General features: G+C 38.5%; 7 protein-coding genes and 1 pseudogene across 8 annotated transcripts; 5 read left to right on the top strand and 3 right to left on the bottom strand.

Annotated features, from left to right (window-relative positions):
• Positions 1–11,767: 11,767 nt before the first annotated feature.
• Positions 11,768–12,709, bottom strand: LOC101595017 (olfactory receptor 10G7). Its single transcript, XM_004670554.2, has one exon. The coding sequence runs from the start codon at positions 12,707–12,709 to the stop codon at positions 11,768–11,770; it is 942 nt and encodes a 313-aa protein (XP_004670611.1).
• A 4,312-nt stretch (positions 12,710–17,021) lies between these two features.
• Positions 17,022–23,354, top strand: LOC101595308 (annotated as a pseudogene).
• Positions 23,355–33,372: 10,018 nt separating this feature from the next.
• Positions 33,373–34,341, top strand: LOC101612725 (putative olfactory receptor 10D4). Its single transcript, XM_004670590.3, has one exon. It carries the CDS (start codon positions 33,397–33,399, stop codon positions 34,339–34,341), a length of 945 nt encoding a protein of 314 aa, XP_004670647.2. The 5' UTR covers positions 33,373–33,396.
• Positions 34,342–42,670: 8,329 nt separating this feature from the next.
• LOC101595604 (putative olfactory receptor 10D4) lies at positions 42,671–43,609 on the top strand. The gene has a single exon (XM_004670555.3). It carries the CDS (start codon positions 42,671–42,673, stop codon positions 43,607–43,609), a length of 939 nt encoding a protein of 312 aa, XP_004670612.3.
• A 10,405-nt stretch (positions 43,610–54,014) lies between these two features.
• Positions 54,015–54,947, bottom strand: LOC101595903 (olfactory receptor 8D2-like). Its single transcript, XM_004670556.2, has one exon. It carries the CDS (start codon positions 54,942–54,944, stop codon positions 54,015–54,017), a length of 930 nt encoding a protein of 309 aa, XP_004670613.2. The 5' UTR covers positions 54,945–54,947.
• Positions 54,948–82,604: 27,657 nt separating this feature from the next.
• Positions 82,605–83,540, top strand: LOC123459523 (putative olfactory receptor 10D4). Its single transcript, XM_045146277.1, has one exon. The coding sequence runs from the start codon at positions 82,605–82,607 to the stop codon at positions 83,538–83,540; it is 936 nt and encodes a 311-aa protein (XP_045002212.1).
• Positions 83,541–97,581: 14,041 nt separating this feature from the next.
• Positions 97,582–98,514, bottom strand: LOC101596195 (olfactory receptor 148). Its single transcript, XM_004670557.2, has one exon. It carries the CDS (start codon positions 98,512–98,514, stop codon positions 97,582–97,584), a length of 933 nt encoding a protein of 310 aa, XP_004670614.1.
• Positions 98,515–109,304: 10,790 nt separating this feature from the next.
• Positions 109,305–133,238, top strand: LOC101596489 (von Willebrand factor A domain-containing protein 5A-like). 2 transcript variants are annotated; one of them, XM_004670558.2, is made up of 19 exons: positions 109,305–109,344; positions 111,196–111,253; positions 111,372–111,574; positions 112,089–112,311; positions 112,431–112,606; positions 112,852–112,966; positions 118,755–118,924; positions 119,159–119,247; positions 120,776–120,920; positions 121,579–121,658; positions 124,101–124,215; positions 124,969–125,133; positions 125,402–125,502; positions 125,652–125,890; positions 127,124–127,195; positions 127,284–127,433; positions 128,164–128,294; positions 132,383–132,509; positions 133,013–133,238. In XM_004670558.2, exons 2-19 carry the CDS (start codon positions 111,211–111,213, stop codon positions 133,090–133,092), a joined length of 2,424 nt encoding a protein of 807 aa, XP_004670615.2. In that variant the 5' UTR covers positions 109,305–109,344; positions 111,196–111,210; the 3' UTR covers positions 133,093–133,238. The 2 variants fall into 2 exon arrangements, with proteins under 2 accessions (XP_004670615.2, XP_045001624.1); XM_045145689.1 differs by lacking the exon at positions 109,305–109,344 and adding an exon at positions 110,042–110,101.
• Positions 133,239–144,179: the final 10,941 nt, after the last annotated feature.

Below are 144,179 nucleotides of genomic sequence, written 5' to 3'. Positions count from 1 at the left end.
GCAGTCGAAGGGTGGCAAAGCATTGAAACATATGGCTAATTGTATGTTTAGATTTTTTTCCCGGCATGTGCCGATGCCCAGCAGGCGTGGGAAAAGTTATCAACTGAAAGAAAAATATCATGAGCCCAGTCACCTAGAGAGGGCAGACTTCTCCCCTGTCCCACCTGGGTCAGTCCAAGGGAGCCACGTGGCAGTCACCCAGGAGGTGGACTGCCCGCCAACTCCCAGTAGGGGAGGGCCGGGCACAAGCTGCCAGGAGGGGGGTGATCTATTTAAATTACCACATTTTGTCCCTGGTTCCCAATAGATTTATAACCGTCATATATTATAAATTGTACTCAGTTTAATTTTAAAGGTCCTCACAGTGTTGACTAATTTAAGATATTAAGACCTGTAAAATCAAACAAGTTAAACACTTCTAACATATAAAGACACAGAGTAAACATTTTTAACTGGTATAAGGGGAAACAAAAACAATGTAAATTGAACCACCATAACCTAAAATTATTCTCAGTGCCTGTAATTTTAACTTGTTTGAGGTTTTTTAGTTTAAACTCTTAAATCTCAGCCGGGTGTGGTGGTGCACACCTTTAATCCCAGCACTCAGGAGGCAGAGGTAGGAGGATTACCATGAGTTTTAGGCCATCCTGAGACTCCATAGGGAATTCCAGGTCATCCTGGGCTAGAGTGAAACCCTACCTAAAAAAAACAAAACAAAAATCTTAAATCTCTCAGTCCAGTATCTCCAGCTAAGCACATCAGTCCATTACAAATTTAACTTTGATTAAATTCTCTGGGCCTTGGCAGCCCTTATGCCAGTATCCCAGCTCCAACAAAGTTCTCTGCAGTCTTTCCTTTCCCTTAGAAAGCTCATAAGCCAAGCCTCGAAGTTTAATGCTGTCTGTACACAGCATTCTTAGACTCTTGTCAGAATAGTCCATAAAATTTGGCTTACCACTCCAGAAGACACCTTCAGTTGTAAGCAACAAGTCCATGCCTATTCCTCCAACACAAAGATTCCAAAAGATCACTAGATCAATATTCACATGATTAGGTTCATCTCAGTTCACTCCTTGGTACCAAGTTCTGTATCAGACAGCTTCAGGTTCGCTGAGATAAACTTCCAGACCAGGTACAGTTATGGAGGAAAGGATATTTATTGAAGCTTACAGATCCAGTTTAAGTTCCATAATGGCAGAAAAAGCTGGCCTGTCTTCACAGGCCCAAGCAGAGAGAGAGAGAGAGAGAGAGAGAGAGAGAGAGAGGGGGGGGAGCGAGAGCGAGAGGGAGAGGGAGAGGGAGAGGGAGAGAGAGAATGAGAGAAGCACAACCCTTCAGAAATACAAAAGCCACAGATGCAGCTTGCTAGGCCCCATTTAGAAATACAAAAGCTGCCTTGTAACTGAAGGTGAAGGGAAAGAGGAAGGGAACGAAGAGATGTTGACAAACAAGTACAGGATATAGAAGCAAAGTTTAGTACATTAAATATAAAGACTGCCTCATAACTTATGAGGGTACACTCACCCGCACATGTACACCGATTACCTCCTCAATGCATGCCTCTCACGGGGCACTAGTCAGCTGGGTTCCTGGAGCCCCATGTTAGGTGCCAGAGGCTGGGCTCCTCCCCAGTGGGTAGGTAGTGCTGAAGGAAGGACCAGGCCCCCTGGTTCCTCCCAAGGGGTTGAGGAGAAGGAGGAATGAGCATCAGACGACTCAAAAAACTCTCCTAGTCACTGGAGAAAAGCCATACTGAGTCGGGAGACTTGTTGAAGCCGGAACTCACAGGAACTTGCTTTATTGTTACAAGCAGTTGCCTATATAATGTTGGGGATGAAGATGGAGATTTTAGGGTTGGGGGAAAGGTAAGGGCCAATAGTAAACTGGGGCTATTGAAATGATAATTCCAACTCCTGCTCGGAAGTAGCAGGCCAGAAGCCATTAGGAATAGCTGCCCAAGGCAGATCAACAAACTTTAGCTAGGCTCAGGAAGTTCCACTAGGTCTCATGTCCCGACCTCTCAGGGCCCAACAATGCATGAAGAGCTTAACTTAGAAGTTTACAATGTGACTTAACACTGCTCACACTGGTAAAATTGATAAATCAAAAGTAATATCCTATCTTCTTCCTCAATAAAATAGAAAGGCCTTTTCAAAGTGAGTGCTGTATCCTTGTAAAAATTATCACTGGATCAGTTGTGGTGGTGCATACTTACAATCTCAGCACTTGAAAACTGAAGAAAAATTACAAATTCAAGGCTAACCTAGGCTATTTATTAAGGCTGTGTCACAAAAGTAAATACTCAAGTAAAAATGTTATCATTAAAAAAATACATAATTAAACATCATTTATTAATTTCACTCAGTTTAATTGCTGCTATATATTCCAGTTTTCAAACACATCCTTCCTTTGTTGTGCATAATATCTCTTGACTCTCTTGTTTTTATAATACTTAAATAGGCAACAACTAATTTGCAGAAGTCTGTGTTGAAAAGTGCTAAAAGTTTTGAAAATAAACCAGGTTTGTGAACTTAAAAGCTAGACTTCTACCATTTCATTAATTCTGGTGGAAGATGGGAAACTACTGGCTCAAAAGCAAAGGCCTTCATGACTCATAGTGCAGCAAGCAAAATGAGAGCTAACATAGTATTAGTTCTGCCTTGTTCCCAGTTTTCCTGGAAGTACATTGTTACTGGTCAGGTTGATAGCATGCAGACAGGAGATTTTCTTTTTCTTTTTTCTTTTTTCTTCTTCCTCCTCCTTTTTTTAAATTTAATTTTTATTAATATTTTCCATGATTATAAAAAAAAAATCCCGTGGCAATACCCTCCCTCCCCCAACATACTTTCCCATTTGAAATTCCATTCACCGTCATATTACCTCCCCATCTCCATCATTATACTTACATATACACAATACAAACCTAGTAAGTACCCTCCTCCCTTCCTTTCTCTTCCCTTTATATCTCCTTTCTAACTTACTGGCCTATGCTACTAAGTATTTTCCTTCTCACGCAGAAGCCCAATCATCTGTAGCTAGGATCCACATATGAGGGAGAACATGTGGTGCTTGGCTTTCTGGGCCTGGGTTACCTCACTTAGTATAATCCTTTCCATATCCATCCATTTTTCTGCAAATTTCATAACTTCATTTTTCTTTACCACTGAGTAGAACTTCATTGTATAAATGTGCCATATCTTTATTATCCACTCATCTGTTGAGGGACATCTAGGCTGGTTCCATTTCCCAGCTATTATAAATTGAGCAGCAATAAACATTGTTGAGCATGTACTTGTAAGGAAATGAGATGATTCCTTTGGATGTATGCCTAGGAGTGCTATAGCTGGGTCAAATGGTAGATCAATCTTTAGCTGTTTTAGGAACCTCCACACTGATTTCCACAAGGGCTGGACCAGATTGCATTCCCACCAGCAGTGTAGAAGGGTTCCTCTTTTTCCACATCCCCGCCAACATTTATGATCATTTGTTTTCATGATGGTGGCCAATCTGACAGGAGTGAGATGGAATCTCAATGTAGTTTTAATCTGCATTTCCCTGATGACTAGTGATGTAGAACACTTTTTTAGATGCTTATATGCCATTCGTATTTATTCCTTTGAGAATGCTCTATTTATCTCCAAAGCCCATTTTTTTGATTGGCTTGTTTGACTCCTTATTTAACTTTTTGAGTTCTTTGTATATCCTAGATATTAATCCTCTATCAGATATATAGCTGGCAAAGAATTTTTTCCCATTTTGTAGGTTGCCTCTTTGCTTTTTTCACTGTGTCCTTTGCAGTGCAAAATCTTTGTAATTTCATGAGGTCCCAGTGATTAATCTGTGGTTTTATTGCCTGAGCAATTGGGGTTGTATTCAGAAAGTCTTTGCCGAGACCAATATGTTGAAAGGTTTCCCCTAATTTTTCCTCTAGCAGTTTCAGAGTTTCAGGACTGATGTTAAGGTCTTTAATCCATTTGGACTTAATTTTTTTGCATGGCGAGAGAGAAGAATCTATTTTCATCCTTCTGCAGATATATATCCAGTTTTCCCAACACCATTTGCTGAAGAGGCTGTCTTTTCTCCAATGAGTATTTTTGGCATTTTTATTGAATATCAGGTGGCTATAGCTACCTGGGCTTACATCTGGGTCCTCTATTCTGTTACCCTGATCTATATGTCTGGTTTTGTGCCAGCACCACGCTGTTTTTGTTACTATGGCTGTGTAGTACAGGTTAAAATCAGGTATGGTGATACCACCAGCCTTATTTTTGTTGCTCGGTGTTATTTTAGATATTCGAGGTTTTTTTGTGATTCCAAATGAATTTTTGGATTGTTTTTTCTATTTCCTTGACGAATGCCTTTGGAATTTTGATAGGAATTGCATTAAATGTGTAGATCACTTTTGTTAAGATTGCCATTTTTACAATATGGATTCTTCCAATCCAGGAACAAGGGATGCTTTTCCACTTTCTAGTGTCTTCTGCAATTTCTCGCTTGAGTGTTTTAAAGTTCTCACTGTAGAGATTCTTTACTTCCTTGGTTAGGTTTATTCCAAGGTACTTTATTTTTCTTGATTTAATTTTGAATGGGAGTGATTCTCTGGTTTCATACTCTGTGTGTTTGTTGTTAGCATATATGAAGGCTACTGATATCTGTGCATTCATTTTGTATCCTGCTACATGGCTGTAGGTTTTGATCAGCTCTAACAGTTTGCTAGTAGAGTCTTTAGGGTCCCTTATGTATAGAATCATGTCATCTGCAAATAATGATAACTTTATCTCTTCCTTTCCAAGTTATATCCTTTTATGTGTGTCTCTTGCCTTATTGCTATGGCTAAGACTTCCAAAAGTATATTAAATAAAAGTGGGGCAGTGGACACCCTTGTCTTGTTTCTGATTTTAGTGGAAAAGCTTCCAGTTTTTCCCCATTTAGTAATATGTTGGCTGTAGGCTTGTCATAAATAGCTTTTATTATATTGAGATATGTTCCTTCTATTCCCAGTCTCTGTAGGACTTTTATCATGAAGGGATGTTGGATTTTGTCAAATGCTTTCTCTTCGTCTAATGAGATAATCATGTGATTTTTGTCCTTCAACCCATTTATATAATGTATTACATTTATAGATTTACATATATTGAACCATCCCTGCATCTCTGGGATAGAGCCTATTAGTCAGGGTGAATGATCTTTCTGATGTATTCTTGTATTTTGTTTGCTAATATTTTGTTGAGAATTTTTGCATCTATGTTCATGAGGGAAATTGGTCTGTAATTTTCTTTTTTTTTTTCTATCTTTGCCTTGTTTTGGTATCATGGTGATGCTGCCCTCATAGAAGGAGTTTGGTAGAATTCCTTTTCTATTTCCTGGAAAATCTTAAGAAGCAATAATATTAGCTCTTCCTTAAAGGTCTGGTAAAATTCAGCAGTGAATCCATTTGGGCCTGGGCTTTTTTTAGCTGGGAGATTATTGATAACTGTTTGGATCTCCATGTTTGTTATAGGTCTGTTTAAGTGGTTAATCTCATTTTGATTTAATTTACGTAGGTCATATAAGTCAAGGAAATCATCCATTTCTTTCAGATTTTCATACTTTGTGGAGTATATGCTTTTATAGTATGTCCCTATGATTTTTTGAATTTCTCTGGAATCTGTTGTGATGTTACCTTGTTCATCTCTGATTTTATTAATTTGTGTCTCTTCTCTCTTTTGGTCAGATTTTCTAAGGGTTTATCAATCTTGTTTATCCTTTCAAAGAACCAACTCTTTGTTTCATTAATTCTTTGGATTGTTCTTTTTGTTTCTATTTCATTAATTTCTGCCCTAATCTTTATTATTTCTTCCCATGTAATGATTTTTGGTTTGCCTTGTTCCTCTTTTTCCAAGGCTTTAAGGTGAAGCATTAGGTCATTTACTTGTGACCTTTCTAATTTCTTAATATAGGCACTTAAGGCTATAAATTTACCTCTTAGAACTGCCTTCATTGTGTCCCAGAGATTTTGGCATGTTGTGTTCTCATTATTGTTTGACTCTATAAATTTTTTGATTTCCTTCTTGATTTCTTCATTGATCCATTCATCATTTAGTAGTGCATTGTTTAGTTTCCATGATTTTGTGTATGCTCTATAGCCTTTCTTGCTACTGATTTGTAGTTTAATTCCATTGTGGTCAGATAGAATGCAAGGAATTATTTCAATTTTCTTGAATTTGTTAAGATTTTCTACAGAGTTTTTTTTTTTATTAACTGTGTTCTTTTTTAAAAAAAATTTTTGTTCATTTTTATTTATTTATTTGAGAGCGACAGAGAGAGAAAGAGGCAGATAGAGAGAGAGAATGGGCGCGCCAGGGCCTCCAGCCACTGCAAACAAACTCTAGATGCGTGTGCCCCCTTGTGCATCTGGCTAACGTGAGTCCTGGAGAATCGAACCTCGAACTGGGGTCCTCAGGCTTCACAGGCAAGCATTTAACTGCTAAGCCATCTCTCCAGCCCCCAATTAACTGTGTTCTTAATTGCTAGTAATTCTGACTGGTTTTTCTTTATTATTTCTATTTCATTACTTATGTCTTGTATTGCCTTCTTTATTTCATGAAATTGGTGTCTTCTTTGATTCCTTTGATTTCCTCTTTGAGTTCCTCTTTGACTCCTTTGATTTATTCTCTTACTTCTTTGAACATATTGACAATCATTCTTTTGAAATCTTTCTCAGGCATTTCCTCTATCTCCTTCTCACTGGAGGTCATTTCTGATTCATTAATACTGTTAGGTGGATTTCTAATGTCTTGCTTTTTAGTGTTTCTTGTGTTATAATGTATACATTTTTGCATCTTGGATTAAGTTAATGCTTGGATTTTCTAGCTAGCTAGGTATTCTTAGCTGTATCAATGGATTTGATGTTATATATCTTCAGGATAGGAGCTTATGGTGTTAGGTGTGGCTTTTAAGGCTCTCAGAGTATCTACAAAGGTGTTCCTAGGGGTTGAATTTCGCTGCTATGGGAGTATTCAAGTAGGCTGAATGGAATAAAATACAGGTAGATTCTAAAACTTAACTAAACACTGTACACATTCAATCAAAAACTGCACCAAATATTTATGCAAGAGTAGTTATTATAACAAGCAGATCCTCTATCAACAAAGAGGTTAAGATTTCTGGTCTGCTGAGGGATCCAAGTCAGCTTGTGACCAAGTGAGACCCTTCCCTGGTGCAATCAATCCCAGTTACCTTTTTGGATGATTTTGGCCTCAGTCAAGTTGCTGGCTGGGTCGTTGGGCTGCTGTTCTGATTTCCGGAGCTGGGCACTGGCTTTTCCTGCAGGGCCAACCGAGCCTGGCAACTGTGTCCCTGCAGAATGGCACCCCTGCTGCTGGAACTGCCACTGCTGCTCCTGAATCTGCCACTGCTGGATCTGTCACTGCTGCTGCTAAAGCTGCCGCTGCTGGGTCTTTGACTTCTGCTGGGTCCTTCACCTCTGCTGGGTCCACTGCTGCTGCTACCACTGCTGCTGCTGTATCTGCTGCTGCTGGGGCCACTGCTGCTGGTGCCGGTGCCTCTGATGTTGCTGCGGGACTCTGCTCCTGTTTGGGTCCTGCTGTTCACTCAAGTTGGCGTGGCCAGGTCCCAGACCGCTGCTCTGTTCGCTGGAGCTAGGCACAGGTGGTGGGGGAGGGGAGGGAGCCACAGCTGCTCTGGTTCTCTTGCTGTTCCACTTTTCCTTCTACCTTGTGATATGCTCCTCCATTGCTCACTGCCACTCTCCCTTCATGTTTCTTGAGTTGCAGAGAGCTCCAGTGTGAGTGGAAGCTCCCTGCACCTGGCTTTTCCTGCAGCTCGAGCCGATCCTGGCGGCTTTCTGGTGCGCTGCCACCGCCGTGGTCAGTGGACTTGCGGGGCTGCTTTTGCTGGCCTGTGCGGGTTCTGGAACTCTTCAACTTCTCCACTGCCGTCTCAATTTCCTATACACCTCACTTTTTAGTTAAAGTGTGTATTTTGCTGGGTTTTTTTTGGTCTTTTTCCCCCCTAGGCTACTTTGGTGTGGTACCTAAGCCGCCATCTTAACTGGAAGTCCCCAGACAGGAGATTTTCATTAGTGGTGAGGAATTCTGCACATTGCCAATGGATGGCATGGCTTTACTGCACTGGATAGCAAGCAGTTACTCTCTGATTACTCCCTTTTCTCCAAGTCTGCTCCCCTTAAAATCATCCTTGATGTTCCTATTAAACATTCTAATTCTTGCCTCATAATCAGTGGCCCCAAATCTTGGGATTTAACACTAACACATCTAAACATGGAAGATGGTGATGTCACATTTGTTATTCTTCCCTGATTGATGGTGAATTTCTCATTGGTTCAATGCTCCATTGCCTGATTGCTATCAATATTGTGTTTCATTAGCCATTCAGTTTCCATATTTGTAAATTTGCTGTTTGTTTATTATTGTGTTCTTCTATTTTCTTATTGTTAAAACTTATTTGACATCTATAAAGTATGCATTCTACAAACTAATCCATTTTATTTTTTTTTTAAATTATTTATTTATTTATTTGAGAGCAACAGACACAGAGAGAAAGACAGATAGAAGGAGAGAGAGAGAATGGGCATGCCAGGGCTTCCAGCCTCTGCAAACGAACTCCAGATGTGTGTGCCCCCTTGTGCATCTGGCTAACGTGGGACCTGGGGAACCGAGCCTCGAAGTGGGGTCCTTAGGCTTCACAGGCAAGCGCTTAAGCGCTAAGCCATCTCTCCAGCCCCCATTTTCTTTTTATTATAAGTATCGTTTCTCCATAGATTTTTTAAAATATAATTTCTAAAATAAAAAGGTTTCACACATAGACCCCCCTCTGCCCTCCCCCAATTCTACTGAGGGTCTACTGTGGGGTTATTGTCATGCATTGTGGGAACCAAGAGGCTCAGTCACTCTCTGCAGGGATGGGGGAAACATGGTGTCTCAGGCTATCCCCACCCATCCTGAGGCTCCTACAATCTTTCTGGCCCATGATGCTCCCTGAGCCTTGCTGAATGAGAGAGATCTGATTTACTACTGCTTTTTCTGTTGACTTTTTCTGTTGAGGTAGAAGGGACCTCCACCTCATCTACCAGGTCCTAGAAAATATTTTTAAGTTGTGAAATTTATTAGTAAAATGTGGATACACATATTATCAAAACGGATCAAAGTTCAGAATCTCTTTTAAACCAGAAAGGACATTTGTGAGCCTCTTAAGCTTTAGTATTATTTTTTCTATCCAATTCACCTAGTAGAAGCAGTGGAAATAAAAATGGAAATTTTAAAATTTAATTGTCATTTGTGCAATGGCAGGTCTGGAGTTGTTGGGCTCTATAAGGAAAGTGCTTCGTATCAGCAGAAGGAAACAGCAGATAGGAGCTTTCCTTAAGTGGAATATTAATGGGTGAGACATGTGAGACTTTCCATTATTCCTCTGAAGGTAGATAATTGGCTGCATATCCATAGTTCTGATGATGGTGTTAGACTATTTCAAAGCATGAATGCAATATATTAAGCCATTCATAAGTGGTAAAAGCTCTAAAAATCAGCACAGAACAATGCCATAATAGGCACACTGCTGTAGTAGTTAAACATTACTGAGGGAGGCCAGGAGATTCTAAAATCTCATTCTGAGAATGAACCACATAGATTTCTGATAGGCTTTCCTGTGTTCTCCAGAACAGTACAAGGAGTCTTGGCTGTTCTTATGGGTCTTCTTCTACCCAACTGCCGTGACAAACTTAACCAAGATATACTCACAAATGTGGCAAATCTTCAACTCCAAAAAAAAAAGGCATCCATGGGCTGGAGAGATGGCTTAGCAGTTAAGGCACTTGCCTGCAAAGACAAAGGACCTAGGTTCGACTCTCCAGTACCCACATGAGCCAGATGCACAAGTGGGTGCACACATCTGGAGTTTGTTTGCAGTGGCTGGAGGCCCTGGCACACCCATTCTCTCTCTCTTTATACCTGCCTATTTCTGTATCTTTCTCTCAAACAAATAAATAAAAGTAAAATATTAAAAAAAAAAAAAGGCATCCATCATTTCCATTATTACCACACATTTGAAATTAGCATTTCCTTTTGATTCTGTTGTGCTATTGTTCATCTGTTCTTTTATCTTGCTTATTTTTTCTTTTTTAATTTTTTTTTTTTTTTGCTATACTGGTCCTTGCACATAGTAGGCAAGTACTGTACCACTGAGTTTTATCTCTTAGCACATTTTGTGTATTTTTATATTAGATTTCCTAATATATTAATCAAAATGTTTTAAATTATGTCTGATAATTATGATTAAGATCTGATTATATATGTCATATATACAAATACATATGATATATAATATAATAAATACATATATCAACATAGTTATATGTCACTATCTTACTTACAATTTTATATCATAGATTTACAAGCTGTTACCATTAGAAAAATCTGGGCTAGGGATAGAAGGGCTCTCTCCAAATTATTTTTCACTATCTCATGTATGTTAATAATTATTTTAATAAATACTTCAATAATCACAAATATCATTGACATTTCACTGATATATATTGCATTTACAGATACATGTGACATTAAAGCATTTTTTCTTAGAAAGATCAATCCAAACTTTCAATATATGTGTGTTTGGATAACTAATGAGAAGTTTCATGATTCAAGCCTTATCTTTCTAGACAGGATCCAAAATCCATGTGGCACATTAAGTCAAACAAATGTAAATTATATACATAGTATGATGACATGGGAAGTATTGCCTTATGATGTGTTATAAATTGGAAGATACTCTGATAAATATTCTTGTTCATGCTTTTTTGTCTATAAACGTTAGTTGTTATTTTTGTATATTCACATGTTGTCACTGTTTACTTAGAAAAACAATTTTAAGGGCTGGAGAGATGGCTTAGCGGTTAAGCACTTGCCTGTGAAGCCTAAGGACCCCGGTTCGAGGCTCGGTTCCCCAGGTCCCACGTTAGCCAGATGCAAAAGGGGGCGCATGCTTCTGGAGTTCGTTTGCAGAGGCTGGAAGCCCTGGCGCGCCCATTCTCTCTCCCCCTCTATCTGTCTTTCTCTCTGTGTCTGTCGCTCTCAAATAAATAAATAAAAAATATTTTTTTTTAAAAAAAGAAAAACAATTTTAAGGTTGTTGAAATAAACACTTTGAATTTAGGGAAAATGTCAATAGCTTTAAACATGTTAAAGGGAATGCTCAATAATTGCTATATCTATGACCAATACAAACCATGACATGCATAAGGCATGCTAATAGACTCAAGTTTACTTTAAAAATCTTGAAAGTCAAAATAAGAACAGTGAAACCTTATAAAGATTTCATTAGCTTACCAAGTGAATAACGCTATCCTTGGATCAAATTCATTTTCTAGTATTATCTATAATGACTATTTTATCATAAGCATTCTGTACATTTTAATAATGGAAAGTTTAAAAGATGGAAAGATATTTTATTTATTCTTGAAATAAAATCTACCATAACAATGTTAAGTGGGTAAAGGTTGTAGAAAATATTTAAATGAGGAGTATAATTATGCAACTTTTATGATGATTTCTGATAAATAAGACTAGAATAATATCTTTCCAGTTAGATTACCACAATTTATAGGGTTCTTTTCCAAATATATGAAAAAATATTTGCTAGCCATTTCATGAAAACATTAGGATTCAGTATTTGAAATGCTTGTTCCAAGTATCATGTTCACATTGAAAACAGGGTTTGATTAGAGACTTAAAAGACCTCAGGGATCTCCTACCTAATTTGATTCATACTGAGTAAACACCACCCCATTTTTCAGTCTGAGCAGCGCTCTCTTCACCTCCTTGTTGCGCAGGGTGTACACAACAGGGTTGAGTAGCGGGGTCAGCACAGTGTAGAAAACGGCTACAGCGCCATCCACAGCATCCCTGGAGCCTGGTCTCAGGTAGATGAAAAGACCAGGGCCAAAGAAGCAGAGCACCACGATGCAGTGGGAGGCACAGGTCTGAAAGGCTCTGCGCCTGCCCTCCGAGGTGCGGATCTTCAGGATGGAGCAGACAATGGACACATAGGACAGCACAATCAGGAGAAAGCAGCCCGAGGCCACGACGCCTATGTTCACAAAGATGACCATCTCATTGGCCAAGGTGTCAGCACAGGCCAGCTTGAGGATGGGCGGGGCGTCACAGAAGTAATGCTGGATATGGCTGGGCCCACAGTAGGGCAAGCGGAAGGTGAGCGTGGTCTGCACAGCAGAGTGCAGGGAGCCACTGAGCCAGGTGCCAGTGGCCAGCAGGGCACAAGCTCGCCCACTCATCATGCTGCTGTACCTGAGCGGGTACCTGATGGCCAGGTAGCGATCATAGGACATGATGGTGTAGAGGAAGCACTCGGTGCTCCCCAGGAAATGGAAGGAATAAAGCTGAGCCACACAGCTCTGGAAGGAGATAGCACCACCATCCGGGGACACCAAGGTCATCAGCATTTTGGGCACTGTGACTGTGGAGAACCACATGTCAATGAAGGACAGGTTGGTGAGGAAGTAGTACATGGGTGTGTGGAGGCGAGAATCCACCCGGATCACCAGCAGGATGAGGAGGTTGCCCAGCACTGTGAGGACGTAGATCACCAGGAAGATTCCGAAGAGCAGAGTGTCCAGTGCTGGCGGGTGAGGAAGGCCGACGAGGAAGAACGTGGTCACTTGGCTCCTGTTTGACATGCTTTTGCAGATGAAATCTGGCGACTACCTTTTCTTTGAGGAAGAACACAAGGTTTAAGTTGTTTTATGTATTTTATCAGGACACTTCTCATTAAAGGAATGACTGCTTTCTAATTGTAGTTATTAGTCAATAAAAAGATTTAATTTATATGAAACTGTTGAGCTTTAAAAAGAGGAGCAAATTGAGTGTTTTGTAAAATTAGAAAAGACATACCAAAGAAGAAAGAAATGTTTGTTTATCCCACAAGCATCCTTTCATTCAAATATCTTCCTCCATCTCTCTCTGTCTCTGTCTCTCTCTCTCTCACACACACACACAGACACTCAGAGTTCATTCTCTGATCAGGGAAATTTCATTTCTATAAAATTTCTGCAACCCTTTTCCTCTCGGATGTTGGAGAGAAACATGACATTCTCCAACTCTTGTGTTAACAGCAATTTTAAGATTTGGTGTACATCAGCAATGGTCTAGCATTCCTGGAAGATTGCCTTTATTCATTCCTATCTGGGCCATGACTGCCTTTTATATGAAAAACTTGAAACTCAACTGCTACATAGTGAATAGAACACCATTCATTTCCCTCTCTTCTTTTTCTACATGGATTGATGTTAGTGCTCATCTACTAAACCATGATGTAATCACATAGATATACTTTGAGGTGCTCGAGGAGAACTAGATATACTTGTCACAAAGACAACTAATATTTGTATATGATCTTTGAGTTTCAGGACTAAGTTACAAATACTTGCTATAACATAAGCATAATTCTGCATCTAAAGATAGAAATTAGATACATAGTCATTTCTAATTTTGTAGGATTTATATTATTCCAGAGTTTAAACTCAATGTTTTTTTGTTTTTCAAAGAGATGGGGTGTCCCAGAAAGTAAAGGGAAAAAGATTTGAAGGGAAACCTGGCTATAGACTTGGACTCCATCAAAAGGGAATACTTTTGTCATTTCTTTTTGCATCTCTGAAAGGAATAGACCTTTCCATGGTGGAGCTCCTCTCTAGCTAAATTGTAATGTTAGAGTTTATTAAAGGAAGCAATTACTCATTTACATTTATGAAATTTTGGTTCTTCTATAAAACCAAGTGGTATTAGCCAAGTCATGACTGAAGAAATATAAACCAAAGCTGAAGAAGCACGGGGGGCTCCAAGTGTCACCCTGAATGCATTGTTCTCCCTCCCATGTGACCAGTAAGGAAAGCACGCAAGCCACTTTTGGTTACTTACCGATTGTACAACAAAGTTTTGGATAATAAGGCAGAAGTGAGGGTTTAAAGAAACTCTCCATCCTTGATGAATAGTAGCATTCTTTTTCTCACTGTTAAAAATATAGAAGAAATGCTACAGAAACCAGCTCTTTTAAAATAGAGTTGAAAGTGTCATGATATCTCAATAGACAATGCCTTGGCCATAAATTCTTTGTGGGTGAAAATATTTCAACCTAATCTCTAAAAAGCCAGACTTTTGTCAAAATGCATCTGTTAACATTGGTTCTGCCTTAATGGGCAGTCATTCCATAAGCCATTTAATTTAGCCCAAACTTAATTTCCAAAATACTTAAACATGACAATCTGCATTTAAACACTTCTGTGTGGAACAATCATATTCCCTATGATTTCTTTCCTGATGTCAAAAGTGGAAAGTATGGGCCTTCATCCCCAAAGGGACAATTCTCTGGTGAAGTGCATAGTCTCTTTGCTGAATCTTTAATTTTCTGGTGATTATTGCCAGACTTCTGTGCTCCAAGGGTATTTAGAGTTTTAGTCCTCCTATATAAACATCTTTCTAATTAAGCCCATCCCCTGTGGGGCGCATCCAACTCGTAAGTTCCTGGCCAGGAATGGATGTGACTATATACTTTCTGCCTCAGAGATTTAAACTAAGATACATTTAAGTTATGTAATAATAACACATTTTATAAAGGTTAATAATTACTTGTAATTTATTTCTACTTATGTCTTAATATCACTTTATCAAACACATACTATTACTTTTTGTTAATTTCTGTGTAACTTCTTTATATACCCTTATGAATGCTATTAGTTTCAAGTTGATAATTATGTATAATATTTTCTGATTTTTTTCCAAATTAAACATTCAATAATTTTCTTTCCTTTTTCCCTGTATTGGAAAAAAATCCTTGTTTCCCATCTATGTGTACTTAAGGTTTAACTTTAATCTTTATATCTCATTCATCACTTGATGGGCATTTAGGCTACTTCCATATCCTAGCGATTATGCATAGAGAAGTAATAAACATGACTGTTGAATCATATGGCAGTTGTTTTTAATTTTTTAAGGAGCCATCATACTATTTTTCATGATAGCTGTAGTAATTTATAAGTACAACTGTTGTGTAGCAGATTTCTGTCAGATGAAATATTTCCTCCTGAAGAAAAGAAATAGGCTCTGGGGATTCAAAAAACCAAGTCTAGGAGACATGAAACTTGAAAGGTCATATAACTACTCATGAAGGATATAGGAATAATTAAAGTCAGACTTTGGCTAATTGTGATTAGGAATTGAAGCATTCCTTGGGAGGGGGGGGCAAAAGTAAACTCAGCAGATCCAGGAAGTCAAGTACTTTGCAGAAAGATTGCAAGATGTAATCCTAAAGATATATTAAGGGAAAACAACTGCTTGTGGGTGAGACTTTCTTTTTTAAAAAAATGTTTTATTTATTTGTTTGAGAGAGAGAAAGAGTTAGGTGAGAGAGAGGACAGGCCAGTCAGGGCCTCTAGCCACAGCAAAGTGGCTAAAACAAACTCTAGACATATGCGCCACCTTGTGCAGCCGGGTACTGGTCGGGTGAACCCAGGTTCTAGGGCTTTGCGGGTAAGTACCTTAATTACAAGGCAATCTTTCCAGTATGGATGCGACTTTCTGATTGAGCTGCTTCAATCCCGAGGTGGGCTGGGTGCTCTGACCACCCGGGCTACTGCAGGCTGTGCAATGTGCTCCAGAGATGATGCATCAATGAGCCCTCACCCATGCTGGGGGATTTTTGGTGATGTGGGTATCTATCATCACCCATTGCTCCTGAAAGCAACTCTCTACCCTTCTGTCAGTAATCCCAGGTTTTGGTATAATTGTAATTGCCCTTTAATCTGTCATCTGTGCCCCATCTCAGAAGATGTGTGCTTGTATCACCCCAGGGAAAAAGCTTTCCACAACACCAACTATGCACAAAAGTTCTCTTTTTCTACACTTTTGCTAGAACTTATATTTTGTCTTTTTGATACCAGTCATTATTAATGGTAAAAAGGTTAATCAATGAATACTAAGTTAAAGGCAGATAAGATCAAGAAAATCTTCTGTTAACTCAGTGCTCTATGCACAAGGCTTAGTTGTTAAAATAACTTTATTACACATGTGCTAGTAAGTGCTAAAGAGTAAGTGAAACATTGTATCTTCATTATCTCATTTAGTCATCACAATGACTATGAGCCAGGAACTATTCAATTTATTTCAGCTAATAAAGTTTAATGTTTCAGAGATAACAAATGGTTTTCATGTCAGAGCCAAATGTTAGATATCAATATTATTTATTTTATTCACTTAGAAGCATGGTGTTTCTATGTAGCCCAGGTTGATCTCAAACTTAGAGTCTTCCTGCCTTAGCTTCCCAAATGCTAGGGCTACAGTATTGGCCACAGAGATATCCAGATACCCATATCACAAAGCTCCAGAATGAGTTCCTCAAAGGAAGACACATAATTCTATTGTCTTAAAATTCTTTTTCTAGCAAGGAGATGAGTGGATGTGAAATAGAATGTTTACTGGGGCCCCAAATCAATTTATATATATATATATAAAATGTATTTGAGAGCGACAGACACAGAGAGAAAGACAGATGGAGAGAGAGAGAATGGGCATGCCAGGGCTTCCAGCCTCTGCAAACGAATTCCAGACGCGTGCGCCCCCTTGTGCATCTGGCTAACGTGGGACCTGGGGAACCGAGCCTCGAAGCGGGGTCCTTAGGCTTCACAGGCAAGTGCTTAACCGCTGCGCCATCTCTCCAGCCCCAAAATCAATATATTTAAAGAATTAATTTTAATTATTTTTTATCAGTATAGAACATTTGTTACATTTTCATACATTCATATTAGTGTACAGTGCTCACATTTGTCCCCATTATCCTTTTTTGTCTCCTCTCCCCTTGTCACTTGTCTTCTTCCTTCCTCTATATAATTTAGCTTTCTATATATAAATGTGTATATAAAACTGAATCATGTGGTTATTATATTTTTACTTTTTAAGGAAATGTCATGGTGGTTTTGATAATTACTGTATTCCTTTGCATACCACACTCTAGGTGGCACAGAGTGCTTCCTGTGTGCAGTGATGGACTATGACCACTTTGGGGTTATTATGTAATGTATAGTTATATGTATATTTGTATACATATGTATACAAAACAAAACTATATATGTATAGTTATATGTAATATATAGTTATTGTGAGCCACAGGCTGTGTACCTGCCTGACAGTAGGAACTTGACTGTGGGGGCCTGTCTACATGGGAGCACCCTCACATTTCTTATCTTTAAGCTACCACACTGTGGTCCTAATGAGGTAGACTGTTTCTTTTGTGACTTTTCAGTAGTGCTGTCCCTGACCTGTGCAGACACCTTGTTAGCATAAACTGTGGGTTTACCAGTGTAGGTGTTGTTTTCTCCTTATTCTCACTCTTACACTCATATAGTTATCTCCATATTGAAAGTCCATTCTTCTGAGGGCAGGTGCAGTGACCACTTCATATCCGTCATCTTGGCTTATGGTCCTGTGTTTCTCGTGTATATCAGACCTACTTCCTGTCCCTGGCTAGAAACTTCTGTTCAAGTGTTAAACAATGTCATCATCCCTTCCCTGAACTCTGATTTATACCTTGAGAAACAAAGATGTGAAATTAGCTCTGAGGAAAGTGTAACTCAGTTGGCCCATCTTTTGTGATATAAGGAGGATGAACTGCTCTCTGAGGGTCTTTTGAGTTGTGTCAGATCTTCTATTCTTATTCTTGCCAAATAAGGAGCTGGGCAAAATATTGGTCTTTTTTCAGTTATGACAGTTATGCTGTGGGGAATGTGTGGATGGAGACCTAGATCTACCCTTCAATGAGGCTCTTTAGATTGCCCCAGTATTTATTCTCCCCCCCCCCCCGCCCACCTCTCTCTTATTCAGTAGAATCTCTGTATGGATACAACATGTGTTGGTGCCATAATTTCCATCCTTCCTGCCTCCATTCCACTGAGAGCCCTCCCAGGGGGATTGCTGGTATTCACCATGGAGTTGTGGGCTATGATTTGTGAGAGCAGCATCAGTCTTTGTGGAGGCTGGGCAGTGCCTCTGGGTAGTCCCTCCCATCCTGTGGCTTTTACAATCTTTCTGTCCCCTCTTCAGCAAAATTCCCTGAACTATGGTCAGTGTGTTTTATGTCTACTTTAGTGTTGAGCTTTCAGAAGATTTGTGGAAAGAATGCATCTTTCTTGTTCCATGTGCTCTGCTCTTGTTGAAACCATTTAGATTGATTCAAAGGAAAGCGTAGTTTCATCTCATCCTGCTGAGAAACATGTGTTATCTTTTCCCCCCTCTGTAGTTACATTTCCACATTTCCTTTTTTTTTTTTTTTTTCTGGATCCAGAGGAATCTTGTTTTGGACTTGATTCATTAATTTCCAAAGGAAAAGGTGGCCTCCAAACTATGACACTGTTTAAAATGGAAAAATGGGGTCTCAGTGTGCATAACACTTGCTGCACAAGCATGAGGACCTGAGTTTGGATCCCTAGTACCCATGTAACGGCTGCATGTGTATAATTCCTTATCTGGGGAGGCAGAGACGGGAGGATCTTTTGGGCAAATCTAACGTAATTTGTAAGCTCTAGTTCAGTGTCAGACCCAAACAATGAGAAGGAGAATGACTAAGGAAGATACTTGAGGTTGACCTGTGTGTGTCTTCCACATGCACACATATACAGAGACATATACATATGCACACACACACACACACACACACACACACACACACACTACACACATACACATGCAAATAAAATAAAATAAAATAAAATGGATAAATGGAGTTTATAGATATGTAAAGTCTTTTTGAGCCAGTGATTTTTATCCCTTGCTCACTCTTCATTCTTAAACATGTAGCATACCTGTAATTATTTGAAATGAAACCATGAACTATACCTACCTTTTACTTTAGTGTATTTCAACATTTACTTTTTTGTACTTAATCAAATTAACTTCATGACAGTGAGCCATATGTTTAGATCCATACACTCAAATATTTAGAATAAAAACATCAAAATCCTACTTTATGTATTCAAAGCACTTTTTGTTTACTGACTATGTTAATCATGGTGTCCTAAGAGGTACTTCTGTGATAGATGCATTTCATAGTGGGAGAAAACCGAACAGGGAAGTATTCACTGCTTGGCTATCTGAACCTATAATGAAACCCTTAGCCTTTCTGATAATGTCACATTATGTACAAGAATGAAAATTGTCAATAAGATTATACTATAGGAAAAGAAGGATTGAAGACCCATAAACTCTGTATAATAATACCTATCAATACACCATTATTTCTAGACACCACTATGTTGTGTATCTTAGCTGCTATAGTTAACTACATCTCTATTACATACAAGATAAGTGAGCCCAAGGGGGTTGAGTAGCTGCATGGACAGTAGTGATGACATTGGGTAAAGTTGGGCAGCACTCTAGGTAACATTCATGAAGATAGATAATAATGGGAAAACAATAATTCTAGGTCCTTTCCACTCCCTGATATCTGTTAATTCAAGCTAACATTGATTAACTGATTGTCCTAAACTCTCTGACTGACTTGGTCAGTCTTGCTTTCTACATATGCCCCTACAAAGACAAAATTGGAAAAATATTCAGGAGTACAGCATGTTGCTGTCTGTGATATAAACCATTCAGGTCCATACAACCAGCTGATTTCCTATCACACTTACTAGTATGACCAGAATCTAATATGGCATTGCTGTCACAGTGTCAGCTGGGGGAGCAGGCCTCTGATGTGTGTTTGACCTGCCTGAAGGCTCAGTGCATTGCTTTTGGAAGGGGGCCTCTGTCCCTTACTCACTACATAGGCCTCTTCATTTGGCCACCTAGACCCTCACACTTAAGTCATGATAGCTGCTTCCCTCTGGGTGAACAATCCAAGGAGGAAATGGCAATTAGATGAATGTCCTTGCTTTCATCTTCGTCTTAGCTGAGGAGATAGGAAAGAAGAGGACTGTCATTGCCTGTCGAGTGTAACTAGGATCACAGATTTAGGGATCAGCAAAATCCCATTGTTCCACTGTGTCCCTGGTAACACTTCCACAAAACAATAGGTTTTACCCATGTGGACATGCTCACAGTGAAGGGTTGAACTTAAACTATGTTTAAGGGTTCTTTAAATACGGAAATTCCAATGACTTTTATAAAAATATGCTCATGGCTTAGAAGGTAAAAACTGTCCAGTGGCCTACAATTTCTGGCTTGAATAGAGACTATGATTTCTGTTTCTAGCTCTGCTCTTTCCTGTGAAATCATTCCCTTTCAGACGTCCTCAGAATCAAGGCGAAAGTGACTCATTTTGTCCGGCAGAGTGTACTATTGAGCCACGAGCTGGAGGGTCCCCCCCACCCCCGCCACCGCCCCTGCGTCACACCCCCGCCACCACTAGAATTCTCAGATTACTTGATGCAATAAAGATCTTGGAAGTGGATGGAAAGGATCTAAAAGAGCTGAATACCAGGTGAGAGATGCTCAGGGTTTCCGCCCGCACTGAGTTCTGAGGTCTTTTCAGGGAATGAGCTTCTTTTCAAGGACGCAGCATCTGCTACTGCGTTGACCTGGGGCGAGGTCACAAGACAATGCAGCTGCAGGGAAACCCACTGCAAAGCGCAGAGCCCTGCTTTGGTCTGCAAAAGCCACCTTCTGCCAAAGCACTCCAGGACGCAAGGAAACAGAAATGTCTGTCACCACCCAGCGCCACTCCTCTCCCTTAGTAGCCTATGGAATTTTGTAATGACAGCGTGATGCGAGCTTTAGATTCAACAACAGAAGTTTCTTTACCATGAACTATTATGGCTGTTCCTTAACATGGTGGGAGGGGTCACGAAGAACAACTACCCTTATCGGTTGTGGTGGAAGAGAGGCAAGCATCTGCTTTCTGTTTTGTTTAGTTGCACGGGTAGAAACTCCTAAGTTAGCAATCTCCTTTCTCCTGCTTTCTTCTAATTTTTCCACAGCTCGTCTGTTAGCTTTTATGGTTTTTATTTTTACATTAAGATTTTCTAATATGTATCTTTCCCTTTTTTCCACATCTAAAAATTTTAGTATACTCAGAATTGGTAGAAATAAAGAATTAAATTACTATCCTCTCATTTAATCTCTGGGCTGTGACTTGTTTTCATAGCAGCCTTACTAACGCTTGTTCCTTCTTTTCACAGGGCATACACAAAGGGGTGTGTTTGTGTGGGTGTGTGGGTAGCCATCTCTCCATTCTTGTCTTAACATTTTTATTTGTTTAATTAATGAAGGCAGTAAGAGAAATCTCAGTAAAAGGAAAGAGAGAAAGGCTTCCTGTTCCTTCAGTACTGTAACCATAGACACCACATCAAATTGTCAGGCACCTTTTGACGAAATAATGAATGAAAACAGTTACAAAATGGAACCTGGAGAACGTGCAGAATACCACACTTCTGCCTTTGGATTTTATGGAATTATTTTTTGCAGAAATCACTTTAATAATAGAAACTTTTGGAACACTCATCAAGACTAAAGAATTTATTGTTTCCTAAATGTAACTTTGAACCTTTGAACACCTAACATGTCTGCTGTCCAGGTGCTTTGATCCCCTAAGTTTTACATGGACACACAAATTTGTATTTTCTGAAAGCATAAATACTGAAGTCCTAATAAATTATTAATAAAAGTTTTAAACTTGATGCCACTGGTGAGATTGGCAGATTGTGAAAATCACTAATATATATATTATATTATATATAATATAATAAAATACTAGCCATTTATGTCACGTTTTTCTGTATTTTTCTAGCCTCATTGACTTTATTAAAAAAAAATCATAGATTGCATAGCTTGAGAGAGGAGGAAGGAGAGTGGGAGAGAGAAGGAGATGTGCCTATCACCTGTCCTTTCTTCTTTGAGATGAGCAGGGTCATCCTAGCTGCCACAGTCTCAGGAAGGACAGTTGGGCCATCACTTCAGATTTGGGGCTGAGAAGTGGTCCCAGAGCTTGTAAGACTTCTAATGTTCACTGACCAAGTTAAAGCCACCCACAGCAATGGCCTGTCTGTACCCAGGATTCTGGGGAAGTCGCAGCTGTATGGAATGTTGCAGAAACAAAAAAGCCAATGTGCTTTCTGTTTTGCAGAACAGACCTATAGATAATTAAGTTTCATTATGAAGTTTTTTTCATACAGTTTTTTGTTTCCTTTACCCTTACTCTCCCTCCTCTCCTTGCAGCCTCCCTCCATAGTTTCTTTTCTACTTTCATGTCACATGTGAACTTTTGTCCTTCCCCTCTTTCTCTATACCTCTACCCCTCTCATCTCCTATCTAGCTTCATGTATACTTTCTCTTTTACCCTTCTTTACATTCCCAAACTCTCAAAGTTAGGATCTGTGGAGGAGAAAAACATAACTTTTGTCTCTCTGAGCCTGGTTTACTTCACTTTGTACGATCTTTCTTAGCTCCATCCTTCCTGCAAATTTCATTATGTTATTGCTTTATTATTGTGATGCACAAATGTAAATGTGCAACTTGTCAAATTCATTTTCTGTATCCATTAAGACGTCATTGCTTTTCTTACTAAGTTTTCTCATAAGGTAAAACACATGTCTTGAATTATTTAAAATGCTAAAGTATGTTTTGTACAATGAAGTGGTGGTTATGTCTAGCAACTCCATGAAGCCAGGGAAAAGGGATTTGTGAAAATCATGGAAGTCTTGGGTGTGACTAGCAAGTCCCTTCATGTTAGAAGTCTGCAGAAGGTCTTCAGAGACTAGGTAACAAACTCTGGTCTTGTCAATCAGCCACTGGCTTCCCTTCCTTTCAGTGTAATATTAATCTATAAATTACCAGAAGGATCATCAGCATGGTTGCTATAGTTATAATCAGTTATATGACCTGTGTACAGAAATTTTGACTGGGAATGTCAGATGTGTTAGGGAGTTTAACACTGCAACTTGCCATTGAATCCAAATGTGATGAGTCCCCCATGCTATTGAAATGAGCAGTCTCATTCCAGCAGACTGTGGCCTTCCAGCTTCTCCAAAAGGTAAGTTGAATTTATAAATTATTCTACCCCCAAGGGACAAGGCAACCCTTGTCCATGTTCCACTATGGAAGGGAACAAACACAAGTCATAAATCAATGTATTTGCCAAATATATTGGTGGGGGCATGAGATGGGTGGACTAAATCAAGGGAACTCTCAGAAATCTCTTCACTTCCTTTCAGATGCTGTAGCATTCTTAGATTTGGATTTGGTAGAGATGAGAGATCTATTAAGATCTATGCAGCTATTAATCATGTGAATGTTAGGTCAGATAGAGAAGTTGATGATAATGACCAACATGGCCAAAGATAAATTTGGCCATAGACCAACAACATTCATTCCTTCTTTCCACACTTATGATCTCATAAGCTGAGGTCAAATAGTCTACTTTGGTCTTGAGGATATCCATGCTGTTACCATCAAATATGATGTCAGCATGTAAGTTTGTGGTCTTGTTTTGTTCTTTATCAAGTTAGGCATGATCCTTTTTATTTCTAGTTAGCCAAAGAATTTCACCAGGAATTAAATTTGCAATTGTCAAATTCATTTTCTGCATGTGTTAAAATATCACATACTTTTCCTATTAAATTTGCTCATAGGGCAAAGCACATTGTTTGAGTTTTAAGTGTCAAACCAAATTTACATGCCAGAAATCAGCCCCACTTGCTCATTATGTAGGTCATTTTTCATATGTGTTGGACTCTACTTGATAAATTTTTATATCTGTTTATAAAAGACATGAATAAGTTATAGAAATAACATTAATAAAATAACTTATTAATGTTATCAAATATTTGAAAATATATGTTGATATATTTTTGCCCAGTTTTCTGCTTATTTAAATGGAAAGATAAATCCAGCCCATTGTATCATGGGCTAGAATAATTTTTAATTCAACTATTTTTATACCACTCATTATTTGAGTCATGTTGTGAAACATAAGGTATATAGATGAAGATTCATAAGAGTAGACAAATAGCTTCAATCAGTTATAAAAGAAATGCTTATGCCACCACCACCACTCAAATTAAGGAATAAATCACTGACATCACCTTTGTGCACTCCCTTCTCATTCTGGACATAGATTTCCCCTCCACTGTCAAAATTTCTATCATTCTTCTATTTACCCCATTTTAAAGAAGGTTTCTACATTGTAGTAAAATTTGCCTCCAACCTGTAATAAATGGAATCATAAGTCATATTTCATGTATATGCTTTGAAGACACATTCATGTTCATATATAGAGCTTGAAATTTATTCTTTTCACTATGTATGTTGTAAAAGATACAGTTGGTAGATATTTAGGCTTTCAAATATATGGATAGAATAAAAATATGCCTTCAGTATTTTTGCATATATCTCAATGCACATGTGTCTGAGTTTCTGCAGAGGAATTTCTGTCTTCTGATAAAAGTACCTTCCAATTTACCTGATATTGAGAAACTATCTTGTAAAAGAATTCTACAGGTTTCTTTCTCTTTATCAATGTGAATAAGTTCTCCTAATTGATAATTTTGGCATTTGCTTTAAGAAAAAACAGTGTAATTTTATAAATTTTTCTTTCTACCAATTCTTAAAGTTATTAAGTTTTCTTTAGTTTTTTTTTTTTATTTTGCCATTTTTATCATTGCTTCTAGGAAGCAAGTCATTTGCTGTGGTAACTTTCCATTGCTATGATTAAAAATATCCAAGAAAGTCATGTTTAAAAGAGGGCTACAGGCTGAGGAAATGGCTCACCAGTTAAAAGCACTTGCTTGCAAAGCCTGCTAGCCAGGGTTCAATTCTTCAGTATCCACATTAAGCTGGATGTACAAAATAGAGCATGCAGTTTGAATTTATTTTCAGCAGCAAAAGGTCTTTCTGTGCCCAAACTCCTCCCCACTTTTCACAAATAAAAATCAAAAAATAGTTTATGTGTGTTTGTGTGTGTATGCATATGTGTGTAGACAAACGAGAGCCTTTTTTTCACTCCAAACAAATGCCAGGTGCTTGCACAAATTGTTTTCAAAATGTTTAAAACATATGTATTTATTATTTATTTATTACATATGAGAGAGGATGAGAGAGAGAGAGAGAGAGAGAGGAAGAGGCAGATAGATAGAGATAGAATGGGTGTACCAGGGCTTCCAACCACTACAAATGAACTCCAGATGAATGCACCACCTTGTGCACCTGGCTTACGTGGGTACTGGGGAATCGAACCTGGGTCCTGAAGCTTCACAGGCAAGTGCCTTACTTGATAAGCCATCTCTGCAGCCCAGTTGCACATCTTTTTACATCCTGCTTAAGTGGATGGCTTGGGAAATGAACCAGGGCCAGCAGATTTTGCAAGCAAGCTCTTTTAATTGCTAAGCGGTCTTCTCAGTCCCAAGGACTACTAGTTATGACTCACAGTTTTAGAGATTTCACTACATGGTGGTTGGTCCCATCATCTTTGGGCCTCTGCTGAGAGGAAACATGACAGTGAGAACCACACTGTGGAGCGAAGATGCTCCCATCATGACAGATGGGAGGCAAAGAGAGAGTTAAAGGAGATAGGTCCCAACATCTCCTTCATAAGCATGCCGTCAATCACCAGACTTCCTTCCATTACCTCCTGAATCCTGAAGGTTCCATCCCTCCTACAACATCAAGCTGACACTCTCACGGTCCAGCTCTGCTTGTTTCTTGCAGCTTCCCTTGGGAGTTATATCTTGGTTTTGGCACCTATGACTTCTTGATGTCTGGTTCAGCTTCAGTTTCTCTCTCATAGCTTCTTGCACTGCTTTGGCATGGCTACTTTCACAATCACGAATCTTGCCACACTCAGCCTACTCTCTTTGGCTGTGCTTAGAAATATCAGTGGATGGGGCTGGAAAGATGGTCTAGCGGGTAAGTGCTTGCCTGTGAAGCCTAAGGACCACGGTTCAAGGCTCGATTCCCCAGGACCCACATGAGCCAGATGCACAAGGTGGTGCATGCATCTGGAGTTCATTTGCAGTGGCTGAAGGTCCTGATGCAACCATTCTCTCCCTCCCTCCCTCCTTCCCTCCCTCCCTCCCTCTCCCTCTCCCTCTCCCTCTCCCTCTCCCTCCCCCCCTCTCTCTGACTCTCTGTCTATTGCTCTCAAATAATAAAAAAAAAAACCAAAAAAAAATTAAAAAGAAGAAATATCAGTGGAAGCCTCCCTGGCTATGTAGCTTGTATTCTGTATGCCCTCATAGATGATGCCAGGGTGTACCAGCTTGGGATACTCCTGGATCTACTCAAGCCATAGATGCTGTTGTCTTTGAGCTCGGAGATGCTTGAACATTTAGAAACCAATTATGGACAAAAAATTCAGATGGTCCTGTGGCAAAAGGTGTCTCTGGATTCTCTTCTTAAGTAAATATTAAAGGGAGTTTGCACATTTGTGCTTTTGAGTGTCTGATGGTTGGGCACCAGAGGCATTCTTGTGATTTTCTGAAAGCACCTTTCCTACTGTCCCAGTGCAAAGTAATTGGTTTTGTTTTAATTATGGTGTATACACTTTGGCCAGAACATTAAAACATTTTGACTAAACTGCATGGTTTTCTTTTTCTTTCTTTCTTTCTTTATTCAACTTTGCTACTGATTCCCTTAGTCAATTTAGCTCAAATAAGCCAATAATACCCATGCCACTGTCAGAATGCCATGCTGCCTTGCAATTTAATCCACCAAACAAACGAGCTTGCCAGTTTTTCTCTGCTCTTTCTTTTGAAATTAGTATCTTATTTTTGTGTTTCTAATGAACTTATTTACAAAGTACCATGGTATTCTCAAATATTATTTTGATTGACTATCCTCCCCTTTTCCCAACAGACAAACACTCCTTTCATCTCTCTGTTTTTTATTTTCCTTGCTAATTACCTTTGCCTCAATATTTCTGTTCCCACTTTGATATACGATGCGTTCTATAGCCCACCATCACCCTGTAAAGCCTCCTTATTCCATTCCAGTCTCATAGGCACCTTTCTAGAGTCTAGCTTTTATCCGCATTCACTACTGCCAAGATACATACATTTGAACAGTTAGAAGCAAGGATTCACATATGAGAGATAACACAGTTACTTGTATTTCTGAACCTGAGTCACTTTATTTAATTTTTTTTCTTTTGCATTCATATTTCTATAATTTTCCTAATTTCATTTTCCTTTAAGATCAAGTAAACTTCCGTTGCATAAATTTATTGCATTGTTGTTATCTACTCATCCAATGACGGACATCTATGCTGATTCTATTTCCTTGCTGTTGTGAGAAAGGCATTGATAAATATGGATATACTGTGTCTGTAGTAGGAAGTAGAGTCTTTGGATGTTCTCAGGGCTAGTATATCTGAGCCATATGATATTTATATTTCTAGCATTTTGAGAAGACTACATATTGATTTCCATAGTGGCTGGACTAGCTTACACCCCTCTAGGAATGTATAAATGTTCTTTCCCTGCATCCTTGACAATATTTGTTGTTATTCGTCTTCTTAATGGTATCTATTCTGACTGGGGTGAGATAGAATCTCAAATAGCTTTAATTTGCATTTTTGTTGGCTAGAGATATAGAATACATTTAAAATATTTACTGGTTATTTATTTTTCTCTTATTGAGAAGTGCCTGCTCAATTCATTGGACCATTTATTGATGGAGAGTTTTGTCAGAATTTAATTTTTGTGGTTATTTACGAATTCTAGATATTACTCCCTTGTCTGAAGTAAAGCTAGCAGATATTTTCTCTCCTTCCACATAGCCTGCCCTTTCATAAATTTTTAGTTTATTTATTTAAGAGAGAGAGAATGGACATGCCAGAGCCTTCAGCTACTGCAGATGAACTGCAGGATGTGCCACTTTGTGCTTCTGGCTTACATGGGTCCTGGAGAATTGAACCTGGGACCTTTGGCTTTGTAGGCAAGTTCCTTAACTGCTGAGATATCTCTCCAGCCCTAGCCTGCTAGTTTTTACTCAGTTTTCCAGAAAATCTTAGGACATGGATAACATATATGCAAGATCTTTGTCAGATAATAACACAGCTTCCCTATAGCACAGATATTTAGGCCCTTATTTCCTGTGAAACCATTAGCCTAATCACCAATATTCTTGTTCATGTCCAGCAATGCCAGTATCACCTGTTGAAAAGCTCTCACACTACCCAAGTCTTCTACTGCAGACCAGTCCCAAAGGCTCCTTAGGTGCACCTTCATGCACAGTCAGAAAAGATCCTACTCTTCGACACTAGTATTCTGTGCTAGGCAGGCTTCTCTTACTGTGAGAAATATCTGACAGAAATTCTCTCAAAAGGATGACAGGTATAGGTGTTATTTTAGCTCATAATTTTTGAGATTTTAGTTTATGGTCAGTAGGCTCCATTGTTTTGGGGTCTGTGGCAAGGCAGAACATCATTGTGGGGAGTGTGTGGCAGAACAAAACTTTTCACTTCACCTTAGCTAGGAAGGAAAGAAAGTATTAAAGGGGCAAGTCTGTTAATATCCCCTTCAAGGGCACACCCTCAATGACTTAACTTCCTTCCACTAGGCTGTACCAACATTTTTAAATAGTACCAAGCTGATAAAAAAGACTTTAATACTTTGGGGGACATTTTAGTTACAAACTATGGCATTTATTATGTTAAAGTTAGATTGCCTGTAGTATTATTTATAAGTGAATTATTTATGTTTTGCATATGAATTCTTGATAGCTATATTTACAATGGATAATGACAGTTTCACTCTTTTATATACATTTGCTCTTCTAACATTTCTTAGTATTAAAATAATCAATATTTCTGTTTTCCCTATGCCTATTTCCCTATTGCTATTAGTTTTTAAACTTGCTTCTCAAGATTTCCTCCAATTGAACTTCAAAAGCCTACACAACTAGTTTCTAATATATATGGACACAATTTTAACTTTGTGTATGATGTGTATTCTTTTATAATGATCACTTGTCTAAAACCAGTTTAATTAAAAAAACTTTCCATGGACTTTTCTTTGAATGAAATCAATACATATATAAATTAAATCATATATATAAATAATGTACATATATAGTCTTTATTTAACACAATTTGTCTGTTTGCTGCATAGTGCACCTACAACTCATTGCTTTAGTTTCTATTAACAATAACATACTATAATTCAAAAATATCTTTAACTTTAAACAACAATCAATATTAAATATACTTGTTTCTTATGAAAAACTGTTAAAATTTAAGATATGTTAATGCATAATGCTAATAAAATAATTCGACAGGAATCTTCTCAACTATTTTTTGTTCATTAATTTTATGCTGTTTATTGGGCTTATCTTTAATACAGTCATAATATATTACTTATAGAAATTAAGAGGTGATTTAAAGTGATACACATGTGTGTTTCTATTTATCTGTCTATATTTATATTTGTATTTATCTATTTTGGCAAATACAAGCATAACTGTTAAAATTAAATATCTAAAAAATGAAGATAGTGGATTCAAGTAGGTATATATAATGTATAGATCAAATTCTATTAAAAATAAGTTGTAGCAGTAAAGTAATTCTGAAAATATTTTAAAATAATGTGACTTAAAACTAAGTTAAACTAAAAGGAAAGCTACACACATATATAATGTGATTACACATAGTGAAAACTGTACTGAAACTCTGGTGGAATTCTTGGAAAGAAGATGCCAAAATCTTAAAATGCATCATGTTCAGGGAAAGGAAACACAATTTTTACTCATTATCTCTTACATGTTTGCCATATAGGCTATAAATGACCATAATATTTTAATAATAAATATGCCAAACTATAGAGTAATGAAGGGACTAGGAAAGGGTGTGAGAAAAGAAATGAAAGTCTGTAATTACTCCCTTCGCTCATTCGTGTGTCTTGGGTCTGGAGATTGGGCCAATCGGGAATATTGTCCCAAAAGGATCCAGGTCAACTGATAATACTTCCTGGATTGATAACATTATGCATTCAAAACTTCATGAAAGATTATTACCAGGACCAAGGATAGAATGCACATTTTGGATTCAAGAGAAGAAGGTGAACAATCTTGCCTACATGCCATGCTATCTTATTCAAAATAGATTTTTGGTTTTAGGAACACTTTCTTCTCACAAGGAATGTTGAAAAATACTCCCCATCCACAAAGATATGCTTTCCATCATCTTCTCTGTATGTCAAGCTCCATCTTTTACTGATAGCTCTTCTACCGACCTGGCTCTGTTCTATCATACTGAGGTGCTTTCCGTGGCTTTGTCATTTCATTTTTGGAAGAAAAGGAGGTTAATCATAGAACTGAAGAGAAGTTTTTGGATCTTTTTCTTTTCTTTTTCTTTTTTGGCCATGAGAAGCCTGTGTAGCCTAGTCTTGTGTCCAGCTCCCAGAGCCAAGTAATGCTCCTGCTTCAACTTCCAAAGTGCTGAGGTTGCTAGGTTGTACCATCACTCCTGGCTGAGATTTCTTATACACAGCTAAGTTCATAAGCCAGTAGTAATGAAGGTAGGAAGTGCTGCAAGTGTGTGTGTGTGTGTGTGTGTGTGTGTGTGTGTGTGTGTGTATAGCATGGGGTAAAAGTAACATGAAAGGGATAGAATCTTTATTAACAAATATTATTATTATTACTTTTGCTTATAATTTTTTATTATTAGATATGGACATATTTTGGGTGGAAACATCACATGTTGGTATCATCATTTCCCTCTTCCCTATGCCTTTTCTGAAGAGGCCTTCCTCATTGGGGTTGCAGGTCAACTCCATGGGGATTGTGGGTCATGCATTATGGGAGCAGCAGTCAGCTATGAGTAAGAGGCAATATCTTTGTGCAAAATGTCCCAACCTGTGGCTCTAAAAATATTTCCACCCCTTCCCTTGTGCAAAATTCCCTGAGAACATCTTAAGTTTTGCTATTAATATAAACCAAAATGATCATTATTCTTACCTTCCTATCACATCCATAAATATTTGCTTTAACATACACATATTTATTCTGTTGCTAACTGACACAGCGACATTCTGTCATGGATACCCAAATATCAGTGAAAGTAAAACTTACAAATTCATAAAATTAATAAGATGAAATTTTAGAATTTACTGTTTAAGGAGCTTTATTTTACACTAGGTCTATGTCCCTGGGACATAATCATATAGGTTCTAACTTGATGTCTTCTGGGTAGAAATTTGGTATTTTTCCAAATGACCTTCTCTACAATAAGAAAGCTGCCCATAGACTCTTTCCCTCTATTGGCATAAAGGTGTGGTGTTGAGTCCTGGCTGTAGAGGGCCAGTGAGAAAGATTCTGGAAGTATATCTAAGGAAACTTGTGAAATTTGCACTTTTCCTGGGAGAAGCTTGGGCCATACACCAGTGCCACTTTGCAGTGTAAATTTTGTCACTGAGCTAGACACAAGAAGCTTATGAATAAAGGGAGAGTTTATGAACTTCTAGACTAAAAAAAAAAGTTAATTTTAATTTCACCAGTATTTCTACCTAATATTAATTGAATGTCAGAAGGAAATAACATTTTTCATGCTAGGGTATCTTCCTTTGTCTTTTATTTATTTATTTATTTATTTATTTATTTATTTATTCATTTGTTTTTCAAGGTAGGGACTCACTCTAGCCCAGGCTGACCTGGGATTCACTATGTAGTCTCAAGGTGGTCTCAAATCAGGGTGATCCTCCTACCTCTGATGCCCAAGTGCTGGGATTAAAGGCATGCACCACCATGCCCAGCTGGTTTGTCTTTTAAATAATTGATAAATAATATGTAAATTTGAGGGCTTAAAAATAAATGAAGCATATTTAAGAAATCCTGGGGAGCTGGAGAGATGGCTTAGTGCTTAAGTGCTTGCCTATGGAGCCTAAGGACCCTGGCTTGAGGCTCAATTCTCTAGGACCCATGTAAGCCAGATGCACGAGGTGACACATGCTTCTGGAGTTCATTTGGAATGGCTAGAGGCCCTTGGAGCACCCATACTCTCTCTATCTATCTTCCTCTTTCTCTCTCAGTTTTTCTGTCATTATCAAATAAATAAATAAAAATTAACAAAAAAATCCTATAATTACTTTTAAAATATTTTTTGTTCATTATTTATTTATTTATTTGAGAGCGACAGACACAGGGAGAAAGACAAATAGAGGGAGAGAGATAGAATGGGCGCGCCAGGGCTTCCAGCCTCTGCAAACGAACTCCAGATGCGTGCGCCCCCTTGTGCATCTGGCTAATGTGGGACCTGGGGAACCGAGCCTCAAACCGGGGTCCTTAGGCTTCACAGGCAAGTGCTTAACCACTAAGCAATCTCTCCAGCCCCTATAATTACTTTTAAATCACTTTTAATTTATATTGTCATCACTCCTGAAAGGCTGAGGTTGTTACATTATCTCTCTTACATCAGTATTATATGGTAAAGGGTAAATTACCAAATTGAATTTATTACATATTTAATGCCAAGTGCCCAACTGTGATCACAGTATTATTTCTTTATGAAGTCACTTCATCCTCACAAATCCCCATGATGCAGAAAATGATTATTATTTGTCATTAGATGAGACTCAAAGAGTAAGTTTAGCTGCTCAGGGCCACAGGGGTACCAAATGAATTAGGAAATGGTTTGCAATTGGTTTTTTTATAGTTGCAGAGTGAGCTATTTAGAGGAGGGTTTGCTTATTTCACTTAGCTCTACTTATCTACTAGGCTAATTAATAAAGCTAAAATGTGCTGATGATGTTGCAAGTTTGTGAGATCCATAGCAAAGAAAGAAAGACCAACTGAGGAGAGAGAACATGAGGGTGCATGAATTATTTCTATCACAACACAATGACCACTTCTATGCATGTGTCAGTGATAAATATGAATTGAATGCACTCATGTCACATATAAGTGAGGAGATTGGAAAGTGTATTGTTTGAAGAAAAACCAGAATGAAAGGTGCTTATAATTATCTTATGTTCAAATATTTATATGTACTCATTTAGGTAATTGGCCTATATACGATCCAAGTATGAGTTGGTGTGTATTAAAGTGAAGCTCTCATTTGTCATATAGCATTCATGAAAGAGTTGGGTGCTCTGATATATGTCTATTTGTTCGGTGACAAGCCGGACTGGAGGACTGTAAAGACCAGTGGTCAGTGGTGATTATTGAAAGTAACTGCTGCATAGTTTTCCAAATACATTCTTTTGCCCCCATTTAGCATGAAAGGAAATTGAAACAAAATATGACCCATTACTTAACAGAATTTCCATTTTCTTACCCTGAGTGCCATAATTTGTGAGCAGCCACTGTGTTAGACTGAAATCCTGTTTCTAGGAAGCTATTTTCAGTTACCTGTGTTCTGACATGATTCTTGCTTTGCTTTTGTAGGATTGCCTGTCCCATGACCATGAGGAATTACACCTTTGTGAAAGAGTTCATCTTGCTGGGGATTTCTAAAACTGAGGGGCTGGAGAACATGATGTTTGGCTTGTTCCTGGTCTTCTACCTTTTTGCCCTACTGGGCAACCTACTCATCTTCCTCACCATTCTGGTTTCTTCCAACCTCCACACTCCCATGTATTTCTTTCTGGGAAACTTGGCAGTATTTGACATATTTTTTCCTTCTGTAAATTGCCCCAAGATGATGGCCTACCTCATGGGACACAGCCACAGCATCTCTTTCCAGGGCTGTGCCTCCCAGGTTTTCTTCTATCACACTTTGGGTTGTACTGAGTGCTTCCTGTACACGATGATGGCCTATGACCGCTTTGTGGCTATTTGTCACCCTATGCGATACACAGTCATCATGAACCACAGCATGTGTACCTGTCTGACAGTGGGCACTTGGCTGGGGGGCTGTGTGCATGGGAGCATCCTCACATTTCTTATTTTTAAGTTACCATACTGTGGTCCCAATGAGGTGGACAGTTTCTTTTGTGACATTCCAGTGGTACTGTCCCTGGCGTGTGCAGACACCTCCATAGCTCAAACTGTGAGTTTTACCAACGTAGGTGTTGTTGCACTTGTGTGTTTTTTCCTTGTCCTCACTTCTTACATTCGCATAGTTACCTCCATATTGAAAATCCGTTCCTCTGAAGGCAGGAACAGAGCCTTCTCCACCTGCAGTGCCCACCTGACTTCCATTCTGTTGTTCTATGGGCCTGTGATTCTCGTGTATCTCAGACCTGCTTCCAGTCCCTGGTTAGATTCTGTGGTTCAGGTGTTTAACAATGTTGTCACCCCTTCCCTGAACCCTTTGATTTATTCTTTGAGAAATAAGGAAGTTAAGTTAGCCCTGAGGAAGGTGTTAACTCAAGTAACCCCACCTCTGGGCCATAAGGAATAGGAGACTACTCCCAGAAGTTCTTTGGAAGTTGCTTCAGATCTACATTTCTTACATCACGACTGTTGTTAAAGAATGAGCTGAGCAGAGTTACCATGTCTTATTTCTTGAGAATCCTGGGGTTCATTTGGTGGGGTATGGTTATGCTGAGATGTGAGTTGGCTGCTTCAAAGAAGCTTTCTCAGATTAGCCCAGTGTTTTTTATTGTATTTGCCAAAACAATGAATCTCTTCTACTCCACACAGTCTAGCTTGTTTTGACTGAATTTTTATGGAACTGCAACTTTGCCAAGGCTATAGAGGGCTGCCCTCCTCCTACAAGCACCCCCCCTCAGTCCTTCCTCATAACTTACACCTTTCTATGCTGTACTAAGTGTCACTTTGGCTATTCAGTTAAGTCAGCTGTGATTGACAATTTGAAAGTAGGATTTCAGCTGGTTAAGTATAACCTTTAAAGTCAATCATATAACTTTATACTGTCAATCAAGATTAAGAACTACCAAGCTGAGAACAAAGTACAATCCATACAGGAGACCAAGTTCAAGTATCTTTAGCAATATGCTCTATTGTCTTACAAGATTGTACCTGTTTCTATCGCTTAAAGTGTAAGGGGGTTAGTAATTACATGACTTGCTTACTAAGAATTGTGGTTGCTGTGGTAAAAGTTAAAATTCTCATAAAACAAGTGCTAGGACACTTTCAGGAAGCAAATGGGAATTTAATTGGATATACTAAACATTTTGTAAAGGATTCTGTGGGTTTATTTCTCTTTACCAATGTGTAGTTGTTTTTTTTTTTTTTTTTGTAATTGATAATTTTGGCATTTAACTTTGTCAGCCAGGAAATAGTCATTTGATGCAAGATCTTTTACAAGATGGCTCAGTACATGGCTGTAAGCCAGAATCCTCAGTTCTTCTCTCATTTACATGGACTACCTACATGTTTTTCCATGCTTATGGCTGCCTAACTAGAGCCAGTGATTCTGAAGACTTGAAGAATCTAGAAAGCCATATCAGCTAGCTTCTATAGGTATACACTATCACTCTGATTTTAATTTTTCTTCTTTAAAAGTGGATCAATAAATTCAGCCCATACATACTCAGTGAGGGGAAAATTAGGTTCTATTTTATTTATATTCATTTATTTTCAAAGAGAGAGAGAGAGAGAGAGAGAGAATGAATATAGGTGCCACTGGAAAGGAACTCCAGACACATGTGCCTCTTTATACATCTTGGATTTATGTGGGTACTGGGGAATCAAATCCGGGCTATTAGGCTTTGAAAGAAAGCAACTCAGTGGCTGAGCCATCTCTTCAGCCCAGATTCTATTGCTTGAAGGAAGTTCACAAAAATTTTACATATATTTCTATAACCACCACAGATTAAATTAAATTCTGCCCTATTTAAGTTTTTTTCCATATTGGAATACTTCTTTCCCTTTTGTATCATTGCATATGCTAAAGACATACCCTGTACTACTAATGTCTTTACATGCTTGTCTTTGTGTGTGTGTGAGAGACTGTTGTATACAAGTGTGTGTATGCATGTTTGTATGTGTGATGGTCAAGTTCTATTGTCATCTTAATCATATTAAGGATCAAATAAGAGACACATATTGTCGATTCACCTGTGAGAACTTTCCAGGAAAGATTGAGAGAAGGAGGAGGATGTTTCCTCAGATTGGAAATGTATATGTACATAAATATATATATTCCAAGAGAACATAGAAATGTTTGTCTGGCTCCCATGCTACTTGTTGGTATGTGCATCTCTTCTGTTGATGTTACTCTCAGACATTGGAATCCAGTGTCATCAGTCTTCCATCATGGACTGGAGACCAGCAGCTCTTCGGGAATCCTCCACGCCTTTAGGGCCAGATTGGGACTGCTGAGGCATCCAGCCTCATGGGCTGAGCAGCTGCTGGGGTTCTCCTACTCTCTAGCCTGCAGATAGCCATTGTTGTCTCTCTAGCCTGTATCCTATAAGCTAATCTAATAAGTCTCCTTTCATAGATATAATTTAATACTACACTTATTATTATTTAATATTACATATATATGCATATATATAATATCAGTTATGCTCCTCTGGAGGACCCTCATTAATTCTCTCTCTCTCTCTCTCTCTCTCTCTCTCTGTGTGTGTGTGTGTGTGTGTGTGTGTGTGTGTGTGTATCTACACATATGTGAGGGCATGTGGAGGTCAGAGGTCAGTGTCAGGTGTCTTCTTCAATGGCTCTTCATTTTATTTACATAGGCAGAATCTGCCATTGAACACAGAATTCAATGTTTTGTTTAGTTTAGCTATACAGCTTGCACCTTTTTTTGTTTCCCAAGCCCTGAGATTACAGGTATGCCTCCACACTGGGAGTTTATGTAGGTCTGCGGTCCTGACTCTAGATCCTCATGCTCACAGAACAAGGGTTTTTACTTACTGAGCCATTTCTCCAAGCACATCCCACACTTTTCTTTATAATATTGACTTTAATCTTATATGCTTCACTGAGTGTCATGTGTCTTCTGAATACTTTCTCATGCCCTGTCATTTCTATAATATCTTCTGTGAACCTCCTTCTCACTTCATGACATCCCTTCTCTCTGCTGAGTTTTCATTGCTTGAATTAGTCACTCCATTCATTAAGAAATACAAGTTGTCCCAGGCATGGTGACACATGCCTTTAATCCCAGCACTTGGGAGACAGAGGTAGGAGGATCATCTCATCATCTTGTGAGTTCGAGGCCACCCTGAAACTATATAGTGAATTCCAGTTCAGGCTGTACTAGAGTGAAACCCTACCTTGAAAAACCAAAAAAAAAAAAAAAAAAAAAAAAAGAAAGAAGGAAAAGAAATATAAGTTGTGATTCTTCCCATATCATTATTTGGATGTGTACCTAATTCATGAATTATTATTTAATCTTAAACATTGAGTGTAACAAGATATACTTAAGTAGGGACAACAATCATGAGAGTAATGCAAAGTATTCATCAGCAATTTATTATTGTGGAAGCTACATAACCTGTCAAACAGCAAATAGTAGTAAATAAGATAATATGATATTTATACTTAAGAAGTAAAAGTCATTGGAACAGATATGCAAGGAACAAATAGCAATATGTTGGGGATAAAGGCTGCGAATAAAACAGAAGAGAGAGAATTGCAAAATGTAATATTTGATAAAATTTCAATGCCAATGAGGAATGACCCAAAATTGGGCATGAAGCTGACAGACATCATAGGAATTCTATTTCTGCTCCTCTAATGCCATAATCATTCAGTTTAACATTGTTACCTCCTACTTAATACTATAAAATGAATTGAAATGGTACTTTAAGAAATAAAGTCTGACCAGTCATTGTTGTATATGCCTATAATTCCAGTACTATAGAAACCTTCCTCCTGGATAGCAGACTGAAAGATATAACTCTCAATAGGAGCATGAAGAAATCATCTGGTAAGAAGGGCCCTGGAGAGGGTGGGATAAAGCCTAACCTTAAAATATTTGGCTCTGGCTTTTGACTGTCAGTACCAGAAATTGGTGACAACCCACAATGAGTTGTTGATTAGAGAGACTATAATGTCCCCATAACAAGAGAGGCTTCTGTCAAAACACTTGATTACCCACAAGAGGTATTGCTGAAGACACCATGTGCTGCCAACACAGGACATCTAAAGTTCTGGATGGAATCTGGAAGGAAGCCTGTTCCTAGATGGTTAGTCCATATAGTGCTGGAAAGTGCTACATGAGCTGCTAGGAGATAATGGTCAATAACATTGCGTGCCATCAGGTTACATTGCTATATGGAAGAAACCACCCTAACAAGATGGACACACCTGTGCAATAGTGGCACCCAGCCTAGGTAGGTAACCAGTTGCTTTATGATTGGCTAAGAGATTTGCTCAGTGGAGAGGAACCCATAGCTGGAAATGGGAATAGAATCAGAATCCTAAGGAGACCAGGATCATGGACTCCAGTGAGAAGCTCCCATTAGTCTTTGGCCTAAAGTAAGGTCACACACATCAAAAATCTGTCTAAAATACCCGTTATTATCCCCTTTAATTTATCTGATCCCACTGTCTGTTGGAGAATCTGTTTTTCTTTTTCAGAAGGCAGTGAGAACTGAGGAGATAAGCCATTCCTCACAGATCAGTCAGGGCCCAGGTGAAACCACAGCAGAACTGGGGAGGAGAGCAAGAGTGCGGCTTCCCTGGTGAGCCTGACAACCCGTGCTAAGGCAAAGGAGTCAGACACCGAGGATACTCAGAATGCACCAAAGCAGAAATCCAGAAGATACTGAGATCATAATACTAAAGTAGACTTAAAACACACCCACCACAGCTCAGGGAATTTTGTAGAAGAGGGGTTAGAAAGATTGTAAGAACCACAGGCTGGGACGGAATGAATGTCCAGAAACATTGCCCCCCCCCTTTACAATGACTGACTGCTGCTCTCACATCTCATAACCTGTAACCCCATGGTGAATACCAGAAATCCTACTGAAGAGGGCCCTCAGTGGAATGAGAACAAGGAGGAGGGAAATCATGATCCCAATGCATTCTGTGTCCATATAAAGTTTGTACTTAATAATAATAATAATAAAGTGGACATCAAGTAAGGAAAACACCCAAAGTCAATCTCTGCCCATAAACACATGCACATATATGTGTGCCCACACATGTGAACATCCATGCATGCAAGCATAGCACACACAAACACATACAAAAATGGAAATCAGTAATTTTAATTATAAACCCTCAACTTCTTCAACCTTACTGTCAAAAAAAACAAAAAAATCAATGGCCTGAGGAGATAGTTCTGTCAGTAAAAGATGAATTACAAAAAATGCTCAACAAAAAGATAGATGAAAGAACCAACATTTTATGATTCCAAAGAAAATAAATATCTCTATAAGAAAAATACACAGAAAGACAATAGATCAAAGGCTGCTGAGATATGGTGGTGGATGGGAAGGAAATGAGTGAGCATAAAATCATTCATTGTTAGGGAAAATATTTTTTTTTTTTTGATTTTTTGAGGTAGGGTCTCACTCTAACCCAGGCTGACCTGGAATTCACTATGTAGTCTCAGGGTGGCCTAGAACTCACAGCGATCCTCCAGGCATGCGCCACCATGCCCGGCTTAGGGAAAATATTTTTAAATTGAAGGTAGCCATATCCATATTGTTCTGTAATCATATGAAATGTGGATTTGTACTAGCTGAGTAAAGTATACTTAAATTGGGCAACTTTCATGGTTATATCTAAATAAAACTGTTCCGAACACATTACAATCAATAAAAATGTAAGCTTTTATGATGACTTAATGCCTGTTTTTAGAAAAGAAAACTAAATAACAAGAAAATAGGTAGGAATAGATGACTCTGTGTTTACATTCTAAATTCAGTTTAGAATATTCATGACATTAGGTTAGAGGAATTCAGAAAAAATTTCAAATATAGGTAGTTTGAAATGCAAATTCACATTTTATGACTGATTCCCTGCACTTATTTTAACTTTCTGAGCCTTTTATGTTTTAGTGCAAAAAGAAAAAAAGTAAGAGGGATGCAGCAGTGAGATAAAGGGGATTTAATAATATGGTTTAAAAAAGATTTTCTCTGCTCCAAGCAGGGCCTTGGGGGTTTCAGTTGTCTTCCTGTTTGGTCCCCTGGACTGTCGTTTATTTGCCTCTTGAGTCTAAATTGTAAACGAAAAATACATTATTCAAAAAAGGATTCTCTATTTTAGAAATTACAAACTCAGGACATAGGAGAGTCAGTCATATTCTTTCTGACAATAAAAACAACAATAATTGTCAGAGGGCTTTTATATTCTTAAAACTCATTATAAATGTAATTTTTTGTTTTAATGCATTATTTCAAAGAGATTTAGCTATAGGCTTTTTGACAGGCTTGTATGTTGGTTTCTTAAACAGCTTGCAAAAGTAATGTGCTCACAGACCTGCCTGATCCACCCCTGTTCACACTGACCTCTTTTCTAACAAGAGAACATTAGTCTGAATTTTTATAATATACACAGTGTTCACCACAATAATTTAAACACATGAAATAAACAGCAGCAATTTAAGGGAAAATTAAAAGTGCTTTCAGATAATGAATAAGTATGAATTAAATGATTAAGGTACTGGTAATGGATTGTAAAATTATTGTAGAATAATGGTTTAGAAATAACAAAACAACAGATGAACATATTTTTTTTCTTTTTTTGTTTGGATTTTTTTCTAAGTGTTTCCTAATTGCCAGACTTTCTCCAAACCTGGATCCCACCCCCAGACTTGGCTATCACAGTTTTGAACCCATGGGATGGCACTCCAACAGGGAAAATTCAGGAATTCTATCAAAGAGCTTAAATAATATCTACAAATATTTATATAAAGGGTGAGATGTGAATTAAAGCTAAAAAGTCCAAACTGTATCCCAAAGTGAATATAAAGAGATGAACTAGAAGAGGGGAAAGGAAGAGCAAAATGGAAAATGTGATGAAGGACAGAAGGGCTTTGAGGGAAGAAGGGAGGGGAACAATGCTTTTTAAAAATGTACATAAAAATGCCTGGATGGAGGCCACCATAATCTCTGTATGACAAATTAAAAGCAAAACAAACAAAACCAAAAGATAAACAGCTAAGTGTCACTAGTAATGGTCGTCAAGCCATGGGGAGAGAGAGGGAAGGAGAGGATGGGGAGGTACACCCTGGCTAATTGATCCCTCTGTGCTACACCTTCCCTTCAGAGCTCACGGGGGAAGAGGGACCCACAGGAGGCTGGCAACAGGCGCTCCCTTCTGAGGAGAAGGAATGACTGCTGCTGTTTCACTCAGGGAAGAGGTCCCTCAACCTTTGGATTTTCAGGCCAGGCTGGCTGGTCTGACAACAACCATCTCAAAGTTTTCTGGCTTCATAGCCTGGCTATTCTGTCCCATCCCTTCTAAGGACAAAGGGTGAACGTGGGTCTGGGTTTGAGCCCAAGTCCACCATGTTTCCCTTCAATCTGTAAGTGCCTATATGCTGGAATGCTTACTTATGCCCATAGCACCTTGTCTTCTGAGAATATCCGTGCCCATGAAGAATGAAAAGTGTGGGATTAGCTCTGCTTAAGTTTAGCTTAAATGTGACTGAGTGGATGTCATGACACTTGGTTTTTTAAAGGTATCACTGAATGATACAACTTCACATGTCCAGACTCTGTGGAGATCACAAAAGACTGGTCCTATTACAGACATGGCTATTAAGAGACTAAATATTGGGTTGAAATTGTTTTTTAATATATAATATTGAGGATTATGTATTGCTTGTTCCTGCATTAAATATGACCATTTTACTTCTGTTTTCTTTTTCTTTTTAAAGTTTATTTTATTTTATTTATTTGAGAGAGGGAGAGAGAAAGAGGGAGAGAGAGAGAGAGAGTTAGAGAGAATGGGTATGCCATGGCCTTCAGCCACTGAATATGAAGTCCAGATACATGTACCACCTTGAGCATCTGGCTTAAGTGGGTCCTGGGGAATCGAACCTGTGTCCTTTGACCTTACAGACAAGCGCCTTAACTGCTAAGCCATGTCTCCAGGTCTTCTTTGTTCTCTATGTACCTTCCAGATAGATTTTAATTTTCAGTTGTTCTCACTTAAAAAATATGGATATTTTTATGTATTTATTGTGAAAGAGACGGGGCAGGAATGGGAACATGAGCACCGCTCGCCACTGCAAACAAACATCACATGCTTGTGCCATTTTGTGCACCTGGCTTTACTTGGGTACCAGGGAATCACATCCAGGCCATCAGATTTAGCAAGCAAGCATCTTTAACAGCTGGGCCAACTCTCCAGGCCCTATTCTGACTTTTAAAGAAAGTGTGAGTCACTCACCTCATTAGGTACTTCCCAGACAACCACCACTTACAATGACTATTGGAGAAAAGTCTTGCAGTTTAGAACATTAGAATATTGAGGACACCAGAATTATGACTTACAGAAATCATAATATCAGTGTTCTATTTATACAAATTCAAAGGAAATTCATCATTTAAATCATATAGAATCAGAATCGCATTTGAACTCAGATATATGCAAGTGTGAGGATTATTCTATTCTGCCTTTTGTATGCTATCTGCAGGAATATCGTTTTCTTCCAACTTTAGGAATGAGTTGAAAAATAAATTATTCAATATCATGCATTCATTAGTGATGGACTGGGACTGACTATCTCCATTAAGTTCTCTACAGTGAAGAAGTAACGCTGGTTTCCAATAGTTCTGTGAGGGTGGCCATTAGTGGGGTAAAGTGCACCAAAGTGTGACCATTTCTCTATTTTTCAGGGCTGACGGGACATGAGGATGAGGAATCACACTGCAGTAACTGAGTTTCTTCTGATGGGGATCCCCAATACTGGTGGGCTGGAAACTGTGCTCCTCCTACTCTTTCTGGCCTTCTACCTGCTCACTCTCCCGGGAAACCTGCTCATTCTCCTAGCGATCCTCACCTCTTCCACCCTCCACACACCCATGTATTTTTTCCTGGGCAATCTGTCAGTGCTTGACATATTTTTCCCTTCGGTGAGTTCCCCCAAGATGATGCTGTACTTGACGGGGCAGAGCCACACCATCTCTTACCACGGCTGTGCCTCGCAGCTCTTCTTCTACCACTTCCTGGGCTGCGCTGAGTGCTTCCTGTACACGGTGATGGCCTATGACCGCTTTGCGGCCATCTGTCACCCTCTGAGGTACACAGTCGTCATGAGCTACTGGGTGTGTGTCTCCATGACCGTGGGCACCTGGATGGGGAGCTGTCTGCATGCATCTGTTCTCACCTTCCTTATCTTTAAGTTGCCTTACTGTGGCCCCAACAAAGTGGACAATTTCTTCTGTGACATTCCTGTGGTGCTGCCCTTGGCCTGTGCAGATACTTCTCTAGCAAGGACAGTGAGTTTTACCAATGTAGGTGTGGTGGCACTTGTGTGTTTTCTCCTAATTCTCACTTCTTACACTCGCATTGTTGTCTCCATATTGAAAATCCGTTCCCCAGAAGGAAGGCGCAGAGCCTTCTCCACCTGCAGTGCCCACCTCACATCCATCCTGCTCTTTTATGGCCCTGTGGTTCTCATTTATCTGCGACCTGCTTCCAGCCCTTGGCTTGATTCAGTGGTTCAAGTGTTGAATAATATTGTTACTCCATCCTTGAATCCTCTGATATACTCCTTGAGAAACAAGGAGGTAAAATTGGCTCTGAGAAAGGCGCTGACTCCAGGTTCACATACTTGTGGGGATTAAGTCCTATGCCATAAGCGTTATTCACAACATTGCCTTACCGTTTCTGATGATTGTTGACAATCAAGTGAGGTCGAGTACATTTTGGGTTGGTTATTTATATGTTTATGTAATTTTATTCAACAATTTTCTTTCTGTTTACTATTTGTAATCACTATTCTATACATGTTACAAATCTTAACATATGTAATTCACATAATAATTATTTTGAAATTAAGATTTGGGACAAGAAGACACTTGCACAGTATCACAGATGTAGAAAGTCCCTCAGCTGGATGTTAGCCATGAACTTTTAAACTGTACTTATGCTGGCTCTAAAATGTCTGGATGCTATCTGAGAAATTTTCTTATGTTTAATTTATACAAAATATTCTCCAATTTGCCAAAAATTACAGTTTAATAAATTACTGTATTGATTATTATCACTTTGGTGGATTACATGTGTTTGAGTATGATATGAAGGAATTCTCTTATCTTTCAAAAACCATTTAATGTCCATATAATATCAATATGTATAAATATAGACCTTCTACTCTCTTGAGAAGTGATTTTTGATACTAGTTTTATCAAATACTTTTTCTATGTACATTAAGGTAATTACATATTTCTCATGTTTGTTGATAATATATTGATATGCTATATTCTACTCTGTATGAACATTTGCATATCTGTGATGCTTTCTCTTTGGCATAGCACATACTTCTTTTTACATATTTTATTTATTTATTATTTATTTAAGAGAGGGAGAGAGAAAAAATAGGAAGATATATAAAGAGAATGGATGTGCCAGCGCCTCCAGCCACTATAAACTCCAGATACATGCTCCACCTTGTGCATCTTAGCTTAGGTGGGTTCTGTGGAATCAAACCTGGGTCTTTAGGCTTTGCAGGCAAGTGCTTTAACTGCTAAGCCATCTCTCCAGGCCCACATATAATTCTTTTAACTGTCAGTCGATTAATTTTGGATAAGCTAGTGGAGGACTTTTATAATCTTGAGTGATAGTTTATTGTCTCTTTACCTTTTTTTGTCTTAAATTTTTTTTTAATTTTTACTTATTTGATAGCCACAGAGAGAGAGAGAGAGAGAGAGAGAAAGAGGCAGATATAGAGAGAGAATAGGTGCACCAAAGCCTCCAGCCACTGCAAACGAACTCCAGACTCATGTGCCCCCTTGTGCATCTGGCTGATGTGGGTCCTGGAGAATTGAGCCTCAAACCAGGGTCCTCAGGCTTCACAGGCAAGCGCTTAACTGCTAAGCCATCTATCCAGCCCTGTCTTTTGTTTTGATATCAGGTTAATCTTAGTTTATGGAATGAATTTGTAACTGCCTCAATTTGCCTTTACAATTATGAATGTAATACATTTGACTAAATCTTTTGTTCCAATTTTAACCAAGTTATAGGGTCCTTAGGTAATTGTTTGTGTATGTTGTCCAGATTTCTGATTGCAATTATGAGAAAGGTAGTTGGCATTATAATCATGAAAAAGGTTTTCTGTAATTAGCATATGTTGCCCAATAGGACTTCAGTAAAGCTAAGATATTTTATATGAAGGCTTATATAGAACAAAACATGCAAAAAATGCCTACAGGACTATTGAAAATGAAAAGGGTACAAAGGAAACTGCAACTTCCACATGTTAAAATATAAAATTTCTAAAACTGTTACTATGTCAAAGAACAGAAAGTAAGATGTAATATAACATTTAAAAATGGGATTGAGAGGGTTGGAGGGATGGCTTAGTGGTTGAGGCACTTGCCTGCAAAGCCAAAGGACAAAGGTTCAATTCCCCAGGACCCACATTAGCCATATGCACAAGGAGGCGCACACATCTGGAATTTGTTTGCAGTGGCTGGAGGCCCTGGCGCACCCATTGTCTCTCTCCCATCCCCTTTCTCGGTCAAATAAATAAGTAAAAATAAAAAATAAATCAAAAGAGGCACATAAATCAGCGTGGTAGTGTACACCTTTAAAAAAATGGAATTAAGGGTATGTGTAATTTAAATAACAAACAAACAATATCTGTGAATTGATGGGGTCTTTCAATAAGGAATTCTTCCAGTCTAACATACCCAGTGGAATAAAAAAATAAATTAGATTTAGATCAACATTATACCTCCAAATATATTCGTACATTAAACTTAAAAGTGGAAGTGAATAAAGTACCAAGAAATTGAAAAGAAGAAATATGGTGTTGTTTTATAAATATTGCACAAAATAACAAGGGCTTGAAGGAGATTCTTACAAACTTAATGAAATCATTCTGAATGTTAATAATGGCCACACCATTATGGACCCCTCACATGACTGTTTCCCTTCAGTGATGTATGCTTTGTTCCTCTCCATTGTTTCCACAGCTGGTAAAAGCATTGCCCTGGGTCTACATGGATATAAGGATACCAGGTGTTCAATTGTACTTTAAACCATCTTACCTGAAACTAGAATGACATATTTTATTTGTATGGCATGATAGAAATATCAAACTGATATATGCTGACAAAGAATACTTGTATTGTCCTGGGAGCAGAAGAGGATGAGAGAGAAAACAACTGGGCATCAGAGAATATTAGGGAGAGATGCAAATCTCTTTCATCTCAATAACTGGTTTGTTATTTGCCAAATTCCTATTTTCCACAGCATAGTAACCATTACATATAAGGGAGATGCAGTTTAATCAAGATATATGATACTATGATAAGGTTGATTTTAAAAGGTAGAAAAACTAAAAAATTAAAGACAAACACATAATTCATAAAAGACATCTTAAATACTATGTAAAAGACGTTCAATTGCATTCATAATAAGAGACCAGCAAATTAAGTTGCAATGAAGTAATTGCTCAAGTAATAAAATGAATGTAACAAAGAAGATAATTCCAAAATACTTTCCTAAAGGCTGTGGATAAAAATGAATTGTGTACATATTTTTGGTGAACATAAGTTATCACAAGCATGGAAATTTGGCAGCTATCTATGATTAGTTTCTGATGTAGGAGATTATTTGCCACATAGATCCAGAAGATGCCATTCAAGAAAGCAAAGAAACCAATTGTATCTTGTGGCTGTTTTACAGCAAAACAGAAATTACATAAATGTTTAGGTAAGAGGTTACTATTTTTCAAGCCTTTTGTTGACACAATTGTATTTAGAAGGACTATGATACATCCACAAAAATTAATTCAGACTTTTGAAATTATTCATTATCATTTTAGTAAAAAATAACAAAATAAAACCCATAAAGATGGAATCAAAGGCATACTAGCAAAAATTCATAATATTTATTTTTTGCTGGGAGTTGTGGGACATGCCTTTCTTGAGAGAAAAGAAAGAGAGAGAGAGAATTGGCATAACAGAACCTCAGCCTCTCTAACTGAACTCCAGATACATTCATCACTGTGTGTATGTGCGACCTTGCACGCTTGTGTCACTGTGTCTGGCTTACATGGGACCTGGAGAGTCAAACTTGAGTCCTTAAGCTTAGCAGGCAAGCACCTTAAGTGCTAAGCAATCTTTCCAGCCCTTTGTATTTATGTTTTATGATGGAAGGTTTTTCTGTCTACTTTTAGCTGGTCTGCAATTGTGGTAATTCTCTTTCCTTAGCTTTTTAGTGCCGGGATTATGGGTGTGTGCTGCAATGTAAGCACAGCAAGGGTGTAAATAGCTTTGCAGTGTTGCTGTAAACATGCTGTCTTGACTTTGTATCTACAGATAACATCATAGTCTTGTCTGCAAATATTGAGGTCTCCTAAAATTTTTTTTTGTACTCATTAAACCTTTTTGATTTGTGGGTTATAAAAGACCTCAAAAAAATCAATGAGCAAGATACCCCTTACAAACTAGAAAACTGAGAGCAAATGCAAGCCAAAGTAGCCGAGAATGGAAAAGAGTAGAGCAGGACCAACTAAAATACACTAAGAAATTAATAACGACAAAACATGGATAAAAACAACAAATATAATAGGAGAGAGGACATCTGTAGAGAAGTAGTGTATTAAAATATTACAAATAATTTGAAAACATGAATGAATGTAAGAGACAAAAATCCCAAAACTTAGATGAAAGCAGTTACTATTGTGAAAGATATAAACCACTTGTTGGCCACTCTGCTTGTACTAAACCTATATGACTTTAACTCGTCAGTGCATCTTATAGGTAAAGTTTAGATGTGTAAATATGCACATTTCCAGTTATAGATGCATAGAGGAAAGATAATTATATGCATATAACTCAAAAACATGAGATTTGTATAAGGGATATGGTTATATACAGAATAAAGATGTCCTAGATCCTGAATGTTACTTTTTGTTAGGATTGCATCTCTTTAATCCCCATCATGAAAAGGAAATTTAGCAAAAAGATCTTCAGGAATTATTTTATGTGTATCAAAGCCTTAAGAAAAATCTCATATTTATCAATTGCATGTATAAGCATTCCTGGAAAAAGAACTCATAGCAATAATCTGATAAATGGATTTAAATTTTTTTTATTTATTTAGAAAGAGAGAGGGAGAGAATGGGCAAGCCAAGGTCTCCAGACATTGCAGATAAACTCTAGATGCATGTGCCACCATGTGCATCTGGCTTACTTGGGTACTGGGAAATAGAATCTAGGTCCTTGGGTTTCACAGGCAAGCTCCTTAATGGATAAGCCATCTTTCTAGCCCTGATAAATGGATTTTAATGTGAAACATTTAGAAGCATTTTGATTAACATAAGGCACTTTAATATCTTCTAATTTTCTGTTACCACAATTATTTTTTAAAAAGATTGGAAATTAATTTCCATCTAGAATCTGTGTGAAGTGGAAAATCCATTTCAAAATATATGTACTGAATATCAAATTTATAACAACAGAACTTTTTTTATGACTCAATGAAGTTTGTTTGCAATAAACTATACTTTCAGCAAAGTATTTTATTTGCTTATTGTCTCTATAAAATACATGTTTTAAAATATATATCTCTTAATGCTATTTTTAAATCACTTTAATGTTTTGTGAGTTATATTTAATAGATTTAAAAACCCCATCTTAATAGATTTCAAGAAGTTATGTGTCTCCAAGTTCATAAGATAGAAAAGATTTACCAGGTTCCTAAACTTATAGTTGAATCCAAACTATATTTATGGCAAATTAACATCATCTGCTTAAAAAAAAATACATCATTTTGTTATCTTGTCTTTCTTGTAAACCTGAGGCATTTGTATTTCTTTTGCAGCCTCAGATTTAGGATTAACATGATAATGTGACTGCTCCAAACCAGTAAGCTCATTCAAATATTTACTTTTTAATTAGGACCTACTGTGATAAAGTCCTTGAGAATCAGGTTGATTTTTTTGAAGTTTCAAATTCTACTTCATTTAAGTTAACTACACTGAGGGTGGGAGTTCCCCACTTAGTTATTGTCTCTGCAAACAGCCTGTGGAAACAGAGATGCACTCCACTGATATCCCAGAACAACTCAATTAAATCAAATTGACAATCCAGATTAGCAATGCAATTACCAGTAGCTGTATGCAATATAGTTTACCCAAAAAGCAAATGGATAAGCAATCTAATATTCATCTGTACAATGGAGAATTATTTATCAATTAAAAATGACTTATTGAATTATATAGATATAGATATAAATAGATATATATAGAGAGAGCGATAATTTAAGAATTACCTCCTAGTTTAAAAATTATTTCACTTACATGAAAATAGTTGATAAAAGGCCTACATCCTCTTTGATTCTGAATACATAACAGATGTAAAAATTAAAAATTTGAAGATAATGAAGTCAGTAGGTGCCTGAGGATTGAGTAGAAGAAAAAGGGCGGAGTAGGAGGAATGTGGCATATTTTTAGGGAAACAAGGCCAAATTGTGTGACACTGTGATGGTAGATAGATCATGGCACACTTACCAAACTTGTGGAATACATGTAGAACAAGAGAGCGGGCCTCTTGTGATTGATGGAGTTTGCTTATTGGTATTATGACAATACTTGCTCATCTGTTGAACAAATATGCCACCTTGGTAAAAATATATTAATGATAGGGGTAACTACTCTGGGAGTAGAAGGACAGCAGAGGTATATGAAGATGTAATTCTCTTCGTTCAACATTTCTAGCCTAAAACTGCTCTGGAAAGCACAATCTATTAAACTTTTTTTTTCCTCTGTTTTCTGGCATTTAAAAAAATTGCTGTTTGTTCATCTAGAACATTAGTGAACATTTTGACAGCAGCTATTCTTTTTTTTAATGTATCTTGTTATATAATTCAATGGATACTTCTAAATTTTTATGTCATACTTACTATTCATGTCATAAAATGGGCTTTTGTAGTGTTGCATTCCCAGCATAACTTGTTCAACAGTCTGTGAAAGAGGGACAGTAATTACTGATACCACAAAGCAATTAACAATGAAAACCAGAGAAGTGGAGAGGCATCAGGTTCTATGTTGTTCTGTTGTTCAAATTTCTGGCATGCTGTACAAAGTATGTGTGCCTGCTGTATAGCATTATTATTTCCTATGGTCAAATTGATTAGATAATTTTTATAATCACTTTCATTTTATGAAAATAATTATTCTCATTTTAAATATATTTAAATGAAAGAAATAAAATAGAGGAGCAATAAAATGGCATGACAATATGCATATGTGTCTGCAATTCACAGACAGTACACACATACATAAAATGGTATCACTAATTAAAACATCAAATATCACAGCTGGGCGAGGTGGCTCACGCCTTTAATCCCAGCACATGGAAATCAGAGGTAGAAGGATTGCCAGGTGTCTGAGGCCACCTTGAGACTACATAGTGAATTCCCGGTCAGCCTGAGCTTGAGGGAGACCCTACCTCGAAAACCCAACAAAACCAAACCAAACCAAACCACATCAAATATCACTTTGTAATCACTTATAAAGATATAAAGACAAATATGTCCTCAGAAAGGTTCACTGAGGGGCAGACAGGTCATTTTATTACATGGATTTGTGCTACTCTGATATTGTAATTTACTTCTGGAATGTCCCCCAAAGGTTGATGGTTTCAAAGTTTGGTCACTAGCTTGGTGCTACTTGGAGCTAATGTAACCATGAATAGTTGGAGCCTATTGGAAGTCTTCAGATCACTGGAGTGGTGGTCTGGCATACAGTCAGTCCTTGCCATGTTGTTCTGTGTTGCTTTAGGTCCAAAACAATAGTACTAACTGGCCACGGATTGAATCTCCAAAATTGTTATCCTAGATAAACTTTTCTCTTTATAAATTGAATATCTCAGATATTTATAATAGAAATGAAAAGTTAATTAACACAAGATCCTTTGATAAGTAAAAATATTGTATAGCTATTCCAGAAAAAGAAAAAAAAAAGAGAAATATAGATTCTCAAGACACACAGATTAAATGTCATGGTCTTACAGTTAGTTTTGACCGTGACAAAGCCGTATGTGGGTTCTTAGGTGGGCTCAGCTCAGAAAGTAGTGGAACACTCTCTATGATCATCAAAGCATTGCTGAGTCAGTGGCTCCTGGTTCTTTGTCTCATGGAAATCAAAGAATGAATTTCATGGACAACACAGGATAAACTTTAGAGGGGAAATTTATTACACAGAGAAAGCAAGTTAAGAGAAAAAGCTTATTACAAAGAAGAAACAAACTTTATTGCATTAAAAAGCAGAGGGAGGCACTCTCCTGTAGTTCCATAGAAGAGGGTATCCAAAGACATGTCTCCTATTGAAAAGTGAAAGATGCTCTCTGCAACAGAGAGAGGGCCAGGAAAGTGGGTTGCCAATGACTTTTTTTGTTATGGGGTTGATAAGCCTTTCTGGCTACATAAATAAGTCTATCTTTGAAATGATTGGACTAAGATATGGAGAAGTGAAGTTCTGAGCCAATCATCCTCATGAGGTATCCATGTGCCTCTTTTTTAATCAGGGCACTAGTCATGTTCCTTTTTTTTTTTTTTTAGCTTTTTTTTTTTTTGTAATTTATTTATTTGAGAGCGACAGACACAGGGAGAAAGACAGGTAGAGGGCAAGAGAGAGAATGGGCGCGCCAGGGCTTCCAGCCTCTGCAAACGAACTCCAGACGCGTGCGCCCCCTTGTGCATCTGGCTAACGTGTGACCTGGGGAACCGAGCCTCGAACCGGGGTCCTTAGGCTTCACAGGCAAGCGCTTAACCGCTAAGCCATCTCTCCAGCCCTCATGTTCCTTTTTGTCTCAGTGACTGGGCAGAGGAGGGATCAGGGCCCACCTGCCAGCTTTGCAATGGAGTAACAAAGTAGAATCTAGAATAAAAAGCAAATGGGGAAGGGAAACTGTGAGGGGTCAGCTGGAGCCTTTTGGGACTGGCTTTCTTGTTTTTCTTCGAGCCCTGTCTTTCTCTATGCACTTATCTGTCTCATACCCAGCTCAAGGCCTCTTGTTCCTGCCCAGTGTTTCAGACTTAACTGTTTTAACCCCAGCATTCACTTTATCTGTTCCATTCCTAAGATAAAAACAAAAGGAGCAGCTTAATTGCAGCCAAGGCACAGAGCAAGGTGCTGAATCTCTAGGACTTTCCCTGATTACCTGGCAAGTTTATTCTTCCTACTGTCTATCCATGGTATTTGCATACTTTCACTTATATATTCTACCATATACTTGAAATTTATTTATTTATTTATTTAATATATTTATTTATTTATGAGAGGGGAAGGCAGATACAGACTAGGAATTCCAGGGCCTCTAGCCACTGCAAATGAATTCCAGATGCATGCACCACCTTATACATCTGGCTTACATGGGTACTAGGGGATCAAATATGGGTCCTTTAGGCTTCACCAGCCAGCACCTTAATCACTAAGCCCCTATACACTTTCAATCACCTCTAGATTACTTCAAGTAAATTAGTTGTCATATTGTTTCAGTAATAAGAATAATGAAGTCTTTACATGGTAGATATAAATTGTATTTCCAAATACCTTCCATGTGTGGTTTATTGAATCTGCAAATGAAGAACATTTGTATATAGGGAAAGTAAAAATTTTCATCATCATAGAAGCCAGAAAGATACATAGAAAACTGAGAGGACTATTTTGGTAAATATTGGTCTGGATTTCCTAAATCCTAATATAATGACTATGTTCTGTTATTGTCATAGTGAAGAACCAACACATCTGAAGAGAGTACATTGAGTATTGAAACTCCATATCTTCCTGTTATTTTCAATGTGGACTCATTTTATCTTTTAGTTTTTTTTTTTGTTTTTTTCCTTATATTTGATCCCAATCTAATTGTAGGAGAAGAGCTCTATATGAAACATGACAGCTATTTTGGTAATGTCTTTCCTTCAGGGATGTGAGTATAAATGCCTGTCCACAGCCCTGATTCACTCTATTTATTTTTCTAATGTAACCTGGTTTCTTCTTTGAAATGAAGAATCCTTATGTGCTATTTCCTAGACAAATATTTTTCAACAATATGTGCTGGTACACAAATAAAATATAGAACATATTTCAGAACATATCCTGAAAATACACCTTTTTAAGTAAACAAAATTTAGCCATTAATGTTGACTGAATATATCCTTTCCCAAGTAGATTCCAACCAAAACGTTTCATATTATTTCAAATTGCCACCCTGCCAATCCAAGTTTTAGGGCAAAAACATCAGAGTGTTTTTTTTCCTGATCCTCTTGCAAGGTACAGAAAGTTCATCAGCAAATGTTGTTTGATTCTCAAGATGTATCCAAAATTCTGCCTCTTCTAACTGCCTTTGTTATATGCATACCATTTTGGGTCACTTTTATTATTGCTCAAAGCCATATTTTAGTTGGTTCATTAGATAACTCGGTGATAGAGTGATTTTTCTTCTGCTATTGCTAATTTTGAACAACTCAGAGAAAAGTTGCAAGGTAACAGTATTGATCATCTACATGCTTTTACCTGTTAACCTTTTACCATCAATATTCTCATTGCTCATATTATACTATGTGCAATTATACAATCACATACATACTTATATCCTTGTGTTTACATAAGCTCTATCATTTGAAAGACAGTTACACAGAAAGACACTTCTTCCTTTAATGCTTCAGCTCATAAATCTATGAACTCATGGTGATCCTTCTATTTCTGCCCCCAAGTGCTGGGGTTAAAGGTGTGTGCCACCACAACCAGCTGTCTTACTTTTTTAAAAATGCTTTTGATGAGATATTTCTACCTGCTTATACCGGTGGGTAAGAAAGTAGGCTAGTTTGTAGGAAGTACTGTGTTGAGAGTAGGGACACCAAGAGGGGAAGTGAGGGTCAACAAAAATAAATGATCTAGACATTTTCACTGAACATAGTTCTTCAACTTGAAACCAGTTATTCTTACCAGCAGGCAAAAGAAACAAATAAAGTATATGTTTAAAATTGCTAGCTTAAAATATGTCATTTTTCTGCCTACAATATCCCACCATTCCAAAATTTTTTAAGGGCTTCTTTGACATCCTTATTTCGAAGACTATAGATAAGGGGGTTAAGCATGGGAATCACTGTAGTATAAAACACAGATGCCACTTTTTCCTGGGTTGTGTCATCTGTGGATGGTTTAAAATACATGAATATGATGGAGCCATAGAAGACCCCAACAGCTGCAAGGTGAGAGCTACAGGTACTGAAGGCCTTAGACCTACCATCAGCTGAACGTATTCGCAGGATGCTGGCAAGGATGAAGGCATAAGAGATGAAGATGGCTACGGCACATGCAAATACATTAAATGTAACCAGAATCATCACCAAAAGCTCCTTGATGTGGTCTCTTGAGCAAGATATATTTAGAAGAGGGAGAATGTCACAGAAGTAATGGTGGATGACATTTGTCCCGCAGAAGGAGCGACTGGCTATGTAGCATGTATGAACCAAGGCCCCGAAGGTCCCCATAGTATATACACTAGTGACCAGCAGCACACAGACTCTGTGGGACATGGTGACCTTGTAGAGCAAGGGGTTGCAGATGGCAACGTAACGATCATATGCCATTGCTTTCAACATGTAGGAGTCACTGATTCCAAAGAAACAGAACAGAAACAGCTGAGTCATGCATGCAGGAAAGGATGTGAAATTTTTCTCTGATACAAAGTTCATCAACATCTTGGGTATTATGACAGAGGAGTAGCAGAGATCTATAAAAGATAAGTTACTGAGAAAATAATACATGGGTGTATGAAGCTGAGAGCTGATCCTGATTAAAAATACCAAACCCAGATTTCCTGCCATGGAGAGTGCATAAATCAGCAGAAATAGGAGGAAGAGTGGGAGCTGGAGCCCTGGCTGTCTGGTTAGCCCCTCAAGGATGAACACAGTTGCTGAAGAACGATTTCTTGTGCTCATTCTTCTCTCCTTGAAATGAGCTGAGTGGTTCAAGAGAGAGATTTCCATTAAGCATATATTATCATCCAACATGAGTCAATAGCTTGGAATTTGACAATTGGTATTATTTTCAACTAAACCTAATTTTGGCATCATAACAGACAAAAATCTAATTATAATTGGATTATTATCAAGATGGTGATATTCACAGCAATAAAACTCATTTCATTCCATTTTTATCACTCTTTTGTGCCTTTAAAAATCCTACTTCTTTTGTTTACACAAATGAACCTGTAATAGAACAACCCTTTGTTACTCGTCATCTTCCAAAAGCACCTACTTCCTATTTGCAACAAATATGTTCTCCTCTGATGTCTGGAACCTTGACCTTCCCTGACTAATGCACCTTTGAACATCTCCTCAATTTAGCTCATTTGCTACCTGACTAATCACAAATGCTTTGCTATCCTCCATGATTTCCACCTTCTCTCTGAGTTTCTAGTCAAGTTTGCTTTTCTTTGTTGCTACTCATGTGTCATAGAGATGTGAGAAGAATGACACCATGCTAGTACTGGTGGGGAAAGATAATGCTAGAAGAATCTTTTATGCTGGGCTGAAAGAAACTGACAAAAGAAAGTCATAAATAGAATAAGGTATTTAGAGTTATGAGACCAATCAAGTGCCAGACACGGTTCTCAAGGCATGGTGTTCATCTGGTGTCCTTACCTCTGCAAAACAATGCATGAGAGAGAAAGAGAGAGAAAGAGAGAGAGAGAGAGAGAGAGAGAGAGAGAGAGAGAGAGAGAGATTGTTTTTAGTTCATAGAGTGAAGAATGATAGAATATTAATACTTTATATCACAGGGCTTGAAGCTACTATTATCTCAATATTTTATTTATTAGTGCATGTAAACTGTCTACTCACCTAGTTAAGCATTAGAACCAAGACTTGTCTCTTTATCTATTTCATGTAAAAGCTAATGTACCCTATAAAACTTTTTTCTTTTCAATCTGGACACTGAAGAATGGTAACATTACTTTAGTTGTTACCTTATTCATTACTTTTACTTCTAAGGCACCTCAAACAGTTTTATCCCCCTCTTGTTAACTGCATCAACATTAGGCTAGTCTACTGATAAACACTATTGAGAGACAATGTTTTGGCCTCATATTTAATTAAGATTGTATTGTCCCTAAGGTGTAGAAAACATACACACTTACATATAGATTGTCAAATGGAAAAAGGCCCTTCAATGCTTACAATATAAATATGTTATAAGAGTCAAACACTGAGTATGCATACTCCACCATTAATCGTGCAATTTTATATACAACTTAAAAACATTTCCTCTTTGATATGAATAAGTAAATTAAGAGGTAAAAACAAATGGTTACACATGTTCTTAAGAAATATAATTAGGGGCTGGAGAGATGGCTTAGTGGTTAAGTGCTTGCCTGTGAAGCCTAAGGACCCTGGTTTGAGGATTGATTCCCCAGGACCCACGTTAGCCAGATGCACAAGGGGGCGCATGCATTTGGAGTTCATTTGCAGTGGCTGAAGGCCCTAAAGTGCCCATTCTCTCTCTCTCTCTCTGCCTCTTTCTCTGTCTGTCGCTTTCAAATAAATAAATAAATATTAAAAAAAAGAAATATAATTAGGCTGACAATACTAGGTTGGGGGAAGAAGTCAGTGAAATACTATAGTAATAAAAATCTTTGAAAAATAACATTTAGCTATTATGTAAATAGCCTTATTCTCCAACAAATGGTGAGTCATAGATTTCCTACCTCTCTAATTTTGCTTTTATAACTTTGCTCATATTCATTTATATTACCAGGCTGTCATCTACCTTTTATCAAGCTACATAAAAATCTTTTTCTTCTAGTATGATTTCAGATTGTTTCTACTTTTATTCCTCCTTTCACCAAAGCCACTTTTCAGTATTCAATAGTATCTATCACCTACTTTCTTATGTTATTGTTGTAACAGAATAATTGACAAAAGATTCAGGTTTTAAAATCAGTTGAAGTGTATTCACCTTACAACCAAGGTTGCCTCCTCTGTGGACATTGAATGTACTACTTGTATAAACTCCAATTTCTGTGTCTACAGAAAGAATACTTCTTCTCATATGTGGCTTTTGCAATGGTTTGTTAGTTTGGTCATCTAAGACTCTCCTGAGTGTCTTCTCTGTCCAGAAGGTACAATATTAAGTGAGACAACTTCCTGATCTCAAAATCCTACCTTCTAAGTAGTGATTTTAATCAACCAGCAAACACATAATATAAAATTTAAAGTTAAGAGTGACTCTAGTCATCTTTTTATTATACTAAAAGCAATGTGAGGGGACAACTAAGAAGGAAAGTTAGGGGAAGGCTCTCTAAAAAGGTGATATTAGAATCTAGTCCTGCATGAAGCAAGGGAATCAGTTTTGAAGGATCTTGTTGAAAGATTGCTTCAGACAGAACATCAAATTTGAAGGCTGGAGTAGCAGGAGAATGATAGTAGTGTCCTAGGTGTCAGAAGTTGATCTTAATAGAAAACTGTCAGTCATACTCTGCTTGTAATAATATGGGAATTTTTACAAAGTTAGAGTATCTCATGTGCTATGTTACAAGTATCACATAAGCTCTGGTTTTTCTGTCAGGAATTTTCATTAAGATACCACATAGAAGTATATTCAAGGAGTCACATAAAGATCTTGAGGGACATGGCTTGTGTAGACTGGTTAATAGAGATAGTAAAGGGGGAAGTAGATTCATCTAATGTGGATAGCTTGTGAGGTTGAGAAGAGCAGAGAGTGTGAGATCAAGGATGTAAACACTGGAGGAGAAGCAATGGGAGGATCTGTCTCTATACATATTCAATTTGATGCATATGTTGATTAGAAAACTGTTTGTATGGTTTTGGAATTCAGGGAAGATGTTTGGCTGGACATAAATTTTTGCATCATAAGAACAAATATGGCATTCAAAACTCTGCGACTGGAGGATTGACTTGTAGTAAATCAGGTATGATATGTGCAAAGACATTATAGCAGTGAAAACTGTCAATTAATTTCTGCCACTGTCATTTTACTGTTATTCCCAGGAATTATACTAGGTATCAAGGATGTTAGAGTTTCTATTATTTGTGTTTTCTGTTCATTTTACTTTCTTTATTGGACATTGTTAAGAAACCTATAGAAAAAGCCTCCAAAGAGTGGGGGCATTTTCCATAGGAGAGAGAGAGAGTTACTGGATCAATGGACTAGAGCTAGGAATATAAAGGTAGAGAAATCCAACATACTCAGGATTTCTTCTGGAACCCAAAGAAGAATAAAAAAAAAAAAAAAAGAAAACAAAAAAAAAATCTTTTAGAGTTAGAACTAAGAGACTTAGCATTGAGAGTCTGTAAGCCATTGCTTTGTCACCCTTCTTGAATTACTCTTCCCTGCTGTATGTCTGTCTGCAGTCCACCTGAGCACCTTTTATAATGAAATGGCAGCATCTACACAGAATCTGTGGCATCAAGGAGACCTACCTACTTGTTTTCTTTTCTCTCTTGCTTCATAGTCTTCCTGAATAGAGTTGTTGACACTTGCACATCCCGTCATCCTTCCTTTTCCCAATACTTAATACAACACACAAAATGGCCTCATATTTTCTTTCAATTCTGTACCTTTGCTTTAATTGCCTTTAACTTCTTTGTGTTTTTATATTTTCATAGTCAAGTTTAACTAATGAGCATTATAAATAAGAACGAAGTTGAATTAATGCTATGTCCTCAATTTAACAATTCTGATAAGTATTAAAAACACTTCTTTGTGGACTGTTCCATTCCCAAACTTGACTTGAACTTTCTTTGCCTGATAAGTTTACAGATTCATTAGTATTTTCCAGGACAGTGGGAACATTGGTCATAATGACTTTCTATTACAAGTGCTAGAAGAAGTAGATATGAGGATCAGGATGTTTGAGCCTCAAAATGTTTTAATAATTTTGATGAATATATGTGATTTAACATATTGGAATAATCTTATCATGCCTGAAGTATAGTCAGGGGAGAAAGAAGCAAGTAGAAAAATTCTCTGCAATAAGAAGGTCATAGACTTGTTGGAAGTCAGGAAGAGCATCTTTTCTAATCTAAAATATAGTAGTTTTTGAGGTGGACCACAAATTAGGAGCATGAGTTTTAGTTTATGTTGCATAAGTAGATTAATCTCAGTGTCAATTTAGTAAAAGGCATTTCTAACTTGACAAAGCCCTATGATATATTATTTAATTTATCTGAGCATACTATATAAATTTCAGTACCAATGAAAAATATTAATACAAATGACATTAGAATAGATACAAGGCCATGCTTTTGGTATTAGGACAGATGCTGGATAACTGGGAGAAGCGGTTTCTATGCACTGCATTCCTTAGCTCACCTATCATGGAGCAGACATGACCCATTCCCTGCCTGGCCAGGTTCCTCCATCAGGCACAAACAGTAGCCCCATCAACATGGACAAGCTTCAAATTTTCAACTACAATACAACATCAAAGTCAGGTAGAACTTTTGACTTACATGAGTATTATCACCAGGGAAGATGCAGTTGTTGATCACATATGACTTTAACTTCAGTTTTATGTAGTATATGTGTGTGAACACACATAAACGATTATTAGATAATTCTATCATGCAATACAAAGTCCAATGTCTTTCAAATCCTGAAAAAAATAATAGTAGTGTTGAATAACATAAAAATTCAGAGAAACCTGCTAAAGTGTAGCAAGTTGGTACTCCACCAAGTAGAACAAGAAAAGTAGACCACAGACTTCCATTATTAATGGAAAATTTCATCTAAATCTTTATGGACCTAAGGAGGTGACTGTGAGCCAATGTTCTCCTTAGGGGCTTATCATATCAGCAGTTGGATCATGTAAAGAGTGAGAAAAAAATCCTCATTTGCTAGTAATAAACCATATTCTTATTAGACCCTTGGGTATTCTAAACAAAGGAGAAAACTTTCCTACTGAGTGTTCTGGAGATCAAAACACTTCCATAGTAAATATCAAACTTTTACTACAATTTTAATGATGTATATTCATTGTACATAGTGTTGGGTTACTTTTTTCAGTCTATCATGTACTTTTAGATTCACCTCTTCATATGTATGGTGTGTGGGTATTTGTGTGTGTGTGTGTGTGTGTGTGTGTGTGTGTGTGTGTGTGTGTAAAATTTTAACACTGTTTGAAATATAAAGTTACATTACCAAAATTAAAATGTAAGCATTTCTCCTTAGTGTTTTCACATTTTCTATAAATAAGGCTGAACACACTTCATTATTTCCAAATGAGCAAGTGACCTATTTTCTTCCTATAATTTTATAACCTAATTAATGACCACCAGTTCTTGAGTTTAGAACTCAATATGCCATAAAATAATTCCATATTAAATGAAATCTCAATATAATAATATAAGATCAACAAATTACCCTCAGCTGTCTAGCTAATTTCTATCTCCTCTCCTTCTGAGTGCTACGACTTTATAGGAAACAAAATGTCTTATTAAGAAATCCCAGAAAAATCTGGGTTCAAGTCAGTGATAAATCCAAGCATTACTTGGAGAGGTGATTCATTTATTTATGTTGGTGGGCTGAAGTGAGTTTCATGCTCTCAAGTGTCTTCAGCTCTAAGTTATGATAAGTCCATGTATTTTATAGGCTTTCTGGCAGGCAATTTGACATCATCTTGAGTTCTTTACATTATTGGTGGGTGAAACTTCTAGGTTGCATAACTGTGGACAGTCAGGAAGATTCTTTTCGCAGCAAACAAGCTTGCAGAAGTGGGGAGGGAACACAGTTGTATACTTAAACAACACGTTGCAGCTGTCTAGGGAGGAAGCCATAAGTGGTCTACAGAAGCAAAAACTTAAGCTGTCAGTTTAAAGGGGAAGTTCCTTAGGGTGACTGCTGTAATTCAAATTTATCTATAGTTTATGGCAGTGACCACAGCCTGTCTTGTCATCTGTAATTAACCCTATATTTCCCAGGAGCAGGGGATTTCTCATTCAAGTCTTCCTGGCTGGTGAGCCTCAGGTTCCCCTGACTGCTTAGCAGAAGAAATTCTTAGAGAGGCTATTTAAAATTTTTATTTATTTATTTATTTGAGAGTGGCAGACAGACAGAGAGAGAAAGAAAGAAAGAGAGAGAGAGAGAAGGAGAGAATGGGCATGCCAGGGCCTCCAGCCACTGCAAATGAACTCCAGATGCATGTGCCACCTTGTGCATCTGGCTTACATGGGTCCTGGGGAATCAAGGATCAAACCAGGGTCCTTAGGTTTCACAGGCAAGTGCTTAACCGCTAAGCCATCCCTCCAGCCCAGAGAAGCTTTTTTTTTTTTTTTTTTTTTTTTTTTGGTTTTTTTGAGGTAGGGTCTCACTCTAGCCCAGGCTGACCTGGAATTCACTCTATTATCAGGGTGGCCTCGAACTCATGATGATCCTCTTACCTCTGCTTCCTGAGTGCTGGAATTAAAGGTGTGTGCCACTATGCCTGGCTCCAAGAAGCTATTTTTGTCAAGGCTCCTTCTCACCCTACAAAATACAACAAATAACATATTGTAAGGCTTTCAACATATTCATCCTTTGTTTATGCAGATGATTTAAAAAACTTATTCATAGATCATAGAACAAAAGTACAAAGGTAAATATGGAAATTAATAGCAGCTCTTTTGGTTCTCCAGTTGTACTAGTTTTCCTACTGCTGTTGAATATTCCGCTGTGAAGCCCAGTAGTAAACTGTGAAGATGCTCCTATCACAAGTCAGGTGCAGAGTGGCAATTTTCAATACTGAGGTGAACATAGAAGTAGCAGTAACCATCATGTTAGGTTCTTGCCAGCCAGAAGGCAGTCTCTTATTGCAGGATCATGTCACAATATTTTGTGTGCGTGCTTTCTTTTTTAAAATTTAATTAAATTTTATTTTTTCTCAATTTTTAAAAAACATTTTCCATGATCATAAAAATACCGCATGGTAAAACCCTCCCTCCTCCGCTTTTCCCTTTGAAATTCCATTCTCCATCATATCCCCTCCCCATCTCAGTAAGTCTCTCTTTTATTTTGATGTCATGATCTTTCCCCCCTCTTATGATGGTCTTGTGTAGGTAGTGTCAGGCAACAGGAGGTCATGGATATAGAGGCCAGTTTTTGTCTGGAGGGAGCTCATTTTAAGGAGTCCTACCCTTTCTTTGTCTCTTACATTTTTTCCACCACCTCTCCCACATTAGACCCCGAGCCTTGGAAGGTGTGAACGAGATGTTACTCAGTACTCTAGTCACTTCTTTCCAGAACCATGATACATTCTGAGTCGTCCCAAGGTCACCGCCACTGAAAAGAGAAGATTCTCTACCCAAAGTGAGAGTAGCATTAATATAAGGGCATGAATATTAAGAGAAGTGCTTACTGGGCAGTTTGATAAGCATAGTATATACACTTATCCAGACATCAGCAGAAGTTACACCCAAGTCTCATGACTACCCCTGTTTTAAGTTTTCAGTATCAGGGATATATTCCCTCCCTTGGAGTGGTCCTCCAGTCCAATTGGAGTTGGTTTCCACCATGTCACTATTGGACCTGTGCTACGTCCACGGCGACCTCGCCTGTGTAGCAAGCAGAAATGCTTCTGCACTGGAAGAGAGCTGAGGACAGAGGGCCAGCACTCCTTGGAGGGATGCCCCCGGTGACCCCTTGGCAGTCAGTTACTGTAAAGGTTCCTGCTGCCCATGAAGTCACGACGACCTAATTGCTGGCGCCAATGCTGTTTCTTTCCTGCTTTCTTCTAGCTGTTTGTCTAAGAACAGCTAATTCAACACTTATTAGTAATCATGCACGCAATCAGAGTACAAGAAACAATCTAAGCATTAAATGTGCCCCTCCTATGATTAGGGCAATGGAGAGAATGTATAACTCTACTAGGAATAAAAAATTAACTCTAGAACAGTTTTTAGATGATGTAAAGTAAAAACAGCTTATGATGTTTGAGAACGATACTGAGCCTGAGAATATGAAAGTAGAAATGTTGATCGGTAGTGTTCATAAGAAACATGACAGTTCTGCAGATAAGGAGTTACAAAACTTAGGCATTCCCACCAGGAAACTTCCTGGGGGATATGTTCAGTACTTGATCAAGGGCAGATGGTGGACTCCTAGAGCTGGAATCTACTTAGTTCCACTCCCCTATGAGGGAGGATATGATGAATTCGGTAATAGATGGGTGAATTATGAAGTAAAAAGGAGGCTATGGCATTCTCTTCCATTTATGGGAACGCTTAACAAGGAAGCGTAAGCCTTGGTGTTTATACAGTCCTTGGGGTATAAGAAATAAGTAACCTGTTATTCACCTTACACCTAGTTTCTGTTTGTATAATGTTGTGGTCAATGATACAAGGCGCCCTTCTTAAAAAATGGGTACAGTTCCTGCCTGATCAACATTACATGTATGCTTACAATAGAACAATACTCAAGATTGTTTAGATTAATGATTTCTGAGATCACTTGTTGGCTTGCTAAGTTTCTCTGTTCAATCTGTATAAAATCTTCATGAAACCTTCAGTAAATTACAGCAGCATATTCTACCTAGAGTGTGTCTGTCTGTCATTTCCTCGCCGAATCCCGAGTTCTCCTTGAGCCTTTGCCCTTGTTCTCCCTCGGTCCTGATCTCCCCGAGAGTCAGTCCGCGGCAGACCTGTTGGCTCATTTGGCCTAGCTGGCCAATTATAAGGCTTGCAGTGTCCACTGTTGAGTATCTTCACTGGTGGTGTATCTCCCATTGAGCTGCCGGTAGAATGGCTTTTTCCAGCTTTCTGTCAGCTGGTCTACATGGAGGAGGTTATCAGCTCAGTTACAGCAGGATTTCTCAGTGGCCTTGCCACCCAAGTATGTGGAGTCTTCAGCAATAGGCTTTTACCATTGATTCCTGGTGGGAAACCAAGGCCCTTGGAAATGGCCTATAATGTTTTGGGGGCATCAGGGACCTCCCTGGCCAACAACTCACTGGAAGGTATCCCATCCCTGGCACTGAAAATTTTCTAGCAACGCTCTATCACTCCTGAGTGTTCCATTGTCCAAAACTGAAGGATTCCATTTGATTTATTTATATCCTCTTAGAATTTGATTAGCCTTCTCTCCACCTTTCCTTTACTCAATCTCCTCCCCTGACCTCGCTTTGGGCCTTTTAACCCCGTTAATCTATTCTTCTACTTACATATATACAATACCAACCTATTAAGTACCCTTCTTCCTTCCTTTCTCTTCCGTTTGTATCTCTTTTTTAGCTTACTGGCCTCTGCTACTGACTTTTTTCCTTCTCATACAGAAGCCCAATCATCTGTAGCTAGGATCCACATATGAGAGAGAAAATGTGGCGCTTGGCTTTCTGGGCCTGGGTTACCTCACTTAGTAGAATCCTTTCCAGATCCATCCATTTTTCTGTAAATTTCATAACTTCATTTTTCTTTACTGCTGCGTAGAGCTCCATTATATAAATGTGTCATATTTTCATTATCCACTCATCAGTTGAGGGACATCTAGGCTGGTTCCATTTCCCAGCTATTATAAATTGATCAGCAATAAACATAGTTGAGCACATACTTCTAAGGAAATGAGATAAGACCTTAGGATATATGCCAAGGAGTGCTATAGCTGGGTCATATAGTAGATCAATCTAGCTGTTTTAGGAACCTCCACACTGTTTTCCACAATGGCTGGACCAGATTGCATTCCCACCAACAGTGGAGAAGGGTTCCTCTTTTTCCACATCCCTGCCAGCATTTATGATTATTTCTTTTCATGATGGTAGCCAATTTGACAGGAGTGAGATGGAATCTCAATGTAGTTTTAATCTGCATTTCCCTGATGACTAGGGACATAGAACATTTTTTTAGATGCTTATACACCATCACTATTTCTTCCTTTGAGAACTCCCTATTTTGCTCCTTAGCCCATTTTTTAATTGGCTTGTTTGATTTATTATTTAACTTTTTGGGTTCTTTGTATATCCTAGATATTAATCCTGTATAAGACATTTGGCTGGCAAAGATTTTTTCCCATTCTGTGAGTTGCCTCTTTGCTTTATTCACAGTGTCTTTTGCAGTACAAAATCTTCGTAATTTCATGAGGTCCCAGTGGTTAATCTGTGGTTTTATTGTCTAAGCAATTGGGGTTGTATTCATAAAGTCTTTGCTAAGACCCATATGTTGAACAGTTTTCCCTACTTTTCCCTTTCGAAGTTTCAGAGTTTCAGGTCTTGATATTAAGGTCTTTAATCCATCTGAACTTAATTCTTGTGCAGAGAATAATCTATTTTCACCCATCTACAGATACATATCCAGTTTTCCCAACACTATTTGCTGAAGAGACTGTCTTTTCTCCAGTGGGTATTTTTGGCATTTTTATTGAATATCAGGTGGCTATAGCTACCTGGACTTACATCTATTGGTCCTCTATTCTGTTCCATTGATCTACATGTCTGTTTTTGTGCCAGTAACACACTGTTTTTTTTTTTTTTTTACTATGACTCTGTTTTATAGGTTAAAATCAGGTATGGTGATACCACCAGCCTTATTTTTGTTGCTCACTATTATTTTAGATATTCGAGGCTTATTGTGATTCCAAATGAATTTTTGGATTTTTTTTTCTATTTCCATGAAGAATGCCTTTGGAATTTTGATGGGGATTGCATGAAATGTGTATCTTGCTTTTGGTAAGATTGCCATTTTCACAATATCGATTCTTCCAATCCAGGAACTAGGGATGTTTTTCCACTTCCTAGTGTCTTTGGCAATTTCTCGCTTGAGTGTTTTAAAGTTTTCATTGTAGAGATCCTTTACTTCCTTTGTTAGGTTTATTTCAAAGTACATTATTTTCTTTGATGCAATTGTGAATGGGAGTGATTCTCTAATTTCACACACTGTGTGTTTGTTGTTAGCATATATGAAGGCTACTGATTTCTGTGTATTTATTTTGTATCCTGCTACATGGCTGTACAGTTTTATCAGCTCTAATAGTTTGATAGTAGAGTCTTTAGGTTCCTTTATATGTAGAATCATGTCATGTGCAAATAATGATGACTTGATCTCTTCATTTCTAATTTGTATTCCCTTTATGTGTGTCTATGGCTTTATTGCTATGGATAAGACTTCCAGTGCTATATTAAATAAAATTGGGGACAGTGGAAACCCTTGTCTTGTTTCTGATTTTAGTTGAAAAGCTTCCAATTTTTACCCATTTACTAATATGTTGGCTGTAGGCTTGTCATAAATAGCCTTTATTATATTGAGATATGTTCCTTTATTCCCAGTCTCTGTAAGACTTTTATCATAAGGAGGTGTTGGATTTTGTCAAATGCTTTCTCTGCACCTATTGAGAAGATCATGTGATTTTGTCTTTCAATCCATTTATATTATGTATTACATTTATCAATTTGCATATATTGAACCATCCCTGCATCTCTGGGATAAAGCCTACTTGGTCAGGATGAATGATCTTTCTGATATAGTCTTGGATTCTGTTTGTCAATATTTTGTTGAGAATTTTTGCATCTATGTTCCTGAGAGAGACTGGTCTGTAATTTTCTTTTTTTTTTCTATCCTTGCCTGCTTTTGATATCAGGGTGATGCTGGCTTCATAGAAGGAGTTTGGTAGAATTCCTTCTTTTTCTATTTTATGGAAAAGCTAAGAATCAATGGTGTTCGCTCTTCCTTGAAGGTCTGGTAAAATTCAGCAGTGAATTCCTCTGGTCCTGGGCTTTTTTTAATTGGGAAATTATTGATAACTGTTCGGATCTCCATGCTTGTTATAGGTCTATTTAAGTGATTAATCTCATCTTGATTTAATTGAGATAGGTCATATAAATCAAAGAAATCACCCATTTCTTTCATATTTTCATACTTTGTGGAGTATATGCTTTTATAGTATGTCCCTATGATTTGTTGAATTTCTCTCGTGTCTGTTGTGATGTTACCTTTCTCACCTCTGATTTTATTAATTTGTCTCTCTTCTCTCTTTCTGTTGGTCAGATTTGCTAAGGGTTTATCAATTTTGTTTATCCTTTCAAAGAACCAACCCTTTGTTTCATTAATTCTTTGTATTTTTTTTTTTAGTTTCTATTTTATTAATTTCTGCCCTAATCTTTATTATTTCTTCCCCCCTGCTGATTTTTCATTTTCCTTGTTCTCCTTTTTCCAAGGCTTTAAGGTGAAGCATTAGGTCATTTACTTGAGACATTTCTAATTTCTTAACATATGCACTTTAAACTATAAATTTACCTCTTAGTACTGCCTTTATTGTGTCCCAGAGGTTTTAGTATGTTGTGTTCTCATTATTGTTTGACTCTATAAATTTTTTGATTTCCCTCTTTATTTCTTCATCGACCCATTTATCATTTAGTAACGTGTTGTTTAATTTGCATGATTTTGTGCATGTTTTATGGCGTTTCTTGCTGTTGATTTGTAGTTCGATTCCATTGTGGTCAGATAGAATTCAAGGAATCATTTCAGTTTTCCTATATTTGCTTTGTGTCCTAATATATGGTCCATTTTAGAGAATGTTCCATGTGCTGATGAAAAAAATGAATATTCTGCAGCATTTGGAGGAAATGTTCTGTAGATATCTGTTTGGTCCATTCCTTCTATGGCCTCATTTAGTCCAGATGCCTCTTTGTTTATTTTTTTACCAAGTTGACCTGTCAATTCATGAAAGTTGGGTGTTGAAATCACCCACTACCACTATGTTTGGTGTTATCTGTGACCTTAGTTCTAATAGCATTTGTTTGATGAATTTGGCGGCTCCCATGTTAGGTGCATATATGTTTAAGATTGTAATGTCCTCGTTTGGAGGATTACTTTAAGCAATATAAAGTGGCCTTCCTTATCTTTCTTAACTAATGTTGGGCTGAAGTCTACCTTGTCAGATATTAGGATAGAAACCTCTGTTTGTTTCCTAGGTCCATTTGCCTGAAACACTGTTTTCCATCCTTTCACCCTAAGATACTGTCTGTCCTTTGTAGAAAGGTGGGCTTCTTGGAAGCAACAAATTGTAGGATCCTGCTTTTTTTAAAAAATCTTTTTTGTTGTTGTTTATTTTTACTTATTTCTTTGAAAGTAACAGAGAAAAGGAGGGAGGAAGGGAGGGAGGGAGGGAGGGAGTGAGGGGGGGAGAGAGAATGGGTGTGCCAGGGCTTCCAGCCAATGCAAATGAACTCCAGACATGTGCACCCCCTTGTGCATCTGGCTAATGTGGGTCCTGGGGAATCGAGCCTCAAACTGGGGTCCTTAGGCTTCACAGGCAAGCACATAACCACTAAGCCATCTCTCCAGCCCAGGATCATGCTTTTTAATCTAGTCTGCAATCCTATGTCTTTTGGTAGGAGCATTAAGGTTGCTGATATTAAAAGATATCATTGAAAGCTGTGTATTCATTTTTGCCTTTTTTTGTAATTCTTCTGGGTTTATCTTTGCTCTCTTGTTTTAACTAGTACTTGAGTATTGTTTGTTTTTTCTGGTTCCTTATATGTGTGTGATTTTCTTTCTCTTCAGCATGGAGGATTCTTTCAAGTATTTTCTGTAGAGCTTGTTTTGTCTTCAAATAGTCCTTTAGCCTGCTTTTGTCGTGTAATGTTCTTATTTTTCCATGTATTTGAATGGGTAGCTTTGCAGGATAAAGTAACCTTGGTTGACAGTTGTTATCTTTCAGAACTTGGAATACATCACCCCACGCTCTTCTGGCTTTTAAAGTTTGTGTTGAGCAATTTGCTGTAATCCTGATAGGCCTGCCTTTGTAGTAACTTGATTTTTCTTTCTGACTGCTTTCAATATTTTTTCTTTGGTTTGTACGTTTGGTAGTTCAATTATAATTTGGCAAGGAGAGGTTTTTTCCAGGTTTTGTCTGGCTGGTGTTCTAAAGAATTCCTGTATCTGCATTGGCAACTCTTTCACAATTTGGGGGAAGTTTTCTTCTATGATTTTGTTGAATTCACCAACTATGCTTGTGGAGTGAAATTCTTCTCCTACTACTATGCCCTGAATTCTTATAATTCTTATTTTTGATCTTTTCATAGTGTCCCAAATATCTTGAAATTCCCACTCATACTTTTCTATAAGTTTATCTTTCTCTTTGTTGGGCTATAATAGATCTGACACCTGGTCTTCTAGCTTAGATATTCTGTCCTCTCCTTCATCCACTATACTGGTGAGATTTTCTACAAAGTTTTTTATTTGATCAACTGTGTTCTTTATTGCTAGTAATTCTAACTGGTTTTTCTTTATTATTTCTATTTCCTCATTTATGTCTAGTATTAACCTCTTTATTTCATTAAATTGGTGTCCTGTGTCTTCTTTGCTTCCTTTGACGACTTCTTTGAGTTCTTTGAACATATTTATTTTGAAATATTTCTCTGGCATTTCCTCTAACTCGTTCTCACTGGAGGTCATTTCTGATGCATTAATATTTTTTGGTGGATTTATATTGTCTTGATTTTTAGTGCTTCTTATGTTATAATGTATATATTTTTGCATCTTGGATTGTTTAATTATTGAATTTTCCAGTTAGCTGGGTATTATGAGATGTATCAATCAATTTGATGTTATATATCTTTAGGATAGGAGCTTAAGGTGCTAGGTGTGGCCATAAAGACTCTCAAAGTATCTACAAAAGTGACCCTAAGTTTTTGGTGTGCCTGCTATGAGAGTATTCAAGTAGGCTAAGAGGAATAAAATACAGGCAGATTCTAAAATATAACTAAACAATTGACACCATCAATGGAAATCATCACAGAGTATTTATCTAAGAGTAGGTATTATGACAACCAGATCCTCTGTCTGTCCCTTAGTCTGTTTGGTGCCTCGCCCACTCCCTTAATCCTGACAACAAGGCAGTTAAGATTTCTGGTCTGTAGAGGGTTCTAAGTCAGCTTGTGACCAGGTGAGACCCTTCCCTAATGTATAAGAGAAGAGTAAACAAAGCCACTATAATTCAAGAAGCAATAAATAACAAGCCCAAAACACAGCTTATTTAACAATGGAAAATTTGACCATCCATCTGCTTTAACATATAATTTCTCCTGATATGGAAGGTGCAATTAGCACTTCTGGTTCAGGCATATATACCAGGTTTATTAGGTGAGTACTGACCTGGTGTAATCCCAGTTATATTTTGGGATGATTTTGGTCTCAGCTGCACTCTTGATTGGGTCCATCTTTAGTGCTCTGTCAGTTCAGGTACGCGTGCTTGGTTCTCTGGACCGCTGCTCTGTTCCCAAGGGCTGGGCACTGGTGGTGGGGAATGGGAGGGAACTGATACTTCTCAGTTTTCCCACTGTTCCACATGTTCTTCAGCCTTGTGAACTGCTCCTCTGTTGTTCACTGCCATTCTCTCTCCACATATCTTGAGTTTGCAGAGAGCTCCAGTGTGAGTGGAAAGTTCCCTCACCTGGCTTTTCCTCCTGCTCAAGCTGAGCCTGCTGCGGTCTTGTGCATGGGCCCTCCCTGCCAGAACATCTTCTGCTGGCCCATGTGGGCTCTGGATGCTCTGTATCTTTCCTACTTCTACGATGCTGTTTCAATTTCTTATATACCTCATTTTGTGGTAGAAGTGTGTATTTTGCTGGGTGTTTTTTTGGCTTTTCTTCCCAAGGCTGCTTTGGCATGGAACTTACACTGCCATCTTAATGGAAGTCTAACACTTTCTTTTTATTAGAACCTTTTCTAAAACCATATTATTAAATATCACATTGATTTGATTTAGTACTTAGTACTCAAGAGAAGAACTTAAAAGTTCTCCCATTTGTGTCACCAAGTAATTCTATAAAATGACATGTCTTGATTTACAAGGCCACCCTGAGACTACATAGTGAATTCCTGGTCGGTCTGGGCTAGAGAGAGATCCTACCTCGAAAAAGAAGAAAAGGAAAGACAGATAGGCAGGCAGAAAGAAAGAAAGAAAGAGAAAGTAAGTAAGTCAGTCAGGTTAAAATGATAGGAGACAAATTATCTAAGAAGTTTAGGGGTGATGGGCCCCAACATGAATAGATTTCTCATGGGTTAGGGCAGATATTGTCTTTGGGCCTATAAAAGAAAATCTAGATCACTACATTTTACTTCAAGCAGAAAGTTACAAAGATCTATCATTTCCTTATTTCTGCTGCCTTAGGGAGTCCTTCCACCTCCTTAATGAAGACAAATAACATTCTGAGAATATAGCCCCTTTCCAAAATTCCTGACCCGAGAGTGTTGGCATCAGGAGTGAGCTTAGCTAACCCAACTACTCATACCTGGGGATCACAAATAACTTATAAACCTGGTCTTCCTCACACAGCCACTCCCCATAAAAAAAACAGAATTGACACTTCCGGCCAAGATGGTGACCACCTAGCTGTGCTGCAGATACCGGGGAAAGAAAGGCATGAAATTAAGGGTTATCAGGGTCTTCTTGCCAGTGGGAGGGCACAGAGTGGGGAAAAACAAGGAAACACGGATCCCCCCTCGGGTGGGGAGTCTACCTCCCCATACAGCCGCTGCACCCTGAGCCCCAAGTGCCTGTGCTCTGATTGCATGCCTGCCAGCCCATCGCATGCCCACCAGCCTGCTGCGCTGACTCAGGGACCTCCGCCATTGTGCTCTGATCACACGCTTTGGCCCGCCATGCTGTGCTTGGTTTGCACACACGCGGGGGCCACATTTGCCATGATTAGGCAGCTGCGAGACCCCCGCTACTGTGCTCTGATCGCTTGCCCGCCGGCCAGCCTCTGCTGTGTCATGATCCCATGCCCACATCAGTTGCATCTGCACTACAATTGCATGTGCAGTGGGCCCAGTCCCACATCAAGGGCCAGACAAGGCCACAGTGAGACACTAGCGCCAGCTCAGGTGCCATCCCCTACCTGTCTGTCACCACCCATCCCCCACTCCCCTGAGGTGGGAGAGCACAGACTGTTTACAGGTGTCAGTGTTCCCAGCCAGAGTTTGGGCAGCTTCAGGGCTTGCTACCTCAGTCCCCTTTCAGGCTTGAAAGGCAGGGCGCTTTGGTGCATTACTGGGTGAGAATTCAGGCAACTTTGGAGCCCCTGTCAGGCAGTAGATAGGTGGCTTTGTCAAGAGAGAGCAAAAATCCAGGCTGCTTGGAACTGCCCCAGGCTTCCTTAGATTCTCACTGAGCTAGAGCTCAGGCTGCTCCACCCATGCTGCCCATACACTGACATGGGTAGACCACAGCACAAAAGAAATAACATGAAAAATAAAATGCAGGAAACCCAGACAGATCACCCAGTCCAACAAGGATTACATCTAACCAAAAGATAGAAGAGTGTTTAGGATCAGAATATCAAGTGGAAGGTATGAGCAATGCAACCCTGAACAACCTACTGCTAGAATGGGCAGGAAAGCTACAAAGGACAGATAATCGTGTGGATGCTACCATCACTAAGCTTGAGCAATATGATAAGACACTGGAAGGAATCCAAAGAGAGCTAAGAGAGTTGAGGGAGAGTGCAAAAAAAAAAAGGACCTTAAAAATCAGCTGGCCACACTAAATGAAAACATCAAGAAATGTAAGGATGAATTCCAAAAATCATCAAGAAAATCAGAAAATGAGGTGAAAAGGGAGCTGGACAGAATGATGGGAGTGATACATAGGAAAGTAGTAGAAAATGCAAACTTAATTGAACAAGTCCAAAACTCTCTAGAGGCTCTCAAGAATAGTCAGCAAAGTGGAAGATAGAAACTCTCATCTGGAAGACAGGATGGAAGAAACAGTTTGAGAGTCAAAAAATTTCAGTAAGTTCAAAAGTTCCTGTGAACAGAACATGAGGGCATTGAGGGATACACTTAAAAGTCCTAATATCAGAATCGTTGGAATACCAGAAGGAGAAGAATTTCAGACCAAAGGCCTGGAGAACTTATTTAACACAATAATTGAAGAAAACTTCCCCAGTCTCTTAAAAGAAAGGTACATCAAGATACAAGAAGCAAACAGAACTCCTAACCAACTAGACCAAAGGAGAAACTCCCCAAGACATATTATCATTAAGACTCTAAACACTGACACCAAAGAGAAAATCCTAAAAGCAGATAGGGGAAAACAACACACCATTTTCAAAGGAAACCCCATCAGAATTACTTCAGACTTCTAAACAGAAACCCTGAAAGCTAAGAGGGCCTGTAATTAAACTCTTCACCTCTAAGAAACTATGGTTTCCAACCCAAATTACTCTACCTGGCAAAAGTCTCCCTTATAATAGATGGTGAAAGGAAAACTTTCCATGACAAAACTCAGCTTTACAATTATATGAACACAAAACCAAACCTACAGAAAGTACTCCAGGAAATTCTCCACAGAGAAGAAACAAGCAAACACAAATGCCTAAAGAAGCAGATCACAACAACCAAACCCAGAGGAGACACAAAAAATTTCAAATTCCATGAAAACACCAACACACCTCTACCACCACAACATGGCAGGCATCAAATCAAATCTCACAGTCATCACCTTAAATATTAATGGCCTTAATTTGCCCATCAAGAGACACAAGCTAACAGGGTGGATCAAAAAATTAGACCTGTCAATCTGCTGCCTTCAAGAAACCCACCTTACCACTAAAGACAGAAACCTCCTCAGGGTGAAAGGGTGGAAAACAATATTCCAAGCAAATGGGAATAAGAAACAAGCAGGTGTAACTATATTAATATCGGATAAAATTAACTTCAAACCAAAAACAATCAAAAAAGACAAAGAATGCGACTTCCTACTTATAAAGGGAACAATCCATCAAGAGGATATTACAATCATAAATCTGTATGCACCAAACACAGGGGCACCACAGTTCATAAAACAAAACCTACTTGACAATAAAACAGAAATAACCACCAACACCATCATAGCTGGGGACTTCAACACACCATTATCAGTAACAGACAGATCATCCAAACAGAAACTCAGCAGGGAAGTAAGAAAGCTCAACAAAACCATAGAACACTTAGACCTAATGGACATCTACAGAACTTTCCATCCCAAATCCATAGACTACACATTCTTCTCAGCAGCCCATGGAACATTCTCTAAAGTAGACCATATGCTTGGTCACAAAGACTGCCTCCACATATTTAGGAAAATTGACATAATTCCCTGTATGATATCAGATCATAAGGCTATATTCCTAGAAGTCAACAACAAAAAAACCACCAAGAATCCCAACGGCAACTGGAAACTGAATAGCACACTCTTAAACAATAAATGGATAGTGGATGAAATAAAAAATGAAATTTCAAAATTCCTGGAAATGAATGACAATGAGAACACATCATACCAAAACTTATGGGACACAATGAGGGCAGTCCCCAGGGGAAAACTCATAGCACTCAAAGCATTCATAAAAAAGACAGAATGATCCCAAATCAATTGCCTAACAATCCAGCTAAAGGATTTGGAAAAACAAGAATAAACCAACCCAAAGAGCTCCAGAAGGAAAGAAATAATTAAAATCAGAGCAGAAATTAATGAATTGGAAACCAAGGAAACAATTAAGGCAATTGACAAGACAAAGAGCTAGTTCTTTGAAAAAATAAACAAGATTGACAAACCTATGGCCAATTTGATCAAGCAAAAAAGCAGAGAGTCCAAATTAACAAAATTCAAAATGAAAAAGGGGAAATCACAACAGACATAAGTGAAATTGGCAGAATAATCAGGACTTGTTTCAAAAACCTCTACTCCATAAAACTGAAAAATGTGGAGGAGATGGATAAATTCCTATACGCATATCATCTACCAAAGCTAAACTCAGAGCAGATTAATCACCTCAATGAACCCATCACAAGCATAGACATTGAAAAAGTAATAACAAACTTCCCAAAAAAGAAGAGTTCAGGACCAGATGGATTCCCAGCCAAATTTTATCAAACCTTCATGGAAAAACTCAAATCAATCTTTCTAAAACTGTGCCACATAATTGACGAACAGGGAAAGCTACCCAACTCCTTCTATGAAGCTATTATCACCCTAATTTCAAAACCAGACAGAGATGCCACAAGAAAAGAAAACCACCAGCCTATTTCCCTAATAAACATAGATGCAAAGATCCTGAACAAAATATTCGCAAACTGAATCCAACAACACATCAAAAGCATTATCCACCTTGACCAAGTGGGATTTATACCAGGAACACAAGGGTGGTTCAACAAATAAAAATCTGCCAATGTAATGCACCACATAAACAAGCTCAAACATAAAAACCACATGATCAATTCAATAGATGCAGAAAAGGCCTTTGACAAGATACAACATCACTTCATGATCAAAATATTGTAGAGAATCAGCATGGCCAGTTCACATCTTACCTTAATAAAGGCAATATACAAAGCTCCAAAGGCCCAAATAATACTGAATGGAGAGAGACTGGAGGAAGTCCCATTGAAATCAGGAACAAGACAGGGATGTCCTCACTCACCTCTGCTTTTCAATATAGTTCTTGAAGTCCTAGCTCAAGCAATAAGACAGGAGAAGGAAATAAAAGGGATACAATTTGGAAAGGAAGAAGTTAAGTTAGCTCTATTCGCTGATGACATGATTGTATATGTAAGAGACCAGAGAGACTCCATCCCAAAACTCCTGAAGGTGATTAACTCCTATAGCAAAGTAGCCAGATACAAAATCAATGCACAAAAAATCATTAGCATTTCTGTATGCAAATGACAAAGACACAGAAAAAGAAATAAAGGACATAGTCCCATTTTCAATAGCAACAAAAAAAATAATAAAAGACCTTGGAATAACATTAACCCAGGAAGTAAAAGATCATACAATGAAAATATAAAAACTCTCAAAAAAGAAATTGAGGAGGACTTGAGAAGATGGAAAGACCTCCCATGCTCCTGGATAGGCAGAATTAACATTGTGAAGATGACAATCCTACCAAAGGCAATATATAGATTTAACGCAATTCCAATTAAAATCCCTACAGTGTTCTTCACAGAGATAGAAAAAATGATCTCAAATTTCATATGGAAAAACAGAAGGCCATGCACATCCAAACATATCCTCAGCAAAAGAAATACCTCTGATGGCATCACCATACCTGATCTAAAGCTATATTACAAAGCCATAGTAATAAAAACAGCATGGTACTGGCATAAAAACAGGAGTATAGACCATTGGAATAGACTTGATGACCCGGATTTTGGGTCAAGCAACTATAGCTACTTGATATTTGACAAAGGCCCGAACAATGTAGGCTGGAAAACAGATAGCATCTTCAACAAATGATGCTGGATAAACTGGATAACCACATGCAGGAAACTGAAACTTGTTCCACACATTTCACCATGCACTACACTCAAATCCAAATGGATCAAAGTCCTCAACATAAGACCAGAAACTCAAATCCTACTGGAAGAAAATTTAGGAAGTACTTTCCATGATATAGGAATGGAAAAAGATTTCCTGAACAAAACCCCAGTGGCTCAAGTTCGTAAACAGTCACTCAACCAATGGGATCGTTTGAAGCTGAAGAGTTTCTTTACAGACAAGCCTATAATAAGCAAAGCCAATAGAATACCCACAGAATGGGAGAAAATATTTGCAGGTTATCTAACTGATAGAGGCCTAATCTCTAGAATCTACAAAGAACTCAAAAGCCTAAACAATAAGAAGACAAATACCCCACTCACAAAATGGGGCACAGAGTTGAACAGGCAATTTACAGAGGAAAATATACAAATGGAATACACACAATTAAGAAAATGTTCATCATCCCTAAGCATCAGAGAAATGCAAATTAAAACAACTATGAGATTCCATCATACCCCAATAAAGATATCCAACATCAAAAAATCAAATGAAAATAAATGCTGGCGAGGACGTGGAGAAGGAGGAACACTCATTCACTGTTGGTGGGAATGTAGGATGGTACAACCACTTTGGAAAGCAATATGGAGACTCCTGAAAAAACTGACTGTAGAAATACCAACAGACCCAGTTATACCCTTACTGGGCATCTACCCTAAAACCTTCAAACCACAGGCCAGAGAGATTTGCTCAACCATGTTTGTAGCGGCTCAATTCGTACCAGCTAAAAGCTGGAATCAACCCAGATGTCCATCATTAGAAGAATGGATAATTAAGATGTGGTATATCTACACAATGGAATTCTATACAGCAGTAAGAAAAAACAACATAAAGAAATTTGAGGAAAAATGTTTGAACCTGGAACAGATCATTCTCAGTGAACTTACCCAATCACAGAAAAAAAATCGACACATAGTCTCACTCATCTGCAACACCTAACCTGAAACTACCCAAGATACCTTACATATCCAGCAAGCACCTCATGGACTATACAATAGGATGGATGGGGAGGGAGTGGGAGGGCATCGAGGGGTGGAAAACAGTAATCTGGACCCAAATGGCAATGGTACCATAAAATTCTACTTCCCAAAAGACAGACCAAATGGCTGAACCTTCACTAGACCCTTACAGGAAACACCTGAACCACAAGACACTGGAGAGGGTAGGATCAAGACTAACCTAAATCTTCTACATCTTCCCTCCTTCCCTCTCCCTCTCTCCCCCCTCTCTCTCTCCTCTCTAATTCTTGTATATTAGTTATGTTTTTCCTCAATTTCTTAGTGGGCACTGACGTGTAACCCCACTTCCAGCTTGGGTCTACCATCCACAATGAGCTTTTGATCAGAGAAATCTACAAGGTTTCCCAAAACAATAACAGACTTCTGTCAGAGTACTTGATGACCCACCAAAAGCCAGTGGTAAGACCCTATTGCTGAAGACTCCATACACAGCTGACACGTAAAATGGAATGGCATGGCTGGAAGCCAGGAGAGAGTCAGTCCCGACAGTCAGCGTGTCTAGTGCCAGAAGGTGCTACATGGGTGACTAGGGGAAATGACCAATATCTGTCTGAGCAACTCATTGTCCAACCTAATTAGCAACAAATAACCTGATGTGATGCCCACACAAGTGCAATAGTGGCAAACAGCCATAGTGGGGAACCAACTGCTCTTGATTTGGCTAACTGATCCTCTCAGTGGTACTAGACCCATAGCTGGAGCTGGGAAACAAGTCAGAACCATACCCAAACACAAGCCCACTCTCCAATATCAAGCTACCATCAATCATGGGCTACAAGAGGGCCTACACCCATCAAACTCTCTATCAAAAAAGTAATTGTTATCTCAGTTTTCCGGGTGCTAACTTACTCTCCGTTGGAGAATCTGCTTCTCTTTTTCAGATAGATGCAGATCCTAAGGAGAGAGCTGCTCCAACCTACCTCAAAAGGGGCCCGACTGAAACTAAGGACAATTGGTGAAACAAGCAAGGGTGATGTTTTCCTGATGAACTGGATACCAGCACAAAGGGGAAGGAGACCAACCCAGAAAAATCAACTCCTACCAAATCAGAGAGCCAGAGCCTCAGAGGCCCCCAACACCTCATCACTGAAGCAGACCAAAAATGAACCCAACATGGCTCAGGGAAATTTTGTGGAAGAGGGGGCGGAAAGAATGTCAGAGTCACATGTTGGGTCATGATATGCAGAGACATTCATCGTACCAATAACTGTGTGCTAACTCCACAATGCACGACCCATTTACATCAACAAGGAGGGTCCAATGAGAGGGGGTAGATCATGGATGAGCCTAAACAATGGTACCAAGCTGCCTATATTTGCTGAAAAGAAAACTAATAAATTAAGTTAAAAAAAAGAATATTAAAAAAAGATTGGGTATTAATTCTAATGAAGTCCACTTGCTAATTATTTTTAATGAATTGCACCTTTAGTGTTGTGTTTAAAAAGTTATTGCTCTACCTTAGCTCATCTAGATTTTCTCTTAGGTGAGTTCTAGGATTGTTGAAGTTCCATAGTTTTACATTTAGGTATATGATACATTTTAATTTTTGTGATGTATTTAGATTTTTTCCTCTTCTTCCTTCTCCTCTCTTCTTTTTTACATATGGATTTTCAATTGTTCCAGTACTATTTGTTGTTACCTTTATCAAAAACCATTTGAATATATTTCTTTGAGTCTTAAGAAAAAAACAAAAAACAGAATTGAGTCTCAAGGGGTTCTTCTTCCAAATCATTGGCAAGTTTGCATACACAGGAACCTCAAAATTCCTCTATCAACGCCATGTATGGAATAACACTCTTGACTTTCTTGCCTATTTAATCTCTTGGCATCTTAATTTCCTGGCCCCTGCTTTGATGTTTTCTCCATCTGTTACCTCTCCTTGAGCTTTGAGCCCTGAGACTTTCCCCACTTAATCTCATGGCGTTCCTCTGTGTGAATGTGAAACCTGGTATTCTTATCCTTTGCTCCCACATGTGTGAATGTGTGTCTTCTATGTACTTGGTCTAGCCTCTCATGTTTTACCTTTCACATGTGTTATTGCCAGGCTCATATTCCCATGTCCTGCTTCCCAAATGCTGTGTGTTCATGTGCTTCTTCTGAAACCGTAGCCCTGGGGTCTCATGTTTTTGGCTCTTATGTATGTGTTTGTGGCCTTTATCTTTTTGGTGATTTCCCTATGATGAAGTTTCTCTCAGTCAGCAGGGCAAGGAGAATTTTTGGCCTGAGTCTTTTAGGTAGCCTCCTCCCTGGATCCTAATCTTCCCTAAATAAACTTCATAATTTCTCCTTAAATAAATTCAAGAATTCATTTTTTTTTTTGCTTCTCAGAGTGTTTGTTCAATTTTTTTAAAAAGGAGCTCAAAAGTTCATATGCCTTCCCTACCCCTCAAAATCCTCCATTAATGCTTGTATCAACCTTATTTGAGAATGCACCAAATATGGGCTCTAAGCCTGCCAGTGAAGGCAATATGTTGTCCTCCAGGCCCTCTGCCCCTGTATAATTACTTATAAAAGGCTACCTTGCTCCTATTTTGTATCAATAGAATTCCACGCATTTAACATGGAAGCTACAATAGATGGCAAAAGACAGATACTTTGATAGAGAGTTGAAATTCTTGATGGCCTGTCATCATACGTTCTCCTTTCTCTTAAAGTGGTCTTTTCTCTACTGTTTGGAAAACCCCAATTTCTATTCTATTCTATTCTTTTCTTTTCTTTTCGCCCCTCCCCTCCCCTCCCCTCCCCCTCTCCCGTTCCCCCCTCCCCCTCCCCCCCTCCCCCCCTCCCCCCTCCCCCCCTCCCCTCCCTCCCCTCCCCTCTCCTCCCCTCCCCTCCCCTCTCCTCCCCTTCCCTCCCCTCTCCTCTCTCCCCTCCCCTCCCCTCCCCTCCTCTCTTCTCTTCTCTTCTCTTCTCTTCTCTTCTCTTCTCTTCTCTTCCCTTGTCTGCTCATCACAAGAATACCTTTAGTCTCAGCAAATGATATGAGGCTGGATCCTGAGTTATTGCCCAAATTCACTGAGGTGAAGGCAGAGGTATCCGGAGGCTGTGCTCTTAGGATAATGCACAGATTGTTCCTGGTGAAGTATCTAGAGCTGCCGTAATTCCCTCCATTCTTGAGCCTTACCCAGTTAGACTTGTTTACAATGAGTCAATTATGTGAGTACTATTTGGTAACACTGTATAGTACATTTGTAAAAGTATCATATAAGGGCTAGAGAGATGGCTTAGCGGTTAAGCACTTGCCTGTGAAGCCTAAGGACCCTGGTTCGAGGCTAGGTTCCCCAGGTCCCACGTTAGCCAGATGCACAAGGGGGCGCACGCATCTGGAGTTCGTTTGCAGAGGCTGGAAGCCCTGGAGCGCCCATTCTCTCTCTCTCTCCCTCTACCTGTCTTTCTCTCTGTGTCTGTCTCTCTCAAAAAAAAAAAAAAGTATATAAAAATAAATAAATACAAAACTTGTATTAAAGTGGATTGATTTGGGGGTCAGGTGAACAAAAAAAATAACACTTCTCTCTCATTTTCTCCATTTCATTCTCCCTCTCCATCCCTCTCCAACTCTCTCCCACTCTCTCCCAAGTGATTAATACCGTGCTTTCCTAATGAGGTTCTTGGATCCTGACTTGTGGGATTAACACCCAGAGGAAGGGGAACATTATTTAAAATCTTCTATGTTATGAAGTACTGCCGTTCCTGGAGCCAAATAGAAAATGTCTCCTAGGGAACTGAAGCACACTTAGATGTGTGTCATTGTACTTGAAAGTTAAAAAACAGGAGAAGAATTCTGGATTCCAAATTGTAGATCCCACAATGGTGGGGATCTAAGCAGCAGAGAATCCCTTTAACTGGGGAAGCAAAGGAAAACTGGGGACAGTTATTCTTTTTGTTTGCCATGTAAGTTCCCATTGTACCCTTCCCTTGTATCTGAGTGCTCACTCTCATTCTCCTCACAATTCCAGTAACAAAAATAAGAGGACAGAGAAAGAAAGGGAAAGAGATGTATAGGGAGCAATAGAAAGAAAGAGAATAAATAGTCAGAGGGTGTGAGGTAATACACTCAATGGGTTAATCTATAACTTAAAATTTTCACTGTGTTGAAAACTAGAAAGAGCTTTTAAACAGTCACAATTTTTAAAATACAAAATTTGGAAATATACCATTTTATTTTCCAAACTTTGTTTTAAAATAATCTCAAACATACATTTAACCTTTCTAGCATAGTATGAAAGAGCCCCTGAATATTATTGACCAAAATAGTTAATTTCTGTCACACTGCTTGACTTTTCCCCTTAAATCTTCTCCTTCTCACTTATTTTCCTCTTTCTCATTACAGATATTTTTTATCACCTCTTACAACTTCAGCACACATTTTCCAAGAAAAAGTCATTCACTTACATTATCAATGAACAATAATGAAAATCAGGAATTCAATATTGACAGAATACTATTATCTAATTAAATACATAGAACTGATATCAATTTTGTCAATTATCCTTAAATGACCTGTTGAGGAATTTTATTTATTTATTTATTTACACTGAGGGAGGGGAAGGGAATGGGTGCAACAGAGCCTCTAGCCACCACAAATGAACTCCAGATGCATGATCCACTTTGTGCATCTGGTTTTCTGTGGGTACTGGGTAATCAAACCTGGGTCCTTAGCCTTTGCAGGCAAGCACCTTAACCACTAAAGCATCTCTCAAGCCCCTAGAGCAATGTTTGTATGACTCCTGATTCAACCATTCCTTATCTTTTATCAAAACTGACCTTGGCCAGTAGTACATACCATTGCCCTGTATAACCCCCTCCTTCAGTCTGGGGTTGTCTAATATCTCCTTATAATTAGATTGAGATTATATATTGTTTGTGTTCTTCCTGGTACATCACATCAAGAGGCATGTGATGCTGCTTCACACAGTTACTGCTGTTGCTAACATAAAATAATGATAAGCCGTTATCATAAATGAACTTGAAAAGTTGAAAGCTACCTTATTTATTAGAAAGACAAGGATCACTTCAATCTTTCCCTTCATTATCATACAGGAGTATTTGGGATGAATGAAATATAGAATTGTGTATAAAGAGGGAACACAGGGTGAAATTATTAAGGCACACCATCTGATATTATAAACTGAACTTCAGAAAGACATTCCACCAAGAGCAAGGGTGTTAAATGACCATTTTTTGAGGAAGCAGTGCTCTGTAAATGCCTACATCTTTCTCATCCCACCAATCTAAATTCACCTTATTTACAAACATAATGAATTTTTTTACAGACAGCCAGGTTCTGATTCTTCCACAAATATGAGAAACCGCACCACGGTGACTGAATTCAACCTGCTGGGCATCCCTGAGACAGAGGGCCTGGAGAAGGCTCTTCTCTGTCTCTTCTCTGTGCTGTATGCATGTGCCCTCCTGGGAAATGGGCTCATTCTCACTGCTGTCTTTTCCTCCCCACGGCTCCACACTCCCATGTACTTTTTCTTGGGAAATCTGTCCATCTTCGACCTGGGTTTCTCTTCCACAACTGTTCCCAAGATGTTGTCATACCTCTCAGGGCAGAGTAGAGGGATCTCTTTTCAGGGCTGTGTTGCCCAGCTCTTCTTCTACCATTGTCTGGGCTGCACTGAGTGCTTCCTGTACACTGTGATGGCCTATGACCGCTTTGTTGCCATATGCTTCCCCTTGAGATACACAGTCATCATGAACCACAAAGTGTGCTCTGTCTTAGCCACTGGAACCTGGATGGGTGGCTGTGTGCATGCTGTTATCCTAACCTCCCTCACCTTTCAGTTGCCCTACTGTGGCCACAGTGAGGTAGACTATTACTTCTGTGATATTCCTGCAGTGTTACCTCTAGCCTGTGAGGATACGTCTCTAGCACAGAGGGTAGGTTTTACAAATGTTGGGTTTTTGTCTCTCATTAGCTTTTCTCACATCCTTGTTTCCTATATTCGCATTGGGATCTCCATTTCAAAAATACGCTCCACAGAAGGCAGGCAGCGGGCATTCTCCACCTGCAGTGCCCATCTCACAGCCATTGCTTGTGCTTATGGGCCAGTCATCATCATCTATCTACAGCCTAGTCCCAGTCCATTACTAGGTGCAATTGTTCAGATCTTGAACAATCTTGTAACCCCCATGGTGAATCCACTAATCTATAGCCTGAGGAATAAGGATGTAAAATCAGCCCTAAGAAACATATTTCACAGGGGAACTCTTACTCTGGAGACTAAATGAAAGTCTAAAAGGCTTCTGGACAATGCTTGATTTGCCATTTCATAGGACGTATTGCCATCTGCAGGTGCCAAGATATGTTGAAATAAAGTGCACACTGAATTACTTTGAACCTTAAGATCATCATATTTCACTCTTTGAAAAATATAAGTCTATATTACTATTTCTGCTTTTATAATTATAATGAATTGCCATTGATCACTATGCTATTAGATATTATTTTGATTCTTGCGGTGAGAGGATTCAACACAAAAAACAACTATCCCAATGAACCCTCTTTCCAACTAGTCCCGCTTTTGTAAAAAAAGGAAGAGGAGAAGGAGAAAAAAAGAGCAGGTATCTCTCAAACATTTCTTAGTCATTTAAGTCTTTCTGAAGTAAAGAGGAACACCTGCTCTCTCATGGTCTTTGTTAAAAATGAACTTATAGGGCTTGAGAGATGGCTTAGCGGTTAAGCGCTTGCCTGTGAAGCCTAAGGACCCGGTTCGAGGCTCGGTTCCCCAGGTCCCACGTTAGCCAGATGCACAAGGGGGCGCACGCGTCTGGAATTCATTTGCAGAGGCTGGAAGCCCTGGCGCGCCCATTCTATCTCCCTCTATCTGTCTTTCTCTCTGTGTCTGTCGCTCTCAAATAAATAAATAAAATTAAAAAAAATGAACTTATACATATCTAGAGAGTGTATGAAAGAAACACTTCAAGAAGTGTAGCTGATTGTATGGGACCAGAATGCTATTGCCTGTGTTAGTTGGAGAGCATAAACTCCAATTTTGGCCAACAATTCTCAAACTCAATCTAAAGTAGGTTTTGTTGAATGCAAACTCATTGCAGTATGCCATCTGATGAGATTTCAATTTTAGTCTTGAACCATTTCTCATTAAATCCTTAGGAATATACTCCAGTTTTGTTAAAGGAGGTAAAAAATATAATAAAAAAGCCAATTAAGATAAAATATATTTCTACATGTTAAGAAGTAGGATCATTGATTTTTATATATATATTCAAATACAAACTGTGTTAAAATTAAATTATTCAGCAGGAGTAAATTTTCCTCCCCATGGATCTTCTGTTTTTATAGTAAGATCAATATAAGTTGTGTTACTCTCTGTAATCTTCATGTTCCATAATTCTGAAGAAAGAAATGGTCTTATTTTTACCTTACTTATTTTTTGAATGAGAATGAACACACCAAAGCTTCTAACCACTGCAAACTAACTCTAGATGTATGCACTACTTTTTCATCTGGCTTTATGTGGGTACTGGGGGAATCTAATCTGGGTTGTTAGGCTTTGCAGTCAAGTGCTTTAACTGCTGCACCATTTCTCCAGCCCCTGATCTTATTTTTAGAATATATACTATTTTTAATGAGTAAAGTCTCCTTTCTCTTTTGATTTTATGTACCAGTAGTTCAGGGCTTTTCTTGGAAGCTTCATAAACTCCTTTTTTGAAAGAAGTAAATAAGTTATAGAGATGAGGGGAAGAAAGCAAAAAAAAGGAAGGAAGGAGGGGAAGAAGAAAGTACTGGATGGGAAGGAAGAAAGAAAAACTAACTGTATTTAGGGAGTAAAAAAGCACCTCATAATGGAATGATTAATGTGTTTATTTTACCTTTAAGTTTCTATCAGCACAGTTGCCTGAAACTAGAACTCCAGTTAAAAATTACATTATAAAGTATTCCACTAAATGTGGAAAGCACTGTGAGAATATATTTAAATATTTAAAGGGCTCCAGGGAAAGTGCATGTCAGCATGTAGGGTACTGTCTTTTGCCCTGTTAGAATTATTAATGGGAGATCTGTATTACACAAGCAGTTAGCTCATCACTTTGTTTTCAGAAAATATTGTCATAAGCTCTGATTTTTTTTTCTGACATCAAAGAAATTAAACATTTTTAAGTACAACATACATAATGCAGAATAAAATTTTTTGTTTATTCCATTCTGATGTAACTTACATAGTGATTTCAAAAGTTTGGCTTTTAAAATTTTAGACAGAGGGCTGGAGAGACAACTTAGTGGTTAAAACACTTGCCTGCAAAGTCTAAGGACCCAGGTTCTATTCTCCCATACCCTTGTAAGCCAAATGCACATGGTGGCTCATGCATCTGGAGTTTATTTGCTGCAGCTAGAGGCCCTGGTACTCTCAATCTCTCTCTCTTTCTGCTTCTTTCTCTCTCTCTCAAATAAATAACTAAAAATAAAGTGTTTAAAAAAAATTTAGACAGAATTGTATCTAAAACATGAAAACAGAAAAATTCAGACATAATTTCAGTCTTATAGAAAAGTTGACAATGTAATCAAAGAATCTATTTATCCCTTACAAAAGTACTCTAAATAGTAAAGTATCATTACTTTGCTTATTCTTTCTTTCCTATCCTATATTTCATAAGCATATTTGTGGAGATTTATATATATATATATATATATATATATATATATATATATATATATATATATATATATACACACACACACATATATATATATGGCAAAATAAGTTGTGGACATTAGATGCAGACACTTACTGCAATGTGTTATTTTGTATAGAAATAACATGTGATATAAATATAAAATCACAATTAAAATCAGAAATGAGTGTCAACATAAAAGCACTGTAATCTATAAAACTGACTTAGCTTTATCAAATAAGTCAACATTCCCTGTATTAAAAATGTTGGCAAGAATGTGAGGAAAGAAGAACTCTTATTTGCTGCTGGTGGGATTGAAACTTGTACAACCACTGCGGAAATCAGTATGGAGTCTCCTGAAAAAGATGAAAATAGAGCTACCAACTGACCCAGCTAATTCCTCTAATGAACATATTCCCTAAAGGCTCCTCTCTTCAGCATAGAGATACTTGCTCAAACTTGTTTATAGATGCTCCATTCACAATAGCTAAGAATTGGAAGTAACCCAGATAACCATGGTTAGAAAATGTTTAATAAAGATGTGGTACATATATACAATGGAATTCTACTTAGAGTAAGGAAAAATGAACAATAAAATTTATAGGAAAATGGACAGATTTGGAACACAAGCATGAAAAGACATGTTTTCCCTCATCTGTGGTTCCTAGCCTGGAACAGCTTGAGTTTCAGACATACCTAATAGGCAACTCAAGGGACAGATAATGAGGATGGAAGGGTTTGTGGTGAAGGGACTGGGAAGGCAGGGGAAATATACACAAAACTAAAGCAAAAGTAAATTAGTAAATAGAAACCTTCCTCCTGGATAGCAGACTAAAAGATATAACCCTCGATAGGAGTATGAGAGGCTCATCTGATAAGAAGGGCTCTGAAGAGGATGGAATGAAGCCTAACTCTAAAAAAACTGGCTCTGGCTTATAGCTCCCAGAACCAGAAATTAATTACAACCCACATTGAGCTGTTGATAGAAGAAATCTATGAAGTTACCGAAACAAGATCGGCTTCTGTCAACATACTTGATTACCCACCTGAGATAAATGAAGAGACAACATGCTGCTAACACAGAACATTGAGAAGTCTGACCAGAATCTATAAGGAAGCCAGCTCCCAGACGATTAGCCCTTACAGTGCTAGAAAGCACTACATGTGCTTCCAGGGGAAAATGGCCAACAATATTGTGAGAATGTAGGGGATACTGCTATATGAAAGCGACCATCCTGACAAGATGTACACACCTGTGCAATGGTGGAAACAGTCTATGTGTGTAATTAATGGCTTTCTTATTGGCTAAGAGATCCACTCAGTGGAAAGAAACCCATAGCTGGAACTGGGAACCAAGTCAGAATCCTATGGAGACCAGGATTGTGGACTCCAGTGAGGAGCTCCCACTAGTCTTTGTCCAAAAAAGAGGCTATATCCATCAAAATCTCTCTAAACAAACTATGTCTGTCCCCTTAAACCTAGGTTGATATCACTCTCTTTTGGAGAATCTGTTTTTTTTTTTTTTTTTGGTATATTTATTTTCCCACTCTCCATTATCAAGCTCCCACCAATCGTGGGCTACAAGAGGACCTACACCTATTAAATTCTCTCTAAAAAGACCCCAAAAGTTATCCATTATTCTGGTGCTAACTTCACTCTCCGTTGGAGAATTTGCTTCTCTTTTTCAGATGGATGCAGATCCTAAAGAGAGAACCAGCCCATCACACCTCAAAAGGGCCCCAGCTGAAACTAAGAGGATTTGGGGAAATGAGAAAGAGTGCTGCTGCTTCCTTGGTGAACCTGGTACCTGCACAAGGGTGAAGGAGATAGACACAGAGAATCCTCAACTCCTACCAAACCAGAGATCCAGAGACACAGAGGCTTCTAAGACCTCAGCACTGAAGCAGACCTAAAATGAGCCCAACATGGCTCAGGGAAATTTGTGGAAGAGGGTGAGGAAAGAATGTTAGAGTCACATGTTGGGTCATTATACTGCACAGAGACATTGCCTCTTACCCATAACGGATGGCTAACCCTATAATACATGACCCATATTCCCCAACAAGGAGGTTCTCTTGGCAGTGGGGTGGGGGGAGGACAGGGAGGAGGCTAAAGATGGTTCCAACATGACTGCAAACACTGTGTACATAACTAATAAAAAGAAGAATAAAATGAGAACAACCAAAATACATCAACAAGACAAGAAAAGTAGCTGATTCCCTATTAGGAGATGAACCACCCCTTGTACATTAACTACAGCCCAGGTGAAACCACAGAGGAACTGGTGAAATGAGCAAAAGTGTTGCTTCTATGGAGTAGTTGACACCTTCACGTCACTGAGAACCTCCAAACCAGGCACAGTTATGGAAGAAGAGAATTTATCTGAAGCTTAGAGATTCAGGGGAAGTTCCATAATGGCAGAGGTGGCCCCACTTCCAGGTCTAAGCAGAGAGAAAAAACCATTGCTGAAAGTCCAGCACAGGCAAGCACACTTAGGAACTCCAGGCACTTTGCCTATCTTTAGACTAGAATTCCAAATCCACCCCCACACCTTAGGACTGGATCCTAGGATCCACCCACAATGGCACTTCCTCAAGCCAGGTGGCTGCATATATAAATTATAAACTTTAATAAAATCCTGTATATATTGAGGACCATCTATTCAAACTACCACACATGGTTAGTTAGACAACCCGTGCCAGGGTGATGGCAATAGACACTGAGGATACACTAAACATGCCAAAGCAGAAACACAGCAGCTGATGAGAGCTCGACACTAAAGTAGACTTAAAAGCTGCCCACCACAACTAGGAATTTTGCCGGAGATGGGGTATAAGTATTATAAGAGCCAAAGAATGGGAGGGATTATCCAGAGGCATTGCCTGCTCACAACTCACAGCCCACTAGAAATCCCACTGAGGAGGGCCCTCAGGGGAGCAGGGGACCAGGAGGAGGGAAATGATGGTAACAACACATGATGAGACCATACAAAGTTTCTCCTTTAATAAAAAAAAAAATCTAGGAACATGCTGTCCTTTATTCTAGAATAAGTTCTGAATCATGCTTTGCAATTCAGTACATTAATGTGTTTTAACATTTCATGACATATTTTATAGAACATCCTTAATTTAAATTTATTTCATATTTTCTTCTGATTAATTTCAGTTGTATACTTTTTTCCAGAAATATTTCAGCAGTGACTTTGTTCTTCCCAATATATCAGGAGAAATTTTTTCAACACTGGTTAAATTATTTCTTTTCATTTGTTAGAGATTGTGTCTGAAAAATTACTAAACTAAAAATGTATTTCACTTTCCATATTAATAATTATCTTCTTTTAAATTTTTTTTAAATATTTAAATAATTTTTATTTATTTATTTGAGAGCAACAGACAGAGAGACAAAGAGGCAAAGAGAGAGAGAGAGAGAGAATGAATGGGAGCGCCAGGGTCTCCAGCCACTGCAAACGAACTCCAGATGCGTGTGCCCCCTTGTGCATCTGGCTAACGTGGGTCCTGGGGAATGGAGCCTTGAACTGGGGCCCTTAGGCTTCACAGGCACATGCTTAACTGCTAAGCCATCTCTCCACCCCCAGTAATTATCTTCTTAAGGGAGAAGTTTTTGTGGCTATGTCAATATCTTCTTAGCTTTATAGACTGTTGGGTTTTGCCACCAATAGATTATGGTTGCCTGAATCAATTATATATATGCTAATTAACTTATGTTATGCATGTCTTTGACTATAACCATGTTAAACTGAATGCAGTGCAACTCAAAAGTATACTTAACATGCCTAAGCTATCAAACCCTCACAACATAGGTGTCTACCTTAAATATGCTCAAAACATTTACTGTATGTTATTGAACTCAATTGTATGCTACAAAGCCTATTTCATAACAAAATATTGAATATATTTTTATTTATTTTATTTTATTTATTTGTTAGGAGAATGGAAAAGGGAGAGAGGAGGAGAGAGAGAATGAATATGGGCACACTTGGGCCTCTAGCTACTGCAAACACATGCACCAGAAGCATGCACCACTCCGTGGCTTTACATGAAAACTGGGAAATCTAGCCCAGGTCATTAGGCTTTGCAGGTGAGTACCTTAACTGCTCCAAAATATTGACTATCTTATATGCACCCACACTGGAGATTTTGTAGCTTTTGTGGGATAAACAAAGAGGACAGTATTGAATTAAGCGTTGGCAGCATAGTACTCTATGTAGCATTAATTGATCACCACTGTGGTTGCATAGCTGACTGACTGAGAGTTGCAGCTGGATTTACTTGGATTAACAAGAAACAGGTAAATGTGAAACTCTTAAAAATAGCTTTGGTGCGTTTCTATGAGATAATTACTGTGTGAGCCAGTGATGCATAACCAACACAGAGTAAGCTACCTCCATAGAAGATTTCGAGCTGTGAGAATGCAAACAATTCTTATTGTGTCCAAATGTGGGACTATGACTTTATGAGACAGAGTGATTGCACTTCTTCTGTAATTGGTGTGACAGTAACACAAGTCACAAAAGAATGGGAGTTAACAGTTTTATACATAAACCGGATTGTTTGTTGTTCAAAATTATTGTACAATAGTTAAGTCTAGATTACAAAAGTACATACAAGAACACAAACCTTTAATAAATGTACAGCAAAAGGAATAAGGGTATTTCAGGAATACCAAATATTATGATGTTACTGCTGGAAATTTCTGAATAATGAAATAAAGAATCAGAAATATATCAAAGTGAGGATTAAGTAGCTACAAGTGAATGAATTCTTTCTTGGATATGCATCCATATGAAACATTTAAGCTTCTCAATAGCATATTTCTAACAGTTGAAATATATATACATTTCAAGACTTATGGACCCAGGATGCCATAATCATGACTTATGTCCTTGGTAGCACAGACAGAAAAAGTGCCTTTTTTCCCTAGTGTTGTGTTTGTTTATGTACTACATACCTGAATCATGAGGCTTCTCACAAAATTCTACATCTGCAATTGGTTTTAAATGACATTATAAAGGATACCCTATTGATATTGTGGTTTTGTTTACAATGTCATGATATGTTTGGAAATATTTTGTCTTTCAAACTTTCAGGGAAGTTTTTGGTAATTTGAAAACCACAGCTTTGTATTTGGGGGAGTTGACATTAATTTAGAGTCTTCATGTTGGAGAAATCAAATGTGTACTAAATGAACTTAAAACCTGTTTCATCCTTCATGAGCCCAGAGCTTAGTGACAGGGAAAAATAATCCCAAGTAAGGCACCTAATTTCAGAATATGACCAATATGAATTTTTGGAAAAAATGAATTTTGGGTCACTTCTTTAATAAACAACCAAAGACAATGTACATTTTTAAAAATTTTCTTTCTGAAATGAGGTAAGAAAATGAATATTCAGAATCAGTATAGATTTCTAGTTTAATATAGTTGGCATGATATTATTGGCATGTTTTACACTATTGTTTTGATATCTATAGTTTCTTCTATTGAGCTATTTTGAATACCCTAGCCAGACATAATTTAGGTAGGATATAATCAGAAAATTCATTTTTGGCTAAGGATAAAGCATGTCATTGGAAACAGAACTTTTATGTTCTGTTGTGAAGAGAGGCCAGTTGGATGGTCTGCTGAGTGATCCTGGCAGCTCTTTCCTCGGGTCTGGAGACAAGAGGCTGACCTGACATTGCTGTCTTGCTTTTGTACTTGCAGTAAAAGGGGTTATAAACTAATATTGCTGATTCAAGGCATATAAGAAGAGAAATGAAATATTATCTTCCATTTATAATCAAGCTTTATTATTAATAAAATTAGCTTTGTACTTTATCTTTCCAAATTGTCAGGTTGATAGTAAAGTTTATTCAATGCTAGTACTCAGAAGTTAGGAAAGACTCAGGTCAAGGATAACTGATTTGACTCCCTTAGTGGGAATGACAACAGTGCTTCTCCTTCAGGGTGTGTTGACTGAGATACTGCACTAGAGAAGCCAACTGTGCTCCACCTCTCATGTCCTTAGAGGAGTGACATTGCATGTTGTAGATGCCCAGTTCAGAACATGAGAGTGTACTTTACATGCTCTTACTCAGCTAGTCGTATAATAAATTATATATTATTTACCTTCATTTCATTCTCCTTTTACTCTTCCTTCTCTTCTTTCTTCTTCTTCTTTTCCTCCTTCTCCTCTTCCTCTTCCTCCTTCTTCTTTTTTTGTATTTTCAGGCAGGATATCACTCAGTTTGCTTGGTTGGACATAAACGTTTTCCATGGCACAGTCAGGTCTTTTATTTGTGATCTTCCATTCCCAGTCTCTGAATATGTTGGATTACTGGCCTGTACCACCATGCCCTATTACCTTTATTTTTTACCATATATTAATTTCCTAATTTCATTTACTTCCCCTCCTAACTGCCACAATCTCATTTGATACCTTGATTTCACTCTACTGGCCTTTTAGGAGAAATCACAGGCCCTGGTCTGCTGTGTGCTCAGCTGCCTGCCCACACTGTTTCATATTATCTTGGAGGAATGCCATCTGATCATTTCTCCCACTGGCAGCTCGCCATAGCCTTCAGATGAAATGAAACTAGTAGGGAAAGAAGGATCCTAGTGTATAAGGCTCTTTCTGGCTTGAACCTTGATGGTCTTTCTACATATATACAGGTATAAAACTTTTGTGGTTTTCTTAAACTCACTGTGCTAAGGATACAAAAAAATGACTGATAAGACTTCCATTCTCTCAAACAGAATACATGGTCATAGCTGTCTCTCAGATTAATAAAAAAGAATTATCATTGAGCTGTGAAGATGGCTCAGCTGTTGAAGTTGCTTGCTTACAAAGCTTGCTGGGCTGGATTCAATTCCCAAGTACCCATAACAGGCCACATGCACAATGGTCCATACATTGGAGTTCATTTACAGTGGCAGCAGGACTTGGTGTTCCCATACTCATACTCCTGCTCTTTCTTACTTATTGCTCACAAATAAAAATTAAAGAGGAAAGAATATTCGCACTTAGACATAATTTAAGTTATAATTACTCAACTCCTTGGAAAGACCTGTGATAATATTGAACTTGCTGAGTTTTTCATCCTCTTTTGTTTAGTCATTCCTCTTTTCATTTTTTGTGAGGAAAAATATAGCGGGATTTAGTGGATACGTAGACCTTGGGTCTGAAATCTACAATTACTCTGATCAAGAGCAATAAAAAGTAACAGAATTGCTAACACAACTCAGTGTAGATGAGGAATTTGTAGTTTTGCTAAATGCTAGTTTGTAGAATTGTGTACAAATGAAGCAGGAAGCTGAGCCCTCTGAAGACCCGGCTGGAAGTCAGAATAGAGGGAAATTTGTCTGTTTTGGAACTGATTAAATAAGGCTTAAGAAGTTTTAACTAGAAAACAAGAGCTGAGCGGAGGGGAAGTCCAAGGTAGGAATCAGAGGATCAAGGAGGTTGGTAGTTTACTAAAAAAAAGTCAGTAGCAGTTATGATGTGTCAAGACTGATGTTATCTACAAAAGGATATAGATGTGGTTTCTCCCCTCAAAGAGCTTTTGCTGTTATAAAAGAAGTTAGAAGCATTTATCAAATCATCATATTTAGAAACTCTAATTAGTTTTGTGCTAGGAAGCAAAGCTGGGTAGATTGAAAGTTTGTAACAGGAGGAAGGTGGCCATGTGGTTCGCTTAGGCTCTTCCTGGTCTGCTCAGACAATGATCATTTGCATAACAACCTGAATTATGATGTGGATTCTGTGAAGTTGAAGATTGACTTTTTAAGCAAATGCTCTACTACCTGGGCTCTGTAGAATTCTAGTCAGCTTCTAGAATATTTGTTGAAAAAGTACTCTGAGTGGAGGCAGCACCATGCCCAAAGGCTGTGCTGGAAAGAAGCCCAGTGTTTGAAGAATCCAGGAAGGAAACAACTGAAATCAACTCCAGCATGAGAAGAGCATGTGGTTACGCATTGGTTACTTTAGAAAGGTAATCTCTGAATTATGAGGTTGAGGACACTTTGCCATAGTCTCAGCAGCACTGTGCTTCAGTATAGCAGAGTTGAGAGGAAATATGGAGAGAGAATTTAGCTACAGAAGGAAAAGTGGTTCTGGGCAGCAGAAGAACATTGACAGACAAACATTTCATATTTCTTGGTCAGGGAACAGAAGAGGAAAAAAGAGTAGGTCAGAGAAATTTTGCTGATGATGTGTGTGAATGACAGCTCTGATTTTGCCTACTTTGACAAGATCAAGACAGATCTTCTGTTGTTTTTTTTTTTTAAATTTACTATACCTGAATACTCACAGAGAATCATAATTCATTTCTCATTAGCAATGTAGAGCATACCCTCTGGGATCCTTTAAGGGTTTTGAACAAATAGAGAAGTGTAACAAATGAACATGAGAATAATTGATTCCCACTCTGTGGGATTAGAATTTTGTATTGCAAATGAGTTAATTATAGTATACAAATAACATACTAACTGCTACAGTCTTGGCTTCAGAAAACCTGTATATTTCTTTCTAAGTAATTACTCTTAATATTTTCCCTAATATAATCTAATGGAATTTTAGCTCAGATTATCAGGATCAGTAGATCCCATTTTGAGGTATCCATTTAGTTCTACCTGTAAAAAAAAAAAAAAAAAAAAAAAAAATATTATTTTAAAAAAAAAATATATATTTTTTTTATTAGGGAAAGAGCGAAAGAGGCAGATAGAGAACGAATGGGTGCATCAGAGCCCCTAGCCACTGCAAATGAACTTCAGACACATGTACTACCTTATGCACCTGGCTTTAAATGGGTCCTGGGGAATCTAACCTTGGTCCTTTGGCTTTGCTGGCAAGTACCTTAACCACTAAGCAATTTCTCCAGGCCACCCCAAAAAATGTTTTTAAAAAGTAAATGGTACAAAATCATTGCAAAGTAATTAAAATAAACATAACATATGAGGAAAGTAATGAAATACCTTGAGATTACAGAGCATAATGTTTATTTGAAGATTCTTTCAAACATCCCTCTATATATGAGTGCATTTATGTGGAGATAAAAAACAAGGTGAAAATATTTCTAGCTTTTGCTTCTTCTACCTGGTATGAGAACTGCCATTTGTGTATCTTGGCTACTTTTCCATCATGTTACTTGCTTTTTGTTGACACTGTTGAGTAAACAGGGCGCGCATTTGTGAAATCTAGTTACAGGTGTTGTTAGGCATGAGAAATATTTAATGTATCCCCAACTTTATTTCCTCCATCAATAAGACTCAATTCATCACTGATTTATTAGGGGTTCATAAGCTATGATGGGGTAAGGGTGTAACACCTGCTGGTGTCTGGCTAAATGCATATATTATGCTCACCAAACTGCCTGGTAAGCACTGCTCTTAATGTTCATACCCACATATTAATGCTACTCTCACTTTTGGTTAGAGAAACTTCTATTTTCAGATAGTGGTGACCTTGGGATAACTCAGAAGGCACCATAGTACTGAGAAGTGACAGAGGAGTGCTCAGCACTGAAATATATCTCTATCTCACCTTCCAAGGCTCTGAGTCCATTGTGGAAGAGGTGGAGGGAAGAATGTAAGAGCCAAAGGAAAGATAAGATTCCTTACAATGCACTCTTCCAGATACAAAATAGTCTGGATATCCATGGCCTCATAGTGCCTGACACTACTTACACAAGATCATCATAATAGGAGGAAAAGATGATGACATCCAAAAAAAAAGGGGGGCTGGAGAGATGGCTTAGCAGTTAAGCGCTTGCCTGTGAAGCCTAAGGACCCCGGTTCAAGGCTCGGTTCCCCAGGTCCCACGTTAGCCAGATGCACAAGGGGCGCACGCGTCTGGAGTTCGTTTGCAGAGGCTGGAAGCCCTGGCGCGCCCATTCTCTCTCTCTCCCTCTATCTGTCTTTCTCTCTGTGTCTCTCACTCTCAAATAAATAAATGAAAAAAAAATTAAAAAAAAAAAGAAGAAGAAGAAGAGGCTGATTGAAAGGCAGAAGGGGGATGATGGGGAGTGGAATTTCAAAGGAAAAGGTGAGAGGTAATTACCATGGTTTATTGTAATAATTATGGAAGTTGTTCACTAAAAAATCTTTTTTAAGAAAAGGATGGAAAGATTAGAGAATGGAAGTGGAATAAAAACCCCTTAAATGAAGACATTACCATGTCCATGAAGAACAAAGTCTACTGGTGAGTGGAATCCTCAATAAATAGCACATCTTGCTTCTCCTTAGATTCTCAGGCATTTGAGAAATAGTTTTCACTTCCATTGTTGGAAACCCCGTTATAACATGTGGCTTGGTGAGAGAATAGAACGAGCATGTCAGCAGCATTGAATGGAGATGTTTCCCCATGAGTTTATGCTGAGAATAGCTTAAAATGTTGGCAGCATGGTGCGGATAACATCGCAACAATAGGTAACATCAAATAACATGGCACAAAGTAGGTCAGAGGTTTGGGGACAAGCCTGGCTGTACTCTCACTGGATATGGCACAAGGAAGACACTTTTTGTTCTATCTACAGGTGGGCAAAGAGTAGAGCAGAATACTAGAGATAACATTAATTATAAACAAGACCTACCTGGTGCTTATTCCTGTTTTATTATTATTATTATTATTTTCTGAACAGGGTATTTCTATCATGAGTTCTCTAGAGAAGTAATGAGGGTTGCTGCATTGTCAAACAGGTCAATGAGGGCAGTAGTATACAAAAGGGCTTAATAGTAGGGACTTTGGAGTCAAGTGTAACTGACCCAACCACAGCTTTATTGAATAATTTAGGCTTGTAAATTGAGGTCTCTCACTCTCAAAGACTTTTTTTGTTGTTTACTTTTTAATTTTTATTTATTTATTTGAGATTGACAGCCAGAGAAAGAGGGAGGGAGGGAGGGAGAGAGAGAGATAGAGAGAGAGAGAGAGAATGAGAATGGGTGGGCCAGGGCCTCCAGCCACTGCAAATGAACTCCAGATGTGTGTGCCCCCTGTGCATTTGGTTAAAGTGGGTCCTGGGGAATCGAGCCTCGAATCAGAGTCCTTAGGCTTCACAGGCAAGCACTTAACTGCTAAGCCATCTTTCCAGCCCTCTCAAAGATCTTTTAAGGAATGGATAAATTCTATTGTGCAGTAGTAATAGGAAAATTAAATAAGTTGATATATATGAAGAGGTCATCCACTGGTTGAAAGACAGGTCCATACTCTAATGTTTAGTTAATTCTCTGTGAAATAGGGGAACTCAAATGATGGTAGGCAGAAAAACAAAAAACAAAAAACAGAACAATTACATTCAAAGTAGATCAGAAATTGAAATGAAACTGGATTTGGCAAAGAGAATGGTTGTAGCTCAGTTCTTGTCTACCTTCAATAACAAAACAATTATACTTTACAGGGACAATAAATCCAAGCCAGCTATTTTCTGTGCTTGTGAATTCCTTGCCCTAGGTAAAACTATACAGAACAATTTTACCTATAGATTCAATTATGGGATCTCAGTGATGATGTGGTTATACTAAAAATAGAAAATCCTATAAACAAACAAATATGTTGCTTTCATAGCAAGTGGTTTCTATGATGCGCTTATTTGTTTAAGAAAATGGAATAGAAAGTTGATGACAACAGACAACAACCATCTCCATAATTCATTCCTGAACACCAAAGATTGCATTTTGAAGTACCTTTCTCAGGGACCTTTTTACTTCCTTGTTCCTCAGGGAATAGATTAAGGAGTTCAGCATGGGGGAGACAATGTTATTTAATATTTGCACAATGGCACCAAGCAGGGGGTTGGGTGTGCGTTGCAGGTAGATAATGATGACAGGTCCATAGGCACAGAGAATTGCAGTGAGGTGGGCGCTGCAGGTGGAGAATGCTTTCTGCCTGCCCTCTGCTGAACGGATTCTCAGAATGGCAATCCCGATGTGAGCATAGGAGACACAAACACTGAACAGAAGCATGAGAGCCAGAAAGCCGACATTAATGGAACCCACTCTCTGGGCCAGGGTACTGTCAGTACAAGACAGGGGCAAGACAGCAGGAAGGTCACAAAAGAAGTGGCCCACCTGATTGGGCCCACAGTAGCTTAACTGAAAAGTAAAGGAGGTCAGAATGCTGGCTTGAAGACTTCCCACCACCCAGGCTACTGTGACCAAGCTCACACACACTCCAGGTTTCATAATAAGCATGTATCTCAGAGGGTGACAGATGGCCACGTAACGATCATAAGCCATTGCAGAGTAGAGGCAACCTTCAGTAGAACCCAAAAAATGATAGAAGAAGAGCTGGGCAGCACATCCCTTATAAGAGATGGCTCGGCTCTTGCCAGAGAGATAAAGTAGCATCTTGGGACAAGTTACAGATGGGAACAGTATATCAAACATGGATAGCAGTCCCAAGAAGAAGTACATTGGGGTGTGAAGAATAGATGAAGAAATGATGACTGTAAAGATGAGCAAATTTCCAAGCAACGTGAAGAAGTAGATAAATAAGAAGACAATAAAGAGCAGAGTCTCCAGTCCTTCTGTCTGAGGAATTCCCAGTAGAATGAACTCATTCAGCAATGTGTGATTTGTCATCGTCTTGTAGCGGTGCTCTGGATTTTCACCAAAAAAACAAAAAAGTGAACATATGAATGTGGAGACTAATTGTGACAGATACAGTCACCTACATGTTTTTGATCATCAATGTTTTTTGTCAATGAAGTTTATCTTGAAAATAAGAGTTAGTAATCCTTTCACAGTCATTTCAGTGTTAGGAGATTATAGCATTTCACACCTAGAGACGGACTTCATCTTAAATATTAATGCAAAGGAAAATGAAATATTAGTATGGGAAATAATGAACAATCTAAAATCACAAAGACCCAGTAACAAACAGAGGAACATAACTTATTCAATTAAAATAACCCATTGTGGGCTGGAGAGATGGCTTAGCGGTTAAGCGCTTGCCTGTGAAGCCTAAGGACCCCGGTTCGAGGCTCGGTTCCCCAGGTCCCACGTTAGCCAGATGCACAAGGGGGCACACACGTCTGGAGTTCGTTTGCAGAGGCTGGAAGCCCTGGCGCGCCCATTCTCTCTCTCTCCCTCTATCTGTCTTTTTCTCTGTGTCTGTCACTCTCAAATAAATAAATAAATAATTAAAAAAAAATAACCTATTGTATAATGTGGATGGAGAACTGGAATCCAACCTAGAAGATTGTTTCTCTTAATTCTTTTTTTTAAGCATTGTTAGTCATTCAACAGTAGTATCAAATACCCTAAATTATCTTCACATTTCAACTTGGGCACCCTCATCTCTGATTCAAAGTATGAAACACCACAGAATGCAAGAAACCCATGGGTTTATGTTGTGCTGATATCTTTCTAATTACAGACATCTCTTCGTCCAAACTAATATATAAGATTATATGACAATGCTCATTTGCACATATTATTTTCTGAGATTTTGAATTATCTAGAATTTATTAGCTGCATTGGATTATGCAGGTTGTAGATATAAGTGAAGCCACTAGGTATGGACACAAAATTATCTTCACATTTCAACTTGGGCACCCTTACCTCTCATTCAAAGTATGAAACACCACAAAATGCAACAGACACTTGGATTTATGTTGTGTTGATATCTTTGTAATTAGAGACATCCCTTCATCCAAACTAATATATAAGCTTATATGACAATGTTCATTTGTACATATTATTTTCTGAGATTTTAAATTATCTAGAATTTATCAGCTGTATTGTATTATGTAGGTTGTAGGTATTAGAAGCCATTACATATGGACAGATATGAGTATGGAATATTACACAATGTCCAGTTATCTTTTCTGGACATTTAGAGCAATGAAATAAAACTCTTTTAATTCTGGAATTCATGCATCCTTTTTGTTTCCAAAAGGTTTTTATTTAGAAAACCAATTGTTGTAAAAATATTCATTAGACAATTTTCTTAGTGAATAGTAGTATACAAATCAGTATTATTAAGTAAAGGAATGATATTATAAAACAGAACTCTAGAATATATTCTGTTCAGTATTCATAAACTTTGTGTGTTTGTGTTTATTGGTTGTTCTTCTGTAATCCCTACCTTTGCCACTGGTAGCCTGCTGCTCTTTTCTTTCTTTCTTTCTCTTTTTTAAGGGAAATAAGTAACTGAATCTTCTCAGCACCCAAATCTATCTCTGTGTGGACAGCTGTCTGTTGGATTGATTGCATTTCCAGGCATTGAGAATCATGCAAGAATAGATGAGGCATTCTTTTCCTCCTTTGCTTTTATTTTCTTAAGACAAAAATCATGTAAGAATTACACAATTGCAATTGTTGTATCTTTAGCATTTAATTCTTAATCATTTTCTCTAAAATTCCTTTATAATTAGTGGTTATTAACTGATAATTTTATCTTCTAAAAACGTTTAAGTGTTATAGATCAATATTATTAATATATATTCAAGTACTCTGATGTAATTGAGTCCAAATTGTATTAATATGCAAGTTCTCTGAGAGTAAGAGCCATTCAATCTATCTTTGAAGCTGCAGCATTTAGCACAGGCTTGTTGAAGAGCTAGCATTTAAATATTTGCTACTTGCATGAGTGAATGACAAGTTGGAAAGGTAGTTATATTTGAGTATGTTTCTATGAAGAGACCATACCTGTTATTTTTCATTAGCATATCTCTAGAATAACATTTTTGTGGTGTTAGTATTCATTTACTGTTAACACACAAAATTTTCTAAGGCTTTTAAATGATTGCCCTCATACCTAGAGTATATTTAGGCCTCTTTTAATAAACTCCAGAACACAAACATTGCTTTGATCCAGATCCTAACCCTAAATGAAAATCATTTCCATGTGGACAATCTGATTCTTGAGCCAGGAGGAAATGGACAAGCACTGAACATGTTCATAATTGATGGTAATTGTATAGAATGACAATGAAAACATCATTATAACTAAAAAGTTCTGTAGCAAAACAAAGAATGTAGATAGGGATTAGCATAAAATAACTGAAAAAGGGCAAATTTTATTCATACAACCATAATATACTTAAGATACACTTAGATTGTGTACCTTAGTTCTTTTGGTAATTAAATATTCAATAATAGTATTACTACTATTAAGTCAATTAATTCATTTTTGTCCTGGTGTTAAGTCTATGGAGATTTTTTTATTGCATTGAGTTGTTCAAATTTTTGGATTCTTGTAAGTTCTTTCCCTAGAATACCTTTGCCTATTTCCTAAGGAACATCATCTACAGTCATGTTCAGCATTATGGAAGAGAGTTCATGGCAATTGGGTGGTTCTTGTGTTCTGTCATGGCCATCTCTCTACAAATACATCTTTGGAGTGTTTAAGACAATTTCAAACCATTCCTCAAAATAAAAAGTGGTAAAGAGAAGGCTGAGAAGTACTTGTTAGTATGGATTAAGTTCAATCCCCTTTATCAGAAGAAAATAAAAGTCCTCTAAACCTTAATATCTTTTGATCTACAACTTAAGATATGTTGCTATAATAGTGCTTTGCTCCATTAACAAAGATCATTTCAGAGCTGGGCATGGTGAGGCATACCTATAATCCCAGAACTAGCAGGTGCTGGGCTCCTTCCCAGCCAGGTAGGTAGTTCTGAGGGAAGGACCAGGCCTGCTGGTTCCTCTCTAGGGGTTGAGGAGGATGATGAGCGTCAGATGACCCAGACCTCTCCTGGCCACCAGAGAAAAACCACACTGAGTTGGGAGTCTTTTCCATGCAGCAGCTCACAATAAAAACTTGCTTTATTACTCTGAGGAGTTGCCTATATCATGCTGGGGACAAAGGCAGGGATTTTAGGATGGGGGAAGAGGTTAGGGCCAATAGTAAACTTTTGAAATGGTAATTACAATTGCCACGTGGAGGTGGCAGGCCAGAAGCCGTTAGGCATATTGCTGAGTCCTAGCTGGCCAGAGACAGGTTGCCAAAGTTTAACTAGGCTCAGGAAGTTCCACTAGGCCTCATGCCTGGGCCTTTCAGAGCCCAACAAGCAGGGATAGAGACAGGAGGTTCCGGAGTTCAAGGAAATCCCTTACTGCCAAATGAGTTCAAAGCAAGCATGGGGCATTTCCAAAAACGGGGCAGGTTGGATACATGGCTTAGCAAGTAAGAGCACTTGTTGGCTGAACAAGCAGGAAAGCCTGAGGCGGCCTGAGTTTGTTCCCCCAGCACTCATGTAAAACTCTGGGCATGCAAATACGGCATATAATGGAGGGGAGGGAATTATTATGGTTTCTTGTCTATATTTATGGAAGTTGTCAATAAAAACTTTTTTTAAAAAAAATTATTTATTTGCAAGGAGAGAGAGAAGAGAGACAGAAAGAGAGAGAATGGGCATGCCAGGGCTTTCAGCCACTGCAAACAAACTCCATATGCATGAGTCCCCTAGGCATCTGGCTTACGTGGGTCCTGGGGAACCAAACCCGGGTTCTTTGGCTTCTTAGACAAATGCATTAACCTCTAAGCCATCTCTCTAGCCCCATTTTTTCTATTGATTAACTCAGGTAATATTTTGTTAGCAGAATTGCTGTTAAAAATAAGCACAATGACACTTTGTCTTCTACTGTGGATAAGACAGAGAATCTACTGCTGTCTGAGGGAGAGGGCACAGCAGGGAAGAGTAATGGGAAAATGCACGGTCTTAAGATGTACATGTTGACCTTCAAATGTTTACTGGTTCTTTCTTGTGAATTTTGTGCTGTTTATCATATTCAGTTTGTTATCTGTCAAAAAGATATAGTAAGATATACTACTAAATGTTTGCAGAATAAAAGAGGGAATGTTGTGTGAGGCATCCATTACAGTTTCTGATTTTTCTGTTTGTTTGTTTGTTTGTTTGTTTGTTCGAGGTAGGGTCTTGCTCTGGCCTAGGCTGACCTGGATTTCACTATGCAGTTTCAGGGTGGCCTCAAACTCACAGAAATCCTATCTCTGCCTCCCAAGTGCTGGGATTAAAGGCATGCACCACCATGCGTGGCTAATTCCTTATATTTTTCAGATGTCCAGAAACTAATTTACTCCTTCAGTTTAGGCAAAAGAAGAAGCACACTGGTATAATGTTACTCTAACTCTAAAAATAAGTGATGTAGAGTAGTGTGTAGAAAACCCACTCACGCCTCCAGAAAAGGCTGCATTTTCTTGAGATAGACATCTAGCAGGTAATGGAGAAGAATGGAAACCATGGCTTAAGTGCCTTTTGCATCCCTCCCAGCCCATTCCCAACACAGCAAAATTTGATGCTAGTGCATTACAGCAATTATTTGCAGGGGAAAGCATGAGTCATACTGTTGGGGATTCTAAAAGAGCAAAAGCCTGATTTCCAATGACATTCAATGTAAAAACAAACAAACAAAAAATACTATGAGACATAACTTATCAAAATAACACAATTAGGGGCTGGAAAGATGGTTTAGCAGTTAAGGCCTACAAAGCCAATGGACACAGGTTCAATTCCCCAGGACCCATGTAAGCCAGATACCAAAGGGGTGCATGTGCCTTGAGTTCATTTGCAATGGATGAAGGGTCTGGCATGTCCATTCTCTTTCTGACTCTTTCTCTTCCTCCCCCAAATAAATAAGTAAATAAATGAAACATTAAAAAAAAAATTTAGTCTGACATTACTGACTATTATTTAAAAATTTTTTTGTTCATTTTTTATTTATTTATTTGAGAGCGACAGACATAGAGAGAAAGACAGATAGAGGGAGAGAGAGAGAATGGGGTGAGCCAGGGCCTCCAGCCTCTGTAAACGAACTCCAGATGCGTGTGCCCCCTTGTGCATCTGGCTAACGTGGGACCTGGGGAACCGAGCCTCGAACCAGCGTCCTTAGGCTTCACAGGCAAGCGCTTAACCGCTAAGCCATCTCTCCAGCCCGTGACTATTATTTTATAACATTTATCTCTATGAGTTTAAGTATAAATTTAAAATATAAAACGTTAAGACTTCTTACCACTTTACACCCATGACTAGACAGAGTCATAGACATCCAAGACACATGAAAAAAGAATGATAATTCAAATAGCAACTTAGTGTTATACCCTAATAAGATGGATACAGTTTCCTGGGAAAACAAGTTCAAAAACATTTTTTGTTTTCTAAGAAAGACTTCATGGTATACTCAATAGAACTCAAATCAAATTTCAAAAGTCTGAGTAGAACTCCATTGTATAAATGTGCCATATTTTCATTATCCACTTGTCAGTTGAGGGACATCTAGGCTGGTTCCATTTCCCAGCTCTTGTGAAGTGAGTGGTAATAAACATGGTTGAGCAATTATCTCAAAGGCAATGAGATGAGTCCTTAGGACATATGCCTATGAGTGCTATAGCTGGGTTATATGGTAGATCTATTTTTAGGTGTCTTCGGAACCTCCACACTGATTTCCACAATGGCTGGGTCAGATTGCATTCCCACCAACAGTGTAGAAGGGTTCTTCATTGTAGTTTTAATCTTCATTTCCCTGATGACTAGGGATATAGAACATTTGTTTTAGATGCTGATATGCCATCCACATTTCTTCTTTAGAGAACTCTCTATTTAGTTCCATAGGCCCCTTTTTTAATTGTTTTATTTCTTATTCAATTTTTTGAGTTCTTTGTATATACTAGATATTAATCCTCTATCAGATGTATAGCTGGCAAAAATTTCTTCCCATTCTGTAGGTTGCCTGTTTGCTTTATTCACAGTGTCCTTTGCCATACAAAATCTTTGTTATTTTATGAGGTCCCAGTGGTTAATATGTGGTTTTATTGCCTGAGCAATTGGGGTTATATTCAGAAAGTCTTTGCCAAGACAAATATGTTGAAGGGTTTCCCCTACTTTTTCCTCTAGCAGTTTCAGAGTTTCAGGTGTGATGTTAAAGTCTTTAGTCCATTTGGACTTAATTATTGTGCATCGAAAGAGAGAAGAATCTATTTCCATCCTCCTCAGATACATACCCAGTTGTCCAAGCACCATTTGCTGAAGAGTCTGTCTTTTCTCCAATGAGTATTTTTGGTAGTTTTATCAAGTATCAGGTGGCTATAGCTACCCGGACTTACATCTGGGTCCTCTATTCTGTTCCATTCATTTGCATGTCTGCTTTTGTGCCTGTACCAAAAAGCCAATTTAAATTCTGGCCATTTTTTCTTTAGCAGTACATAGGATGGTTGGAACCCAGGTGGCCATTCATGACAGACAAATTGTTTCCCCCTTAGCCACACTCCTAGTTCCCCAGTTATGTTGTTGGATAGTGTGAATATGGCTTTATAACTTCTAAATTTAGGTTCTTTTAAAGGAAGAAATTGTGCACCACCATTACTCTCAACATTAAATCCACAGTTAAAATTTGTCAATACAAGTAGAATTCTTTTGAGTGTAAAGGGAATATTGCTATTAACAAAATTGGGACAATGAGTGCAAAATAGAAAAGTTTAGGACATACTACCAGCTTGACCTCATTTGCTCCTCATTTGTGCCCCACAAATCTGAATTTAGATGTGTACCAGTATAATTCTTGGACATGTGAGATGTTACTGCAATTTATATTTGGCTTAGAGTGGCCACTCAACTAATAGCTGTTTCTCACTGAGATCATACTTTCCTCAAAGAATTGATGGAAAGACTTAATAAGATGATGTTCTTATAAGATTTTGCTATATGGAATTATGGTATACAATGCTGGTCATTATTTTTCATTGTGAAAGTTACTTGTTTAAATTTCGGAAGTTGCTAGCACTGAATTAGTATGAATGCTAAAACCTGGATGAGATGACTAGGGGAGATTAAGAAAGCCTGAAAAGACCTAGGACTAGAAAGCAACAAAGAACTGGAAATGTTACATTTTAGATATTGAGAGGGAAGGCACACTCTCAAGAAAAAAAAAATGCACTCATTTTATCAGAGGATTGGGAGAACCCAGTGGGTGTCTTTCACAAATCTTTGATAAACATTAGTTTCTCCTTGTGAAGGGGTACATTCAACTAATTTGTATAATTATCTAATTTTGTGGTGTTATGAGACACAGATTGCGGATTTATTGGCAATAAACAATAATTCTTTAAAGGAATGCACCAATGCAAACTGTGCACAGTGTGAGAGACCCTGAATGGGCCTTGACCATCCCATCAGTGGAGAAGAGAACCCTGAATGGTGACTTTTTACCACCACTCCAGAGGGGTAAAGTGAAATGTGAGGAGAACAGCGAGATGATTTGAGCACTTACATTCTCACAGGATCATAATGGCTCTGTGAGGGAAGATATTTTCCCTCCTTTTATCTTCACATTCTTCTACAAGGTTGTGGGGCTCTCCATTCCAACCATCTCTCTTCCTAGATGCCAGCATTTTGACTTTAATTCTCCAGCTGCAGACCTCAAATGGCTTTTATGTCTCTCAGAATTGCACAGAGAGGGTGGTCTACATCCTAGGTGATAGGGTGGCTTGCTTTTAGCAGAAGTAAAAAGATCTGCCTTTGTGGCATTTTAAATGTTGTCATGTCCCTCTGGAGCCTCACTGGGGTTATAATGGAAATCTCAGGGAGCAGGAGCCCTGTGAGCACAGGGAGCAATTATACACTGAGTGTTGACAGAATTTCAGTTGCAAAATAGAGCACAGTCATGAAGATAATCTAGTAAGAAATTGACAAAGAACTTGTGAGTCCTTCATGATCACCTTTCTTATTGTTCTTAAGCTCATAGCAACCTAAGGACAGGTAAGGAAATGTCTAGCTGAATAACTATAGATGAGTCTACCTGTGCTTTCTTTCAGTATGCAAAGAAGGGGAGCATCACCAATGGAGAGGGGGGACACATTTGTATGGACATAACTAAGCAAAGAAAGATCTATAAATCCATGCACCACATATACATGGTTCTGTCAATAAGCACTAGGCAGATTACATTGGCCATGTGGTTCCATAGGATTTTCATAGAGCTGAAAAATCCTATTGCCTAGTGATTCCCTAGCCATCGTAATGTAACACCTCAGTGAGTCATCTCTTGATGGGGATGCTGGTGTAAATAAGCCTACTGCACTGCCAGTCAAGCACATAGCACATGCAATTGTGTAAGGTGTGTATTTGTTTATATGTATAATTACTGAGTACATTATTATTTCTCTCATGGTTTTAGTGTACTCTTGTTGCTTATAAAGAAATGAAATATTCTGTAAATCCATACCTTTTTTCACCTTGTGCATCAATAACCTATATGGCATAATTTATTCATATACCATTGAGGGTTGTGTATGTACACCATGAAGATATAGCCAATGACACATTTCTTAGAACACGGCCCATAGCTGAGGAATTCATAATTGTACTATTTTTTTCACTACCAGATATTTACTTATATGTCTGGTTATTCAAAATTCCCTTCCTTTTCAATGAAATTTCCTAAGGGTTATATTTTTTCTTTTCTTTGTGTTGATATAAGACCAATGTGTACAGCCTGCTATTGCATATAGAAACCTAATAAGTACATGTTGCCTAGATGAATAAATTACAGGTTTCTCTATAAAAATCTTACCTCATTAAATCATTTGTATAAAATGAGTGAATATACCCATTGTGTTTGAACATAATGCAAATGTGCACATGAATAAAATGCATTCATACTTCATGTTCATGGTTTTTCATGTGATTGCTCATGAGATAACCATTATTATATGTGTTCTTGTAGATAGCTTCACATTGCTGGGATGAACATCTAAACCAGTTTATGGGAGGAACAAGCTCTATTTCAAGCTTACAGATCCAAGGACAGTTCCATCAATTGCAGAAGAAGCTGACTCCCTTTCATAAATCTAAGCAGAGAGAGAAAAAAACACCACCAGCCAGCAGACACCAAAAAACTACAAGCACAAATTCACAAACTGGCAGCAAGCAGTACCCTGAGCTCCGACTTTTCTGCATACCTTTGGGCTGAAATTCAGATCTACCCCCAGTGACAGGTACACTGTAGCAGGAATCTGTCTGCTGGGAGTCTGAATCTGCAAACTCGATTTTAATAAAATACATGAGTCTATGAGGCCATACATTTATACCATATATGTATTCTCTGTTTCTGGTAGTTCCCAGCCAACTCATATCTGCCCTATGAACAGTTTAAGGCTTTCATTCGACCACACCAGAGGTTGAGCACTAGTCACCTTGCCAGTTTATGACTTATGCTGTTCAGATACATTGGGCAATGGAGAGCAGTTATATCTGTGAGAACTGTGAAGAACTATACAAAATATGCTTTTTACCCAGGGAAAGGATAGCTCCTTCTATTTGTTTACCACATATAAGAACGGCGTTTCTATTAGTAGTAAAAGAGAATGCATGTTTACACTGTTTCATTGGATATTTGCATATGTTCATATGAATATAGTATCACCCAATTTGATTAATTGTACCTTAAAACAACAAAACAAGATAATCAAATTTGATTAATTATACCTTAAAACAACAAGATAGGCACTTCCTTATTCTAATTTTACACATACAAGAACATACATTTTACCTAGGCAAAATTATCATAATAAATATATCACAGAGATCAAAATCAAGGTGAATTGCCGATCCATGTATTATCTTGTTAGTGCAAATTCTTCACAGGAAAATGTCAAACATTCCTTAATGTCCATGTTGACTAAAAGAATTAGTTACATATTTCTCCCAAAATATCTGTTATTTAATTAATTAAATGCTTAATTTGAAAGAAGTGAACTCACTTCTACTCACTCATAATATCTAACCCCTAAATTTAATGGAACGTTATGTAATAGTGAGGATACAGGAAAGTTGATCATGTCTCATGTCCTGCAGCTAGAAAATGAGCATTGATCTTCTCAGCTGCTTTTATTGTTACTCTAATTTACGGTTTACCACTAGGATGAAACACTCATGAAGTGGTCCATACCTGGAAGCCTGAGCCCTAGGTACTGGATATTGTCCCACTGAACAAAGTGTGTATGTCCTTACTCTAGTGATAAATTAGAGCCATTAGACTCAACTTAGGAAATAATACACACAACTTTGTTACTAACAGGACACAGAAAAATCCTTGGTAGTTAAGCTCATTAAAGAAGTATACAGTGTTTATTCTTTTTATGACACCATTGCATGTTTTTACCCTGAAAAGTAAATTACTTTCCTTTGCATATTACCTAATTGCTTCTTTGGGCAGACTGGACAAAGAAGAAGGCAAAAATAAAGCCACATATTCTTAATGTAAAGGCATTCCTGTCTTTCCAACAAGACTGTTACAGAAGTGTTGACTATATGGTTAAGAATTTTCAGTCAATCCCTTAGCTATGCAATTATTACTTTATAGCTGGTCCCTAGAATGAGCAGCATTTCCTGTAAATTTTGTCTGTTGTTAGTTTCACTTTATAGCTACTCAGAGCACTGGAACTTCCACAAGGTAGGTAACTATATCTCCCTCTTCCAGAATGGGAAAGATCCTATCTGATGCATCTGAGGAATAATGCAATCCCATTTCACTAAACCCCACAAACTATTGGAACTCTTAACTATTGGATCTTTTTCTAACTACAAGTCCAGATGGGGAATTAACCCTGGTGTGTGTTCTCTGAGGTTTCTGCAGGTTGAGGATATACGGGAATCTTGTGGGGGTCGCAGGAGACCATTCACCCTGCTTTCCAATGATCCTTGTTAGATCTGATTCTTTGCAAGTTCTCTTATACTCTCCACTCTCTCCCTACCTTCATTCCTCCTCTCCCTCCTCTTCCCATTCTCCTCATTCTATATTTCACTTTCCCTCTCTTTTCCTTCTTCTGTCCCAGATGCTTTCCCAGTTTTAGGTGAATCTGTCCTGTGGAAATGCAGCTTACTGATCCACCTCCCCCAATCCATTGTGGCCCCTAGCCCTTTTATAGCAAAATTGAAGAGGCTGCAGAGGTCCCTTTTGTAACTATTTGAGCACTAGAAGTCTGGAATCAGAAGTCTAAGTATTAAATCATGCCATTTCCATTTCAGCCTCCTCAATCTACAACCCTAATCTTCTTCTTGGCTGGATCCCAAGTTCTCCATTTCTCTGTAGTTACAAACTGCAGTGGTGTGGCAGCTGACCCACCCGATTCCCTGCCTGCATCTGAGCTGCTCACAGCCCTGATTCTTACAGGTCTCAGGACCCAACCACTGTCAGCTCCCCTGCCTTGGTGAGAATCCCTCAACCTAGCTCCTCCAGGTGAATTAGGCTCAAGGCTTCGACTTTCCTCATTCCAAGGGCCAGTTTCTATCCTAAACACTGCTGGGCTCCTTTCTAAAGTTCTGTCCTGAGAAACAAGTAATTTGGCACAAACTGATTTGTATTGTACTGGGAAGGTGGGTAGGCAGTGAAACTGAGCTAATTTTGCTTTAGGAGATATTTGGTCTAAGGTTAGAATCAGGAAACATAGACTATTTCATTATAGAGGACCTGAGCTGTCTCTCTCCTCTCACAGCCACCTAGGGTGAGAATTTCCAACCTGAGAGCTCTGCCACCTGACATAGTCAACGTTTGGGCTGTTGTGTTCTGGGGTGAATCTCCTTGCTATAATGTTATTCTGTGAGGAGGCTCGGGGGCAGATGCTGTGCCCTGTGTGTTTCTTCTAAATCTCTCTACATGACCTTCTAGATTCTGTCTTCCATGTGTTAGTAATTCTGCTCCAGACTGTTCCTAGATCCCAATTTCCCTTAAATAAACCTCATGATTCATGATTTTTTTTCTTAAATAAACTCAATAATTTATTATTTATCCTTCTTGAGACTGTTTTTATCATTTCTTTGTTAAAAATAGGATAAGGTCCCAATATTGGGGTTTATAAATTTGACCTTCTGACCCCTGAAATCCTGCATCAATATCATCAGTGATGATATGTCTTCTCTGGGACACAATCTAGCCTTGTAATTCCTCATAGAGAAATTCATATGTAAAATTCAAGCATTACAGTTATAACTTTGGAAAAGAACAGTGAGGTTCAAGAGGGTTAAATTATGTTCTCTATTCAGTTGTTCATTAAACACGTTTTGAAAGTGGAACTGCTGTTTGAAGTAACCTCAAGGTGTTTTAGAAATTGTCTCCTTTGTGGACACTTGGGGTGGCATTTAATATGAGCCTCACCATTGGCATCTCTGTCCCCTTCTCACCGAGTTTCTACTTAACTCTAACACTGCCTTCCTTCAGCCACAGAGCCGCACATAAAAAAGCTTCCAATGTTGGATTATGTAACTTCTGTCATGGCTGTTTGCTCATGCTTTATATTTTCTACAGAATCACGGTATCACCATGGAACATCTCTGTGGCTTGCTCACTGGCCACAAGAATCCTGGTAAGCCTGACTCATAACTATTAATGCCAGGCTAGTTTTCTTTCCCAGCACAGTTACTAGCCTATGGGCAGAACTCTTGTACAGTTTGTTGAACTTCTGAACATTAATCTCACCTCAGTTCCACTGAAGAGCATTGCTGTGGCCTTGTCCATCCATGACTTTGTGGCTGGTGTGTCTGCAACCTTAAACTACGAGAACGAGGAGAAAGTCCCTTTGGAGGCCTTCTTTGTGTTCCCTGTGGATGAAGACTCTGCCGTCTATAGCTTTGAAGCCTTGGTGGATGGGAAGAAAATTGTGGCAGAATTACAGGACAAGACAAAGGTCCAAGGGATAAGTACATTATCTCCCCTTTCTTGTTTTATTAATGTGTTTTTCTTTCAATACTTGGTCACCTGTAAGTCATGAATGCTGTTGTTGAATGCTCTATCTTTCATTCAGTTCTAACTACTATTTGCAGTTGGAACATGTGGGGTTAGAAAATCAGTTAGGGGTTGGAGAGATGGCTTAGCAGTTAAACACTTGTCTGTGAAGCCTAAGGACCCCGGTTTGAGGCTCAATTCCCCAGGACCCACATTAACCAGATGCACAAGGGGGCACACACATCTGGAGTTCATTTGCAGTGGCTGGAGGCCCTGGTGCGTCCATTCTCTCTCTCTCTCTCTCTCTCTCTCTCTCTCTCTCTCTCTCTCTCTCTCCCTCTGTCAATCTCAAATAAATAAAAATAAACAAAAAATTAAAAAAAAAAAAAGAAAATCAGAGTAATGGAGTATAGCTGTGAACGTGACAGGACCCATGGCACTTCTTCCTCATCTGACCACTCACACTGTTTCTTTAGGCCCATGAGAACTATGAGGATGCCCTCACCCAAGGTCACCAGGCTTACTTATTGGAAGAGGATGACTCATCAAGGGATGTCTTTTGTTGCAATGTTGGGAACCTCCAGCCAGGGTCAGAGGTAGCAGTCACATTGAGGTATGTGCAGGAGCTGTCCCTGGAAGCAGATGGGGCCCTGCGCTATGTGCTCCCGGCAATCCTCAATCCTAGATATCAGCTTTCTGGTGAGTATCTCTCCCCTTTGAATACCAATTTTAGAATTACTAAGGAAATTTTCTCAGCCTTATGAGTATGTAGAAAAGTTGTGACAAGGAAAACAAAGCTCAAGTATCTTTTCTTATAGATAAGCCTTCAGAAAGTAGCCTGCAGATGAAGACTCCTATGGTCACTTCGGAGGACCTGCCTTATACCCTTAGCATGGTTGCCACCATTAGCTCACAGCATGGCATTGAAAGGGTCCAATCCAACTGCACTTTGTGTCCTACTGAGTACCTGGGAGAGGATAAGACTTTTGCTCAGGTGATTAGTAAAAGAGCGCTGTTTCCCCACCAGTCCCCGGTGCCATCCCAGGTCTACCTCACCTTCTCTGGCCATTTAGAGGAAGATGCGTTGCCTTTCCTTCTTTCTTCCCTTGGGAGCACCCATCTCCTTTCTGCTTCTGGCTGTGCTCTATAGAGTGCTCTTGAAGTTCTTAAAGCTGATCTTGGACTCACAAAAATTCAGTAGTGGCTCTAACATGGCTCCTCTGTTGGTCCCCAACTCAGGTTTCCTTGGCTGAAGGACACAAGTTTGATCGGGATGTGGAACTCCTGATTTACTATAGTGAGGTGCACAGACCAACTGTAGCTGTGGAGATGGGGATGCCTGAAATGAAACCAGGTATCTTCTGTGTCCCTTTATACCCTACAAGGAGGAAGCACAATTATTCTTGATTCTCTCTCTATCCAGTATCAGCTAGAATATATTACTATGAAATTCTGAAAGATTGTTTTTGTGTATGCAATTTGGCTTAATAAATAATCTGGGGGTTATGTCTTGAACTTGTTGGAAAATTTAAATAATATAAGGAAAGAACTTATATAAATAATTGACAAGAGAAACACAGTTATAAGTGTGTGACAATAACTGATATTGACAGCAGTGCATAAAAAAATTAACCCTGCAACAATTTTACCTGTCAAATGATTGAAGATGTACAAATCTAAAAATGACTTATGCTTTTAGAGGCTGGGGCAAAAATATTGCCAATTCTTTCAATAGCCAATTTGCTATGTGTGGTGAATATATGTTTTTGTCAACTCCAGTATTTGAAATATTTCCTATGAAATATTCACACGAGCTTAATGTGAAATAGATATACCCAGTTATTTTAATAATATCACACATTATTAAACAATTAAAATGCAATAGTTGGAGCTGGAGAGATGGCTTAGCAGTTAAGGTGTTTGCCTGAAAAGCCAAAAGGCTCCTCAGGGCTCAAGCACTCAGATGCACAAGGTAGCTCATGTGTCTGGAGTTCATTTGCAATGGCTAGAGGCCTTGGTGCATCCTCTCTCTCTTTCTCCATATAAATAAATAAATTTGAAATGTAAATATTCTGTTCCATCAATAACATAATAACATAGATACTAAAATAAAGTACATTGAAAGATTGAAATAACTCATGTAAAATACCCCAAAATGGGAAGAGGCAAGTCAGTCATACAAACAGATGTTTAGCACTATAAAATAACATCTAAACTAGGAAAAGAAATATATAAGTACATAACAATTATACAAGTAGTAATTAGGCTTAGATGAACAATAATTTTACTTTCTTCATCTTTAAATCAATATCTTTTACTGATTAATTCATTATGCCATATTTGTTATGCCTCTGGAAGTTTCTTTCTTTATACTGATTATTTTTATACTGATTATTTTTATTTTTATTTATTTATTATTTTTATTTATTTATTTTTGCTTATTGTATTATTTTGTATTTAAAAAATAATTTTTATTGGGAACTTGAATATATGAACATGAAAATTGATCATATTCTCATCAGGTTATCTTCTTGTGTCCCCACTCCATGCCACCGTTGCACTGAAGCCCCTCTTCAGTGGGGTATCACTAATCACTGTATGGTCATGAATGCACCAGTCAGTTCCTGTGGGGAGAACAATGGTTCACAGTACTTCTCACCCTGTGACTCTTACATTCTTTCTGCCTCCTCTTCCACAGTGTCTGCAGAGACTTGGGGGAGAATGTTAGTTTTAAATTCTAGGCAGCCTCTACATTGATGACTTTGGGGCAACTCAGTATCTACCAACATCTCCATAGAGGAGATTCTTTGGTTAACAATGAGACAGTACTCATATTTAATCTATGTCTTCCTCTGTAATGTTTCCTGGGCCCTGGAAGGTATGATAGAGATGAGACTTGACCAGGGCTAGGCACTTAGTTTTCTCTTATTCTCATTTTGATCCATCTCGGGTGTTCCCATAAAGCAGGTCCTCTAACTAAGAGTGAGAGTAGCATTGACCAGAAGAGATAAAAACATACATTTAGAAGAATTTGATGAGCATAACTTCTTAATTTAGCCAAAGAACAGTAGAAACCTCCCTCTAGGGTCTATGACCTACCAAGCCATAGACTTATGACTTGGTTCTCAGTATTAGGCATGAATTCCTTGACACTGAACTGGCCTAATGTCCAATCAGAGAGCAGCTCATTACTCTCCACAGTTGTGTGTCACTATTGCATTTGTGGATATACTGTGCCTGGCTTGTTGATTTTGTGGCTTGCAGGATCCACTGTTTGTTACTACTGTTGATGATTTTAATCCCCCAGCAGATGGCATAGTGCTTTCCTGCACTATGACCACTAGCTGGCAGTTCCATCTTGATTTCTCAATGTTCTGTAGGCATAGCCTTTTGTGTCTTAAGCAGTTGGTTCTTACATTTTATTTCTGGTGGTAATTAAGTGCTTCAGCAATGGCTTGGATTATTTTGTGGGTATCCTGGACCTCCCTAGCCAACAGCTGACAGTAACATATTCAATGGTAAGGAAAAATGAAAGTATGAAATTCACAGAAAAGTGGATGGATCTGGAATATATATATATATATATATATTTAATCTAGGCTTAGAAAAACAAACACTGCACGTTGTCTCTCATATATAGACCCTAATTTGAAACAGTTGCATTTGTTTATAAATTGCAGTAAGCATCAGAAGTACTTCAGGAAGGCAGAAGTAGGTCAGGAAGCTCAGATGATGTTATGTGAACGGAGAAGCAGGGAGGAGGGGATAGTAGACAGGCAAGTGGAGGGATATAATACAGGAGGGAAGGGTCTAGAGGGACAAAGGAAAGGGATACACAAAACTAAAGATGGTGTGAATAAGTGCTATAGAAACCCACTTCTTTGTTGCTTAATTAAAAGATACGACTCAAAAAGAGAGCAAAAGAGAGACAGTTTGAGTAGAAGTACCCTACTGGGGCAGAGAAAGCTTTACTCTAAAACCATAGGCTGTTGTTAGCAAGACCCAGTGGCAATTTCTTTTTGTAATTAAATAAATATAGGTATCAAAGTTACATTGGTCTGTTTTTACAAGAACAGTTTTGTTCAACAAGCACCATCATCCATCTCCCAGTCTTTCTTTGTGCCATAGTGTCTTGTTTTGATTTTCTCTGCTTTTCATGTTTCATATTTTTAAAAGTTCCCTGAATATATATGTATCTTTCCTTATAATTGTCCTTGCTACTACTAAAATTGGAATAAACCGTGTAAGTGTTTTGTTCTCTTAAGCCTTCATGTATCACTGTGTACTCAGTTGCAAGGACCATCACAAGAAGCAGGGAGGATCCTACGACTTCTGCATCATTTTCCACAGTCCACATCCTTAGGAAGAGTGACATTCCCAGTGTGATAGCACTTTAGGAAGGTTAGGTTCTTTCTTCTATAACTACAAGTTCTTTGATTGTGCTTCTCTGAAGCTGATTTTTCATAGGCTATCCCAAAGTTCCATTGGCAATAAGAGGCCATGTTGACTTCATGTTTGAGCTCACAAATGGGTGCTCTTTGGTTTGCCCTCATTGTTCAACCAGTTTTCTTTCAGAGCAGCTATTCATTTCACTGAGGGAATCTTGACCTCCTCTGAGTTTGCTGCAACCAGCTGCTCTCCCAGGAGTTCTGTGCTCTGTCTTGGTATATTTGTTGTTTTTCTTTTCTTTTGGTGACCATCTTCTTGGATGCCTATGAGATATTCTAATTCTTACTTACTCAGGATGATTTTAATCTACCACAGAAACTTTATGATTTTATATAAGAACCAAGTCTCAGATTTTTTCCCTTCTAAGAAATTCCCCTGATCCCATGAAGATTTTCGTAACTCATGACCACATATGCAGGCCATTAGAGGAAGAGGAAATAGCAGGTCACATTTATTAGTCTTAAGAATTCCTTCCATAGGGAGCAATCAAATCCTGCTTCTTAAATCTAGATTTTTGCCCCAGATGTCTTGCTTATTTCATATTCTTGAAAACACACATGCAAATTTATACTGCTTAGATCACTAAAATCCTTTAATGTTGTTCCGAATGAAGCACAACATTACATGGTCAGAATATTTTATATTTTAAATTTAGAATCAAAGGATTTCCTATATTAACAATATGTTGGGGGGGGTGAGCTGGAAAGATGGCTTAGTAGCTAAGGCACTTGCTTGTGAAGCCTAAAGACCAAGGTTCAATTCCCCAGTACCCACATAACCCATCTGGCACATGGTGGTACATATGTCTGGAGTTTGCAGTGGCTAGAGGTCTTGGCACACCCATTCTCTCCCCCACTTCTCTGTCTCTCTTTCTCTGCCTCTCTTTTTCTCATGTAAATAAATAAATAAAATATTAAAAAAGATTATGACATGTTTTAAGATGTAAATCAGAATTTAATAAAAAAATTGCATAAAATAAAATGAAGAATTTTTTTAGAAATTATAATTAACAGGGACTATTGACATAGCACAGTCAGTAGAATACTTAAGGTGCAGTCAGGTGCACATTGCTGGCAGAAATCACCCAACCAGGAGCAGGTTGTGGTCCTGCCTCGGGCACCATGTGGCCAGCTGGACTTCTGCTGCCATGCCTTCCCTGCCCTGATGAGATGCATTCCCTCAAACCTGTAATCCCGTCTTCTTAAGCTGGTTTCTGTCACTTATTTGGCCCTAGCAATGAGTAAAGCAGCTATTACAAGCAGGTAATATGTATGTAACAATTTTGTCAACAGGGTAGGCACATCATTATTTTTCACTTCTCAGTGCATTGCAAGATCCATAATAATTAACTGTATCTCTGCTTGGTGGGAGGGAACTATTTTACTAATTGAAAAAAAAACCTGATATTAATATCATAATATATAGATATCAATAGATAGCTAGATATCTAAATAATGGCTACATAATTTTTCAAGAAGTTGTCTCAAATATTTACTGGGGCATGCCTGTTTTATTACATATCATGTTTGAGTGGTACAAAAGCAATGGGTAACAGATTTAACAGACCCCAGTCCTGCAGTTATAGAATTCCATTGGTAATAAGAATTTAAGACTGTCATTCTAAAATCAATTCCTTGAAATTATTTAGTGGTACTCAATTCTGTGTCCTTTATTATCTAATTTTTTTTCTGTTTTATTTATTTATTTGAGAGGGACAGACAGAGAGAGAATGAGGCTGATAGAGAGAGAGAGAGAGAAAGAGAGAGAGACAGAGAGAGAGAGGGAGAGAGAATGGGCACGCCCGGGCCTCCAGCCACTGCAAACGAACTCCAGATGCGTGCTCCCCCTTGTGCATCTGTCTAACGTGGGTCCTGGAGAATTGAGCCTTGAACCGGGGTCCTTAGGGCTTCACAGGCAAGCGCTTAACCGCTAAGTCATCTCTCCAGCCCTCTGTGTCCTTTTATATTGACTGACCTGGAAACTAGAGTTCATTACTATCCAACCATAAATATTTCATTTTCATCTCAATTCTAATGCTACAAATTCTGCATGAACTTTCACTTGCTACTAAAATTAACATCACAGGTAAGACAGCTTGGAAAACTTATTCAAGTAGCGCAGACTCTTGATCTCCTCAACACTATTGTGAGAACTTGGCTCTTAGAGTCCAGCTCCAATGCTAAGATTTCCCTTTCTTCTGAGGAGTGTCAGGTGACTACTTCATTGGAAGCAGAGGTACTGGTTTGGCATTCATGATGTTTAATACTCCTGTAATTTTTCAGTTTAAGAACTATGCACATGGTCATCAGTGATTTTCCCCCTAAGGTGAAATCAAAGATTGATTTCCCATTGGTTTGATTTGAAGAGAAGCTTTGACTTTGCTGAGTAACCTTGTCTGCGTTTTAGCTAATTCCGAAAAATGTTATCTACCCTAATATGTCCTATTCAATTGCTGCCAAGGAATTTTGCATGTGCTTGCTAATTCCTACCCTCTTTCCTGACTGTTCTGCTCCTGTCTCCTATGCTCACAAGTCAAATTCAGATGTATACAAGCAGACCATGCCTAAGGATTTGAAACAGAACTTTACAACTGCGCTTTCCCTGTTCTCTATAGAACTGATGATTGATAATTAGGGACTTTAGGACCCTTGAGTTCCCTTTGCTCTTACAGGGTTTTTACCCTTTCTGTGCAGATAGTCTGATGGGTGCTCCTTCTGCCATGGTGAGTTTCTACCCAGATATACCAGAAGTCGAGACCTCAAGGACCAGTGGAGAATTTGTGTTCCTTGTGGACCGCTCTGGAAGCATGGAGTTACCCATGAGTAATCACGACACTTCTCAGCAGCGCATAGATGCTGCTAAGGTAAAACAAGTTTCTTTTTCAGGAGTCATATACTCAAGTGAGGGTAAATTGGAGGGTATGATTAGGATCCATTTGGAGCTGTAGTAATGTTATCCCTCTAAGCAACTGAAGCCAAAATTGTAATAAAAGCTGGCATGAGGAAGAGTGACAGCCCTGGCCCTCAAGAGTTACAGTGGGGTCTGTGTGTCTGGAAGAGTGCTCTCATTCTCTCTCCTCATGCTCGCTCCCCTTCAGGAAACACTGATTCTTCTGCTGAAGAGTTTGCCTATGGGCTGCTATTTTAACATCTATGGGTTTGGGTCTTCCTTTGAAACATTATTTCCGTAAGTTTCTTTATTATTATTATTTATTATTATCATTAACAACATATTTTGTATGGATACATCATATGTTGGTACCCTCTTTTCCCTTATCCTTGCCCCCCATTCGACTGGGGACCCTCCTCAGTGGGGTTGCAGGTATCTGCATGGGATTGTGGACTATGCGTTGTGGGAGCAGCCATCAGTTTTTTGGGGGAAGCAACGCATCTGGGCATGATGTCTCAACCTGTGGCTCTTATAGTCTTTCAGTGCCCTCTTCCACAAAACTCCCTGAGCTGTGGCAGGTGTGTTTTAAGTCTATTTCAGTGAGGACCTCTTAGAAGCCTCTGAATCTCTGTTTTGGTAGGTGTTGAGTATCCTCAGGGTCTGTGTCCTTCACCCTGGCACTGACTGTCAGGTTTGCTATGGAAGCAGCACTCTTGCTCGTCTCCCCAAATCCTCTGTGCTTTTGAAGTGCAAGGAGTATTTTATGTCCTTGGGTCTCACTACCTTCTGACAAAGAAAAACAAACTCTCCAGTGGAGAGTGAAGTCAGCATAGTTTAAATGGGATAAGCATTACCAATTTAAGAATAATTTGATGAATGTAGCCCCTCTTTTAGCCAAAGACTAGTGAGAGCTTGATACTGGAGAACATAATCTTTGTCTCCATAGGATTCTGACCTGGTTCCAATTTGAGATATGGGTTCCTTTACACTGAGCAGATCTCTTAGCCAATCAGAAAGCTATTGGTTACTCACCAAGACAGGGGGCCACTATTGCACTGGTGTTTACATGTCAGGGTGTTTGCTTCTGAGCAGTTCAGACCTCTGCTTGCTCACAACCTTGTTAGCCACTTTCCCCCGGTAACTCACGTAGTCACGTAGTGCTTTCCAACACTAGACAAGTTAACTCTCTGGGGACTGGCTCTCTTCCAAGTTCCAACCAGGTCACTCCATGGTCTGTGTCTGCAGCATATAGTGTCTTCAGCAATAGGGTCTTACCTTTTGCCTCAGGGGGTAATCAAGTGCTTTGACAGAAACCTATCTTGTTTCGGAAACCTCATAGGTCTGTGCAATCAACAGCTCATTACGGGTAACAACCAATTTCTGGTACTGGGAGTTGCAGGCCAAAGACAAAAAAATAAATAAAAAATAAATAAGGTTAAGCTTCATCACACCAGCTGTATGGTCCTTCTTTTCAGGTGTTTCCTGCTTACTCCTGTTGAGGGTTATATCTTTTAGTCTACCTTCAAGGATAAAGGTTTCTATGGTACCAGTTCATTTTGGATTTAGTTTTGTGCTTGTTTAACCCCATCCTCCTTTTCCCCTCCCTGAAACTTTCATCCCTATTGTCTGGGCCTTGAGTTGTCTGTTTCTTGCAAAAGCTGTGGAGTATGACAGAAAGAAAACTCTTTAAAGCAGTCTTATTATTAAAGTGATTAGTGAAGAGTCTGCCTGGGCATAGGGATGTCTAGATATATTTCAGATGGAGTTTGATAGAGTGGCAGTGTGAGGCCATCATCATATGACTGGGTTCATCTATTTCTCACAGGGAGAGTGTGAAGTATACTCAGGAATCCATGGAGAAGGCAGTGGACAGAGTAAAGCTTATGTCTGCAGATCTAGGAGGCACTGAAATCTTGAAACCACTCCAGCACATTTACAAGGCACCCCCTATCCCTGGCCACCCCCTTCAGGTAAAAATTGGAACATATATTACAGAAGGAACAGAGAAAGTGAAAACTCTTAGGTACTAGGTTTTTTTTTCTGTCTGTTTTTTTTTTAATTTAATTATTTTTTAATTTATTTATTTGAGAGCGACAGACATAGAGAGAAAGACAGATAGAGGGAGAGAGAGAGAATGGGCGTGCCAGGGCTTCCAGCCTGTGCAAACGAACTCCAGACGCATGCGCCCCCTTGTGCATCTGGCTAATGTAGGACCTGGGGAACTGAGCCTCAAACCGGGGTCCTTAGGCTTCACAGGCAAGCGCTTGTCTGTTTTTTTATAATCTGAGCTTGAAGAATAGAGGAAACAGACTGTGCAGTTGGTCATCCATCATATGTTAAATAAAAATAAGAGAAAAGGAGACAATATTCTTCTTAACCCCATGAGGAAGACAATTTATTTACCTTCTTTTGTAGCCTTCTCCCAAAGCGTCATATGAACCTAGTATGAGGAAGGTCTGAAGAGACTCTGCTAGTATGGGGCAAGTGACAGTGGGATTCCAGGGAGCACATACCTGCTTAAAGAGGCTTAGATACTGTGAAAGCAGTGGGCTTCTGAAGGGCAAATTCTGGTGTCTTAAAGTGAACTTGACTGAGGCTTAATGAATGTTCTCTCTCTTTTGTAAACAGCTTTTTGTCTTCACAGATGGAGAAGTTGTTGACACATTCAGTGTAATTAATGAAGTTAAGTGTCACAGCAAGAAGCACAGGTATGAGGCTGTGCCATCTACTGGGCTGAATGGACTCCAGCAGTCCCATATAACTATTTCCACATAATATCAAGGTTGACCAAGTTTCTAAAGGGACCAAACAATTAAAGAATTTTAGTTTTACTGATTGCCAATTTACTTTCCTATAGAAAATGAAATGTAAAGCTGGGTGTGGTGGTGCATGCCTTTAATCCCAGCATTTGGGAGGCAGAAGTAGGAGGATTGCAGAGAGTTCGAGGCCACCCTGAGAATACAGAATGAATTTCAGGTCATCCTGAGTGAGATTCTACCTCCAAAAAAAAAGTAGCTTTTCAAGTAGCATTAATAATGCTGTGAATTCGTTATTTTGTAAATTACTGAAAAATGACACATTGAATTACAAGGTTTTATTATAAACTATTGAACATATTGTAATATAGAGAACCACACAAATAATAAAGTAGATGAACTATCATAGTAAACACCCTGTGAAGCTCCACACAGGTCTGGAAATAGAGGCTTAGGAGACCTCTCCCACCCTAACTTTCCTCCATCCCTTATTTTAAGTCATAGGTCATGTATACTTTTCCTGAACTAATTTGTTCTTGTTGGAGCTCACTAAATGAGCTGCACAGTATATTATATCTCTTTGTGTGTATTACTTTTATTCTCCACAGAATGCTGGGATTACAGGTATGTGTTACCATGCCTGGTATGAATAAAGGTTATTTCAATTTTTTAACTTTTTAAAAATGTTTTATTTATTTATTTGAGAGATAGAAAGATACAGATAGAGAGAAAGAGAATAGGCACACCAGGAATGTCTGGCCACTGTAAACAAACTCCAGATGCATGTGCCATCCTGTGCATCTGGCTTATGTATGTACTGGGGAATTGAACCTGGGTCCTTAGTCTTCACAGGCAAGCCCTTTAACCACTAAGTCATCTCTCCAGCCCTTTTAACCATTTTTGTTTTGTTTTGTTTTGTTTGTTTTTGTTTTTATGATCCATGCTTTTTGTGTTCTGTTAAAGTCTTTTTCTACCCTAGCAATGAAGATAGTTTCTTCTTTTGCTTTTAAATGGCTTCACTCTTGGCTCAGAAGTTCAGAGCACTTGCTGCTGCATAAGAATGAGGGCCTGGCAGGGCCTGAGACCACCCAGATTAGACTTCCCAAAACCCACATAAAATGGGGTATGGCAACACACATCAGTCAGCGGGAGGGAATGGGAGGAAACCATAGACTGTCCGGGGCTCACTGACTGAATGCTTTCAACCAGGCACTTCCTGCATGCATTTGCACGTGCACACAAGTGCATAAACCACACATCATACACCATATCACACACATGCACAAAGAGGTTTTTCTTTTATGTCTTTTACATTAAAATATACAGTGCACACTCAATTTTATTTAGTTATCTATTTATTTGTTTATATTTTAGTAGTGCTGAGCTATACCCCAAACTTTTACTTTTGTTTGTTTGGTTGCTTATTTTTTGAGGTAGGGTCCTGCTTTAGCCCAGGCTGACCTGGAATTCACTATGTAGTCTCGGAGTGGCCTCCAACTCATGGTGATCCTCTTACCTCTGCGTCCTGAGTGCTAGTCTACTTAATTTCTTATTTTGAGACAACATCTTACTAAGTTACACAGGCTGGCCTTGAACTTACTACAAAGCCAAGGCAGGGCATGAACATGAAATTCTCTGGACTTAGCTCTTGAGTAGCTGGATGAGAACCTTCCCATTAAGAGAGCAGGGGCCACCTTTCCACTCTGAGAATGGCCCTAACAGGCCATATATGGTGCTGGCACTGTGTCAGGCAGATGCTTATAGAGACTTCTGCATTTTCAGAGTCTGTTAGAACAATCAGGTGGTCAGACAGAGCAGAGCTCCAGTCCTGTCTCCTCAGTCTAGCACTGTGTGTTTACGTTCTATAAGTTCTCTGGGTCCCCAGTCTTCTTCTGTAAATCAAGCAGGATGTTGCCTCTTAGAAAGCTTAATATATTAAATTATCACTAATTTAAGGCATTTAGTGTGGGCCCTAAAATATAATGGGCTTTATAAATGATAGGGTTACCTACTTTTTCAGCAAAGTCATCTATCTCTTTGTGAGTTATTTTTTTTTCATTTTTAAACAATTTTATTTATTTTTAAAAAACATTTTAATTAATTCATTTATTTGAAAAAGAAAGAGAAATAGGAGGAGAGAGAGAGATAGAGCAAGAGAGAATGAGCATGCCAGGGCTTCCAGCCACTGCAAATGAACTCTAGATATTGTGCCACCTTGTGCATCTGGATTACATGTGTCCTGGGGAATTGAACTTGGGTCTTTTGGCTTTGCAGGCAAGTGCCTTAACCACTAAACCAACTCTCCAGCCCTCTGTGTGTTTTTGAACATTCCATGCCAATTTGATAATTTCACTATGTGAACCATTTCTAACTTTCATCCCTTTATTATTGCAGATGTTTTTCATTTGGCATTGGAGAAGGAGCCTCCACCAGCTTAATAAAAAGCATTGCACGGGTATCAGGGGGCACTTCAGAGTTTATCACAGGCAAGGACCGCATGCAGTCCAAGGTGAGAAACAGTCCAAGTGCCCAGAGGTGGGAAGTTCAGAGCAAGCGTAATACAGGTTGGGAGCACTGCTGCAAAGGCAGAGACCCATTTTGCCTGGGGACACATTTTCCCATGGCCACACGTCTTGGGCCATATATTGGTGGGTCTACTTGTGACTTTGTTGAAAATGGTTCCAGTGCAATGTCTAAAGACTGGCAGCTGATTGTGGTAGCTGGAATCCAAAAGGTGAGATGGTGAAGTAGGTGGAGGCTTTTGTATTAAAGACTAGGGACAAATAAACTAAAAGCTTTTGTTGCTATGTCTGTGATTCCAGGTCTGCTCTCAGATCTGTTCCAGTACTAGCCTTATCCTTCATGGCAAGGATACAAAGCAAAGAAGGAACAAGTGTGGAGTTCTAATAGGCTATAATAAAAGATAAATTAATATTCCATTTTATTCCTTTTCAAAAATGGAAGACTTCTTTGATTGTATTTCTCAGCTTCTCTTTTGCTATTTATTAACATCTCTTTCCCCATTCATTTCTGTAGGGGTATCCTTTCCCATACATTTCTCTCATTCATGTTTATGCTTTTAAATCTCTCAACTTCACATTCCCCATGTGTAAAGCAAGAGAAATAATGGCATTTTCCTGCCTAACTCTGGCCATCAGGCATAAGAACATGTATCATGTCTTATGTTCCGGATAGACAGTAAGCCATGGTTAATATCTTTATCATTCTTCCTTTGCTGACTCTACTGTCTTATCTCCATCAGGTTCTCAGGACCCTGAAGTTTGCTCTGCAATCTACTATAGAGGACATCTCTTTGAGCTGGGATTTGCCTCCTGATCTTTCAGCTAGCATCCTTTCTCGAGAACAGACTGTCCTGTTCAGGGGTCAGAGGGTAATCAACTATGCCCAGCTGACTGGGATAATGCCAGTAAGTCCTCATTCATGTTTTTTTTTTTTTTTCCTTTTCTCAGTGTAGGGGTTATTTAAGCAGTTTTATTGATGCAGGTAGGCAGCTCAGTGACAGATGGCACTTGCCTAGCAGAAGCAGCCTACCATCATATCAGGACTGTTTCATGCTGGGCTACGTCAGTCCTAGTCAGAAAGCAGACTGTACTGAACTTGGAAGCCACCAGCATCCTCACTTTTCTCTTATTTATCTGTCTACTTCATCAGTACTAATCTCCTCTAATTTGTAGCAAGGGGAGGCCTCAGGAAAAGTATGCCTCAGGTACACCCTCCAGGGCAAGAGTTTTGAAGAAAATGTGACATTTTCTCTACAAGCCAAAGCTGATGCAAAGTAAGATTCCATTTACTTTTCTCTTGATTTTCTTTATTTCCACCCTTACGCTCAACCTTCTTTCCTATTTCCCTCTTACTCATCTGTGTTCTTCCTCAGTACTTGACTATATTTATTTTTCTTGATGTCCTTGGAATAATTTCTTTCAGCTTCACCATTCACCGTCTTGCTGCAAAGACCTTGATTCAGAGCAAAGACCTGGGTTCCTATGAGACCTCAGAAGGAGATAAAGAAGAGGTGTTGAACATCAGCACTCAGTCTGGAGTCCTCAGCTCATTCACGGCTTTCATTGCCATAAACAAGGAACTCAACCGACCAGCGCAGGGACCCCTCGCTCACAGGGAGATCCCAAGACCCATGCTTTGTGCAGTGCTCTGTGAAAGTATTGGTAGGGACTCTGTGTTTTATCACACTAAAATGTTAACAAGTCCTGGGTGACTAGAACATTATTTAACGGGAAATTGGTGAAAGTTTCTTGAGATCTCTTGTTTCATTTATCTTCCACATCTAGCTAGTCTTAACTTTTTCTAGAGGAGAGTTATGCCCCATTGGGAGAGAGATTAATACAATGGTATAGAAGAACACAGGGTATATTACAATATGGTAGTACTTACAAATAATGAACACTCAAATGGTTTAATTTGAAGCTGATTTATCTTTTGGATAGTACATAAGTGGCACGCAGATGGCTCATGACTAGCATGAACCTAAGATGATTAGAAGAGAAGATCTGAGGAAAGCACAGATCTTAGAGAGCCACCAGCGGAATAAAGGGAGAGGGGAAACAGAAACAGAATCATTTCTTCTGCAGGGCTGAAGGTCTAGTAGTTTACTTAGGTACCATTTTTCAGCATGATCAAACCACTTAAGAACATCACAGCTTTTTTTTTTTTTTTTTTTTTTTTTGGTTTTCAAGGTGGGGTCTCACTCTAGCTTAGGCTGACCTGGAATTCACTATGTAGTCTCAGGGTGGCCTTGAACTCACAGTGATCCTCCTACCTCTGCCTCCCGAGTGCTGGGATTAAAGACGTGCTGCGCCACCACGCCCGGCAAGAACATCACAGCTTTTGATAACAATTCCCCTAGTTCACAGTCACTTCCATGTAAGAATGAAGGAGATAGAGTGGAATCATTTATAACCAGGAATCTTGCTAGATGGCATGCAGTGGATGATGGAAAGTGACAAAGAAATGAGGGTTGTCAGTAGTGAGAACATGCGGAAGGTAACCAAGGAGAGGGAAGAAGTGAAATGATCTCAGACAGGGACACTGCTAACCCCCTTTTTGAAACACAGATCCTTGGAATATGGCACACTGAGTAACAGCCTTCTGAACGAACAGAAATAAAGCTTAGTTAGGGTTTTTTTTTCTGTATTAAAACTGAGATGTGGCAATGATTGTTTGGCATGTGACTGGGGTTTCAGGAGTTATAAAATAATGTATAAGGAGAATTCCAGTGGTGAAGATGTGTATACTGGCAATGCTCACAGAAAAATGGTATATCATGGGTGGTAACTGAGGCTGATGGGTATAGGAGGGTGCATGTCTCTAACTGTAGGCTTTATTTACTGCAAAGAGCATGGACACTTCAGTCTCAATATGTGTACCTGTGTTTTTCCCAGAATCTGAAGAGTCTGGATTTTTATGTTCCTCGATGAGTGCGCTTGATGAGGATGTGGTACTCCAACAAAACGGTTAGGATCCCTAGGAATCATGATACTTCAGCAGCCTGACTGAACTACTTTCTAGGGGCATTTTCTCAGTAATGTTTGTTTGTCACAGAATTACTCTGTGGAGGTTCTGGACCAAAACAATTCCCAGTTCTGAAAACAACTAAGAAAAAGAGATCCAAGTTTTTCAGGCAGAAATATGATGAGATGGAAGATACAGAATTTTCCACCAACATGGACAACTTGCAAAATGACCACAAAAGTAAGATGTCCTTCAGATTGTTTTTGTTTTTTAAATTTCTTTTTGTTGTTTTTTCAAGGTAGGGTCTCACTCTAGCCCAGGCTGACCTGGAATTCACTATGTAGTTCCTGGAAATCACTATGTGGCCTCAAACTCACAGCAATCCTCTTTCCTCTGCCTCCCAAGTGCTGGGATTAAAGGCGTGCACTACCACGCCCAGCCTTATATATATATATATTTCTCATAAATTTTATATATATATTAATTTATGAAAAAAAATATATAAATATACATATAATACATATATATATATATATATATATATATATATATATATATATAATTTATTAGAGAGAGAGAGAGAGAGAGAATATGGGTGCTCCAAGGCCTCTAGCCAGTGAAAAACTCCAGACACATGTGCCACCTTGTGCATCTGGCTTATATGGGTACTGGGGAATTGAACCTGGGTTCTCAGGCTTTATAGACAAATGCCTTAAGTGCTTTATGAGTCTAACCTTTTACTCCACTAGGGCAGGGGGTCAGTCCACTTTCACAAAGCCCCTTGGCCATTTGTGCCTAAATAGGCTGCCTATAGGTGGGTCCTGGCTCCATCAGAACTCTATCATTATCTTATTGAGCCCCTCTGGTCCATTGGATATCCTAGATTTCAGGAGCTCCCCTCCAAAAGGCTATCTGCCTAGTAGCTTTATAATTTTCGTTATTTTCTCTGCTTTTTGGTTTCTCCTCAAAGCTTTTGGAGAGAATGAAATGGTGCAGCTGGTTTCTCTCCAAAAGGCAAATGGCTCATGGGACCTAGATGAAGATCTGGCCAAGGTCCTGGGTACCAGTTTGGAAGACATGCAGTTTGCACACCCTGCCAAGGTGAGAACCACAGTAAACAAAGGCATGAGTATGTTTCTTATAGAGTTAGGCCCACAAGAAATATTGGAATTTATTGTGGACCACCTTCTGAAGAAAAAAATATAGGGATGCATAGCTGAAAATAACTTATAATAAAATAGAGGATGACTAATTTTTTTTTGCTTAAGTTAGAACAGAAAGAACAAGGAAGTAATTGGTTTGCTAGTGGCAGATCAGGGTAAGGTTGATAGATATCAAAGGAGAAATTAAAATCCTTTTCTGTTTTAATCTTATTCCCTAACAATCTTAGTTGTGAAAATAAAAGTTATTGTGCTATTACTCTGCACCACACATGAAATTAAGTACTTAACATTCATGCTTTAATTTGTTCCACACTCAAGTTAGATAAGGCAGGTCCTATGCATGCTGCTATCTATCAAAGAAGAAAAGCATGATTTCAAAGGATTGACATCCTGCCTGGGCTGGTCAGTGGAGATCTGGATTTAGCTTCAGGCCTACCAGTCTTCAGAGCCTCCAATAATAGTGCATTATTGCTTCATTTCACATTAGAGGATGTGGTCCAGACTAGGAAAAGTCAAGTGAATCCAGGATATGGGAAGAATTAGTAGGAAATGACTTGTTTCAGATGTCTGTAGCCATGCTGAAGGATATCTTTTTCAGAACTATAAGGGAATGTGCTGAATCTCCTAGGACTATTTGAAAATGTGTTCAAGCTGGGCATGGTGGCACACGTCTTTAATCCCAGCACTTGGGAGGCAGAGGTAGGAGGATCGCCATGAGTTCAAAGCTATCCTGAGACTACATAGTGAATTCCAAATCAGCCTGAGCTAGAGCAAAACCCTACCTCGAAAAACCAATGGCTCAGGGAAATCTTGCGGAAGAGGGGGCAGAAAGAATGTCAGAGTCACATGTTGGGTCATGATTTGCAGAGACATTTATCACACCAATAACTGGGGGCTAACTCCACAATGCAAGACCCATTTTCATTAACAAGGAGGGTCTAATGGGAGGGGGTAGATCAAAGATGAGCCTAAATAATGGTACCAAACTGCCTGTATTTACTGAAAAGAAAACTAATAAATTAAATTTTAAAAAAAGTGTTCTGTGAGACAGATTCCAAACTGTTAAAAAAATATAATTCTGAATTTTTGAAATGTGAATAGTGATAAAATAAAAAAGATATTTTATTTATTTGTATTTTTTTACATAGATTATAGTCTTCTATCCTTTCTCGCCTGGCCCTATATCCCTAAGAGCCCTCCTCAGTAGGGTCCTTAGTATTCCCTGTGGGATAACTAGAGACTCTGTTAGTTTCAGTGAGGGTGGGTGGCTCTGTCTTAGAATATTTCTATCTATCCTGTGGCTTTTAATAATATTCCCACCCCCTTTCCTGCAACAATCCCTGAGCCTTGGGTGTGTTAACAGTTTGTTTTTTTGTGTTGAGTTCTCTGTATTTCTGTTAGGAAGTATTTCAGTTCACCTCTGTATTTGTTACTGTTTCTCTGGAAGTGGTTACCAGGCTAGCATTGGAAGCAATACTCTTAATGCAAAGCAATTTTTTTTATTTTTTGTTTTTTTGAGGTAGGGTCTCACTCTAGCCCAGGCTTACCTGGAGTTCACTATTTCATCTCAGGGTGCCTTGAACTCATAGCGATCCTCCTACCTCTGCCTCCCAAGTGCTGGGATTAATGGCCTGCACCACCATGCCTGACTTTGCAAAGCAATTTTATAATTACACAGTCAATACTGTTTGCTCGACTCCAATGGGCAGTTGAGCCTTTGAAATAAAGTGAAGGTAATTGAACAGAGGTTGTTATGCTGTGAAGCCCATACTAATTAAAACACAGCATAAGACATAAAAACACTTACATCATATTGACTATGTGTTAAAATGATAACTTTTTGAGCATTTTCTTTAAATAAGATTCCTTACTTGCTAGATGCATAGTTTACCAGAAGAACTCATGCCTGGCATGCAGGAGGCCATAGGCTCAACCCCCAGCAGTGAAATAAAGTGAAATAGAAGACAAGTTCTATTTTTTTACCTTTGAGAATGTGGCTACTAAAAACTTAAAATTATAAGAGCTTAGCATTGTTTTTCTTTTAGAAATAATGCTTTAAACCTGAGATTAAATTAAAGAATGCTCTAGAAACCATTGTAAGAAGACATAAGTGTCACAAAGTTCTAGCCTAAACTCACTTAGGACAAGGCAGGTCCGATTGGCATTAACTTTTTTGATACAATAATCAACAAATCAAGGTAATTAAGAGATCTAGTGTGTCTAAATTTCAATAAGGAGTATGAATTTGTAAAATGATGGATCTATGCATTGACTAGGAATTATTGAAAGTCAGTATCACTGAATAATGAATTGATACCAAAATGAAAGCCTACTTTTTTTTTTTTTTTTTTTTTGCTTTTTCAAGATAGGGTTTCACTCTAGTCTAAGCTGACCTAGAATTCACTCTGAATTCTCAGGGTGGCCTTGAACTCGTGGTGATCCTCCTGCCTCTGCCTCCCAAGTGCTGGGGTTAAAGGCATGCACCATCACACCCGGATGGAAACCTACTTTTATGTGCACTAAAGTCTGAATTTTCAGTGTTCCATATGATAATTATAATGACGTATAGACTGAGGATTTCTGTTTTCATCTAATAAAACTTAAAAAAAAAATGTTAAAAGAATAAAGATCCCCAAAGATCTCTGAACAATGGTTTGCAAGTTATTAATGAAAAGCAACAAAAATATATCCAGCAGAAATAAATGTCAAGAATTATTTATGTTTCTTAATTATCAAACATGAGTAGAGAAGAAAGGTAAATTGACATAAATCAGTTGCATTTGGCAATCAAAGGTTTTAGGTGGCTGCAGATTATGCCAAGTAACTGATTGGAAAATTGGTTAGTAGAGGCCACAGGACTTATACTCTTGGGTTGTGATGAGATTTCAGAAGTCATTTTCCTCAAAATGAGACCATTTTAGAAGCTATATTAAAACAAACAAAAATTGCTGTGATTGTTAGGCTTTGAGCAGGAGAGCAAAATTCTTTCTACTTTTTTGATATAAGTAGCATGTCCTATGGAAGAGGAGAAGAAATGGAAGTGTGATCTAAACCAAGACTCTTCAGAGAAAACATGATAGTCATCTGCAAGTCTACAAGGTCCCAATGGCTGTGGATCAGTGATAGAGTAGAACAGAGAACCCAGATTTGATGCCAATATAACAGGAAGAGTTTCCTCCCTGATGTGCTTTCGCCTACACTCAGTGAAAATAGTTTGCTATCTGGCCAAGGTCTTCTTCTGATCAGAGTAGTGACCTCCATTCAAACAACTCAACATTTGCTGGAAGGCTAGCTGTGCAAATCATTTCACTGTTATAAGATTCAAATTTTAATCTTGGAAATGTGATTATTGATAATTTCTTGTGTTTTCAGGGGGAGGGTTAGGACACAGATTAAAAATAAACATACTTGGGCTGGAGAGATGGCTTAGTGGCTAAAGTGCTTGCCTGAGAAACCTAAGGACCCATGTTTGACTCTCCAGGTTCCATGTAAGCCAGATGCACAAAACAACACAAAGGCACAAGGTCTCACATGCGCACAAGGTGGTGCATGTGTCTGGAGTTTGATTGCAGTGGATGGAGGCCCTGGTGGACCAGTTCTGTCTCTCTCTCTCTCCCTCTCTCTCATGCTTGCACACAAGCATGCAGAAAAAAATGGCTAGTCTGTTGGGCTGGCCTCAAAAGAAAAATAAAGATTCTTCATAAAATGAGGGAAAACATGCATGCTATTTTCTTAGCACAGCTATGGAAACCCTGCCTGTGGCATTTCAAGGTTTTGAAGATTATTCTAGTGATTCCTCTGGATTTTAATAACTAAAACCTTTATAAGTGACCATATATTGTTCTAAGGCTCCAGCCTGGAATTATGCTTTACAAGGAGTAGACAGGGGTACAGAAGAACTAAGTAAATTTAATCTAGGTACAATTTATGGAATGGTGAGGAAGGAGGAAGAGAAATTCCTAGCATCCATTTAAGGGGCTTCCTGTCCCAGCCTTGTCCTCAAGGAAGCCTCTGTGTATCTTGCAGCTTGTGGACTCCTCAGGCTGGGCCACAGTGCTGGCTGTGCTGTGGCTACATACTAATGGCAAGGACTTGAAGTGTGAGTGGGAGCTTCTAGAAAGGAAGGCAGTTGCCTGGATTCGAGAGCATGCAGGTAGGAGCACAGACCCTTCCCTTTCTTTTTCTCTTAAGAAGCCAGATGTCTCTCCAAGCCTGGAGAAAGGTGACATTAATGAATCTCTATTGTGACTTCCCACTATGGTGGCTCAGCCCCTTTATACCCGCCCCCCCACCTGCACCAATCCTTTTTAATAGAGGGTGGGAGGAGGTGAGAGCAGGAAGGGACACAGATGGGAATGTGAGTGGCAAAAAAGACATGGAGTGGCAGTTAACTCTCCCTCCAGCACTGAGCTAAGTAATAGTAGCCCTGGACCTAGAGCAAGTACTTTTGGGTGTTCATTATCTCCCTACACCTGAGTGTCCCTTGGGTGAGATAAGGTTAAAGGATTATCAGGCAGGAAGGAGACACAAAAAACATATTACTGAGAAAAATAAAGCAGGATTGAGGAGAGGTGACCAAGGAAATTGAGAGAAACTGGGGAAGCCTGCATCTCATCTGCTGCCTGCATCCCTGACTCCTGTTGTTTCTTCTCACAGGTTCTGCTGTGCCTGTGCTTGTGGAAACTGCCAATGCTTTCCTGAAGTCATCTGTGGATCCTGCTGTCTTTACCTCCTGAGGACACAGCCATGAGAAGAGGTGTGCCTCCTGGCTATGGCCACGGGCCTCACTTTCCCCTTGGCTGTGATGGGGGTTTGTGTTTTACTTTTGTCCTATCTGTTGCCATTAAAAATAAAAGTTAAAAATGCCACCTTGTGCATCTTTTCCAGGTCTCTTTGGATGTGATCACATTTTTCCAAGCATGTTCCTTATGACATGGTCTTCAAACGTGCATTCTGTCATACACAGGACTCATGATTTCAAATACAGAATAGTACTTCTAGTTATATAAGAAAAAAACTATAAGAAAATATATAACATGGACCTCAGACAAAGCCCTGCAGCACTGATGCTGAGAAAATGTTAGAATTAGGTAATAAATTAGTCACTCAGCATTTTAATGTGTGTGTGTGTATCCACCTTCATAAAAAAGGTAATTAATCAGAAATCCACTGTTAGAATCCTGAGTATATACTTAATAGTTAAAAGATGGTAGGCAAAAGATTTAATGCCCTACAAAATTAATATCCCACGTATAAACTGAGACTTTTAATTGGAAGAGTATCATTTTACTGTGATTATCAATATTCATTATCAACTTGATAATAATCAGAAATTCCTAGGTTATTAGTAAAGTACCCCTCTGATTGTGTCTCTGAGCATGCTTCAATAGGCAGTTAGGTTCTGAAGGCTGTGACTTCATCAATGGTTAATTACTCTATGGGTCCATTATATGATGCATTGTTGGGGAGGTGGGATCTTTAAAGGAAATAGATAACAGGGGACATATCCTTGAGACTGTATCTTGACTACCCTTTCTGTATTACATTTTTTGCTGCTTCATGATTACTACTCTATGAAAGTTTGCTATGCCACTTTGTGATGGAAGAATATTTCTGATATCATGAGCCAACAAAAATCAGATCCTTTTAGTTGTTTGAGCAAGTATTTAATCTCCGAAATGATAAAAACAAAGAAAACATTCCTTGTGCTTGACTACTGTAGAATTCAGTTTTCACTAGACCTCAGTACTTTTCACTGTTAGTGCACTTATTTTGATGTCATGATCTTTTCCTCCTATTATGATGGTCTTACATAGGTAGTGTCAGGCATTGTGAGGTCATGGATATCAAGGGCATTTTGTGTCTGGGGAGGAGCATGTTGTAAGGAGTCCTACACTTCCTTTGGCTCTTACATTCTTTTGGCCACCTCTTCCACATTAGACCCTGAGCCTTGGAAGGTGTGATAGAGATGTTACAGGACTGAGCACTCCAGTCACTTCTTTCCAACACCATGAGGCCTTCTGAGTCATTCCAAGGTCACTGCCATCTGAAAAGAGAAGATTCTCTACCAAAAGTGAGAGTAGCATTAATATAAGAGTATGAACATTAAGATAATTGCTTACTGGGCAGTTTGATAAGCATACTATATACATTTAGCCAGACAGCAGCAGATGTTACAGCCCTAGGGCTCATAACTACCCCTGTTTAAAGTTTTCAGTATCACAGATGTATTCCCTCCCATGGAGCAGACTTCCAGTCCAATTAGTGGGCAGTTGATTTCCACCATGACAGATATACCACTATTGCACCCATTGGCTCATATGGCCTGGCTGGCCAAATATAAGGCTTGCAGTGTCCACTGTTGAGTATCTTCACTGGTGGTTTAACTTTCTCCCGTTGAACTGCATGCAGAATGGCTTCTTCCAGCTGGTCTACATGGAGGAGGTTATCAGCTCAGATCCAGGAAGATTTCTCAGTGGCCTTGCAGCCCAAGTATATGGAGTCTTCAGCAATAGGGTCTTACCATCTATTCCTGGTGGGAAACCAAGGGCCTCGACCATGGCCTATAATGTTTTGGGGACATCAGGGAGCTCCCTGGCCAACAACTCACTGGAATGTATCCCATCCCTGGCACTGAAAACTTTCTAGCAATGATCTATGGCTCTTGAGAGTTCCATTGTCCAAAACTGAAGGATTCCATTTGATTTATTTATATCCTCTTTGATTGTGATTAGTCCTCCATCCACCTTTCCTTTACTCAATCTCTTCCCCTGACCTCACTTTGGGCCTTTTCACTCCCATTAATCTATTCTTCTACTTACATATATACAATATCAACCTATTAAGTACCCCCCTCCCTTCCTTTCTCTTTCCTTTATATTTCTTTTCTAGCTTACTGGCCTTTGCTACTGAATTTTCTTCCTACTCACACAGAAGTCCAATCATCTCTACCTTGGATCCACAATTAGAGAGAACATAAAACATTTGCTTTCTGGGCCTGGGTTACCTAACTTAGTATAATTCTTTCCAGATTCATCCATTTTCCTGCAAATTTCATAAGTTCATTTTTCTTTATTGCTGAATAGAGCTCCATTGTATAAATGTGCCATATCTTCATTATCCTCTATCAGTTGAGGGACAGCTAGGCTGGTTCCATTTCCCTGCTATTGTGAATTGAGTGGCAATAAACATGGGTGAGCAATTATCTCCAAGGTAATGAGATGAGTCCTTAGGACATATGCCTAGGAGTGCTATAGCTGGATCATATGGTAGATCTATTTTTAGGTGTTTTAGGAACCTCCACACTGATTTCCACAATGGCTGGGCCAGAGTGCATTCCCACCAACAGTGTAGAAGGGTTCCTCTTTTTCCCACACCCTCTCCTGCATTTATGGTCATTTGTTTTCATGATGTAGCCAACGTGACAGGAGTGAGATGGACTTTCATTGTAGTTTTAATCTTCATTTCCCTGATGACTAGGTATGTAAAACACTTTTTTAGATGCTTATATGCCATTCATATTTCCTGTTTTGAGAACTTTCTATTTAGTTCCATAGCCCATTTTTAATTGGCTTGTTTGATTTGTTATTATTTGATTTGGGGGTTCTTTTTATCTTAGACATTAATCCTCTATCAGATGTATAGCTGGCAAAGATATTTTTCCCATTCTGTAGGTTGCTTCTTTGCTTTACTCACAGTGTCCTTTGCTATACAAAATCTTTGTAATTTCATGATGTCCCAGCAGTTAATCTGTGGTTTTATTGCCTGAGCAATAGGGTTATATTCAGAATGTTTTGCCAAGACCAATATGTTAAAGGGTTTCCCCTACTTTTTCCTCTAGCAGTTTCAGAGTTTCAGGTCTGATATTGAGGTCTTTAATCCATTTGGATTTAATTCTTGTGCATGGATAGAGAGAAGAATCTATTTTCATCCTTCTACAGATGTATATCCAGCTTTCCCAGCACCACTTGCTGAAGAGGCTATCTTTTCCCAATGAGTATTTTTGGCATTTTTATCGAGTATCAGGTGGCTATAGCTACCTGGACTTACATCTATTGGTCCTCTATTCTGTTCCACTGATCTACGTGTCTGCTTTTGTGCCAGTACGATGCTGGTTTTGTTACTATGGCTCTGTAGTATACGTTAAAATCAGGTATGGTGATACCACCATCATTATTTTTGTTGCTCAGTATTGTTTTAGATATTCGAGGATTTTTGTGATTCCAAATGAATTTTTGGATTTTTTTCTATATCCATGAAGAATGCCTTTGGAATTTTGATGGGGATTGCATTAAATGTGTAGATTGCTTTTGGTAAGATTGCCATTTACACAATACTGATTCTTCCAATCCAGGATCAAGGGATGTTTTTCCATTTCCTAGTGTCTTTGCCAATTTCTTGCTTGAGTGTTTTAAAAAGTTTTCATTGTAGAGATCCTTTACTTCTTTGGTTAGGTTTATTCCAAGGTACTTTATTTTCTTTGATGCAATTGTGAATGGGATTGATTCTCTGATTTCATCCTCTGTGTGTTTGTTGATAGCATATAGGAAGGCTGCTGATTTATGTGTGTTTTTTTTTTGTATCCTGCTACATGGCTGTAGGCTTTAATCAGCTCTAACAGTTTGCTGGTAGAGTCTTTAGAGTCCTTATGTATAGAATCATGTCATCTGCAAATAATGATAACTTGATCTCTTCCTTTCCAATTTGAATCCATTTTATGTGTGTCTCTTGTCTTATTGCTATGGCTAAGACTTCCACAACTATATTAAATAAAAGTGGGGATACGCTTGTCTTGTTTCTGATTTTAGTGGAAAAGCTTCCTGGTTTTCCCAATTTAGTAATATGTTGGCTGTAGGCTTGTTATAATAGCCTTTATTATATTGAGACATGTTCCTTCTATTCCAAGTCTCTGTAGAACTTTTATCATGAAGGGATTTTGGATTTTGTGAAATGCTTTCTCTGCATCTAATGAGATGATCATGTGATTTTTGTCCTTCATTCCATTTATATAATGCATTACATTTATCGCTTTTTTTATGTTGAACCATCCCTGCATCTCTAGCATAAAGGCTACTTGGTTGGGGTTAATGATCTTTCTGATATATTCTTGTATTCTATTTGCCAATATTTTGTTGAGAATTTTTGCATCTATGTTCCATGTTGGAGATTGGTCTGTAATTTTCTTTCTTTGCTCTATCTTTGTCTGGTTTTGGTATTAGGGTTATACTGGCTTCATAGGAGTTTGGTAAGATTCCTTGTTTTTCTATTTTATGGAAAAACTTAAATTATTTCCTGAAGGTCTGGTAAAATTCACTAGTGAATCCATCTGGGCCTGGACTTAATTTAGTTGGGAGATCTTGGATAACTGCATTGATCTCTTGACTTGTTACAGGTCTATTTAAGTGATTTATCTCATCTTGGTTTAGCTTAGGTAGGTCATATAAATCAAGGAAATCATCCATTTCTGTCAGATTTTCATACTAATTGGAGTATATGTTTTTATAGTATGTCCCTATGAGTTTTTGAATTTCTCTGGTATCTGTTGTGATGTTGCCTCTTTCATCTTTAATTTTATGAATTTGTGTCTCTTTTCTGTTTCTTTTGGTCAGATTTGCTAAGGGTTTATCAATATTGTTTATCCTTTCAAAGAACAAACTCTTTGTTTCATTTATTCTTTGGATTTTTTTTTTGTTTCTATTTCAATAATTTCTGCCCTAATCTTTATTATTGCTTCCTGTCTACTGATTTTTGGTTCGCCTTGTTCTTTTCCCAAGGCTTTAAGGTGAAGCATTTGCTCATTTACTTGAGACCTTTCTAATTTCTTAATATAGGCACTTAAAGCTATAAATTTCCCTCTTGGTACTGCCTTCATTGTGTCCCAAAGGTTTTGGTATGTTGTGTTCTCATTATCATTTGATTATATGAATTTTTTGATTTTTTCTTGATTTTTTTCATTGACTGATTCAACATTTAGTAGTGTATTGATTAGTTGCCTTGATTTTGTGTATGCTCTATGTATAGCTGTTCTTGCTATTGATTTGTAGTTTCACTGCATTGTAGTCAGATAGTTTGCAAGGAATTATTTCAGTTTTCCTGTATTTGTTAAGATTTGCTTATGTCCATATATATGGTCTATTTTAGAAAATGTTCCATGTGCTGCTGAGAAGAATGTATATTCTGCACCATTTGGATGAAATGTCCAGTATATATCTGTTAGGTCCATTTCTTCTATGATCTCATTTAATCCAGATGCCTCTCTGTTTACTTTTTGCTGAGATGACCTGTCAATTAATGAGAATGGCGTTTTGAAGTCACCAGCTACCACTGTGTTTACTGTGTTATCTGTGACCTTAGTTCTAATAGCATTTGTTTGATGAATTTGGGGGATCCCATGTTAGGTGCATATATGTTTAGTATTGTTATGTCCTCCTGTTGGAGGGTGCCTTTAATCAACATAAAGTGACCTTCCTTATCTTTCCTAACTAATGTTGGACCAAAGTCAACTTTGTCAGATATTAGGATACTAACTCCTTCTTGTTTTCTATGCCCATTTGCTTGAAACACTTTTTTCTAGCCTTTCACCCTAAGATACTGTCCATTGTTTGAAGAAAGGTGAGTTTCTTGGAGGCAAAAAATTGAAGGATCCTGCTTTTTAACCCAGTCTGCAAACCTGTGTCTTTTGCTCGGGGCATTTACGCTGTTGATAGTAAGAGCTATTATTGAAAGGTTTGTATTTATCTTTGCCAGTTTTTTTTTTTGTAGTTCTTCCAGTTTTACCTTTACTCTCTTGTGTTAAGTAGTATTTGTGTATTGTTTGTTTGTTTCAGGTTCCTTATATGTGTGCTTTTCTTTCCCTTCACCATGGAGGGTACTTTCAAGTACTTTCTGTAGAGCCTCATTTTGTTTTCAAACATTCCTTTAGCTTGCTTTTGTTGTGGAATGTCCTTATTTCTCCATCTATTTGAATGGATAACTTTGCAGGATAAAGTAGCCTTGGTTCACAGTTGTTATCTATTAGAACTTGGAATACATCACTCCAAGCCTTTCTGGCTTTTAAAATTTGTGTTGAGTAATCTGCTGTGATCCTGATGGGCTTGCCTTTGTAGGTAACTTGATTTTTCTTTCTAACTGTTTTCAACATTTTTTCTTTGGTTTGTGTTTGGTAGTTTGATTGTAATATGGCAAGGAGAGGTTCTTTTCAGGTTTTGTCTGGCTGGTGTTCTTAAGGTTTTCTGTATCTGCATTGGCACCTCTTTCCCAATTTGGGGGAAGTTTTCTTCTATGATTTTTTTTGAAAATACCTATTATGACTTTGGAGTGAAATTATTCTCCTACTATACCATGAATTCTTATGTTTGATCTTTTCATAGTGTCCCGAATATCTTGAAATTCCCATTCATATTTTCCTATTATTTTGTCTTTCTCTTTGTTGGACTGTATTAGAGCTGCACCTGGTCTTCTACTTTAGATATTCTGTCCTCTCCTTCATTCATTTTACTGGTGAGATTTTCTAGAATTTTTTTATTTCAATAACTGTGTTCTTCATTGCTAGTCATTCTGACTAGATTTTCTTTATTATTTCTATTTCCTTATTTATGTCTTTTATTGACCTCTTTATTTCATTAAATTGGTGTCCTGTGTCTTCTTTGATTCCTTTGATTTCCTACTTGATTTCCTCTTTGATTTCTTTGAGCATATTTATAATATTTCCTTTGAAATCTTTTTCAGGTATTTCCTCTAACTCATTCTCACTGGAGGTCATTCCTGATGCATTAAAACTTTTTGTTGGATTTATATTGTCTTGATTTTTGGTGTTTCTTATGTTATAATGTACATATTTTTGCATCTTGGATTAATTTAATGCTTGGATTTTCTAGTTAGCCACAATATTATTAGATGTGTCAATCAATCTGTTGTTATATCTCTTCAGGGTAGGAGCTTAAGGTGCTAGGTATGGCTCTCAAGACTCTCTAAGTATCTACAAAAGTGACCCTAGATGTTGCGTTTGCCTGCTATGGGAATATTCAAGCAGGCTGAGTGGAACAAAATGCAGATACATTCTAAAATTTGACTAAGCAATGTACATTCAATGAAAAACAGCACAGAGTATTTATGCAAGAATAGATATTATGACAACCAGATACTCTCACAAAATCACAGTCCCTTAGGGTGTGTGGTGCCCCACACCCTTAATCCTGTCAACAAGGAGGTTAAGATTTCTGGTCTATTGAGGGTTCCAAGTCAGCTTGTGACCAAGTGTCACAGCTAATGTGCAACAGAAGAGGAAACAAAGCCACTATAAATCAAGAAGCAATAAATAACAAGCCCAAAATATAGCTTATTTAAGAATGGCAAATCCGTCCATCCATCAGATTTAACATATAATTTATCCTGATATGAAAGGTACAATTAGCACTGCTGGGTCAGGCCTATATACCAGGTTTTTTTGGCAGGTACTGACCAGGTGAAATCCCAGGTACCTTTTGGGATGAATTTGGTCTCAGTTATGCTGCGCTCCTGCTTGGGGTCCCTCTTTGGTGCACTGTGGATTCAAGTAGGCTGGTTGGGTCGTTGGATCACTGCTCTGGTTGCCAGTGCTGTGTGCTGTGTTATCCCTTCCCCTGGTCTCTGGTGCTTGCTGGAGCTTGTGCTGGTGGTGGGGGAGGGGAAGCTGTGGATGGTGGCTCTAATTTTCTGTTCACTTCAGTTCTCCACGTTTCTTGAGTTTGCAAAAAGCTCCAGTGTGAGTGTAATATCCCCTCACCTGGCTTTTAATGTAGCTCAAGGTGAGCCTTCCAGCTTTCCCCCACAGACTTGGTGTTGCCACTTCTGGAGCCACTTGTGCCTGCCTATGTGGGCTCTGAATGCTCTGGATCTCTCCTACTTCTCTGCTGCCATTGGTAATTTCTTATACACTTTGCTTTTTAGTAGAAGAATGTATTTTGCTGGGTTTTTTTTTTGGGGGTGGGGGGCTTTTTCTCCCTAGGCTGCTTTTGCATGGTTCCTATGCCACCATCTTAACCTGAAGTCCAAAAATTTAGATTCTTTAAATTACTGAGTTGTTACATCCAGAGTAGGGGCTGTGACATACATTACAGGACCCCAGACTTCTTGGCCTTCTACTGGCCTAGTACCAAGCATCCCTTGTTATTTTAATTATGCTCCCCTTGGCCACTGTAGGTGTCTGAGCCATTCCTGTTTTGGAGTGGTCAACTAGGATTTTACTCATCCTTGTATGGAATATGAATTCTGAACAATGGCCTTACTCTACCATGTGATGGATTCACAGGCCTGTAAGGCAGCATACCCTGTGGCCAGCCACTTCTCTCTAAGAGCATATCTAACTTCTAGTGCCTTGGATAACTGAGGCCAGAATCCAGTGGTTACTCAGTATTTAACTATCCATGGTCACAAACCTCAGCCTATTTTAGTCATGTCAACAGTGACAGTTAATCTGAAGGGTTGAGTGCTATGCATAATCTATAATGGCTATACCTCCCCCACCAAATGCTTGGTGATCATGAAGACCTACTCAGCCTTATTCATCTATTCCCAGGTATTCTCATTCTTGCACAGGGCCTACAGAAAATATAATAACTAGGCTAAATGAGGAATGAATATCTCTTAGTTTCCTAATAGTTCCAAAAATGTTTACAGTTGTTTCATAGTCACTGCTTGAGAGTAGGGATGGATCTTGTTCTCAATGGCTTCTAGGGTCACTGGTCTTACCCAACCCAACAACTCTCAAGAATCTGACAGAAAGGCTGATACACATATATCAAATTTCCTTCAAGTTTTATTAACTCATAGAACTTTTGTGATTGTGGAGAGATAAAATGTGACAGATTAAGAGCCAAAGTATCTCAGGCTACCTTTAGTGGACTTAATAGCAATTTATTGTCCATCTGTATTTTATCTAACACAGTGGTGAATATCAGGTGACCAGGTGAAACTTCCTTGGCATGTACTAACGGACCACTAGATCACACCAACCCAAAAGCTAAGAATGTTGTCAGATAGCATCCAAAGCCTATAATGGTGATTTATACTTTGCTGCAACCCACCTACTTGATGTTTCCTCCAATGTATTTGTAAAGTACCTTGATTTGTGACCTTAATTTGTTCTATAAAACTTCATGAAATTGTTAACATGTGAAAGCATGAAATTTAAGATAACTTAAATCTGTGTGTCTGTGCCATGTTCACCCATATTTGGCTACAGAGTAGATGATCTCTTATTCCCCTTGAGGCAAGAGCTGTGTGTTTTGTGTTTACACACCCAACACATTTTTTTCCCCTGTCTCATACTCACTTGTCCATGAGAAGTACCAAACTGAAGCAACATCCTGAATAAAAAAGAAAAAAAAATGCCCAATGTTGTCATTTATCCATTGGTGAGCCCATGCCTCTGTTGGCTTTTGGCAGTTTTTGTTTCCAAAGTAGGCATTTTTATTAAACAGTAAACATAGCAATTTATGAGCAAAGAGTCAGCAGCATGGGATCAAGGTACAAGGAACTTTGACTCTCAACATTTTTTTAAACATTTTTTAAAGGGAGGGGTTTAGAAGCATGACTGGTTGCATTTTATGACCAACATTCACAGATGCTATCATTCTAAGCCCCCTGTTACTCTGAACATTTCCATGGACAATCTGTTAGTTTTAATGTACATCACTTTTAACAGTATGGTCAGTATATCTCTTGTATGTATACACATTCTGGGTTGGGATTACTACCAGTCAGTAGGAAGGAGGGCAAAGACCATGGCTTAAGTTCATGTCAGCTTATTGAGCATTCCTTGGCAATATTGGTTATTTGTGCTGTTCAGGTCAAAGGTAAATTAGTGCAGAGGGAACCTGATTCATTGTTTGGTTAAAAGATTAACTTTTAGGGTATAGTTACAAGACAGGAACTTAGCCAGGCGTGGTGGTACACACCTTTAATTCCTGCCCTCAGCAGGCAGAGATAAGAGGATTGCCATGAGTTGGAGGCTACCTTGGATTCCAGGTCAGCCTGAGCTACAGCAAGACTCTACCCTGAAAAGTCAAACAAAACAAAACAAAAAAGATGGAACTTAGAAGAAAAAGCATCGCACGGAAATATTCTCAGAAAATGCCCACAAGAAGTGTTCCAATAGTTTATTCTCATAGTTCATTCCCACAAAGGAGACAGATACCATCACCTCAAGGCTCTCCCACTCCATCAATGTGCAGAGACTCCAGTGAGCCCTCAGTGCCTGCATTGCCCAACACCAGCAGTCATCCTGTGTGTCACTTCATTCAACCCATCTACTTTCTCAAGATCCCAATCCGATCAAGCAGATGGCCAAGTAAACTCCCACACAATGAACTAACTACATGGTTTCTCTTTCTCCCTTTTGATCTTTTTCTGCCTCCTACATTTACTTTTTTTTCCTTCTTAGGTGAATACCTATTTTAGATTGATATAACTTCTTGGAAAATATATTCCTCAATTATGAGTTCATGTTCCTCTCCCTTTTCTTTGTTTTAATGTTTCCTTTGTCTGAAATGTACATTTTTACTCCTGTTTTCTACTGATTAGTGCTACAATGCTATATGTTCCCCTATCCCTTTAGTCTATTTTGTTTTTAAATTCAAAGATGACTTCTTATAAGCAATATTTGCTTATAACTTTTGTACTACTCTATGAAAAGTTCTGTCAATCAAGCAGTCTATTTAGACCATTCAAAATTAAATTAATTTTAAGAGCTAGAACTGGGCTCAACCCACTTATCCCACCATTTGAAAAACAAAAGTAGGAGCATTGCCTCAAGTTTGAAGCCAGACTGGGTGAAAAGGCTTGC

This window comes from Jaculus jaculus, chromosome 3 (assembly GCF_020740685.1).
Source record: "Jaculus jaculus isolate mJacJac1 chromosome 3, mJacJac1.mat.Y.cur, whole genome shotgun sequence".
NCBI classification, from domain to species: Eukaryota; Metazoa; Chordata; class Mammalia; order Rodentia; family Dipodidae; genus Jaculus; species Jaculus jaculus.
Note: the sequence above shows the minus strand (reverse complement) of the source record. Positions and strands in the feature narration are given on the sequence as shown.

Excerpts from the sequence above, each read along its gene's own strand:
- LOC101595903 (XM_004670556.2), bottom strand. The coding sequence starts at position 54,944 with ATGAGCACAAGAAATCGTTCTTCAGCAACTGTGTTCATCCTTGAGGGG.
- LOC123459523 (XM_045146277.1), top strand. The coding sequence starts at position 82,605 with ATGAGAAACCGCACCACGGTGACTGAATTCAACCTGCTGGGCATCCCT.
- LOC101596489 (XM_004670558.2), top strand. The coding sequence starts at position 111,211 with ATGGAACATCTCTGTGGCTTGCTCACTGGCCACAAGAATCCTG. Across the intron at positions 124,216-124,968 it reads AGGACCGCATGCAGTCCAAG|GTTCTCAGGACCCTGAAGTT; the intron begins GTGAGAAACAGT and ends TATCTCCATCAG. Across the intron at positions 125,891-127,123 it reads AGTGCTCTGTGAAAGTATTG|AATCTGAAGAGTCTGGATTT; the intron begins GTAGGGACTCTG and ends TGTTTTTCCCAG.
- LOC101595017 (XM_004670554.2), bottom strand. The coding sequence starts at position 12,709 with ATGTCAAACAGGAGCCAAGTGACCACGTTCTTCCTCGTCGGCCTTCCT.
- LOC101612725 (XM_004670590.3), top strand. The coding sequence starts at position 33,397 with ATGACCATGAGGAATTACACCTTTGTGAAAGAGTTCATCTTGCTGGGG.
- LOC101596195 (XM_004670557.2), bottom strand. The coding sequence starts at position 98,514 with ATGACAAATCACACATTGCTGAATGAGTTCATTCTACTGGGAATTCCT.
- LOC101595604 (XM_004670555.3), top strand. The coding sequence starts at position 42,671 with ATGAGGATGAGGAATCACACTGCAGTAACTGAGTTTCTTCTGATGGGG.